A 144,179-nucleotide genomic window follows, 5' to 3' on the forward strand; every position below is an offset into this window, starting at 1 on the left:
ACCAATTATTTCTTTCATGGATGTTTGGTGTTGTATCTAAAAAGACATCACCATACCCAAGGTCATCAGGTTTTCTCCTATGTTATCTTCTAGGAGTTCTATAGTTTTACATTTTACATTTAGGACTGTAATCCATTTTGAGTTAATTTTTGTAAAGGGTGTAAAGCCTGTGTCTAGATTCATTTTTTTTCTGCGTGTGGATGTCTCATTGTTTCAGCATCATTTGTTGAAGACACTGTCTCTGCTCTATTGTATTGCCTTTACTCCTTTGTCAAAGATCAGTTGACTGTATTTATGTGGGTCTGTTTCTGGGCTCTCTATTCTGTTCCATTGATATATTTGTCTGTTCTTTCACCATTACCACACTGTCTTGATTACTATAGCTTTTTAGTAAGTTTTAAAATCGGATAGCATCAGTCCTCCAGCTTTTTTCCTCCTTCAATATTGTGTAGGCTATTCTGGGTCTTTTGCCTTCCATATAAACTTTGGTAGGTGAGCTCGCGAGGCCACAGGAGTAGCAGTTAGATGGCATGGTAGTGTTTGGTTATGACTACGGCATAACCTGCCAACCCCAAACGTAATGACTTAAAGTAACTATAACCATTCATTAGCTCAGAAATCTGTAACTTGGGCAGGGCTCATCTCTGCTCCCCACAGCATTAGCTGAGGAACCTCAACTTGGGCTAGAGGATCCATTTCTGACATGGCTCACTCATATGGCTGCCTTGGCATTGGCTGTTGCCTGGAATATCAGTTAGGGTTGAGAGCTAAGATCCTTAGTTGTCTCCATGTGAGTTTCTCTGTGGGCTTCTTGGACTTCCACAGAGCATGGAGGCTAAATTCCAAGAGTGAAATTGAGTCCTTAGAAGTGGAAGCTGCCAGTTTCTTAAAGCTAAGGTTTACTTCCACTGTATTTTATAGGTTAAGCAGTCACAGAATCAAGGGGAGGAGACAGAGACTATCCCTCACTTCCCGCAAGAAGGGAAGAGTTTCAAAGAATTTTGGGGACAAGTTTTAAAACCTCTATAGATAGAGAATATAAAGAGGGAACAGAGGGCAGAAGTCTTGGAGGGAAGGTTGAGTTGAGCCATTAGTTAGCTATTTGGAAAGACATTCTCATCTAATTATTCAAGAAATGAAAGAAAAATATTGGGTATTTAACAAGCCAGGGCAAATGTAGATTTAACAGAGAGGAAGTGGTATTTGTCTGTCTCTTTCTGACTTACTTTGCTTAGTATGATAATCTCTAGGTTCACGCATGTTGCTGGAAAGGGCATTATTTCATTCTTTTTGATGGCTGAGTAATATTCCACTACATATATGTACCACATCTTTTCTTTTCTTTTTTACAGTGTGCAGGCCTCTCACTGCTGTGGCCTCTCCCGTTGCGGAGCACAGGCTCCGGACATGCAGGCTCAGCGGCCATGGCTCACCAGCCCAGCTGCTCTGCGGCATGTGGGATCTTCCCAGACTGGGGCATGAACCCGTGTCCCCTGCATTGGCAGGAGGACTCTCAACCACTGTGCCACCAGGGAAGCCCGTACCACATCTTCTTCATCCACTCATCTGTCAATGGACATTTAGGTTGTTTCTATGTCTTGGCTATTGTAAATAGTGCTGCTATGAACATAGGGGTGCATATATCTTTTCAAATTAGGGTTTTGTCTGGATATATATGCAGCAGTAGGATTGCTGGATCATATGGCAACTCTATTCTTAGTTTTTTGAGAAAAATCCATACTGTTTTTCCATAGTGGCTGCACAAATTTACATTCCCACCAACAGTGTAAGAGGGTTCTCTTTTCTCCACACTCTCTCCAGCATTTGTTATTTGTAGACTTTTTAACGATGGCCATTCTGATATCTCTTATCTGTGGAATCTAAAATATGACATAAATCAACATATCTATGAGGCAAAAACAGACTCACAGGTATAGAGAACAGACTTGTGGTTGCCAAGGGGGAGGGGGTTGGAGAGGGAAGGACTGGGAGCTTTGGATTAGCAGATGCAGACTATTATATATAGGACAGATAAACAGCAAGGTTTTGCTGTACAGCACAGGGAACTATATTCAATATCCTGTGATAAACCATAATGGAAAGAATATGAAAAAGAATACCTATATATAACTGAGTCACTTTGCTGTAGAGCAGAAATTAACACAACATTGTAAATCAACTATACGTCAATAACATTTTAAAAAATTAAAAGAAAAGAGAGAGGAAGTGGACAGGCACATAAATGTTCAAATTCTTAATTTTCTTTGGTTTTTTCTTGACTAAGGTAGGCTCTGAATTAATTAATTGTTTTCTTTAATTCTCAGTAGGAATATTTTAGGATTTGCTCTTGCTTCCTTTTCATTATTTTCTCTTAAGCTACCAATTAATTACTAAGTATTTTATAATAGGCTTTGCACATTAACAATTACACGTTGAGTGTGACAGTGTACATGAAAGTATTCTGTAAATACCAAACTTACTATCATATGTGTAATTCTGTGCAACTGGTAAAACTTTCTTGACGTTGTCATTATCTCATTTAATTCTCACACAAACATTGTAAGGCGAGTCGTTATTACTAATAACAACCTTTCCAGATGAAACACACAGGTAACCACTTGCATACGAACCACTGAACATCATTCTGGGGTCCAGACAGAAGCCCTTTCCTTGTGGAGCACCTTTTCTCTTCTGGGGTAACTGACCAATAACTGTGTTTAAATGGCCAGGATTTTTCCTGCTGCTATCTGCCTGCTTCCTGAGTTCCAGCCAGAAAGCCTTCAAGACCGGGCCTTCAGAGGGCTAATTTCTTACAACTCTCCAAATCTAACATTCAGATACTCAGAAGAAACATTGCCAACTGTTTGGTAGGGGCTTTTGACATCTGGCTTTGATGAATGGGATTCCACCCTGGATAAAATGGACAGATGCTCTATCAAACCTTGCTGTAATTTCTAAACATCTTCTAGCATAGCGGCCTTATGTGGAGCCGAAGTTGTGATTTTAGAGCCATCAGCAAAGTTCATTCTCCACCTTTCTTCAAAATATCTTCCTCATTAAATGGATGGATTCTTTAATAAATGATGCTGTGTTAACTGGTTAGGTACTTGGGAAAATGGTTAAATCACCATTTTAAAAAAGTCAATACTTTAAAATGTTAAATGTAAAATTATGAAATAGTAAAAAAACAGAAAAATATCTGATGAAAAGATGTTCTAATTTTTAGAATGCAATTTCTTTCTTGGCTTAAAAACTAAGAAAGAAACTATAAAAGATAGATAGATTTAGATCCATAAAATTAAAAAAAAAAACTTCTGCACTGATTAAGACGTTTTAAATTAAGCCAGAAACAAAATTGAAAAGACATTTTGGTATTTATAACAGAAAAAGACTTAATATTCTAAATAGAGATAATACTTTTCTACATAAGTAAGAATCACTCAAACTCACCACAGTCCTTTGCCCATTCACACAGTATTGTCACAAGACTAAAATCATTAATAATAGTAATAGTAAATAAAACAATACTAATTACAATAGCTAACATTTATTGAGCATTTCTGCTGAACCAGATATGTTCTTAGTGCTTATGTTTGTTAACTCACTTAACTTTTCCAACAAACTTTTGAGGGAGGTACTCTTATTTTCTCCATTTTACAATTGAGGAGATTAAGAAAAAGGAAGGACATTATGTAATTTCCCCAGGGTTACACAGCTAGGAAGTGGCAGAGATAGAATTCAAACCGAGGCTTTCTGCCTTCAAGCTGTGTGCCACTTCATTTCTTCCCTCAAGCGGCAAGAATAAGTTTTGAAAAGAAGTGACACAATTGGCCAATAAATGTATGCAATACTCAACCTTATTAATAAACTAAAAAATGAAAGTAAAACAATAAGGACACGTCGGGAATTCCCTGGTGGTGCAGTGGTTTAAGAATCCGCCTACCAATACAGGGGACATGGGTTCGAGCCCTGGTCGGGGAGATCTCACATGCTGTGGAGCAACTAAGCCCATGTGCCACAACTACTGAGCCTGTGCTCTAGAGCCCGTGAACCACAACTACTGAGCCTGCGTGCCACAACTACTGAAGCCCATGCACCTAGAACCCATGCTCCGCAACACGAGAAGCCACAAAAATGAGAAACCCACGCACCACAACGAAGAGCATCCCCCACTCACTGCAACTAGAGGAAGCTTGAGTGCATCAACAAAGACCCAACACAGCCAAAAATAAATAAGTAAATAAATTTATAAAAAAAAAAATAAGGACATGTCAACTTTGCGAAATGGACAAGATTCTAAAAAAAATGATACCAGTGAAAGCAAGAAAGTAAGGAAATGCTTCACAATGACCATAAACAAGTTCAGTTTATAAATATCTACAATAAGCCTTAAAGTTGAGCATATCTTTTTACAAAATTTTTGATTTAAAAATTTAAGATAATATTCAATGATTTACATAAAAATATATGTTCAAGGATAGTCATCCCAGTTGTTTTGTTGTTTCTAGAATATTTAATAACTTTTTGTTTCCAGAATGCTTTATCATATAATACACAGAAAGTATAGAAAATTAAATAACAAAAGCCACCCAACTGAACATTCTTATTGAGTCTGTTTTTCATTCTTTAAAAAATGTTATGGGGCTTCCCTGGTGGCGCAGTGGTTGGGAGTCCGCCTGCCGATGCAGGGGACGCGGGTTCGCGCCCCGGTCCGGGAAGATCCCACATGCCGCGGAGCGGCTGGGCCCGTGAGCCATGGCCGCTGAGCCTGCGCGTCCGGAGCCTGTGCTCCGCAACGGGAGAGGCCCGCGTACCGCAAAAAAAAAAAAAAAAATGTTATGTACAAGGAGTCAAGATGGTGGTGTGGAAAGATGCAGAGTTAGTGTCTCCCCACAACTAGGGCACCTGCGGGCCATTGGTGGGGGACTCTGATGCCCAAGGAAATGGGAGGAACCCCAAAGTGAACAGGTAGGATGTGGGGGGACAGAGAGGGGAGGAGAAGTGGAGGTCAGACAGGATTGGCACCACTGAGGCTAGGGAGATCAGGAGAGGCAGGCGGGAGGGACTCTGGGAAAAGCTGGAGAGGAGCAGAGAGTGTTTGCCCTGCCCACTCCAGCACGGGGAGCCTGATGAGCTCCCAGGCCGGTCCCCTGCCCTCCAAGGCCGCCCCTCCTCCCTGGCCGCATTGGTCCTGGGGGTATAGGAGGGAGGCCGGAGAGATCAGGAGAGGCAGGTGGAAAGCGCCCTCTGGGAGGAGCAGGAGAGGAGAGGAGGGCATTTTCCCTGCCCACTTGAGCCCAGGAAACCTGCTGGGCTCCCAGGTGAGGTCCCCTGCCCTCTGAGACCAGGGGTAGGGGGCATGCCTGGGCCCCTTCTGTTCCTTGAGCCTAACTCCCCCTCCTCCCAGCCCCCCAGGGCATTTTCCAGCCCTGTGGGTCCTAAGCATAGGCCCTGCCCACCACCCAAACCTTGCCATTGCTTAGGCCTCGCCCTCCACAGCTGAGGCCTTCCCCCCCATTTTTTTCCTTTTCCCTCCTCCTCTTTTTTACTATTGTGGTACTGATGTACTTTCCATTTGTTGATTCATCTATATTTTTATTTTTGTATTCTTTCTAACACATCTGTTAGTTTCCTAGTCTAATTTTATTTTTTACTTTGTTCTCTCTCTCTCTCTCTCTCTTTTTTTTTTTTTTTTTTGCAGCCCCATGCAGCTGCAGGATCTTGGTTTATGAGCTGGGGGTTAGGCTGAAGCTCCTGTGGTGGGAGCTCTGAGTCTGAACTGCTGGAGCCTTAGACAGAGAACCTCAGACCCCAGGGAATATGCATTGGAGTGAGGTCTCATGGAGTTCCTCATCTCAGCACCAAGACCTAACTCTACCCAACAGCCTACAAACTCCAGTGTTGGAAGCCTCAAGCCAAACAACCAGTAAGGCAGGAAGAAAATCCCACTCATTAAATAAATAAATAAATAAATAAAATGAGAAAAAAATATGTCACAGATGAAGGAGTAAGGTAACCTACAAGACCAAATAAATGAAGAGGAAACCAGGCAATTTACCTGAAAAAGAATTCAGAGTAATGATAGTAAAGATGATCCAGAATCATGGAAATAGAATGGAGGCATGGACTGAGAAAATACAAGAAGTGTTTAACAAAGATCTAGAAGAACTAAAGAACAAACAAACAGAGATGAACAAAACAACAACTGAAATGAAAAATACACTAGAAGGAATCAATAACAGAATAACTGAGGCAGAAGAATGAAAGGAGAAATCGACAGTAACACAATAATAGTAGGGGACTTTAACACCCCACTTACATCAATAGACAGATCATCCAAACAGAAAATAAGTAAGGAAGCACAAGCTTTAAATGGCACAATAGACCAGATAGATTTAATTGATATTTATAGAACATTTCACCCAAAAGTGGCAGAATACACTTTCTTCTCAAGTGCACCTGGAACATTCTCCAGGATAGATCACATCTTGGGTCACAAATCAAGACTCAGAAAATTTTATCCAAGAGATCACTGAAGAAATCAAAGAAGAAATTAAAAAAATACATAGAAAAAAATGACAATGAAAACAAAATGACCCAAAACCTATGGGATGCAGCAAAAGCAGTTCTAAGAGGGAAGTTTATAGCAATTCAACCTCACCTCAAGAAACAAGAAAAATCTCAAATAAGCAATCTAACCCTACACTTAACACAGCTAGAGAAAGAAGAACAAAGAAAACCCAAAGTCAGGAGAAGGAAAGAAATCATAAAGTTCATAAAGATCAGAGCAGAAATCATAAAGATCAGAGCAGAAATAAATGAAATAGAAATGAAGAAAACAATAGCAGAGATCAACAAAATTAAAAGTTGGTTCTTTCAGAAGGTAAATCCAATTCATAAACCCTTAGCCAGACTCATCAAGAAAAAAAGGGAGAGGACTCAAATCAATAAAATTAGAAATGGAAAAGGAGAAATCACAACTGACACTGCAGAAATACAAAGGATTATAAGAGACTACTACAAACAACTATATACCAATATAATGGACAACCACGAAGAAATGGAGAAATTCTTGGAAAGGTACAATTTTCTTGGAAAGGTACAATTCTTCCTGAACCAGGAAGAATTAGAAAATATAAACAGACCTATCACAAGTAATGAAATTGAAACTATAATTTAAAATCTTCCAACAAACAAAAGTGCAGGACCAGATGCTTCACAGGTGAACTCTATCAAACATTTAGAGAAGAGCTAACACCCATACTTCTCAAACTCTTCTAAAAAATTGCAGAGGGAGAAACACTCCCAAATTCATTCTATGAAGCCACCATCACCCTGATGCCAAAACCAGAAAAAGATATCACAGAAAAAGAAAATATAGACCAATATCACTGATGAACATAGATGCAAAAATCCTGAACAAAATACTAGCAAACAGAATCCAACAACACATTAAAAGGATCATACACCATGATCAAGCAGGATTTATCTCAGGGATGCAAAGATTCTTCAATATACACAAATCAATCAATGTGATACAGCACATTAACAAATTAAGGAATAAAAACCATATGATCATCTCAATAGATGCAGAAAAGCTTTTACCAAAATTCAACACCCATTTATGATAAAAACTCTCCAGAAAATGGGCATAGAGGGAACTTACCTCAACATAATAAAGGTCATATATGACAAACCCACAGCAAGCATCATACTCAATGGTGAAAAACTTAAAGCATTTCCACTGAGATCAGGAACAAGACAAGGATGTCCACTCTATCCACTCTTATTCAACATAGTTTTGGAAGCCCTAGCCACAGCAATCAGAGAAGAAAAAGAAATAAAAGGAATACAAATTGGAAAATAAGAAGTAAAACTGTCACTGCTGATGACATGATACTATACATAGAGAATCCTAAAGATGCCACCAGAAAACTACTAGAACTAATCAATGAATTTGGTAAGGTTGCAGGATACAAAATTAATGCACAGAAATCTCTGACATTCCTATACATCAACAATGAAAAATCAGAAAGAGAAATTAAGAAAACACTCCCATTTACGACTGCAACAAAAAGAATACATTACCTAGGAATAAACTTGCTTAAGGAGGCAAAAGACTTGTAGTCAGAAAACTATAAAACACTGAGGAAAGAAATCAAAGATGACATAAACAGATGGAGAAATATACCATGTTCCTGGATTGGAAGAATCGATATTGTGAAAATGACTATCCTACACAAAGCAATCTACAGATTCAATGCAATCCCTATCAAGCTACCAATGGCATTCTTCATAGAATTAGAACAAAAAATTTTATAATTCTTATGGAAACACAAAAGACCCCAAATAGCCAAAGCAATCTTGAGAACGAAAAACAGAGTTGGAGGAATCAGGCTCCCTGACTTCAAACTATACCACCGAGGTACAGTAATCAAGACAGTTTGGTACTGGCACAAAAACAGAAATATAGATCAATGGAACAGGATAGAAAGCCCAGAGATAAACCCACGCATAAATGCTGGAGAGGGTGTGGAGAAAAGGGAACCCTCTTGCACTGTTGGTGGGAATGTAAATTGCCACAGCGACTATAGAGGACAGTATGGAGGTTCCTTAAAAAAATAAAAATAGAACTACCATATGACCCAGCAATCCCACTACTGGGCATATACCCTGAGAAACCTGTAATTCAGAAAGAGTCATGTACCACAGTATTCACTGCAGCACTGTTTACAATAGCCAGAACATGGAACCAACCTAAATGTCCATCCACAGATGAATGGATAAAGAAGATGTGGCACATATATACAATGGAATATTACTCAGCCATAAAAAGAAACGAAATTGAGTTATTTGTAGTGAGGTGGATGGACCTAGACTCTGTCATACAGAGTGAAGTAAATCAGAAAGAGAAAAACAAATATCGTATGCTAACACAAATATATGGAATCTAAAAAAAAAAAAAAAAAGGTTCTGAAGAACCTAGAGGCAGGACAGGAATGCAGACGTAGAGAATGGATTTGAGGACACGGGGAGGGGGAAGGGTAAACTGGGACAAAGTGAGAGAGTGGCACTGACACATATACACTATACACTATACACTACAAGAGGTAAAACAGATAGCTAGTGGGAAGCAGCCCCATAGCACGGGGAGATCAGCTCCATGCTTTGTGACCACCTAGAGGGGTGGGATAGGGCGGGTGGGAGGGAGACGCAAAAGGGAGGAGATATGGGGACATGTGTATGCATATGGCTGATTTGCTTTGTTGTGCAACAAAAACTAACACAGTATTGTGAAGCAATTATACTCCAGTAAAGATCTATTAAAAAAAATGGTATGTACAGTACAAGGCCAATCTTAATTCAAAATAATTATGAGTAGACAAAAGATTAGGTAGAGGGCTTCCCTGGTGGCGCAGTGGTTGAGAGTCTGCCTGCCGATGCAGGGGACATGGGTTCGTGCCCCGGTCTGGGAAGATCCCACATGCCACGGAGTGGCTGGGTCCGTGAGCCATGGCCGCTGAGCCTGCGCGTCCGGAGCCTGTGCTCCGCAATGGGAGAGGCCACAACAGTGAGAGGCCTGCGTACCGCAAAAAAAAAAAAAAAAAAAAAAAGATTAGGTAGAGAAATTTGTTTGGATTTTATTTTCCTCCGTGTGACTTTATGCATTTGCAAAATTTTCTCTTCGAATATGTATTATAATAAAAAATGTGACTAAGAATTTTTAAATATATCTTTCCCTTGAGTTTCCAAAAAAAGTGAACAGAGAAGATACATTTATTTGTACTTCCTGTTTAAATCACTATTGAAATGAAAGGAAATGCATATAATGCGAGCGATGGGGAGCAGCAGATGAAGCTTCCATCACTCACCAGCCGCTCACCTCCTGCTGTGCCGCCAGGTTCCTAACAGGCCGCTGACCGCTATCGGTCCGCAGCCCCGGGGTTGAGGACCCTTTATTTAGATCTTGTTACTTTCAAAAAGCACATGAAAAAAAAAAAAGCACATGAAATTGTTTATAATAAATATCTGTACTATAAACAATAAAAATAGAGATAGGAGTGAACTTTTTCAGACATAGAATTAGAAATAAAAGTCATTTATTTCTAGTGTTTTAGACCTGGCCAGTCATTAGTTATCTGTTTTAAAAACAAACCCAGTTTTCACTTTGGCACTCAAATGAAAACCAATGGTGACAAATGTCAAATCCGAGGAGGTGAGGGAATTTTTGTGTTTCATCTATGGGACTCATTCCTTCCCAACTGTATCAGTTCCTCAGAGACTGTATATTCTTCAACTCAATGTCTGTGAAGCAAGGTCTCTGGCACCTTGATGATTATGCCTGTAAGAAAAATGAAGAAAAAGACTTTGTGTCAAACGAAGGCGTTCACACACAAAAAACTGTTAAAAATATTAAATAGTTGTCTTTTTTTTAAATGCATGGATCCAAAATATAAAACGATCCCCAAATGTTTCGACCCAGAGATTTCTGCTGGAGCAAAATCTCTTTTTCTCTCTCTCTCTCCTTCATTCACACACAGACGCACGCACGCACGCACAGTATTATTACAGTGGTTAAGAGAACGGCAATCAGAGAACTTTAGCGCTGTAGAGACTGCTGAGCCCAGAGCCCTGGATGGAGAATGCGCCTGGCCTCGGAAACCTTTAACCACACTGTCCAGGTCGCGGTGGCTAGTGGTCAGCGCGCGTCTGGACAGGAGGGAACTTTCGGACACTCCCCGACGACCCAGGGCTTCCCTAGAGACAGGGCGTTGGAACCTGGGACAGAGTGGAGGGAGGAAGAGACAGTGTGAGTCGGCGGTGGCGGCCGCAGCGCTCTGGATCTGTCGCCCTCGGATCCCCAGGGCTGCGGGACAGAGAGACTCGGAAGAGGAGTGCGAGCGCCTCCCCGCCGCGCCTGCAGCCACTCCGGGCGCGCACGGATCCACTGGGCGCTGGGGCCGCGAGTCAAGGCCGGGACTCGAGCAGCTCTCCCCGGAAGTAGCAACCAAGGCGCGAGTCTCCACGCGGCCGAACGGAGACCGAAAGGCACGGGGCTCGGACAGCCTGGCCCCGGGCATCCCCGACTAGTGGCCTCGAGCCCGACACCCCAGCTGCGCCGCGCTCCCGGCCACAAGTTTGCCTTGCGCCGGCGAAGTTGCGAGTGTGAATCTTTCCTCGGGCTTCGGGAAGAGTGTCCCTGTTCCTCGCTCGGGCTGGCTCGGGTATGGCCGGACCTCACCTCTGGGGGTGGCTGCTGCTCGGCGGCTGCCTCCTCGCCAGAGCCCAGGTAAGAGCCCCTGTTCCACGGCACCTGCTTCCCGGAGCCTCCGGCCGGTGTTCAACGTTAGGGCGGCCGAGACCAAGGCGCGCGCGGGCGCTGACGCTTACACATTCACGCACTAATACACTCAGAGACACACACACACACAAGTGCACCCGGCAAGGTTTGACAGGCATTTAGTGGAGCTGCAAAGATATGCTTTAGGTGAATGATGTCCTGTGGGCGGGCACTATTCCGACCAGCATCTTGGCATCTGCAAAGTAAGAGGATATTTATGAACAACGGGGTTCTGGGTCAGGAGGGTTGAGAGGTGAAGAACTTTTCTTACTCTTAGTCTCCTTGATCCCCGTTTAATTAATTCAAATTATTTTTTGTCTGCTGGCAATTTACCGTCCCTTTTTTTTTTTTTTTTGCGGTACGCTGGCCTCTCACTGTTGTGGCCTCTCCCGTTGCGGAGCACAGGCTCCGGACGCGCAGGCTCAGCGGCCATGGCTCACGAGCCCAGCCGCTCCGCTGCATGTGGGATCTTCCCGTACTGGGGCACGAACCCGTGTCCCCTGCATCGGCAGGCGGACTCTCAACCACTGCGCCACCAGGGAAGCCCTACCGTCACTTTTGAGAACTTAAATTTCTAGGATTGTTTGTGACCACTGTCTGAAAGGATAATTGACTCTTCCTGTTACAGAATCACGTATCATTAAAGCGAGGAGACTAGATAGAAAAATACATATAACTTGTTAAAGCTGAGTTATGTTTAGACTAAATGGTAGTTGTCATTTTCGTACTGCTACTATCGTTTAGAGATTTTCTGGGTGATCTTTCACAATGGACCCTTTCTAATGCGCAATTCATCCTCACATTTTTTTGAGTCAAGTAAAATGTAGGATTTACACTCAGCTTTTTAGATGAGCTAGAAAGAGTTGCTTGTAGTGTAATGCAATTTAAGAACCCTGTAACTTTAAATGGAAATCAACGTTATTTCTCTTTTCTGTTCGGGAGGGGGCGCACTTTGACTGTCAAATAAAGCCCCAAATTAGGTTTTTTAAATTCTTTCCCCATGAGAAAATTAAGGCATTAATTTATGTACTGGTACTGTCTAAACTTAATACTATGTTCTTGGCTTTCAAATGGCCAGTTTAAATTTGTTATTCTAAACGTTCAGGTTTTTTTGTTTTGTTTTGTTTTTTTTTAACCACATAGCTACATACGTTAATAGAAATAGGTGTTCTCCTAAATACTGGGCTTTACGTAATATGACCAGGATATTTCAAGTGAACTTAATATGTTAAAAAAACAAACGATGTGTGTTATACATTGACTAATAAGATGGTCAGTGAATGCTCAAAAGTAGAGTATGCTCTAACCTGAAAAATTTCACCAAGGTAACAGAAGGAATTATGAATGAATGGAAAAACTCTTAAGAATTTGGTGACAGTTATAGAGCTCGGGTGATCTCTAATGTATTTCCTGCATTTCTCTCTCATAAGATATTTGGATAATATGCTTGAAAACTCCACTTCCTTGTATAAGGGACAAGTGACCTCTAGCCATTTATTTATTTATTTATTTATTTTTATTTTTTGGCGATACGCGGGCCTCTCACTGTTGTGGCCTCTCCCGTTGCGGAGCACAGGCTCCAGACGTGCAGCCTCAGCGGCCATGGCTCACGGGCCCAGCCGCTCGGCAGCATGTGGGATCTTCCCGGACCGGGGCACGAACCCGTGTCCCCTGCATCGGCAGGCGGATTCTCAACCACTGTGCCACCAGGGAAGCCCTACTCCAATTTTAATTGAAAAAATGTCATTCTATTCTAAGGATCAGAGATGACTGCCCTGGGTACAAATGATGCAGTGGAACCTATATCTGGTCACAAAGGAAAGAGAGCTGCTGGTAAAGCAACCCTGAGGGAGTTGGGTGTTTCCAGAGATCTCTTGTCTTAATAACTGACAAACTAGCAGGCTAAATGTTGAGCTTGCCAGTTACTCCACTGGCTGATAGAATTTTATAGACTCTCAAAGAAAGTAAATCATGGCTTTCTGGAGGAAGAGGGAACTACACAAAATGGTCAAGATTATGGACCTTCTAATCGGAACTGAATTTGGAATCCGTGTTTCCTATTCTCATGCTATTACTTATCTCAAAAACTCAGTTTCTTCTTCCCAAAAAATGGGGTGAAAAATAGGAAAAAAATGGGATGACCTAATGCAAGTTATTTTTTTTGACATGTGTATTACATGAAAACCTCAGGAGAAGCATTTAATGTAGTGCCTGTAACAGAGTTTGCTCACTGTACGTGTCAGCCATCAGTGATGTCATCATCATCATCATTACCATAATTTCTATCACATTTTAAATTAGTTATTGTTGGTATAGAGAATCTCTATTATTTTTATTTATTGATTCATACCTATGAAGTTTATTCCTGAACAGTAACAATTTTCTCCAATATCTGTATCTGTTCTTTCTTTCGTTTTTTTGAGAGATAACTTCTATTTACAATAATAACATTAATAACAAACAGTTACTGAGCACTTCATCCGTGACTGTGTTTTACTGTCATATTATTTATCTCAGATTATAGCCCAATAGTGTAGATTTTATTTTGTTCACTTTGTATAGATCAGGACTATGAGAACTAGTATTTCATGAATTTCTAGAAGGTACATCTTTTTTGTTTTGAATACTTTATTTATTTTATTTTTTTGTAATTTTTATTGGGGTATAGTTGATTTACAATGTTGTCTTAGTTTCAGGTGTACAGAAAAATGAGTCTGTTATACATATACATATATCCACTCTTTTTTAGATTCTTTTCCCATATAGGCCATTACAGAGTACTGAGTAGAGTTCCCTGTGCTATACAGTAGGTCCTTATTAGTTACCTATTTTATATATAATAGTGTGTATGTGTCAATCCCAATCTTCCAATTTATCCCTCCCCCCCTTTACCCCTTGGTAACCGTAAGTTCATTTTCTACATCTGTAACTCTGTTTCTATTTTGTAGATAAGTTTATTTGTAGCCTTTATCTGTTATTTCTTTTTATCTTTTCTCTTACATTAGCTAGAAATTCCATATAAAGTTGAATGATAACAGTAATTATTGTGGGCATCTTACCTTGCTTATTACTTCAGTGGGATGCTTCTAAAGATTTATCATTAAGTATGATAGTTGCTCTAGGTTTTTAATAGAAGTAACATCATTGCTAATTTTGTTAAGTTGTTAAATGTAAGGCTAGTATAGAACTTTTGAATGACAACATGTGTAATTTTTAAGTCACAAATGATACGTTATTTCTTTAAAAACTGTCATATTTGTTGTATTGAGCTCCTGTCACAGGTATTGGACTACTTGAGGGCAGGAACTGATTCTTAATCATTTTTCTAGAGTGAATGGTACCAGTAGATGCTCATTAAATATTGGTAAGTGTTTTCATAATCATAGGTAGAAGGATTATTATATATTGCTTCTTAAATTAGCAACTAAGTCAAATACTTTTGTTATTATGAGATATAGGATAACAAATTCAAATGTCTAGCAAACAAACAAAAATGTTGTTATTTGGCCAACTTTTCAGTCCCTTGTCTGCCCTCTCTCAAGAATTTCCCTGGATTCTTTCCCCTGTATGCATCACCAAGTTAATTTCCAGTTTGTCCTCTAGATATCAGCTCATGTGTACCTTATTCAGGAAAGCCTGGCTTACCCAGTAAGGCAAAAATGTCCTTACAATAAGCTCTCAGAACCCTGTATATCTTACTTTCTCTTGTAGCATTTTTCAGAGAGTTGTAACTTAACATTTTCTGTGATCATGGTGTAATTACTCTTTCTTCTTTTCTAGACTGCACTTTTCATGAAGGCAAAGGCTGTACTTGTTTTTGCTCCTTTTTGTATCCCAAATGGCCAGCACAGAGCAAGGAATCATAAACACCACTTGAATAAATGAACATTTAGTCAAGTAAAATAAACATTTCTCCGTAATAAAATGTAGTTCCCAAGTTTTCTTGGTCCTGCAGAGATTATGAATATTTTGGTTGATTGAAATGGCATTAATTACACATTAAAAATTGTGTTCTGATTTTAAATTAAAAAATACTATTTGGCCAAATATTTATATGAGAAGATTGGAAGAAACTTATATGTATAATTAAGGTAATTAAGGTAAAACTGCCTCTCTTTTATGAACCATTTACATCAAATTGCAAACTGGCTGAAATTTCCTAGATGAGAATAGTTTATACTGCTTGTCACTTTCCTTACTTTTATAATCAGGTTAGTTCTGTTTTCCATGATAAAAAGTTTCTCAGTGGGCTTCCCTGGTGGCGCAGTGGTTGAGAGTCCGCCTGCCGATGCAGGGGACGCGGGTTCGTGCCCCGGTCCGGGAGGATCCCACATGCCGCGGAGCGGCTGGGCCCATGAGCCATGGCCGCTGAGCCTGCACGTCCGGAGCCTGTGCTCCGCAACGGGAGAGGCCACAACAGTGAGAGGCCCGCGTAGTGGGGAAAAAAAAAAGAAAAAAAAAAAAAAAGTTTCTCAGTTATTTTTTAAAATACCTTTTTTTGACAGCAGAGACTGTATTTAACAATGCAATTTTGTGGCCATGAGATATGCCTAAGCTTGAATATTCTTCTGTTTACACTGTAATAGAATCTGCCTTTAGCAAGCCACTCGTGCATGTAATGAGTACCAAGGCGGGACGTCTCCTCTCAACATATATTCTGGCATCTCATTTCTTAGATGAATAAAGTCTGTAAGACACAATATTCAGAAGCTTTTGGTAGTTATCTAAACAAAACTTAAGCACAATTTCATGTTGATTAATTGAGCTTAGAGATACCTAAAAACTGGAAGAAATCGTGAGTAGATACGTGGGGCTTTCCTGCATCCTCAAGAATGCCTTTTAAAATCATTCCAAAGACACAGCATACTCTGTTTCCCATCAGATTGGTAATATTTAGTTATAACATTTTGTTTGTGAGTTTATTGCATTTCTTACCACTCATGGTTATAGTGTAGTCTGAGAGCCACATTGTACCCCTTGACCTACCCCCAGGCAAGATCCATGGCTTGAATTTCTTTTATGTCTACCTTTTGCCACAGTATCTTGCCCTTGGGAGGATTCAACGAATACTGTTGAAATAAATACTCTCAACACTCCTCAGTGCTAAACAAGAACAATCAGTGTAGAATGAGTAGATGACTGGACGAAGGCATGTCTGTGAATTTGAGGAGTTGCCCCCAGTGAAAATTCGTTTTCCCCAGGACTTTTTTTTTTTGCGGTACGCGGGCCTCTCCCGTTGCGGAGCACAGGCTCCGGACGTGCAGGCTCAGCGGCCATGGCTCATGGGCCCAGCCGCTCCGCGGCATGTGGGATCTTCCCGGACTGGGGCACGAACCCGTGTCCCCTGCATCGGCAGGCGGACCCTCAACCACTGCGCCACCAGGGAAGCCCCAGACTTCTCATTTTTAATTCAATAAAATTGCACTGCATTACTAAGTATTATGTTCATTGTACAGGTTCTGAAAGTGGTTAAGAGATGGCTCTGTTCTCCAAGGAGCTTTCACTCTATGGGAGGAGACAAGATTGCCACTACCGCAAAAAGGAGCTCTTGGCCTCTGCTCATGACTTCTGTCTCCCCTCCCTGCAGGATCTGTTCCTTCTTTCTAATATTTCTTGTCTGTCTTTGTCTGTCTTTGACTTCCACATTTTTGCAGTGTGAATGGTAGATACTCAACTAGAGCTGGGAAAACCTCTGCCAAAGGTTTCTTATGTTCAGCCTTTTTTTTTTCTTTTTCTTTTTACTTCACTAAGTTTATTTTGGTCGAATATATTTAGAATGTAATAAAAGTATAGGCTTGGTGATAATAGCAGTAGTAATAGTTAACATTTTTACAGTGTTCACTATATAAAGGCATTTAATTAGGCATCTCTATGCATTATTTTCTTTAATCCTCACAACAATCTTATGAGGAAGGTAATGAGCACTTTTATTGCCTCTCCAAAATCCACTCTATTTCTTACCAATTTTGTGGCAAACAAGGACAAGTGGTAGAGTAAGTGAAAAAAAAATGCAAAACTGAAAATCCCTGCCCTCATGAATTTTACATTCTCCCATTCTCCTGAAGCCTGCTCTACCTATGGAGTCAGATATGTGCACCAAGAAATTTCCTTATGTTATCTAGTTAAGCATATTGTTGGCACAGTCTTATGCTGAAATTACATAAGATCTGTGCTTTAATTCTGTAGATACGGGAAAACAAAGAATAACTTACCTATTAACGTCTTCTCATTAAAATTTCAGCCATGCTTCATGACTAAGTTCTAGAGATTGGCTATTCAACACAAGGCCCATGGTTAGCAATATGGTGCACTTTTTTTTCCCCCTTAGCTTTCTTAGTTTTTTTTTTCTTGACACTTAGTGCACCTAAAATTTGTTTAGAGGGTAGATCTCATGTTAACTGTTCTTACTACAAAAAACCGAAAACTAACAAAAGGGTCAGAAGTACACTTTGGGAGATGTTGGCTACATCTTTTATTTTGATCATGGTGATGGTACTAGGAGTATTTGCACATGTCCAGACTCATCAAATTGCACACATTAAATATGTGCAGCTCTTTGTATATCAATTATACCTCAAAAAAGCTGTCTAAAAAAAAGGTATCCTAGGGCTTCCCTGGTGGTGCAGTGGTTGAGAGTCTGCCTGCCGATGCAGGGGACGCGGGTTCATGCCCCGGTCTGGGAGGATCCCACATGCCGCGGGGTGGCTCGGCCCGTGAGCCATGGCCGCTGAGCCTGTGCGTCTGGAGCCTGTGCTCTGCGACGGGAGAGGCCACAGCAGTAAGAGGCCCGCGTACCGCAAAAAAAAAAAAAAAGTATCCTATCTGATTAAAAAAAACAAAAACCGAAACAAAAAACCCCATAACTTTTTATTCATGACAGTTCCAATCGGCAAGTATTGATACTTTGATGGTCTCTCATGCACCAGACAATGTGATAGTCACTGGAAATATAAATATAGTGAAATACATGCTCACGTTTACAAGCAGAGCACGTTCAGCATTTTCGTAAATGTTTCTAAATTTGAGTTAATGTTTAAACCAGCCTTTGAGTGATGATGGTTCCTTTGGGAGAGGAAATCAACTTGACAAAACATCTTATTGTTGAATTGTAGCCTCTTGTGTCTCTCCCCCTAGTCTCTCCAAGGTTTGTGTCCCAAGTTACCCTGATCTCTCACAATGTTATCGAATATAGTACCCCCCTTTTTGCCCTTAGTGGGTTAAGTTTTGTTGGTTCAAAACCTCAGGAGCTCCCCCAGTAAAATGTGAAACTGGCTCCTGTACACAGAGGGCAAGGAGAGATGGAAGAAAGAGGCAGATCACTCCACATTGGTAGGTGGCAGGTTTAATAAGCAAGGGAACTTAATATGAAGCTTGTCTTGGGCAGCAGCAAGATGAGTAGATCTCCACACTCACCTGCCACCATCTTATAAGTTGATATAGAGGCCTTACCTAGGTTCAGTCACGTGTACCATCCAGATGGTCTCAACAACATGTTCTCTCAAGGCTGTGTCCATGAAAACAGCTCTCACTGTGGGAACAGTGGACAGAGTGTGCATTCCAAGGGCAGGGGAGGGGGTGAGGAGCCTCTGATTGCCTGGGTCCAGCCCTCGGCTCTACCTGTGGTCATGTCCTCTCGATGACCTCCCCCAGCAGTTTTACTTTACCTACAGTAAGACCATAGACTTTCACTTCTTACTTGTTCAGAACCCCTTTATCATTCCCAATCTATTAACTAAACTGCCCAATACAGCCTACCTTTTCCTCCTTTTTTCTCCTATTATTCACTCAGCTACCTAAGAACTGTTACATCTTGGCCTCCTCTTTTTCGTTCATAAAACTAGCTGTTGTCTGATGGAAAACTAGCTGTTTCTGATATCATTATATCAGAAATTAGGGAAACCAAAGTTTTATTCACACCTTTTTTGAGAGGCCTTAGAACATTGTTTAATTTACAAGTTCTCATTGTAATTTTTCTTTATTCGCTTAATAAACATGCACAATTTTTATAGCTAATGAGTGCACAGTGTTTCTACTATGTGAAACTTTACCTTATAGTTTGTTGACCTATTAATGGTGATTTTACTTCATTGCTTTTGCTCAAAATTATTCTCTTCACTGCTGATGATATAATACCAAACATGTTAATTTTCCAAGCCACTACTCTTTCCCAGGATCCTACAACTGTGCCACATGACAGATGTGTTGCCTGGGGTGGTAACACCAATTATAAATGGCATATTGGACACTGCAGTTTGGCCTGTAGTGTGATTTTTCTGTAACTCAAATTCTGGTTGCCTACTGCCTGAAGGAAATGATCTTCTTGATGATTTGTTATGTCCCCACAAAGGTCAACACTGTGTGTGTGTGTGAGGAGTGGCTTATTTATTTATTATTTTATTCTTTTTTATATTATATAATGTGATTTGCAAAAAGGTGTACAACTTGATGATTTAATATCTCTATATATCGTGAAATGATTACCACTGTCAACCCATTCGTCACCACCTCACATAGTTATCTTTTGTGTGTGTGTGTGTGTGTGTGTGTGTGTGTGTGTGTGTGTGATGAGACCACTTAAGATCTACTCTTAGTGGGAATTCCCTGGTGGTCCAGTGGTTAGGGCTTCTGGGTTCAATCCCTGGTCAGGGAACTAAGATCCACAAGCTGTGCAGTGTGGCAAAAACAAACAAAAACTACTCTCTTAGCAAAATTCAAGTATACATACAGTATTGTTAACTCTAGTCATCATGCTCTAGGTTAGCTCCCCAGAGCTGATTCATCCTATGACTGGAAATTTGTACCCTTTGACCAGCAGCTCCACATTTTCCCCACCCCACAGCCCCTGGTAACCACCACATGAGTTTGACTTTTTAGGTTCCACATAAAAGTGAGATCATATACTATTTGTCTTTCTGTCAACACAGTTTTGATAGTGCTAATTATTGTCTGCTTTCCTTTCCACATGAGATGGACTCTGTCATAGTGCAGCACATTATTGAACAGGCTTGAATGACAGAATCAGTCCTGTGTGAGAACATTTCCTTGGGAGACAGGAAACTTGGCTTTTAGTGCACATTTTACTATAACTGAGCTGGGTGACCATAGATAAGTGGCTAAACTCTGGGTTTCATTTTTTATTTGTAAAGAGTAGAAGGTTTTGATCTTTAATATATTAGGGATTCAGACTTCTTCAAATTATCAATATAGTTTTAACTTCTGGAAAGAACTTTATTGAAATTAGTATGTAAACATAATAGGAATCCAAGACAAAATCTGCCTACATTCTCATTTAGTCTTTGGCTATGCACATATCCAATGAATACATACTTTCATTTATGTTATAAATGAAACTTTATATGTTACTTTTTCATTTGACATACAGTACATATTTTTCCAAAAAATGACTTTTTTTTCTGTTTGACACACATTTTTCCTCCTTCTTTCCTCTCACCACCATTCCACCGTCCCCATCCCACTCAGGTAATATGTGTCCTTCCACCTTTTTCTCCATAACTCATTTGATTGTATAAAATATAAACATACATGTAGGGGTGAAATAGCATTTTGTTGATGGTTTCCTTTGCTGTACAGAAGCTTTTTAGTTTGATGTAGTCCTACTTGTTTATTTTTGCTTTTGTTGCCTTTGTTTTTGGTGTCAAATTAACAAAACAAAACAAAACAAAAACACCTGCCAAGACTGATGTAAAGGAGCTGACTTTGTATATTTTCTTCTAGGAATTTTATGGTTTCAGGTCTTGCCTTCAAGACCTTAATCCATTTTTTTTTTTTTTTTTTTTCAGTATGTGGGCCTCTCCCTGTTGTGGCCTCTCCCGTCGCGGAGCACAGGCTCCGGATGCGCAGGCTCAGTGACCATGGCTCACGGGCCCAGCCGCTCTGCGGCATGTGGGATCTTCCCGGACCGGGGCCCAAACCTGTGTCCCGTGCATCGGCAGGCGGACTCTCAACCACTGCGCCACCAGGGAGGCCCCCTTAATCCATTTTGAGTTTATTTTTGTATATGGTGTAAGATAGTGGTCCATTTTCATTCTTTTGCATGTCCAGTTTTCCCAACACCATTTATTGAGGACACTATCCTTGAAAATTAGTTGACCATATATATGTGGGTTTATTTCTGGGCTCTGTTCTGTTCCATTGATCTTGTATCTGTTTTTCTTCCAGTACCATACTTTTTTTGATTACTATAACTTTTTAATATAGTTTTAGATCAGGAAGTGTGATGTCTCCAACTTTGTACTTCTTTCTTAAGACTGGTTTAGCTATTTAGGGTCTTTTGTGATTCCATACAAATTTTAGAAAAATTTTTTCTATTCTATGAAAAATGCCATTGAAATTTTGATAGGGATTGCATTGAATCTGTAGATTATTTGGGTAGTATGGACATTTTAACAATATTAATTCTTCTAATCCATCAGCATGAAATATCTTTCCATTTATATGTGTTTTCTTCAGTGTCTTTCATTAATGTCTTATAGTTTTCAGTGTAGAGGTTTTTCATAACCTTTGTTAAATTTATTTCTAAGTATTTTATTATTTTTGATGCAATTGTAAATGAGATTAAAAAATATTTTTCTTTCTGATAATCCATTATTAGTGTATAGAAATGCAACAGATTTTTGTGTATTAATTTTGTATCCTACAACTTTATTGAATTTGTTTATTAATTCTAATAGTTTTTTTGGTGGAGTCATTAGGGTTTGCTATATATAATATGTCATTTGAAAATAGAGACAGTTTTACTTCTTCCTTTCTGATTTGTATGCCTTTCCTTTCGTTTCTTTCCTAATTGTTCTGGCTAGGAATTCCAGTAGTATGTTGAATAAAAGTGGCAAGAGTGGCCATTCTTGACCTTAGAGGAAGAGCTTTCAGCTTTTCACCTTTGTTTTGTTTTTAGCAAGTAATTAGGTTTATTTTTTTCAGGTTTCTATTGACTTTATTTTTTAAGTTTTTTATTTTATATTGGAGCATAGTTGATTAAAAATGTTGTGTTAATTTCAGGTGTACAACAAAGTGATTCAGTTATACATAAACATGTATCTGTTCTTTTTCAAATTCTTTTCCCATTTAGGTTCCCTGTGCAGCGTTCTCTGCGTTATACAGTAGGTTCTTATTGGTTATCTATTTAAAATATACCAGTTTTCCACCTTTGGGTATAATGTTAGCTGTGGACTTGTCATATATGGTCTTTATTATGTTGAGGTACGTTCTCTCTGTACCCATTTTGTTTAGAGTTTTTATCATGAATGGATGTTGAATTCTGTCAAATGCTTTTTCTGAATCTATTGAGATGATCACATATGACTTTTGTCCTTCATTTTGTTAGTGTGATGTATCTCATTGATTGATTTGCAGATACTGAACCATCCTTGTATCCTTGGAATAAATCCTTTGATCATGATGTATGACCCTTTTAATATATTGTTTAATTCAGTTTGCTAATATTTTGTTGAGGATATTTACATATATGTTCATCAAGGATATTGGCCTGTAATTTTCTTTTCTTGTAGTGTTCTTATCTAGTTTTGATATAAGGGTAATGCTGGTCTCGTAAAATGAGTTTGGAAGTATTTCTTCATCTTCTATTTTTTGGAAGAGTTTGAGAAGGATTCGTATTAATTTTTCTTTAATGCTTGGTAGAAGCCACCGAGTCCTGGACTATTGTTTGTTGGGAGGTTTTTAATTACTGATTCAATCTCCTTACTAAAATTGGTCATTTCAGATTTTCTATTTCTTCCTAATCCAGTAGTGGTCAGTTGTATGTTTCTAGGAACTTATTCATTTCTTCTAGGCTGTTTAATTTGTTGGCATATAACTGTTCATCATTTAAGTGTAGTTTCAATCAAAGCCAACAGATTTCTTTTTCCTAATTGGACTAAAATTTAATCTTTAGTAATCAATATGGAAAAATTGCATAAATAAGGGACTTTTGCTCAACTAGCTGTTAAAGCTTATGTATGGCAGAAATAAATACTTGGGTGTAGATAAAACTTGAGAGAGAGTAAAAGTGTACCAGTTTCCTCATTTTCCAGAAAGGTTAAGGTCAAAGGGCTAACTAAACATTTACCCTGGAAACTTAATCAGGAAGAAAGTTAAATGTTAGAATTGTATAGTGGTAAATCCAAGATTAAAAAAATACCAAAGAGGAAGGTATAATTTACAATAAATACATAACTGATATACAATTGTATATGACTAATAACATAGTACAAATATTTAAAGACAAGTAAAGGACAAATCCAATTAAAATACTACTACCCAAAGCAATCTACAGATTCAATGCAATCCCTATCAAATTACCAATGGCATTTTTTACAAAACTAGAACAAGAACTCTTAAAATTTGTATGGAGACACAAAAGACCCCGAATAGCCAAAGCAGTGTTGAGGGAAAAAAATGGAGCTGGAGGAATCAGGCTCCCTGACTTCAGACTATACTACAAAGCTACAGTAATCAAGACAATATGGTACTGGCACAAATACAGAAATATAGATCAATGGAACAGTATAGAAAGCCCAGAGATAAACCCATGCACCTCTGGTCAACTAATCTATAACAAAGGAGGCAAGGATATACAATGGAGAAAAGACAGTCTCTTCAATAAGTGGTGCTGGGAAAACTGGACAGCTACATGTAAAAGAATGAAATTAGAACACTCCCTAACACCATACACAAAAATAAACTCAAAATGGATTAGAGACCTAAATGTAAGACCGGACACTATAAAACTCTTAGAGGAAAACATAGGAAGAACACCCTTTGACATAAATCACAGCAAGATCTTTTTTGATCCATCTCCTAGAGTAATGGAAATAAAAACAAAAATAAACAAATGGGACCTAATGAAACTTAAAAGTTTTTACAAAGCAAAGGAAACTGCAAACAAGATGAAAAGACCACCCTCAGAATGGGAGAAAATATTTGCAAACGAATCAATGGACAAAGGATTAGTCTCCAAAATATATAAACAGCTTAATGAAGCTCAATATTAAAAAAACAAACAACCCAATCCAAAAATGGGCAGAAGATCTAAATAGACATTTCTCTAAAGAAGACATACAGATGGCCAAGAAGCACATGAAAAGCTGCTCAACATATCACAAATTATTAGAGAAATGCAAATCAAAACTACAGTGAGGTATCACCTCACACCAGTTAGAATGGGCATCATCAGAAAATCTACAAACAACAAATGGTGATGAGGGTGGGGAGAAAAGGGAACCCTCTTGCACTGTTGGTGGGAATGTAAATTGATACAGCCGCTATGGAGAACAGTATGGAGGTTCCTTAAAAACTAAAAATAGAACTACCATATGACCCAGCTATACCACTACTAGGCATATACCCTGAGAACACCATAATTCAAAAAGACACATGCACCCCAATGTTCATTGCAGCATTATTTACAATAGCCAGCTCATGGAGGCAACCTAAATGCCCCTTGACAGATGAATGGATAAAGAAGATGTGGTACATATATACAAAGGAATATTACTCAGCCATAAAAAGGAACAAAATTGGGTCATTTGTAGAGACATGGATGGATAAGAGAGTGTCATACAGAGTGAAGTATGTCAGAAAGAGAAAAACAAATATTGTATATTAATGCATATATGTGGAACCTAGAAAAATGGTGCAGATGAACCAGTTGGCAGGGCAGAAACGGAGACACAGATGTAGAGAACAAACGTGTGGACATCAAGGGGGGAAAATGGCAGGGGCTGGGGTGGTGGTGTGAGGAAATGGGAGATTGGGATTGACGTATATACACTAATATGTATAAAATGGATAGCGAATAAGAACCTGCTGTATAAAAAAGTAAACAAAATAAAATTCAAAAATTAAAAAAAAAAAGAGGGCTTCCCTGGTGGCTCAGTGGTTGAGAGTCTGCTTGCCGATGCAGGGGATGCGGGTTCGTGTCCCAGTCCAGGAGGATCCCACGTGCCACAGAGCAGCTGGGTCTATGAGCCATGGCCACTGGGCCTGCGTGTCCAGAGCCGGTGCTCTGCAACAGGAGAGGCCACAGCCGTGAGAGGCCTGCATACTGCAAAAAAAAAAAAAAAAGAAAAAAAGAAAGAAAAGAAGTAATACAGAGATATTGTATACCTTTCACACATTTTCTCCCGTTAGTAACGTCTGTCATAACTGCAGTGCAATATCCCAAGCAGGAAATTGACATTGATATAATCCACCTACTTTATGCAGATCTCACTGGGTTTACATATACTCATTTATTTGTGTATTTTGTCTTATGCAGTTTTATTACATGTTGATGCACGTGACCACCACCACAGCTAAGATATAGAACAGTTTCAGTACAGGAATCCCTCCTGCTACCCTTTTATGGCCACAACCACTTCCCTCTCCTCTCTTGCCTCCCATGCTCCCCCAATAACTGGCAACCACTAATCTGTTCTCCATTTCTATAATCATTATATGACTCTTAAAAGAATTAACTGTGCTTTGATTCTAATTATTAATTGGAGGTCTATAAATACCTACAATAAATTCATGTGGTTGAAATGAAAGAGAAAGAATGAATAATAGGTGTGCAGGATGACAGCTCTATGTGATCACATTCCTAATGCTGTCATCTTAACTGTTACTGAGCCATGGTGTAGATAGACACATTTTATTCTTTAAAGAAATTCTTTTTTATTAAAAATTTTTAAAAAATTTTGTATTGTAGTTGATTTACAATGTTGTGTTAGTTTCAGGTGTACAGCAGATTCTTTTCCCATATAGGTTAATACTGAATATTGAGTAGAGTTCCCTGTTCTATACAGTAGGTCCTTGTTGATTATTTTATATATAATAGTGTGTATATGTTAATCCCAACCTCCTAATTTATCCCTCCCCACCACTTTCCCCTTTGGTAACGCTAAGTTTGTTTTCTATGTCTGTGAGTCTGTTTCTGTTTTATAAAAAAATTCATTTAGATACATTTTCTTCTTAAACTGCTTTTAATTTGCTTCTCATGTGAACAGGGTCATGGGGAATTTTATACAGCCAAATGTGCAAAATGGCCTGGTCTTCAGATTTAGTTCTGGGTTAGAGGTCAGTTTGTGAAAGGATTATAAAACTTGAGAAGTATGGACACTTTTGTGGTTTTTATGGTATTTATGCTTGTATTTTATACATATTGCTTGTTTTTCTTTGAATTAAAAAAAGGACAAATTGGGGGAACACTTCCATAGCTGGTGATTGAATTAAAGGTGGGTGGTTCAATAATATTTTCCCCCAAACTATCAGTTTATTATGGCAGATTCCTGTCTCTATTCTAACTGAATATTACAGACAATACATTCTAAATAATTAAAAACATGTTTCATTTTCAAACTCCCTTTACAATATAAAAACTTTGGCCACTCTCAAGGGAATCATACTCTTGAGAGTGACAGCAGCAGTTAAGAATGTAAAATAAAACATTAATAGGTATATATGAACTCTTTTGAGGCCTGTGTGAAAACATGGATTAGAGAGTTAATAAAATGGATTTATTATTTGGCAATCAATTCTAGAGTATATGAGAAACCCTAAATTACAAGCAAAATACTTTATATTAGGCCAGCTCATCCTTCTCATGGACTATGGAAAATAGAATGTCGCCTCCAAGGGAATTCATTCTCTTTAAACGTATTCTTTTTTAAAATTTATGTCCTATGAGCTGATTATCAGCCTCGCTCTGAGGGTCAGCAGCTGTCCAGATCCCGTTCCTCAGCAGAATTCAATAAACATATTCTTTTAATCCTTTCCAAATTACAGTCTAATTTGATATATGAATGTTATAGTAACTTTCTAAGAGGACTTTTAAACATTAAAGAAACTTCACTTTATGAGAAATGTTTTTGCAAAATTATAAAATAATCATATTTGAACAATTCTCACTTACTTTCGTTTTTTACAACCACCTTGTGGCAAATCTTCATTTACTAGAATGAGGTAATGTTTTTACATATCGTGTTTTTTAAAATTAGGACAAAATAATTCTTTTTTGAAAAATTAACTTTTGAGATAATTGTAGATTCACATGCAGTTGTAAAAAAAAAATGCAAAGAGAACTGTGTATCCTTTACCCAGGTTCCCCCAGGGTAACATCTTATAAAGCTATAGCACAATACACAGATAACACATTAACATTGATATAGTCAAGATACAGAACATTTCCATCCCAACAAGAATCCTTCCTGTTGCTCTTTTATAGCCACACCCACCTCCTTTCCACTCCTCACTCCTCCTCAACCCCTGGCAACCGCTAATCTGTTCTCCATTTCTATAATTTAATATGTCTGCTCTTTTTCTTCTTTGTCTGCTTGCTAGAAGTTTATCAACTTTATTGCCTTCTCAAAGAACCAGCTCTTTGTTTCATTGATAATCTATATTGTTTTGCTGTTTCAATTTCACTGATTTCTGTTTTTATCTTTATTGTGTCCTTCCTTTTATTTTCTTTGGTTTTATTTTATTCTTGAGGTGGGAGATTATGTTGTTGATATATGACTTTTCTTCTTTTGTAATATAGGTATTTAGTGCTATAAATTTCTCTCAGCATTGCTTTATCTGTGTCCTATACATTTTGATATGTTGTATTTTCATTTCCATTCAGTTCAATGCATTAAAAAAAAATTTCCCTTAAGCCTTTCTTTTTGACCCAAGGATTATTTAAAAGTGTGTTTAGTTTCCAATGTTTGGAGATTTTCCTGGTATTTTTCTCTTATTGATTTCTAGTTTGATTCCACTGTGGGCTGAGATCATATTCTGTATGATTTCAGTTCTAAACTTGTTGAGATCTGTTTTATGGCCCAGGATATGGTCTACTTTGGTATCTATTCTGTGAGCACTTGGAAAGAATATGTATTCTGCATTGTCGAGTGAAGTGTTCTATAAACGTTTATTAGATCCTCTTGGTTGAGTTGTATCTTTGTTGATCTTCTGTCTAGTTCTATCAGTTGAGAGAAGAGTATTGAAGTTTCCAACTATAATTGTGGAATTGTCTGTTACTTCTGTCACTTGTATCAGTTTTTGCTTCACATGTTTTTCTCTTTTTTGATGTATACGCATTTAGGATAGCTATGTCTTGGGGGAATGACCCTTTTATTATTATATAATGTCCCTCTTGTTCTCTGGTAGTTTGCTCAGAAGTCAACTATCTGGTATTAATATAACTGAGGAAATGGGGGCATCTCTTTGTTACCGCTCAGTGGAGGTAGAAGTTGAGGTTCCCCAGCCAGCATCTGTTGCACTCAAGTTGGAGAGTTCCTTGTTCCTGCTGGGTGGGGGTGTGAATTCTGCTCCCCATGTGGTCTTCACCAACACCACAGTGGGGTAGCCTCATTGTTACTAGACTGACTCTCCACTAGGTCTTCTCTGACACCACCCCAGTGCAGGGGATGTAGGGGCATCTCGTTACTGCCAGCTCGGGGTGAAAGTCTAGGCTCCCCATATAATCTCCACTGATACCAGGGATGTGAAGGGCCTTGTTACAGACCACTGTGGGTAGGAGTACCGACCCTCTACTTTGCTCTGAAACCACTCTGGGGAGGGTGTAGGGACCCCTCCTCACAGCCTGGCAAGGATGGATGTCTAGGCTCTCCACTTGGCCTTGGTAGGTGTGGGTTGGGGTAGGACTGCAGTTTTTCTGTGGTGTTTGGCTTGGATTAAGCTGTTATTGTCTAAAAGTTTTCTGTCTTGTCAGGCTGCCCCTTTCCTTTCTTTGCTATAGAGAGCAGGGTTTTCTTGAGGCCTGTTTTTTTTGGCCAGCACGTGTTGATATTTCAGAGTTGCCCACTTTCTCCAACTCCAAGTTGGGAATATATGAGATAAAAAGAAAACCCAGAGAATTTACCACAGTATTGTTCTTCAGGATCTGAGGTCTTTAGCTGGTCTATATTTTGCTCTCCACTTTTCAGATTCATCTTATGTTCATTTTATATATAATGTCCAGTGTTTTTAGTTGTACTCATTGGGAGGAATAGAAGGAAATGCATATACTCCATCAATGCCAGAAGTAGAAATTCCAGAATGCTTCTTTTTGTATACTACATCTAATTTATGGATTCATGGTTGTTTGAAAACGGAACATATGTGAATATTGTAATTATGAAGATTCACATGTACTGGCAGTAACAATTAATATATATAAAGATAACTATGTACTTTTAATAAAATATACGTGATCAAATTACGGCTTCTTTTAGCCATCAAATATGTGACAGATTGAAATTTAACATTTACTTTCAAATTGTAAATGATCACTTGCCCAGGAAAAATTGCTAACATCTGTTTTTCTAAATGTACCACTTTGTTTTGGATGCAATTTTGCTTTTGGAGTAATAGACATTGAATATGAAGACTGTTCTTCTCTTTTAAGTACACTGTGATTTTAATGTCCCTCTATGGTAAAGAACACTTGTTTCTGTAACAAAGGCAGAAGAGAAAACAATATAAAGGAAACATTTTCTTACTCTCATTTGAAATGACTAAAAATCAATTTAACAGGTCATCAATTAGCACACGCTAATCAAACTTGCTCCTGGTTAAACTGGCCACATTTTTTAGAACAAAATTATCTTTAGAAGCTGTAGTTAATTTGATGATTATGTGCCTGAAAAGGTTATCCCAGTAAAAAGGCTACATCTGCACAAAAGGAAACAAAAATGAATTTGTTCAGGTAAAAAATGGTACAAGGGGTGATTTGAAATGTTCATGTTTAATATTTGAGGTCAGATTTCTCTGAATCAAATTTATAGTTCTGAAACTTGGTCACACATTACCCAGTGTTTTCTGGAATTGAAGTAAAAGAAAGTAACTATTGAACTGAGAAAACAGCCAGAAAAAATTAAAATAAAATAAAAATAAAGCCAACCAATTTGAATGGTGCCTGAGTGTTTCTAGATAATAGATGGGAAGAAGTCAGTTTTTCCTCCTGGCCCATTCACTTGGCTTGTCTCTTTCCATTTTGTTCTCCCTTTTTGATAAGTGAGATTTTTATGGCTCACTTTTAATGTAGCTGCTTTTAACTCAGAATCTGCATTGTGTTAGCCTGATACCTAAATTATGGTGTGTATTCCAATCCCCAAAATTAGTTTTATTTTCTTCTTTCACATTAAAATAAATATGGGCATTGAACTATGGCTACTATCCAGAAATCTTTAAACTACATACCTTTTTACTGATCTACTCTTTGTATTACAAATACATTAGAAAATAATAAATTCATAATTTTCAGGAATAAGGCAATTTTTTGATGCTAAAACTAGTTCTTATGATAGATATTCTTTCTGTATCCTTCATTTCAGTTTAACCTGCCAGTCTATAATTTTATGTCATTTAAAATCATAATGATCAATAATCTCTAAGTGTACTTCCTATAGCTAGTAGTGTAAACATCTTTCTATTTCTAATGTTCAGTCCGTAATGTCTTATTGCACAACATTAAAAGATTTGTTTTCCCACTTTCCTTAAAGAACAATTCTAGAGGATAATTTTATTTGCAGCCTGATATTAAAGATTTGGGGATGGCAAAGGATTGTATCATTGAGAGGCTATCAATTTAGGTAAATTGATAGGTTTTATTATCATATTTGATTAAAGAATCTCTAAGTCCCTAACGGAAAACAGAAATTCAAAGCTCTGGACCCTATTATTGTTAACAAATCCACAGAAAACATAATTTTCAGTATTCTCTTTCTAGAAAACAGATGACCACCTGCAGAAAATTGTGATTGTTTAAAAATATCTTGCCATTTGTGACATCACAGACCTTGAGGGTATTATGCTAAATGAAATAAGTCAGACAGAGAAAGATAAATACCTTTTGATTTTGCTCATATGTGGAAAATAAAAAGAAAAAAAGAATAAATCAAACCAAACAAAAACAAATACATGGCTACAAAGAACAGAGTAGTGGTTATCAAGGGGAAGTGGCAGGGAGAGGGCAAAATGGATAAAGGGGATCAACTGGAGACTTCCCTGGTGGTGCAGTGGTCAAGAATCTGCCTGCCAATGCAGGGAACACGTGTTCAATCCCTGGCCCAGGAAGATCCCACATGCCGCGGAGCAACTAAGCCCATGAACCACAACTACTGAGCCTGTGCTCTAGAGCCCGTGAGCCACAACTACTGAGCCCGTGCATGCACAACTACTGAAGCCTGCACACCCCAGAGCCCGTGCACCACAACTACTGAGCCCGCATGCTGCAACTACTGAAGCCCACGCACCTCAGCGCCTGCGTGCCACAACTACTGAGCCCATGTGCTGCAACTACTGAAGCCAACACGCCTAGAGCCCATGCTCTGCAACAAGAGAAGCCACCACAATGAGAAGCCCGTGCACCACAACAAAGAGTAGCCCTCACTCACCACAACCAGAGAGAAAGCCCATGTGCAGCAACGAAGACCCAATGCAGCCAAAAAAAAAAAAGGGATCAACTGTATGGTGACAGATGAAAAGTAAATTTTTGGTGGTGAACACATTGTAGGATATACAGAATTAGAAATATAATGTTGTACACATGAAACATATAATGTTATAAACCAATATTATCTCAATAAAATTTTTATATTACCTCAAAAAATTTTTTTAAAGAAAGAAAAAATATATTTATAGATATTTTGATACCTTTCTTTAAGAGGTAGACATTAATTCCTCTCCCCTGGAATGAAAGTTGGTGACTTGCTTTTAACCAGTAGAATCTGATGGGACTGACTGTAAGTGATATCTGAGACTGGATCATAAAAGGCATCGAAGCTTTCTCCTTTTTTCTCTCTAGAATCACTTACTCTGTAGGAAGCCAGTTGTCATGTTGTAGACACTCAAGCACTCAAATGGAGAGAAGCATCAGCTACTGAGGAACTGAGGCCCCCTGACAATAGCCATGTGAGTGTGCCATCTTGGAGGTGGATCCTTCAGTCCTAGTCAAGTCTTTAGTTAACAGCATCTATGGGTAAATTCTTGACTGAAACCTCATAAGAGACTCTAAGCTAGAAGCACCCAGCTAATCCTCTCCTAAACTGTGAGATAAACAATGTTTGGTGTTTTATGCCACACAGTTTTGGGTTAATTTGTTACACAGCTATAGATGACAAATACAGATTTTTCCCTCCTTAAAATTCTGTCCCTCTGGAATCACTCTTGGTACCAAATGAATTGTATCATGTTAGATGGAAGCATGACTTTGTTATTGAGTTTTCTGGAAATTGTGTGGTTTAAAGAGCTGTATATGGGTGCCAAGTTGACAGATGTGGATTTCGGTGGCTTTGTAATGTCAACTTGGCTATGTTAAACTGTATTACCCAGAATTCCCTTCCCTTCATATTTTTGGCTAAGATGAGCCACAAGAGACATTTTTTCATGAGTGTTTGAGGGCAAAGGTGAAACAGCAGCTATTTTGTTTTTTACACTCAGATAGTCAAAGCAGGCACTTCTGTATCTCATGGACATTGTTGCTTGTCTGCTGGCTGATCTCATGGGAGAGGGATAGCAGCCAGGCCTGCAACTGTGTCATCTTTCCCTGGGTCCTCCTTTAACTTACCTGATTCCTTGGCAAAGTATATATTTAGGTCCATGATGAGAGTGCTGGCTTCTTCTGCTGGGCACCCCTATCATGAAGGTTGGAGGCACCAAGAATTCACATGGATTCCAGTGTGTCCTCATGGTTTCTAGCTCATGCTGATGGTTCCAGCTTGTTTTCACTCTCCTTCTCTTTACACTCATCTTCTCTATTTGACTCCTGACCTACAGATTTCTAGCTTCAGCATCAGACAAAAATATTAGCCTTCTGGAGACTGTTAAACCAGCTCCCACAACTGTATAGGTCAAATCTCTGTAACACATACTTTATTCTATTTCTAGCTTTATTTCTATTTCTACCTCTATCTTTTTATCTATAATCTATTTCAATCTCTTAATAATTCTGCTCCTCTGAATGAACCTTGACTAATAGCGTGATCTTCATCATCAACTTGTACCTTCAAATATGTTTGTTCTCAAACCCATTAAAGTAAGTATAAGAATCAGGGGTTCCTGTGAAACATGAAAATTACCAGTCTCTACCTCCAGAAAAAAATTCTGATTCACTGGGTGGGTGTGCAGCCCAAGAATCTACATTTTACATAGGCATCAGATTCAGGTGGTCCAAGCACCATACTTTGAACACATGCTTATGAATGTTTTATCATATTTAAAAGATATTTCTTTGAAATTGAAGTTTTCCAATAATAGAATTTCTTTTTAATGCTAGTAGTGTTAAAACCAAATCTAGGTGAATTCATCCAACAAACATTTATTATTCATGTGTTATATGTTAGAAACATGCTCCAGGGTGGGAAAATGTATGACGGTATCTAGTGAAAGATACCCAGCAGAAAGAAGCATTGTGTTGGAGTCCTATAAAATGTTGTTATACATCTTTCTATTCCTATTGATAGTGATTTTTTCTGACAATGCTTTAAAAAGCCCTGTGGTTTTTCAGAGCAAGTTCAGGTATAAAGGAAGGTACAGATTAGTGAGACAATGTGATTCTGCAGTTGCCTCTTCCTAGATTTCAGCCAGGGAAGTTCTGTTATTTTACACACACACACACACACACACACACACACACACACACACACACACACACGAGGTTTTCTCATGAGGTGTTTTATTTGAAGAAAATGTACTACATAAAAATAATTGAAAATGAAAATCTTTACTATAAAATATTAAGCATATTATTTTTCACATTAAAAAGTATTTAACAAATATTGATTAAATGGATAATGGATATGTTGATGCATTTTACCATTATAGAGTCACAGTATTAATGCAAAAAGGATAAGCCATAGCTAACATCATATGCAATAATGAAGTGTTGAAAGTTTTCCCTCTAAGACCAGGAACAAGACAAAAGTGCCCACTCTCACCATTCCTATTCAACATAGTACTGGAAGTCCTAGCCAGAGCAATTAGTCAAGAAAAAGAAATAAAAGGCATCTAACTCAGAAAGGAAGAAGTAAAATTGTCTCTAATGGAACATGCTATGATCATGTATTTAGAGAACCCTAAAGATGCTATCAAAACTAATAAATGAGTTCAGTAAAGTTTCAGAATACAAAATCAACATACAAAAATCAGTTGTGTTTGTATACACTAACAGCAAACTTCTGAAAAAGAAATAAGGAAAACAGTTCCACTTACAGTAGAATAAAAGATAATGAATAAATTTAACCAAAATGGGTAAATATCTGTACACTGAAAATTCCAAGACATTGATGAAATAAACTGAAGAAAACAGAAATTAAGGGGAAGATATCCCATGTCCATGGATCAGAAAAATTAATATAGTTAAAATGTCCATACTACCAAATGCCATCTAGAGATTCAGTGAAATCCTTATAAAAATTACAATGGAATTTTTTTATAGAAATAGAACAAATAATCTTAAAATTCATGTGAAATCACAAAAGTCTCTGAAGAGCCAAAGCAATCCGGAGAAAGAAGAGCAAAGCTAGAAGCATCACAATTCCTGATTTCAAACTTTATTACAAAACTATAGTAATCAAAACTGCACAGTTCTGGCATAAAAACAGACATAGACCAATGGAAAAGAATCAGAAGCCCAGAAATAAGCTCACGCATACGTGGTCAACTAATCTTTCACAAGAGAGCCATGAATACCTACTGGAGAAAGGACAGTCTCTTCAATAAATGGTTTTAGGAAAACTGGGTAGTCACATACAAATGAATGAAATTGGACCCCTATTTTATACCACTCACAAAAATTAACTCAAAATGGGTTAAAGACTTAAATGTAAGTCTCAAAACTGTAAACCCACCCGAAGAAAACAGGGAAAAAGCTTCTTGACATTGGTCTTGGCAATGATTTTTTTGGATATGACACCAAAAACACAAGCAACAAAAGCAAAAATAAACAATTGAGACTACCTCAATCTAAAAAGCTTCTGCATATCAAAAGAGACAATCAGCAAAATTAGAAGGCAACCTATGGAATGGGAGAAAATATTTGCAAACCATCTATCTAATAAAGGGTTAATATCCAAAATATATAAGGAACTCATACAACTCAACAGCAAAAATTAACAATCCAATTAAAAAATGGGAAAAGGACTTGGATAGATATTTTTCCAAGGAAGACATACAGATGGTCAATAGATACATCACTAATCATCAGGGAAGTGTAACTCAAAACCACAGTGAGATATCACCTCACATTTGTTAGAATAGCTATCATCCAAAAGACGAGACAACAGGTGTTGGCAAGGATGTGAAGAAAAGGGAACTCTTGTGCACTGTTGGTGGGAATGTAATTGGTACAGCCACTCTGGAAAAAAGTATGGAGTTTCTCAAAAAATTAAAAATACAACTACCATATTATCCAGCAACCTCACTTCTGGATAATATCCAAAGGAAATGAAATCACTATCTCAGAGTTTAGATATCTGTACCCTCTTGTTTATTGCAGCATTGTTTACAATTGCCAAGACATGGAAACAACCTAAGTGTCCATGGATGGATGAATGGATAAAGAAAATGTGACACACACACACACACACACACACACACACACACACACACAGAGGAATATTATTCATCTGTAAAGAAGAAGGAAATCCTGCCTTTTGTGCAACATGGATTGATTTTGAGCATATTAGGCTAAGTGAAATAAGTCAGACAGAGAAAGACAAATACTGTATGTTCTCACTTGTTTGGAACCTAAAAAGGCTGAACTCATAGAAATAAGAGAGTAGAATGGTGGCTGCCAGGGTCTGGGAGGTGGGGGAAATAGGGAGACGTTGGTCAAAGCATTCAGACTTCTAGCTATAGGATGACTAAGTTCTGGGGATTTAGTGTATAACATGGTAACTATAATTAACAGTACTTTATTATATACTTGAAAGTTAAGAGAGTAGATCTAAAATATTATCATCACACATACACACAAAAGGTAATTATGTGGGGAAGGAGGTGTTAACTAACTTTATTGTGGTAGTCATTTCACAATATATAAATGTATCAGGTCATTACATAGTACACCTTAAACTCACTTATGTTATCTGTCAATAATATCTCAATAGCAAAAAGTTAACTAGAGACCATTTGGTGTAACCCTCTTATTTCATAGATGAGTAAACCAAAGCCCCAAAACATGGAATGATTTGTTTCACTGGTAAATTTTCAGTAGAGCTAAGCATAGTCTTCTAGTCCATTTCTCCTTTCTATGTGCCATAACTGACATATTGTAAGAGGATTAATAAATATTGGTCTTTGTAACATTTCAGGAAATTTTTAATATGTTTATTATTTTTTCTGATTATATTATGTCTATTAGACTTACCTAATTAAATTAAAAATTTCTGGAGTTTTTTAACTTCTAACAAAGGGGATTTTTTTTCTTTAGGCTAATCAGGGTAAAAGTATGATTATTCTAAAATCTTATACATTGATGGATTTTTGAATTTTGATTCAGATAAAGAACTATTTCAGATAGCTTCACATCAAAACTAATTTTTAATTATATTAGAAGGTGAAATAATGAAAGATTGTATCGTGGCTTTAAACAAAAGTAACAGGCATGTTTTTCTCTGCTTGTATTTTGTTCATGTCTACAGCTGGATTCTGATGGCACCGTTACTATAGAAGAGCAGATTGTCCTTGTGCTGAAAGCTAAAGTGCAGTGTGAACTCAACATCACAGCCCAGCTCCAGGAAGGAGGTAAAGATGCTGAGAACACTGGTCTTCACAAAAAATGCAAATTTCCTCCTTAGTGAGTATTAGGGAGTTCCTCATCAATCATTCCATGTTTCCATGGGGAGAGCTGTGTAGCAGAATAACGATCTTTTCATCTCTTTAACCTACCAGCTCTTTGCTCCCTGTGGATGAGTGACTTGCCTGGTTTGTGAGTTTGAGAATGACCAGGCACGTGCACATCAGCGTCTCCCTCAGACCTGTCTTTGGGATCTGTCTGTCTGCAGAGAGCATGCATATTGTTTTGCCCTTGACTGTGCAGTAAGCTTGGAGGAGCAGGCTCTGTACTTGTGGGTATCACCTGCAGTTTTAGGTAGTATGTAAAATTCAAAGGAGCCAATAAGCAAGCCCATTGATACATACATAGACCATGTTCTCCAAAAAACTTTCTGCTTAATAAAATGATTATTTTATCTTCATCTGCCTGACTCCTTATGTAATTTCTCAGTTAGTTCCAAGTTCAAGTGGGAAACTACAAAAACAAAACTACAAAGCTGCAGATGAGCTTGTGGTAGTGTTGGTGCTCTTGTGCGCCTCTACCGTTGCAGCTGCACAGGGACCTGTGACTTGTGTTCCTTGGGGTCTGATGGTCACTCACAGTCCTAAATGGGGCCACTGAATAAAGTCATTTATTGAATTGGAGTAGTGGGAAGATTATAATGTTTTATATAGTGAAATGCCTTGATAGTTGAATACATTCAAAGACATTTTTTAAAAAGAGGGAGGTGCTACTTACTGAACTCTTTAAATTCCCAACAATCTGAATGAAGTAGATAATGTCCTTAAAGCTATCCTTTAAAAAAAATTTGTGATTGATTTCTCAGTTGGTTATGATCAGAGAATGTGGTCTGCATGATACTAATTTTTAAAAGTATGTTGAGACTTAATGGCTTATATTGGGGTCAGTTTTGATAAATATCCTATATGGTCTTCAAGAGAATGTGTACTGTCCAGTTTCTGAGTACAGTGTTTTGTAGTGTCCACTAGGTTAAGCTTATTGGATGTGTGGTTCATGTATTCTGTGTCTATGATTTTTCATCTATTTGACCTATTCTTTCCTGATATATATATATATATATATATCTTAAAATATCCCACTCTGAGGATGAATTTTCTTGCTTCATATATTTTGAAAATATGTTATTGAGTATATACAAGTTTATAAATGTTATACTTCCTAGTAAATCAAACATTCCATTGATATGAAGCAGCCTTCTTTATTTCTAGTTTACTTTTGTTTTAAATATTAACTAATAAACATCCCAATCCAAAAATGGGCAGAAGACCTGAATAGATGTTTCTCCAAAGAAGATATACAGATTGCCAACAAACACATGAAAGAATGCTCAACATCACTAATCATTAGAGAAATGCAAATCAAAACTACAATGAGGTATCACCTCACACCAGTCAGAATGGCCATCAAAAAATCTACAAACAATAAATGGTGGAGAGGGTGTGGAGAAAAGGGAACTGTCTTGTACTGTTGATGGGAATGTAAATTGATACAGCCACTATGGAGAACAGTATGGAGGTTCCTTAAAAAACTAAAAATAGAACTACCATACAACCCAGCAATCCCACTACTGGGCATATGCCCTGAGAAAACCATAATTCAGAAAGAGTCATGTACCACAATGTTCATTGAAGCTCTATTTACAATAGCCAAGGCATGGAAGCAACCTAAGTGTCCATTGACAGATGAATGGATAAAGAAGATATGGCACATATATACAATGGAATATTACTCAGCCATAAAAAGAAATGAAATTGAGTTGTTTGTAGTGAGGTGGATGGACCTAGAGCCTGTCATACAGAGTGAAGTAAGTCAGAAAGAGAAAAACAAATACTGTATGCTAACACAGATATATGGAATCTAAAAAAAAAAAAAAAAAGGGTTATGAAGAACCTAGTGGCAGGACAGGAATAAAGATGCAGACGTTGAGAATGGACTTGAGGACACGGGAGGGGGAAAGGTAAGCTGGGAGAAAGTGAGAGAGTGGCATGGACTTACATATACTACCAAATGTAAAATAGATAGCTAGTGGGAAGCAGCTGCATAGCACAGGGAGATCAGCTCAGTGCTTTGTGTCCACCTAGAGGGGTGAGATAAGGAGGGTGGGAGAGAGACGCAAGAGGGAGGGGATATGGGGATATATGTATATGTATAGCTGATTCAATTTCTTTTTTTTTTATGTAAACACATACAGTGTATTGAGACCATTTGGGCAGGAATTAGTCTCACTCTACATGTAATGGACAAAAGTGATCATTATTTCATTAGTCATTGTTGATTCAATTTCTTATAAAGCAGAAACTAACACACAATTGTAAAGCAATTATACTCCAATAAAGCTGTTAAAAATATTAACTAATATATAATATAAAATTATTATATTAAAATAATAATATTTAATAAACAACATTAGTTCTTTCTTCCTTGGTATTTGCCTTGCACATCTTTTCCCATCCTTAAAAAACCTTTAATTATTATACAATACACATAATATTAAATTAATCATACTAAATGTTTTTAGATGTACAGTTCAGTAGTGTTAAGTGTATTCACATTGTCGTGCAAACCAATCGCCAGAAAATTTTCATTTTGCAAAATTGACGCTCTAAATCCATTAAACAGCAATTCCTTATCTTTTCCCATTCTTCTGTTAAACTTTTCTGTTTACTTATGTTTGGGGAGTATCTTTTATAAAGGAGACACAGGTGGACTTCTTGTTATTCTGTTAGGCTTTGTCTATTAACTGAAGAGTTTAGCTAGTTACATTAATTATGATAATGAATATACAGTATTTGAATTTAATTTTACCATCTTATTTGGGCTTTTAATTTCACCAGCTCTTCCTGTGTGTCCCTTCTACTCCCCGCTTCCACCTTCTGTTGGCTTCTTTTGAATTGATTGAAACTTCTTTCCTTATTTTATCCTCCCTCCCCCTACTAGTTTGGAAGATATATGTTATATTTAATTCTTTAGTGATTAACCTAGAATTTTTTCATGTATATTTAAGAAAGTTTAATGTTATCAATAACTTCCCTCTCTCAAATAATGAAAGCATTTTGAAATACTTTGCTTCCAAATTATATGCTATTATCATATAGTTTTATCTTAATTGTATGTTTTTATAATTTTTCTTCTTCCTGAAATCCATCTTTTTTTAATAGTATTTTATTTAATTAATTTATTTTTTTAACATCTTTATTAGAGTACAATTGCTTTACAATGGTGTGTTAGCTTCTGCTTTATAACAAAGTGAATCAGTTATACATATACATATATCTCCATATCTCTTCCCTCTTGCATCTCCCTCCATCCCACTCTCGCTATCCCACCCCTCTAGGTGGTCACAAAACACCGAGCTGATCTCTGTGTGCTATGCGGCTGCTTCCCACTAGCTATCTATTTTATGTTTGGTAGTGTAGTGTATATATGTCCATGCCACTCTCTCACTTTGTTCCAGCATACCCTTCCCCCTCCCCGTACCCTCAAGTCCATTCTCTAGTAGATCTGCATCTTTATTACCGTCTTGCCCCTGGGTTCTTCTGACCATTTTTTTTTCTGTTTTTAGTTTCCATATATATGTGTTAACATACGGTATTTGTTTTTCTCTTTCTGACTTACTTCACTCTGTATGACAGTCTCTAGGTCCATCCACCTCACTACAAATAACTCAGTTTCATTCCTTGTTATAGCTGAGTAATATTTCATTGTATATATGTACCTACTTCTTTATCCATTCATCTGTCAATGGACACTTAGGTTGCTTCCATGTCCAGGTTATTGTAAATAGAGCTGCAATGAACATTTTGGTACATGACTCTTTTTGAATTACGGTTTTCTCAGGGTATATGCCCAGTAGTGGGATTGCTGGGTCGTACGGTAGTTCTATTTTTAGGTTTTAAGGAACCTCCATACTGTTCTTCATAGTGGCTGTATCAATTTACATTCCCACCAACAGTACAAGAGGGTTCCCTTTTCTCACACCCGCTCCAGCATTTATTGTTGGTAGATTTTCTGATGATGGCCATTCTGACTGGTGTGAGATGATATCTCATTGTAGTTTTGATTTGCATTTCTCTAATGATTAATGATGTTGAACATTCTTTCATGTGTTTGTTGGCAATCTGTATATCTTCTTTGGAGAAATGTCTGTTTAGGTCTTCAGCCCATTTTTGGATTGCATTGTTTGTTTTTTTGATATTGAGCAGCATGAGTTGCTTGTATGTTTTTGAGATTAATCCTTTGTCAGTTGCTTCATTTGCAAATATTTTCTCCCATTCTGAGGGTTGTCTTTTCGTCTTATTTATGGTTTCCTTTGCTGTGCAAAAGCTTTGAAGTTTCATTAGGTCCCATTTGTTTATTTTTATTCCCATTTCTCTAGGAGGTGCGTCAAAAAGGATCTTGCTGTGATTTATGTCATAGAGCATTCTGCCTGTGATTTCCTCTAAGAGTTTGATGGTGTCTGGCCTTACATTTAGGTCTTTAATCCATTTTGAGTTTATTTTTGTGTATGGTGTTAGGGAGTGTTCTAGTTTCACTCTTTTACATGTAGCTGTCCAGTTTTCCCAGCACCACTTATTGAAGAGACTGTCTTTTCTCCACTGTATATTCTCCTTTATTAAAGGTAAGGTGACCATATGTGTGTGTGTTTCTCTCTGGGCTATCTGTCCTGTTCCGTTGATCTATATTTCTGTTTCTGTGCCAGTGCCATACTGTCTTGATTACTGTAGCTTTGTAGTATAGTCTGAAATCAGGGAGCCTGATTCCTCCAGCTCCGTTTTTCTTTCTCAAGATTGCTTTGGATATTCTGTGTCTTTTGTGTTTCTAAACAAATTGTGAATTTTTTTTGTTTTAGTTCTGTGAAAAACGCCAGTGGTAGTTGGTAGGGATTGCATTGAATCTGTAGATTGCTTTGGGTAGTATAGTCATTTTCACAATGTTGATTCTTTCAATCCAAGAACATGGTATATCTCTCTATCTATTTGTATCATCTTTAATTTCTTTCATCAGTGTCTTATAATTTTCTGAATACAGGTCTTTTGTCTCCTTAGGTAGGTTTATTCCTAGATATTTTATTCGTTTTGTTGCAGTGGTAAATGGGAGTGTTTTCTTGATTTAACTTTCAGATTTTTCATCATTAGTGTATAGTAATGCAAGAGATTTCTGTGCATTAATATTGTATCCTGCTACTTTACCCAATTCATTGATTAGCTCTAGTAGTTTTCTCATAGCATCTTTAGCATTCTCTATGTATAGTATCATGTCATCTCCAAACAGTGAGAGCTTTACTCCTTTTCCAATTTGGATTCCTTTTATTTCATTTTCTTCTCGGATTGCTGTGACTAAAACTTCCAAAACTATGTTGAATAATAATGGTGAGAGTGGGCAACCTTGTCTTGTTCCTGATCATAGTGGAAATGGTTTAAGATTTTCATCATTGAGGACGATGTTGGCTGTGGGTTTGTCATATATGGCCTTTATTATGTTGAGGAAAGTTCCCTCTATGCCTACTTTCTGCAGGGTTTTTATCATAAATGGGTGTTGAATTTTGTCGAAAGCTTTCTCTGCATCTATTGAGGTGATCATATGGTTTTTTCCTTCAATTTGTTAATATGGTGTATCACGTTGATTGATTTGCATATATTGAAGAATCCTTGCATTCCTGGGATAAACCCCACTTGATCATGGTGTATGATCCTTTTAATGTGCTGTTGGAATCTGTTTGCTAGTATTTTGTTGAGGATTTTTGCATCTATGTTCATCAGTGATATTGGCCTGTAGTTTTCTTTCTTTGTGACATCTTTGTCTGATTTTTGTATCAGAGTGATGGTGGCCTCGTAGAATGAGTTTGGGAGTGTTCCTCCCTCTGCTATATTTTGGAAGAGTTTGAGAAGGATAGGTGTTAGCTCTTCTCTAAATATTTGATAGAATTTGCCTGTGGAGCCATCTGGTCCTGGGCTTTTGTTGTTGGAAGATTTTTAATCACAGTTTCAATTTCAGTGCTTGTGATTGGTCTGTTCATATTTTCTATTTCTTCCTGGTTCAGTCTCAGAAGGTTGTGCATTTCTAAGAATTTGTCCATTTCTTCTAGGTTGTCCATTTTATTGGCATATAGTTGCTTGTAGTAATCTTTCATGATCCTTTGTATTTCTGCAGTGCCAGTTGTTACTTCTCCTTTTTCATTTCTAATTCTATTGATTTGAATCTTCTCCCTTGTTTTCTTTATAAGTCTGGCTAATGCGTTTTCAATTTTGTTTATCTTCTCAAAAAACCAGCCTTTAGTTTTATTGATCTTTGCTATCGTTTCCTTCATTTCCTTTTCATTTATTTCTTATCTGATCTTTATGATTTCTTTCCTTCTGCTACCTTTGGAATTTTTTTTTGTTCTTCTTTCTCTAATTGCTTTAGGTGTAAGTTTAGGTTGTTTATTTGAGATGTGTCATATTTCTTAAGGTAGGCTCGTATAGCTATAAACTTCCCTCTTAGAACTGCTTTTGCTGCATCCCATAGGTTTTGGGTCATTGTGTTTTCATTGTCATTTGTTTCTAGGTATTTTTTGATTTCCTCTTTGATTTCTTCAGTGATCACTTCGTTATTAAGTAGTGTATTGTTTAGCCTCCATGTGTTTGTATTTCTTACAGATTTTTTCCTGTAATTGCTATCTAGTCTCATAGCTTTGTGGTTGGAAAAGATACTTGATACAATTTCAATTTTCTTAAATTTACCAAGGCTTGATTTGTCACTCAAGATATGATCTTCCTGGGGAATGTTCCATGAGCACTTGAGAAGAATGTGTATTCTGTTGTTTTTGGATGGAATGTCCTATAAATATCAATTAAGTCCATGTTGTTTAATGTATCATTTAAAGCTTGTGTTTCCTTATTTACTGTAATTTTGGATGAGGTGTGCATTGGTGAAAGTGGCGTGTTCAGGTCCCCTACTATGATAGTGTTACTGTTGATTTCCCCTTTTATGGCTGGTAGTATTTGCCTATATATTGAGGTGCTCCTATGTTGGGTGCATAAATATTTACAATTGTTATATCTTCTTTAATCGATCCCTTGATCATTATGTAGTGTCCTTGTCTTTTGTAATAGTCTTTGTTTTAAAGTCTATTTTGTCTGATATGAGAATTGCTACTCCAGCTTTCTTTTGATTTCCATTTGTATGGAATATCTTTTTCTATCACCTCACTTTCAGTCTGTATGTGTCCCTAGGTCTGAAGTGGTCTCTCATAGACAGCATATATACAGGTCTTGTTTTTGTATCCGTTCAGCCAGTCTATGTCATTTGGTCAGAGCATTTAATCCATTTACATTTAAGGTAATTATCGATATGTATGTTCCTATTACCATTTTCTTAATTGTTTTGGGTTTATTATTGTAGGTCTTTTCCCTCCCTGTGTTTCCTGCGTAGAGAAGTTCCTTTAGCATTTGTTGTAAAGCTAGTTTGGTGGTGGTGAATTCTGTTAGCTTTTGCTTGTCTGTAAAGCTTTTAATTTCTCCATCAAATCTGAATGAGATCCTTGCTGGGTAGAGTAACCTTGGTTGTAGGTTTTTCTCCTTCATCACTGTAAATATTTCCTGCCACTCCCTTCTGGCTTGCAGAATTTCTGCTGAAAGATCAGCTGTTATCCTTGTGGGGATTCCCTTATGTGTTATTTGTTGTTTTTCCCTTGCTGCTTTTAATACTTGTTCTTTGTATTTAATTTTTGATAGTTTGATTAATATGTGTCTTGGCATGTTTCTCCTTGTATTTATCCTGTATGGGACTCTCTGTGCTTCCTGGACTTGATTAACTATTTCCGTTCCCATATTAGGGAAATTTTCAACTATAATCTCTTCAAATATTTTCTCAGTCCCTTTCTTTTTCTCTTCTTCTTTTGGACCCCTATAATTTGAATGTTGGTGCATTTAATGTTGTCCCAGAGGTCTCTGAGACTGTCCTCTGTTCTTTTCATTCTCTTTTCTTTATTCTGCTCTGCAGTAGTTATTTCCACTATGTTATCTTCCAGGTCACTTATCCGTTCTTCTGCCTCAGTTATTCTGCTATTGATCCCTTCTAGAGAATTTTAAATTTCATTTATTGTGTTGTTCATCACTCTTTGCTTGCTCTTTAGTTCTTCTAGGTCCTTGTTAAATGTTTCTTGTATTTCCTCCCTTCTATTTCCAAGATTTTGGATCATCTTTACTCTCATTATTCTGAATTCTTTTTTTGGAAAACTGCATATTTGCTCTTCATTTGTTAGGTCTGGTGGGTTTTTGCCTTGCTCCTTCATCTGCTGTGTGTTCTCTGTGTTCTCATTTTTCTTAACTTTCTGTGTTTGGGGTCTCCTTTTTGCAGGCTGCAGGTTCGTAGTTTCCTTTGTTTTTGGTGTCTGTCCCCAGTGGCTAAGGTTGGCTCAGTAGGTTGTGTAGGCTTCCTGGTGGAGGGGACTAGTGCCTGTGTTCTGGTGGATGAGGCTGGATCTTGTCTCTCTGGTGGGCAGGTCTACGTCTGGTGGTGTGTTTTGGGGTGTCTGTTGCCTTACTATGATTTTAGGCAGCCACTGTGCTAATGGATGCAGTTGTGTTCCTATCTTCTAGTTGTTTGGCATAGGGTATCCTGCAGTGTCGCTTGCTGGTCGTTGAGTGGAGCTGGGTCTTGGCGTTAAGATGGAAATCTCTGGGACATTTTTGCCGTTTGATATTACGTGGAGCTGGGAGGCCTCTTGTGGACCAGTGTCCTAAACTTGGCTCTCCCATCTCAGTGGCACAGCCCTGATGCCTGGCTCGAGCACCAAGAGCCTGTCCTCTACACGTCTCAGAATAAAAGGGAGAAAAAAAAGAAAAAAAGAAAGAAGAAGATAAAATAAAGTAAAATAAAATAATTTTATTAAAATAAAAATAAACAATAATTATTAAGAAAAAAATTTTTTTAAGTGAATAAAAAAGAAAAATAAAACGGACAGACAGAATCCTAGGACAGATGGTAAAAGCAAAGCTATGCAGGCAAAATCACACACAGAAGCATACACATACACACTCACAAAAAGAGAAAAAGGGAAAAAAAATATATATCGTTGCTCCCAAATTCCACCTCCTCAATTTGGGATGATTCGTTGTCTATTCAGGTATTCCACAGATGCAGGGTATATCAAGTTGATTGTGGACATTTAATCCGTTGCTCCTTAGGCTGCTGGGAGAGATTTCCCTTTCTCTTCTTTGTTCGCACAGCTCCCGGGGTTCAGATTTGGATTTGGATCCACCTCTGCATGTAGGTCTTCTGAGGGCGTCTGTTCTTCGCTCAGACAGGACGGGGTTAAAGGAGCCACTGATTCGGGGGCTCTGACTCACTCAGGCCGGGGGGAGGGAGGGGTATGGATGTGGGGTGAGCCTGCAGCGGCAGAAGCCAGCGTGATGTTGCACCAGCCTTAGGCATGCCGTGCGTTCTCCCGGAGAAGTTGTCCCTGGATCACGGGACCCTGGCAGTGGCAGGCTGCACAGGCTCCCGGGAGGGGCGGTGTGGAGAGTGACCTGTACTCGCACACAGGCTTCTTGGTGGCTTCAGCAGCAGCCTTAGCGTCTCATGCCCGTCTCTGGGGTCCACGCTGATAGCTGCGACTCACGCTTGTCTCTGGAACTCCTTTAAGCGGCGCTCTTAATCCCCTCTCCTCACGCACCAGGAAACAAAGAGGCAAGAAAAAGTCTCTTGTCTCTTAGGCAGCTCCAGACTTTTTCCCGGACTCCCTCCCAGTTAGCTGCGGCGCACTAGCCCCCTTCAGGCTGTGTTCACGCAGCCAACCCCTGTCCTCTCCCTGGAATCCGACCTCCGAAGCCCGAGCCTCAGCTCCCAGCCCCCACCCTTCCCGGCAGCTGAGCAGACGAGCCTCTTGGGCTGGTGAGTTCCTGGCACCGATCCTCTGTGCGGGAATCTCTCTGCTTTGCCCTCCACCCCTGTTGCTGTGCTCTCCTCCGTGGCTCTGAAGCTTCCCCTCTCTGCCACCCACCGTCTCCACCCGCGAAGGGGCTTCCCTAGTGTGCGGAAACCTTTCCTCCTTCACACTGGTGCAGACCTCACACTGGTGCAGGTCTCGTCCCTCTTCTTTTGTCTCTGTGTTTTCTTTTTTCTTTTGCCCTACCCAGGTACGTGGGGAGTTTCTTGCCTTTTGGGAGGTCTGAGGTCTTCTGCCAGTGTTCAGTTGGTGTTCTGTAGTGGTTGTTCCACATGTAGATGTATTTCTGCTGTATTTGTGTGGAGGAAGGTGATCTCTGCGTCTTACTCTTCTGCCATCTTGAAGCCGTTCCCGAAATACATCTTTTTAAAGGATTTCTTTACATTGGAATCTACTTATAGTGAATTCTCTCAGTTTTTGTTTGTCTGAAAAGGTATTTATTTCGGTCTCAATCTTCAGAGATACTTTTTCTGGATTTATGATCCTTGGATGAGAATTGTTTACTTTTATCTCCTAAGGATATTGTTTTACTTTTCCACCCTGGCTTCCATTGTTGTTGTTGACAAATCAGTTCTCAGTCTTTGTTGGTGATTTGTTTTTCTCATTGGCTCGTTTTAAGAGTTTCTCTTTGACTTTGATGTTCTGCAGTTTCATTCTGTATCTAGGTATGAGTTCATTTGATTTCTGGAGTCTAAGGTTCTGTGTCTTTTTTCAGTGGTGGGAATGTTTTACTATTTTGTCTTTGAAAATTTGCTCTCCCCTATTCTCCTATTCTCTGTTTCTGGAACTTTAAGTAGACAAGTATGGGAACTTCTCACATTACCCTTTGTATCTTTATGTCTTATATGATTTCCTTTTCTTTGTTTTTCTACTGCTGTTTTGTTAATTTCTGCAAATATATTTTCCAGTTCACCAACTCTTTGTTCAGCTTTGTCTAATGGCTCTTTACTCCATCCATTAAGCTAATTTTGATTATTCTATTTTTCAGTTTTTTGGGATCTTCCTATTTAATTTTGATAGTTTCCTTATCTTAAATATCATTTTAATCTCTTTTCTTTTTCCTTCTTAGACACATTTTATATTCTGCATTTGCTATTAAAAGAACCACAGACTTTGCTTGTCAATACTGACTACCACACATGGGGGCTTATTTCCTTGTGTGTCTAATGACTTATGATAAAGAACTTATAAGGTACTCATGTAATGAGGTACTCTTCCAAAATTTCTGTTTTCTGCAAGGTGCCTAGTGGAACTGTTGATCTATTTCCAGTTTAAACTAAGACCACATATTAGACCACACATGATTGTGAGCTTGTGGTTAGAAATTGACAGAGAAGAATCGTTTTCTCCATTGTTTCCTAGTCCAACTCTAAATGCAGCCAGGAGTGAAACAAGCCAATCTCTTTCTGAAAGATACTTTTGTTTCTTGTTCACTCACTAAGGCGTTCATATTTTGGGGATCCTGGAGTTATACAGGAGTTTCCAGTCCAGTTTCCCACTTCATCAGGTCTCAGACTCATCTTTTGTTACCAGAATACAATCAAAATCCAGGCTCTTAGCCAATAAGTCAGTAGAGGCCTCTAACGTAAGCCCCAAATGCAGTGCCTACTGATCCTATGGAATAATTTCTGGTCTCAGATTTATTCCTTTAATTTGTAGCCAGCTAAGCCATGTTTTAACAAAGAAGGTTTTTATATTAATTCAGCCTTTGTAGGTGTCTTATACTAGGAAAGAGTTCTCTGAATGGCTAGACTAATAATGTCAGGAAAGGGAATCACTTACATTACCTTTAAAGAACACTGACCCTGATATCTCAAACATGTAGGTCTACTAACAAAGAGCAACACTGTCATGAAGGAATTTATAAAGATTGTTATCTAGGAGGGCTAAATGAACTGTTTTCTATGAAGTCTCATGAAATTTTGAGCTGGAAGACATCTTAGAGACTATCTAGTCCAACATTGTCATCTTTATTGTCCCTTTAACAGTTCAACAAAGACATTATGTGCCTACAGTGTGGTGCTTCTGTAGTAAGCACTGGAAAAAATGAATCAAAGTCTGTCCTTACCCCATGGAAATGATGATCTAATAAGGGAAGTAGGCACCTTTCAGATGGTGTGTAAGTGTAACAACAGAGGTATCACAACTATGGAACCACTGAAAAAGCATCTTAATTCATCAGGGAGGAATCAGAGAAAGCTTTCTGGAGGAGCAATCTTGAAATTAAAGGAGTAGGATTTAGATGTGTACAGGAGGAAGTGAAAAGACATTCCTGGCAGAGGGAATAGGGTCGGCAAAGACAAGCAACTGGGAATCAGTCACACACCACAAGAGTTAAAAAGAGTAAGAGATCTGGATGTAAACTTATGTAACATCTAAAATTTGTGATGGTGCAACTCATGTGAAATGTGTAGATGAATAAATATTAAAAGAGAAAAGGCACTTTCTTTGAGATCTTTCTCCATACAATAGGATAGAATTAAATCTGGACGAACTTTGGTCTCCCTTTCAATGAAAAATGTCTATATATGTAAATTGACTTAGCATTTCTTCACTTTACAAGTGTGAAAAGATAAATGACATTTTGAATTCACTAGTTAATTTAAGAAGTTTTCATTTTAAAATTCTTCTAAAATTGAGAGATGCATATCAGAATATTTAGGAGTGAGCTGTTATGCTGCCTGCAACTGACTTTAAAATACCATAGCATTCATTTAGATGAAATAAATATGGTAAAATATTACCAACTGTAAATTCTAGATTGTGGGTATATAATATCCTCTGTTTTATTTCTGAAAAAATTTTATAATAAAAATAAAATATAATTTTTCTTCTTATCTATGAAAGAAAGAAAAGAAAACGTAAATGCAAATACCTCGTTATACAACTATTTAGGTATTTAAGAACAAAACCCAAAATATTAATGATCCCAGTTTTATTTCACAATTGTATGGTTGTATTATGTTTTGGGTAACTGTAGAACCGAAAAGAGTCAAAGTTATATTCTCCAAATTTTAGTTTGCTCTGTGTAAATATCATGGTTTGACAAGTTTCACTAATGATCAGTTTGTCCTGGCACAGACAAAAGATTACAGGGAGTGTAATTAATGGTGTTAATTTATAAAGGGAGTTTGGTGACTCATTAGGCAATTAATTAGTTTCTTGCTAAATAATGAAAGTATTTACTCGCATAGAATGTGAAATGATGATCAAAGAGATGTTATTTAAGATCTCTGTATTAGCTGTATGAGGGCGTGGCTTTCACAATCTTTTCAACCTTTTGTGAATATTGATTATTCTCTTTGTCGAAGAGCCACCAGAGAGATGATTACAATCTACAGAAACATTATTCTGGGGGAGTGTTGGTTTTATGAATTTTGAAATATGTCTGTGTGTGGGATGGTATCTTTTTTTTTTTAAAGGACATGCTATTCTATTTTACTTTTTAAAATTTCTTAAAATTGAAGTATAGTTAACTTACAATGTTGTGTTCATTTCAAGTATACAGCAAAGTGATTCAGTTTTATATATATATCTATGTTATATATGTTGTTTCCATTATAGGTTATTACAAGATATTGAGTATAGTTTCCTGTGCTCTACAGTAGGTCCTTGTTGTTTACCTATTTTATATATAGTAGTATGTATATGTTAATCCTAAACTCCTAATTTATCTCCACCCCCACCTCACTATCCCCCTTGGTAACCAATAAGCCCCTTTGGTAACCAATAAACTTGTTTTCTATGTCTGTGGGTCTATTTCTGTTTTGTAAATAAGTTCATTTGTATCATCTTTTTAGACTCCACATATAAGGGATATCATATGATACTTGTCTTTCTCTGTCAGACTTACTTCACTTAGTATGATAATCTCTAGGTCCATCCATGTTGCTGCAAATGGCATTATTTTATTCTTTTTTATGGCTAATATTACATTATATATATATACCACATCTTCTTTATCCATTCCTCTGTCGATGGACATTTAGGTTGCTTCCATGTCTTGGCTATTGTAAATAGTGCTGCAATGAACACTGGGGTGCATGCATCCAGGAGTGGGATTGCTGGATCATATGGTAGTTCTATTTTTAGTTTTTTAAGGAACCTCCATACTGTTCTCCATAGTGGCTGAACCAATTTACATTCCCACCAACAGCGTAGGACGTTCCCTTTTCTCCACACCATCTCCAGCATTTATTATTTGTAGACTTTTTGATAGCCATTCTGATAGGTGTAAGGTGATACCTAATTGTGGTTTTGATTTGCATTTCTCCAATAATTAGTGTTATTGAGCATCTTTTCCTGTGCCTGTTGGCCATCTGTGTATCTTCTTTGGAGAAATGTCTATCTAAGTCTTATGCCCATTTTTTGATTGGGTTGTTTTTTTAGATATTTAACTATGTATATTTGGACTGGTATCTTTTAGGGAACAAAAACACGATTCCTTTTAAAGCATAAGGAAAATATCAGCAGTGTTCTTTATTGCAGTTTAAAAACTACATAATTATAGAATAAACTGATAGTTGACTTTTAGACTTCTGTGAAGACCTTAGTCCATCACATGATCAACTCTTGTCAGAAAATCTCACACGACATTGCAGCATACATTTTAGAGGGACAACTAGTTACAAGAACACAGGAATATGTGTCTGGGTCCATTTTATGTAGATTGCACCATAGATGCTGTATCTGGTAAAGGATTGGATCCAGATAAATAAGGATGCATGACTTATTAAAGTTAAAGTGAATGGATGGGAAGCCATATGGAATGCTATCAAGACGTAGAAGAGTATCTAGTGCAAAGTTTATGGAAGAGATTGATTCATTATACTCTGTTTAAACAAGAAGGAAGATAAACACACACAAAGCAGGTCATGGTGGAAAGAAGTAGGTGAAGCCATATACCAGAAACAGGAGCCAGCGTAATGAGTTCCCGGGTTACTTGCAATATGTAAAGCCCAGGCTTTTATTATGAGAGCAAAATGAGGCTGTTTCCAAGAAACATTCTCTTCTACGAGAACAATGTGGTGACGGAAGATATTTTCTTTTTCTTATTGCTTCAGCAATTCACAAAGCAAATCAAGTACTTGTTTCCATGTGATATGGTGGACACTAGCAAGTTAATTTCAGGTTTATGCTGAATTCTTTTCTGTAGAAATCGGTGTTTCCATGAGGTTCTATCATGCTGACTATTCAAAACTGAACAACTCGACATAACGAATGTTAGCTATAACAAAAATGCTCAGCTACAGTTAGTGTAATTGGTAACTAAAAAATTGAGAGAGCTGTAATGGTACTTGTGGTAGCAGAATAATGTCCCCTCAAAGATGTCCAAACCCTAATATCTGGTGTTCTGCCTGTGTATGTTATATTACAGGGCAAAAGGGCATTGCAGACGGAATTAAGGTTGTGGACCTTAAAATAGGAAGATTATTCTGGATTATTTGGATGGGACTAATGTAATCACATGGGTTCTTAAAAGTGAAAGAGGAAGGCGGAATAGTCAGTAATGGAAAAAAAGAATGGAAGAGAGACTTGAAATGTGAGAAGGACTTGATCTCCCTTGCTGACTTTGAAGATGGAGGAAGGGGGCCATGAGCCACGGAATGCAAGTGGCTTTCAGAAGTTGGGAATAGCCCTCAGCTGACAGCCAGGAAGGAGATGGGAACCTCAGTCTTATCACTACAAGGAAGTAAATTCTACCAACACCTGGAATGAGTAAGGAAATGGATTTTCCCCCAGAGCCTCAGAAAGCATCACAGTGCTGCCCAGCCCTTGATTCAGCCTTGTGAATCTATAAGCAGAGGTCTGGCTGAGCTCACCGGACTTCTGACCTACAGAAAGAGTGAGATAATAAATTTGGGGTATTTGAAGCTGCTAAGTTTGTGCTAATTTGTTATGGAAGCAATGGAAAATGAATACAGCACTCATGAAAAATAGTCTCTTTTGGGTAAGTTGGAATATGACATGGCTGATAGGCTCTCTTCTTGAAAGTTTCATACACAACTAATGGAAGCGAGTCCTGAAAAACACAGAGTGGCAAACGCATGAAACAAGGCAGGAGAAAATATTTGCAGAGGAACCAACTGACAAAGTATTAATCTCCAAAATATACAAATAGTTCATGTAGCTCAATACCAAAAAAACAAACAACCCAATCAAAAAATGGGTGGAAGACCTAAATAGACATTTCTCCAAAGAAGACATACAGATGGCTAAGAGGCACATGAAAAGATGCTCAACGTCACTAATCATTAGAGAAATGCACATCAAAACTACAATGAGGTATCACCTCACACCAGTTAGAATGGGCATCATCAGAAAATCTACAAACAACAAATGCTGGAGAGGGTGTGGAGAAAAGGGAACACTCTTGCACTGTTGGTGGGAATGTAAATTGGTGCAGCCACTATGGAGAACAGTACGGAGGTTCCTTAAAAAACTGAAAATAGAATTACCATATGACCCAGCAATCCTCCTCCTGGGCATATACTGAGAGAAAACCATAATTGAAAAAGAGTCATGTACCACAATGTTCATTGCAGCACTGTTTACAATAGCCAGGACAAGGAAGCAACCTAAATGTCCATCAACAAAGGAATGGATAGAGAAGATGTGGTACATTATATACAAGGGATATTACTCAGCCATAAAAAGGAATGAAATTGGGCCATTTGTAGAGATGTGGATGGACCTAGAGACTGTCATACAGAGTGAAGTAAGCCAGAAAGAGAAAAAAAATATCATATATTAATGCATATATGTGGCACCTAGAAAAATGATATAGATGATCTTATTTGCAAAGCAGAAATGGAGACACAGACGTAGAGAACAAACATATGGATACCAAGGGGGAAGCGGGGCTGGGATGAATTGGGAGATTGGGATTGACATATATACACTATTGATACTATGTATAAAATAGGTAACTAATAAGAACCTACAATATAGCACAGGGAACTCTACTCAGTGCTCTGTGGTGACCTAAATGGGAATGAAATCCAAACAAGAGGGGATATATGTATATGTATAGCTGATTCACTTTGCTGTACAGTAGAAGCTGTCACAGCATTGTAAAGCAGCTATATTCCAATAAAAATTAATTTAAAAAAACAGACAAAATTCCTCACCCTCAAGCTCCTTAAATCCTATGTTTTAAGAAAATGATAATAAAATAACACTTAATAGTGGAAGGTGATGAGAGCTCAGGTGAAAACTATAGTAGGAAAGGGGATAAGGAGTATGGGTTGGGGTGGGTGAGTGGGGAATAAGCCAGGGGAGAGAGAAGATCCTGAGGGGCCATTAGGCCTTGAAAAGACTGGGCTTCTGCTCAGAGTGAGATGGGAAGCCTTTGGAGGATTTGGGGCTATTGCATGAAGAATAAATGAGAGGAGAGCAAGAATGCAATCAAGAAGACCCATTGGGGGCCATTGCAGTAATTCAGGCTGGAGATATGGTGGCTTGGACCAGGGGTTTGACAGTGGACATTGTGAGAAGTAATAAGGTTCTGGATTCATCTCGAGGAGAGTAGAGTTTCTGAGAATTTTGTGTAAGATGAGTGTTAGACTCAAAGAAATTACTAATAATTGGTAAAAGGGCAAACCCAAATCTTGGAGCTTACCTGTGAAGCTCAATCTATTTCATGTGTCATATGTTTTAACAGTAAATTTTTTAAAAATCTAGGGTAAAAAATGTAGTTACAACTATGATAGACTTTTACTAACAGAAATTGTTCTTATCTCCCGAATCATCCCACCCCGCCCCCTTCCCCCTTAGTATCCATACGTTTGTTCTCTACATCTGTGTCTCTATTTCTGCTTTGCAAATAAGTTCATTTGTACCCTTTTTCTAGATTCCACATATAAGCGATATTATCCGATAGATAACTAATGAGAACCTACTGTACAGCACAGGGAACTCTACTCAGTGCTCTGTGGTGACCTAAATGGGAAGGAAGTCTAAAAAAAGGTGATATACATATAGGTGTAGCTGATTCACTTTGCTGTACAGCAGAAACTAACACACCATTGTAAGCAACTATACTCCAATAAAAATTAATAAAAAAGAAATTGTTCTCAATGAATTCTGATGTTTCTTTTTTTAAACATCTTTATTGCAGTATAATTGCTTTACAATGGTGTGTTAGTTTCTGCTTTATAACAAAGTGAATCAGTTATACATATACATATGTTCCCATATCTCTTCCCTCTTGCATCTCCCTCCCACCCTCCCTATCCCACCCCTCTAGGTGGTCACAAACCACCGAGCTGATCTCCCTGTGCTATGTGGCTGCTTCCCACTAGCTATCTATTTTACGTTTGGTAGTGTGTATATGTCCATGCCACTCTCTCACTTTGTCACAGCTTACCCTTCCCCCTCCCCATATCCTCAAGTCCATTCTCTAGTAGGTCTGTGTCTTTCTTATATATTAATTGCTATAACTCATATATATTGGAGTCACTAAAATATGTTTAATTTATGCAAATCAAATGTTCCTATCAATGGGCCTTTGATGAGGCTAGGTGGATGAGTTTTGGGGTATTTGCATCAAATCTACCCCATTCTAGTTTCCAAAACTACCGATTTGTTTTACAGTGCCTGTGTTTTACATAGGCAGTGACCTGAAATTTTGTATTTTGAATGCATTCATTCTCTGCTTCTAACTGCATCTTTGTTTATTTGCTTTTTAATTTTTTTCCTTATCAGAGGGAAATTGTTTCCCAGAATGGGATGGACTCATCTGTTGGCCTAGAGGAACAGTGGGGAAAATGTTGGCTGTCCCATGCCCTCCTTATATTTATGACTTCAATCATAAAGGTATTGAATTTTTCTGAAATGATTAATTTGGAATAGAAATATATTTTTTTTTATAATGGACTCTACAAGAACTGAGCAGTCTCAGTGTTTTTCTTCATGTCTTCACAGGAGTTGCTTTCCGACACTGTAACCCCAATGGAACATGGGATTTTATGCACAGTTTAAATAAAACATGGGCTAATTATTCAGACTGCCTTCGCTTTCTGCAGCCAGATATCAGCATAGGAAAGGTAATGGTATCTTTGTATTTGTGAACCCCTAAGGGAAAGCAAAAGTCTTTATACAATTCTTGATTGTCAACCACTCTTATAAAAATCCTTATATTATATGACACAAAGATCAAAAAAGATAAAAGCAAGTTTGGAATCTTTTCAGATACCTAGTTAAAGAAAGGTCTAGGATCTGAAACATTTTTTTTTCCTGTTTTAAGAAGTTAGTATTTTATTTTATTTTTTAAAAGTTAATTTTTATTGGAGTATAGTTGCTTTACAAGGTGTTAGTTTCTACTGTACAGCAAAGTGAATCAGCTATACATGTACATATATCCCCTCTTATTTGGATTTCCTTCCCATTTAGGTCACCACAGAGCATTGAGTAGAGTTCCCTGAGCTATACAGTAGGTTCTAATTCATTATCTATTTTAGGACCTGAAACATTTTGATATTTTCTTTAGGTTAGAGTGACCTGGCTGAGATATATGCATATATACTTATAAATATGTGTCTGTTGTATTATATTATGTTTACATTACACTATATGATGCTACATTATTTATGTATAAAAATTCAAATTGGTAGTCAGCAACGTGATGCATGATTTTTTTCTTGGTTACCTATGAATGGCTACATCTCATCTCACTCTATTCCTGGAGGAGCTTTGTATTTTTGAGATGTATTTTCCATATCATAAGATTTGCCAGCAGGTGATTTCATTAGTATATGAAAGATTAGAGTTTCAGAATTAAAGAGGAGCAAGGGGTGTCTTATAGGTCTTCTCACACAATACCTTAATTTTACACGTGTGAGTCAATTCAGAACCAAAAGTTAAGGGTTGGTCAAAGTGACACAGCTGGATCATGGCAGGGTCAGTGCTCTTTCCTGTATGGTAATCATATGTAAATTTCAAAAAACTTCTAGATAGTTACTTTTAGGTTATATGTGGTGGATTAAAAGTTATGCCTAAATTCCTATCACGCAGACCTTGTGAGTAAAATGCATGATGCTATAAGCATATGATGCTAGGAATGAACATGGTAAGTTGATGTATAAATGATTTTATGAGGATCCTGAGAACAGTCATAATACATAACTCTCCTAACATTAGACATTTTTCTTTATGCTTGATGACATTTATTTTTTGGTGGGGAGGGAGGGGGAGCAGTGGCAGAAGTGGTAAGTTGGAGTTTTCTTCGTTTGATTCATTTATTTTTGGCCGTGCTGAGCGGCATGTCGGATCTTAATTCCCTGACCAGGGATCAAACCCATGCCCCCTGCGTTGGCAGTGCGGAGTCTTACCCACTGGACTGCCAGGGAAGTCCCTGTTTGATTTTGCATTAATAGTCAGAACTTCTTTTCTTAACTTTTTTTCTAGCACAAAGCACTACCACCTTAATGACTCTTTAGTAAATTGCCAAAAGACCTCAGTTTTGTATTTCATTGTTGACATGCTTCTTAGATAAAATTAGTCAATGTGAGGAGACAATTATGTACTCTACAATGGAACCAAAGCCAACAATGTGTTAATATAAAATACTTCAAAATAATTTCAATTTCATTGATATAAATAAACATTCACAATAGTTAGTATCTCTGCTATGAATTTGTGCATTAAATGATGATAAGGGCAAGTCTTCACAGCTTTTAAATGGCCATTAAATTATATCATGATTTTATTTACACTTAACTCTATTCAGAATATTACAACCATTCTTTTTAATTACTATGTATTCCAAGAATCAAAATAGCTAAGGATGGTGAAATACCCAAAATATATACTATTTTATATAAACATGATTTAAAAGTTAACTGAAAAATTTGATTTTGTTAGTGTAATTTTATCTCCTTAATCAAAAATATAAAGTGTTTTCTGTTGTTTACAACCCTTAAGCAATAACTTGAGAAAACTTAAGAATGTAAATATCTTTTAATAAGAAAACTGGATACCTTCTAAAGTTTTGATATAGTGTAGGGCAAAATGATATTACTTATGAGATATTAATTATTAATGGTTATAATCAGAGTTTTTGCATAAAAAAAGGTAAAAATGAAAAAGTGCATTTAGAATAAATGCCACATCTTTATAGGGGACATAAGGTAAAGATTTTTAAAACATCTATTGTTTTGTTCTTTAAATAATTTCCATATCATTGACTTGACAAAATGAGCTAATTACTTTCAATAAAAAAAGCAAGAAAACTCTTATGATGGGCCATGAGGTTGTTAAATTCTTTAGAGTATGATATTTTAAATAGTAGCATACTATAGAAATTACCATATATCTCATGTCTAAAGGTTATATGGACTTTTGGACAGTAATTTAACAATATATATTAAGAAATTTCAAGGGGGTCATATCCTTTGATCTTATAATTATACTTCTAAGATTCAAGCATAAAGATTTGAAGTGGGGGGAACTGAATGGAATAATATTCATTGAACCATTAATTATTATAGTGAATATTCTGAAGAATTTAAATTTCCAATGAAGAAATGGTTAAATAAGCTCAAATATATATTTTGTGTAAAGAGTTTGTGGTCTTGGGAAATTCCTTTGTTATACAGTTACCCGGAAAAAAAAATCAGATCATAAACTTGTATATAAATTGGGAATGCAAATATTCAAAACAGTAGGAAATGATACATAGAAATAGAGTGAAAAGAAATACTTGAAATACAGTGTTTCTTTTTGCTTGGTGGGAATTAGGGAATTTTTGTCCTTCTCTTTTTTGTATTTTACACATTTTCCAGATATTTTCTATAAAAAGTTTAACATTTTATTAAGAGAAAATAATATGTAATAAATGTTTTAAAACAGAAACAAGAGACAAAGTCATGGGCTTCCCTGGTGGCGCAGTGGTTGGGAGTCCGCCTGCCGATGCTGGGGACACGGGTTCGTGCCCCGGTCCGGGAAGATCCCACGTGCCGCGGAGCGGCTGGGCCCAGTGAGCCACGGCCGCTGAGCCTGCGTGTCCGGAGCCTGTGCTCCACAGTGGGAGAGGCCACAACAGTGAGAGGCCTGTGTACCACAAAAAAAAAAAAAAAAAAAAGAGACAAAGTCAGGATGTGGGAAGTTGCAACAATAAGAATAAGTTGAGTAAGATGCAAAATTAATAATTTGTAAAAACCTATCAGTAAGCTGAGGATGCCAAGAAATCTAAATGAACCTAATTGCAGAAGTGGGAAAGCCCTTCTTATGAGAGAAAAGACCTACGGCTGCATTTATCCCTGGCTCTGCGCCAGAAGAGGAGCAACCAGGCTATGGAAGGGGATAAAAAGAAAAGAACCAGACTTTTAAAACAACTTTTATCAGACAAGGACTGGAATAAGGGCTTAGAATTCCAAGGAATGAACCCCAGTCACAGTGAGCTATTACCCATCATCCAATTCTTTCCCATAAGCCTTCACTGAGTGTCTAGAGCCAGTGTGCCAAAGGCTGGGGTGTAGCAGGTGGGCCAAGAGAAATTTCCCAAGATGTGCGTAGGACCCTCACAGAATGAGAGTGAGATGAGATGTAGCCATTCATAGGTAACCAAGAAAAAAATCATGCATCACGTTACTGACTACCAATTTGAATTTTTATACATAAATAATGTAGCATCATATAGTGTAATGTAAACATAATATAACAGACACATATTTATAAGTATATATGCATATATCTCAGCCAGGTCACTCTAACCTAAAGAAAATATCAAAATGTTTCAGGTCCTAAAATAGATAATGAATGAGAACCTACTGTATAGCTCAGGGAATTCTACTCAATGCTCTGTGGTGACCTAAATGGGCAGGAAATCCAAATAAGAGGGGATATATGTACATGTATAGCTGATTCCCTTTGCTGTACAGTAGAAACTAACACCTTGTAAAGCAACTATACTCCAATAAAAATGAGTTGTAAGCTGAAGGCATGGCATGGAACAGAGGAGCTAAGAGACATCTCTTGGGGTATCTGTGGCTCTCTTTAAGTGCATGACTGCTGCAGCTCATAGACCAGGGGGAGGGCAGGAAAGCTGAGACAGACCCCCAAGATGACAAATCTCACTAAGTGAAAGGCAGCAACCTGACAAAATAGAGCTGAGAAAGATCTTTCCTAGGCACATGATGTCTTCATCCAAAGCAAGGCAGTGGCTAGCTGAGAACTGGAGCAGAGCAGCATAATGGAGTGACATCTTCTGAGATGCAGAAAGCCCAGGGCAGAGCTGGAGAGCAAAGTGAAATTTCCAGCAGCTCCAAAGCAAGGCAGTGGCTAGCTGAGAACTGGAGCAGAGCAGCATAATGGAGTGACATCTTCTGAGATGCAGAAAGCCCAGGGCAGAGCTGGAGAGCAAAGTGAAATTTCCAGCAGCTCCAAAGCTGATGGATGGTTCAAAAAGCAGAAAGTCCTTCTGTGGCTTGGAAAACTGTCAGATGGACTAAAACCCATATACTGGCCACTAGAGGCTGCTGGTGCTCAGATCCCACAATCTGCTGAAGGAAAAGTCTCGAATCTGCTCTCAAAACCTAAAATCAGGATAAAGGGAATCATAAAAACAAAAAAACCAAAGCACTACAGCAAACTGAATCCCAGTTTAAAAACAAAGTAATCCATCCTCCCAACCCAAGAAGCCTGGTAGAGGAAGAGGACTGCCCTTTTCAGGCTGTTAATATTACATACTCCAGTCCTTACTCTTCTTTTACCTACAATGCCTGTAGTGTAATAAAAAATTACAAGGTAAGGACCCAAAATCTAGAGTAAAAACAAAAGCAGGAAGAAACAGATGATCCAGATGTTGTAATTTGCAGATGAGGACTTGATAATTATTATAAATATGTTAGATGATTTAGTGAAAAAGGTGCATAAAACAGGTGGGAAAATCAGCAGAGAAATGAAAACTTAAAGAAAAAGGAAATTGTAGAATTGAAATATTCAATTAAAAAATGAAGAAGTTATTTGATATGCTCAACAGCAAACTGGACACAGCATGATAAAGATCAGTGAACCTAAAGAGAGGTCAGTAAAAATTATCCAACTGAAGCATTAGGAGAAAAAATAAATTAAAAAAACAGAACCATCTGAGACTGTGAGATAATATGTAATTGTCTAAACATATGTGAAATTAGAGGTAAAGAGAGAGGGAAAGAATAGGACAAAATAAATATCTGAGAAGGCAATAGCCCATAATTTTCTAAAGTGGATGAAATAAATCAATCCATAGGTTCCAGAGATTCAGCAAACCCTATGCAGGGTAAATAAAAAGAAAACCATACTTAAACACATCATAGTTAAACTGCTGTGAATCAAAGTAAAAAGAAAATCTTAAAAGCAGTGAGAGAAAAAGGGCACATTATATTCAGGGGAGCAACAACTAAAAAGATGCTGTGTTTTAGTAATAAACAGTGGAGGCCAGAAGACAATGGAATGCTATCTTTAAAGTGATAATATTAATTAAGACAGAGGCAAAATAATGATATTTTTCAGACAGAAAATATCCGAGACAGGTTATCTTCATCAGCCTTTCAGTATAAGAAATGCTCAAAAAAATTCTCTAGGCAGGAGAGAAATATACCAGATGGAAGCATAGATTGTCAGAAAGGCATGAGGAGTACCAGAACAGGTATATATGTGGATAAAAATAGCAGACTAAAATAATAAACAAAACTATATACCTATCCTTATTTATTGCTATGTTTATATCTATCGTTATATCTATAATTTAATTCATTTAAAATTTGTTGACTGCTTAAAGCAAACATAATAGCCTCTTATTGGGGTTTATAAATTATGCAGAACAAAATTTAAAAGGGACAAAGGCTAGGGGAGCAAAATTGAGTACATGATTGTAAAGTTCTATTTATATGGTGAAATAGTTCAATATTACTTAAATGTAGGCTCTAATAAGTTCAGATGCATAACCAAGTCTCTATAGTAACTGCTAAAAAATAACACAAGTTTTGGGAATTCCCCGGCATTCCAGTGGTTAGGATTCCAAGCTTTCACTGCCAAGGGCCAGGGTTCAACCCCAGGTCAGGGAACTAAGATCCCTTAAGCTGCCCCCCACCCCAAAACAAAACAAGACAAACCCACATGTGAAATACTAAGAAATACTTGATTGATTTCCCCATCCCCTAGCCCCCAATAAAAGGTAAGGAAGTAGGTACAGAGGAACAAAGAAGAGATAGGACATTTAGAATGCAAATACCTGTATGTTAGATTTAAACCCAGCCATAGCAATGATTGTATTCAAGGTAAGTGAACTGAACATTTCGCTTAAAAGGCAGAGGTTGTCAGAATGGATAATAAAAGTATGAATCAGTAGTTTGCTGTCTTTGAGAAATGTACTCTAAATATAAAGATACAGATAAATGTAATTACCAAGACGGAGGGACATTTCAAATTATAAAGAATCAATTTACCAAGAGGAAATAATCCTAAATATACATGCATTTAGGAGCTCCAAATTACATGAAGCAAAATTTGTCAGAGCTAAAGGGAGAAATAACCAAATTACAGCATGTTGACATTTTAAAGAATGCCATTTTCTTAGTAATTGATAGAACAATTGGACAAAACCTTCTATAGAATATATTTCAAACAATTTGAATAAATTGACATTTATAGATTAGTATTCACAATAACTGCAAAATTTACATTCTTTTAAAGTACTCACCAAAGTTTTATCAAGATAGAAAATATGCTGGGCTATAAAACAAGTTTCAGTAAATCTCAAGATTAAAATCTTATGGAGTATGTTCTCTGACCACAAAGGAATTAATTGAAAATAAATTAAAATATGTATACAATTCATAAATAGTTGGAAATTATGTGACCAATGGCAAAAGTTTGAACTGAATAAATATGAAAGCTCAATATATATAAAAAATTGTGGGAAACAGCAAAAGCAGAGTGTAGAGAAAGATTTATACTTTTCAATGTTTAATTAGAATAGAAGAAAGGTGAAAATTTAATGATCAAATCTTCCACATTAAGCTACATAATGTAATACCGAGAGCCACCACCGAAAGCACTATACAAAAATATAAATCAAAATGGAATTCTACAAAATGTTCAAGTAACCAGGGATGGCAGGAAAAGCAAAACACAGAAATGAAAAACATAACAGAAAATAAAAATATAAAATGATGAACTTAGCCTTAACATATCAATATTATATTAAAAGCAAATGGTCTTAATATACCAATTAACAGAGATTGAAAGAGTCTATAAAAAACATGACCCACTTTGTATGTTATCTACAAAGTTTGAAACTCTTTTCAAATATGGTATATGTAGGTCACATGCATACCATGCAGTACTATGCAGCAATAAAAAAGAACAAACTTGGTATGTGTAACAACTTGAATGCATCTTGAGGTTATTACTCTGAGTGAAAAAAACCAATCTCAAAGATCATGTTCTGTATGATTTCATTTCTATAACATTTCTGAAATGACAAAATTATCGAGATAGAAAACAGATTAATGTTTGGCAGGTGATAAGGATGGTGGAGAGGAACAGGGTAGGTATGACTGTAAAGGAAACAGCACAAGGAACATCTTTGTGGTGATGGAATAGTTCTGTATCTTGATTGCAGAGAAGGTTACAAAAATTTTCATATGTAATAAAATGACACAAAACTGTAAACACATGAACTGCACCAATGCCAAATTCCTGGTTTGATATTTTAGTGAACTTATGTAAGATGTAAGCATTGGAGGATACTGCGTGAAGGGTACATAGGACCCTTTTTACTATCTTTTCCACTTCTTTTGAATCTAGAGTTATTTTAAAATACAAAAAAAAAGAATGAACCATTGATTAATGCAACAATATTAGTGAATATCAAAACAGTATATTGACAAAAAGAGTATATACTATATAATTCCAAGAAATATAAGAACAGTTGAGAAATATATGAAGTATGTGAACAGATAAAGCCAATTTGTGGTGACAGAAATTGGAACAGTAGTTACCTGGGGGTGGATGGTGGGTGGATTTTTGACTAGCAAGTGGCACAACGAACTTGGTTTGTCAAAACCCATCAAACTGCTCATTTTAAATCTGCACATTTTGTTTCATGTAAACTACAGCTCAATAAAAAAGCTAAAGAAAACTAGAACTAATATTCCAAAAGTGACATATTTTTTTTACCAGTTTTAAAATAGTCTGTAATATGTGTTTTATTTACTCCAAATATCACATGTTAGATATACAGTTCCAATTAGTTAAAATGAACACTGTAAAAATACATGAAGTAAATTTTGTAACATTGAATTTGGCCTCACTTAAGCAAGAAGAAATGCCAAATATTTTAATTATATCTTTAACCCTGACTTGAATTTAGGGAGTAAAAGGAAGGCCAGAAAAATAACCTGTATATTATACGAATGTGGTCACACGTTGCCTATCTTTAAAGAGGTTAAAAGCATGATTTTTAAGTTTATCTACATCAAATTATTTGTTCAAACCTGCTTTTCTGATTAAATCTGTTGCCCTCCAGCAAGAATTCTTTGAACGCCTCTATGTCATGTACACTATTGGTTACTCTGTCTCCTTTGGATCTCTGGCTGTGGCTATTCTCATCATTGGTTACTTCAGGTGAGTGATTCCCAGTCACTTTCTCCATGAAGGGGTAGTTCTGTTTCTTATTCATCAAAGACACAGACTTCTCTTAATCTGTACCTCCAAATACTTTTCCCAAACACAAGTTTCTGAATTCAGCCTAGTGTAAAATTATTTGACTTTGTAGTGTAAAATTATTTGACTTCGACAGTTTATTTTTGATGAAAAATTGAGGGTTCTTCTTTGTTGTTTGTTTAAAAACTTAAAGCATCAAAGCAGTATGAAACCATTAAGCCAATAGATCTGCATTGTAGTATATTTTTGCAAAGTGACGCAGACTATTGTCAAGTGAGTTACAAAAATTTTCACTCATGATGTAAAGACTTATTTCACTTTTCCCAAGTGATTTTGGCGCCATAGGACAGAAATTCATTTTAAATCTCTAATTGATTTGATATCATATATAAAGAAATAATATTTATTGCTTTTGCTGTGGTTTAATTTTTATCCACTTAAACTTTTGTCTAATTCAATTCAACTTAATCTAAGTCAACACAGAATTTTGAAAGCCAATATGGAGATAAAACAGTGAACTACGTGTATAGGCTGATGCTTGCAGCTGGTTTATGACACAAATAGCTGAGAAAACAATGAGTTTACAGTTTGAGAAGTGCTGTGATTCAGGTGGCTTATAGTGATTTGGGAGGACAGAGGAGGGACAAGAGAGAAGACTTCCCAAATGACACATGAGTATACACAAAATTTAACCAAAAGAGGAGACTGAGGAGAGAGTTCCAAACCTAAGTTGAGATCAAGAAAAAACATGGAATATCTGAGAATTGAGAATTTTGCTGTAGGCAGGTGATGGACACTGAGGCTAGAGAGGTAAGCAGCCTGGGAAGGTATTGAGACCTGTATATGGAATCTGAACTTCACCCTAAGAGCCAGAGAGGAGCCATGAAGGATTTTAAGCAGAGGAGTGACATGGAACGTGCATTGTAAGGTGGAGTGTGAACTGGTGGTAGGAAGCCCATTTGGAAGATGCTAGTAGAGTCATCAGGACAAGAAGACTGTTGCCTGGCCTAGGGCAGTGGCCTTGGGGATTGGATAGAAATGGACAGTTCTGAGACATATTAAATTAAGATTGTACAACTGAAAAAATTTAGTGCTAAATTATATGCAGGAAAAGAAGGAATGAGGTTAGATGACACATTAGAAAATGGAAACAGAGGATTTAGAAATTAACAGAAACTATAACTAAAAGAAAAATTTTATATTTTGTTTCCTATTATCTTACAATCCTCTCTTCCTTGAAACTTCTCATACCTATTTCCTAGTTTACTTTTGTCCTCTGATTTATAGCTGTCTAATGTATTATCTGATGTTTTACTTATTTATCTTTTTATTTTTTGTCTCTCTAGAATGTAAAGCCACACAAGAGTAGGCATTTATTTTTTTCTGTTTGCTCACTGCTGCACTCTCAGTGGTACTTGATATGTCCTGGTGCTCAGTAAATGTTTGTTGAATTAATAAATAATGACTAGTTGTAATATTCCAACCACTTCCAACAGTTTCTCATATAGTAGTGGTATAGTGGTGTAGTTTATATTTCCAAAGCATTTGCTTTATTGATTTACTAGTCCATTGGTTCAACAAGCGTTTTTCTCTATCATGTGATAGTCCCTTTTTGGTATTGATGGAGGCCAAGTTAAGATATGTTGAAGATCAGAAAAGTAGTATATACACTATTGAGAGAAACTGACACATTAGATGATTATCAATTAAAATATTATTAGTACTGTAATGCAGGTTTCATAAAGGGCTTTGGGAATACTAAGGACCTAGTCTAAAACTAACAAGATAAGGGAGAGAGATTTCCCAGAACAACTGGTGTGTGAGCTGATACTGAATGATGAGAAGGAATTTGGCACATTCCAAATGATGGGAACAGAATGTACAAAGGTCAGAGGCACAAAGGAGCAGAGTATACACAGGGAATATAGAAGGGTCCCATATGAATGCAGCATTTGATGCCTAGGGAGGAGTGGCCATATGGGAATGGCCAGGGAGAAACTAGATTTTGTAGCATTAGGTTTTACAGGCTCTTGTCAAGGGCTTTGAATTTTGTCTTATAAGGTAGTGTACAGGGAGCCAATGAAGTTTTTAACTAGAAGGGTAACACGATCACATTTGTGGGGTTGTAGAGGGGTTCCTCAAAATAACCTCGTGAAGTTGGCTTGGCAGGGATGATCTCATTTGAGAGACAAGAAACTGAAGCTCAGTGTTCAAAGTCACAAGGTCATAGGTGGTCCAGCTGGAAACAGAACCTTCATCTTCTGACTCGGATCCAGAGTTCATTCCATTACATCAAAGTTAGCTGTGGTTGTTCAAAATAATAGATAGATATTTATGAGAATAAGAGTTACATGAAATTTCAGGAGGATACAAATGACTAAGTAATAATTCCTCAGTTTACATAATAGTTTATCAGAGTATTTAACAGTAGATTCTTTCTATATTATGAAATATAAAAATATATTACTGGATTAAAACATTTCTTCTTTTTCTTCTGGATTAAAACATTTCTTACTTCCTTATACTTGAGTACTTTGTCTTTTCAGGAAGAGACGTAGTATCAGTGTGTTCATTGTACACGAAAGCTCAGCTTTTTTCATAGTCAAGCAATGGTAGAGCTGGGCCTTTTGACCAGATTATACATCCCTTTTCCTGGTGTTTTTGATTTTGTTTTAATCAAACTTAAAAGAAATCTTTTTTTTTTGGAGTTACCTTTCTGTACTAGTTGATGCTGCTATATCTACTCCTGAGTATGTTACTGACTTAACTTGTGTCTAAGATCCTTTTATAATTCCAAAGCTTTTTATATTAAAGGAAGCTTGTTTTCTCTCTAACATTCCTAGGAAATAAAACTGTGTAATTCTATCAAAATATCTTACTTTTTCATATAGAGAATATATTGAAAATGTGAACATTCCAGTTTTAATAAGGCTTATCCCTGTTCAAGGTGGTTCTCCATCGATTATTTATTACCTTAATATATAGTATAATGTAATGCTATAGTATAATGTAGCATAATATTTAACACTGCGTAATCTGGATAACCATGGTAGCTGATCAGGATAAATTTGTAATTAATTCTCAAAAAGCTACATTTTAGTTTTTGACCCCAATTGTTTCTGTCTTTGTTCAGGTTTATTTCTTCTTTTTTGGGAGGAGTTTGAGCTCATTTATGTATTTTCTTTCCCCATTTCTAATTTTATTCAAATCTAAATACTGAATATTTTCTCTCCATAGACGATTGCATTGTACTAGGAACTATATCCACATGCACTTATTTGTGTCTTTCATGCTGAGAGCTGCGAGCATCTTTGTCAAGGACAGAGTGGTCCATGCTCACATAGGAGTAAAGGAGCTGCAGTCCCTGATAATGCAAGATGACCTACAGAGTTCCGTAGAAGTGCCTCCTGTGGACAAATCACAATATGTAAGTGTTTTCACCATGAGCCCTTGCATGGCTCACCACTTTCAAAAGTAAAAAGCCCACCTGCAAGACCAGGAGCTTGGGATTTAAAAACCCAGGGCATTTAGTTCCTTTATTGTAGCCTCAAAGACTTGTTCCCAAATAAGATTCCACGGTACTTGATTCTGCTCTTAAACATCCTGTTGTTATTTAGTAAGTAGAATCACCCAATAATTCAGTTAATGAGAAGCATTATCACCATTGAAGCAATATATCTGGAAATTAGGTAGAATAGATTGATTGTATTGATGGTGTGAATTAATGCTGTTGGTATCTTTGCCCTTTGCCCTGTAGATCGTTGTTGTCTCTGCTGATTCTAATTCTGGATTGGCTTTGTGACTTTTTAAATGAACTAGAATGAAGTAGGTGTGATGGTGTGTCAGTTGAGGGTAGACCTCTATGAGTGAGCCTAGCCAAGATTAGCTGAGCTTTGCCCAAATCAGCAGAATCATCTAGCCAATCAATCGATTCATAAGACATATTAAATGTTTATCATTTTAAGCCATTAACTTTTGGGGCGTAAAAAAGACCAGAATAAAATAAATTCATGGTAGAATGATGGTTAAGTTTTCCTCTTTATGCTTTTCTTTACTTTCCTAATTTTCTCTGATGATCAGGTATTTTTATAAACAAGAAAACTTAAGGAAAAGTGATTTCTTGTAACTCCTAAAGGAATAAAAATTTATTTTAAAAATAGAATCAAGCCAGCAGTCTTAGAAATGCTATGTTAAAATAACTTTGTTCTGGTCTCTTTCAAAAGTCTTGGCCTTCCCAGGTATAAGAGATATTAGATTATAAAAAAATAAATGGAGGAACTGCTTTTTAGTGGTCTAATGTTGGAACCAGTACGATTAGGAATTCTAATATGGTGCAATGTTGGTTTATTTGTAACAGATTGGGTGCAAGATTGCTGTTGTGATGTTTATTTACTTCTTGGCTACAAACTACTATTGGATCTTGGTGGAAGGCCTCTATCTGCATAGTTTAATCTTTGTGGCGTTCTTTTCGGACACCAAGTACCTGTGGGGCTTCACCTTGATAGGCTGGGGTAAGGCATTTCTGTCTCCTTTCCTTTTCAACTGGATTATGGATTGTAGGGCTTTCTGTCTTGCCTGTCATTAGCATTCTTTCTGTCATTTTCCCGAAAGAATCCCTCCCTATTCTATCTTTATCCTTTCTTTCTCTTTAATTATTCAGGAAATGTATTCAGATCAAGTCTATAATCCTCCCAGTGGTAACAAACTTTTCACTTTTAACTTAGGGTTAGTGTTCTTAGGCCAGATTCTTGAGAGGATTCTTTGGGGGAAATACCTTGTTAGCCATGCACATTTAGAACTGCTGTGCTCATCGTATCTTATATCAATATCTTGATTTAACAATAATTTCATCCTAAAAATTTTGATTTTTGAATTTCTAAGCTATAATGATGCACCTTTGATTTGTAATTCTAGGTCATATGATGAGAATGCCAGAAAGGAATTTATAGGACCATCTTGACTGCATTTAACAATGCAAATTACAAACTAATTACGTAGATGTCTTTTGGAAGGAAATAATTCAAATTACTTGCGGCATAAATAATTTAAAAAAAAGGATATTCAGCTCACATTCCAAAAATGCCTTGTCAGTACTAGAGGGATTACTGAATTAGGCACTAACTCAATGTGATGTGGAGAAAGGATGTTGTTTGTGTTATAATTTAAGAAAATTAAAACTCATACGTGGTTAAAATTAAGAAGTCTCAATATTAACAATTGCTATTTTAATATCCAAATTATGATGTGCTCAGCACAGGGAAAAAAATCAACTAAGTGGCTCAAGATTAAATTTGAAGGTTTTTTTCCCATCCAAATAAGAATTTTTTGGCCTGTTTTGTCTTATTATTGTCTTAACGTTTGAAAACATGAAGTAAAGGATATTGAATTTCCTGTTAGTTAATAACCTTTAAGAAGACAAAGGGTCAATTTACTGTCAAGCGTTATTTATTATGAAATAATAATTGTTGTGAATAAAAATTTCTGAAAGTGGTTTGTTTTTAGGCTCTCCCTTATCTTTGACTAACAGTTACTAAAATAAAAAAAGATACACTTTATTTGTTTAGGGTACTTTGGAAATTTTCTCAACAGTTTTTGGTAGTTTGCCTTCAAGGCAAAATTATATCTGTGTACCCACATATTACTAGAAGTTAGTAAAGATGTTGATAGAAAATTCAACAATGAATTTGTCTGAGTTCCATTTTATTTTTTGGTTTTCTATGACATTGGTCACACTGGTAACAAACTTGTTTTTCTTTATTTACATATTGATTTGATAGCAAATTCCCCTGTCAGCTCTTATTTGGGCTGTATCACTCAGTCTGTCGCTCTGTAAAATCAGGAGTTTGCCTCACTGAAACCTAGGAAACTAGTTTTCAAATCTGTCTTTGAAAATGAGAATTAAAAAAACAGTGAGGGTTCCAGTGAGCTTCTATGCAAGTATGAGGTTCTCACCTTCCTTTACAACTTTAATTATTTGTCCACAAAATTTTGTCATAAGAGTGACAATTACAGTAGAGAAGCATCACAACTTGAAATCTTCATTTCACCAAATGGTTTAAGAACATGCATGAAAGCAAGTAGTATCTACATGGAAGATCACTTTACAAAAAGCATCTTACATGCAATATTGTGTAATTAACCACAATTAAAACAGTAACAAGTAATATTTACAGAGTTATGGTGCTATAGTTGGTCTGTCTTCTCTCTTTGCAACTCCAAAAAAGTAAATGCTCTAGGCTAGGGCATATATAATTAAAAAATAGTAATATTCTTTTTTTTTTTTTTTTTTTTTTTTTTTTTTGCGGTACGCGGGCCTCTCGCTGCTGTGGCCTCTCCCGTTGCGGAGCACAGGCTCCGGACGCGCAGGCTCAGCGGCCATGGCTCATGGGCCCAGCCGCTCCGCGGCATGTGGGATCCTCCCGGACCGGGGCACGAACCCGCATCCCCCACATCGGCAGGCGGACACCAGGGCAGCCCCCCAAAATAGTAATATTCTTTTAAGAATTTCTCTCTGCTACTGAAGTAAATATCCAAGTCTATTTGATTAATAGACTCTTTTCTCTTATCTCAACACTGAGGGTATGATTTTAAAATATCATTTTTATTTCAAACTCATTTTTCCAACTTTCTATAAGAAAAATAAATATCAAAACATTATAGCTGCTTTGCAGGATCCTTTGCTAGACTAATCCATAGTGAACCCAGTTTCAGACTTTCTTCCAGTGATTTATTGGCTTCACTAGAGAAGTGAATTTGCTTGGATTCCTTTGTTGTTCATTTGGACCCAATTATTATAACTTTAAGCTCTCTTCAGCTAGGTAAATACTCAGCACTTTATTACTCACTTTGTAATGATATGTGGAGTTGCATTATTTACATTGATTTTGCTGGTTCTTAATAATAAGTTGGCAGGGAAGGAAATTACCATCTAAAGAGGAACATATGCCATGTCTGCCTTAGTAAATTGAAGGCAGATATTTAAAATGACTTTTTTGTATATCTTTATCACAAAACAGGATGTATAGAGGAGTAAAGGCAAATTCTAATGATGACTATGCTTCTTTTCTTTCAACTAACCATTTTCTTAATTTCTCCTATCACTGCTCAATTTTCTCATGAATAAGGCACTTTATTCTCGGTTCCAACTACATATTTAAAAAATATATTGAATTCTATATTTAAAAGGTCAGTCAAAAGGTAACAAACTTCCAGTTATAAGGTAAATAAGTACTGGGGATATAATATACAACATAATAGGAAAAAAAGTGTCACTCTTGCTTCTTTATCCTTATTGAACGTGGTAATTTACCTCTGTATTAGCAGCCATTCTTAATTTTCACCTGTCAGATGAGATGCCAGAATGTATGTATTATCATATAAAAGCACCTATCCTGGTTATACCACGTAGTCACGTCCCTGTTGCCAAGCTTTCTTGTAGAATATTTTCATATTTTGTATTATCTTAAAATAATCAGGAGAAAAATAATCAGAAAACACTTCCAGTTTTATTATCTCTGTATAAAATTATTCCAATCCAGCAAACGTTTTTTGATCATCCATTTGGCAGCATATATAATTGAAATGCAAGATATATGTTAAAGTCCCAGCACACAAGAAGCATGGAGTCTGACCCTTTAGGTTATTTTATTTTTTGTAGGCCTATTCTCATCATATGTATTATATTCAAAATATTTAATTTATAAAATCTGTTCTTCATAAAATTATTTATGATAGTCAATATAACACCTTTATACAATTAAAAATCTTTGTTGTTTGCTTTAAGCTGAATTTAAAAATCTAGAAAAACTGTTTCTCCCTTGCCCTATGATTTTTAATGCCACTATTAATTCTACCTTAAAGTTATCTTAAAGTTAAAATTATATTTAACCATTAGAATCAGTAAGAGATCTATATTTTGGCCCTACTTTATGAAAGATAAGGAATTTGGTTCTCCCTGCTTATTACTTTTTCCAGACCTTCAAGATGTAATTTGGGGTTTTACTACTTATCATTAAAAAATTCTACAGGTTATTATCTGTTTAAAAGAAAATAAATTATAGTCAAATTTATATTTGTAACCATTATGTAGATTTATCTCTGTGGGTTCACCCGGTTTCAAGATTCCACCTCCTCTCCACCAATTGGTCTTCTACAGTTTCTGCCCACTGGCAATATTTAATTCAGTAAACATTTTCTTTTCTATTGTAGCTCTTCTGTTTTAGATTGGTCCTTTTTCATAATGCCTTACTCTTCTTCTAGAGCAGATTTTAGACTATGAATTAGATATATTTTTTAAAGATTTCTTTTGTTTACTGTAGTAATTCCATCTCAGGGGAGGGTAACTCTTCTGAAGTTTCATAAATAGACACTCACCTTTGAAACAATGGAAAACTTTAAAGGCTCTGCAGTTTTTCTTACAGAGAGGAAAGACTCATTCAGTATTGGCCTTAGAGTCCTATGAGACTTGAGAACAATTCTATCAAAATTATGTAGACGAATTTCTAGGTTCCTCAAAGAATGAATCAGCAAGTGATAGATACTAAATTCTAGCATCCTGCAGTGAGTAGAGAGGGAACTGAATACATAGCTTGGAGCTTCATGTCTGACCAGTCAACATAGACTGGATTCCCAGGGGAATCAAGGTTTCTGGTAAGACATTGTATGTCTGTAGCAAATCTGGGAATCCCCATGTCATGATGGGTTTCTAATTTTTAGGGTTAACTGTACACTTTATGATCAAGCTATGACTTTGCAATGCCACAGTAGCATTTCAGGAGGATGGTAAGGCTGAGGTTGGGTTCTATGAAGCCTCTGAAGTGTCCAAAACAAGATAAAATTACGTGGGCCAATATGGCAAGACCCTTTTACCCCACTTTGGCTTCAAGGCATCTCTGGCTTATGCGGTGGGCTGCAGTATAAGTTTTTATTTGAAGAAAGTGTTTAATTGCTAAAGTTTTTTTGACTACTATTAGTCCAAACCTTCATTTTAGGGGAGAATAGTAATGAAGCCACACCAAAACTCGAGTCTACTTATTCTGAGACCAGAGATTGCCTCCCTCTCAGAATCACTTATTTATACTGATGTATTTTATGAAAATAACTCAGCTCTTAAGATAAATGCAAATATAGAATAACATTCCAATTTACATTAAATTTACTTAAAGTAACACTTAAATTTAAAATAGCGTCTAGATTTCAAAGATTTTTCCCTTTGTTTATATGTTCTTAATTACATAATAATTGATACTAAGATTGGTGACCAAAAATTCTTAGAAAGCCTCAAGGTGGTTTCTATTCTTTATTCCTCTGTGGTTGTCTCTGTGCTCATCTTGTGAATGAGGGTCTTCCAAGAGGATGAGAAAAGCAATTTCATTAAGACATGGTGTCTGATATAAAGTATTTGCTATAATTATCATTTAAGACACAATTCCAAATCCAGCACCATTAATCAATGTTCTATATATAGAACATCATTCAGGAAATTGCCTGATCAGGAGATTGTAAAGGAAGCAGAAGATGAAGACCTGCAAATGAGAAAATGTGAACATTTTGATCAAAGGCAGACATTTTTTAAAGATAACCAAGGCAGTAGAACAGCAAAGAGATCCATGTCAGACCTTTTTGAACCATTCTGTCAGAAGGAGCCATGCTCTCTCCATTACATAGTTATCATTCTTGTTTTTTCTTCATAGCGCTAATTGATAACTGAAGTTGTGTTATTAATTTTGCCTCCCATACCAGAATATAAGTTTCAGGAAAATGGGGATATTGTTTATTCTGTTCTTTTTTTTAATCTTCTGAGACTATAACAGTTCTTAACAAATGAAAAGGCATTTAATAAGTGCTTAGTGAATATATGTTTATACAGATGGATGGATAGGTGGACTACATAGATAGATAGAATATTAAGCTGAACCTAAGAATTAAACAGAATTGGGTAGATCTCTTTTGACAAAAATTTCCTAGAACATAGAATTCAAGCAGAATTTTTTAAAAAGGAGTTATATAAAAACAATAAATAAAATCGGAATATAGAGTCATAAAATTAAATAGCCACACAGGCAGGCTGAGGTTAAATTCAATTAGATCACTAAGGAGAACAAAGAAATTCCCTTTTGTGGAATATCACCTTATTTAAATTTTTTTCTGAAATTTTTTTCATCTGAATCTATTTTTATGTTTACATTTTTGCTTAGAAAATATATCTGAAAATTTAAAAATGTGTTTTTTAAAAGGTAAAGAATATTGTGTTAAAAAAATGTTCTGAGTTAAATTTTTTTTCTCTCTTTGTAAGGTGCTTCCTATGGTTTCTCTTCCTTTTTTTTAAACTTCTTTCTACAAGGCCACATAATGAAGAGTTATCCATTAAATCCTTTGATCTTCTATTGCAGTGCTGCATAAAAGTTATGGTTTGTGATTTTTTGTGATGTCAGAGTCCAGGTATAGCGTGAACTGAGCAGTCAACCTTTACTGGGGGCAAAGGACTCATGGAAAGTCAGTATAATAGAGTTGATGTTGCAAGCTCAGAGGTGTTTATTGTTTATGAAGGACAAATATGTCATGCTCAAATCATCAAACTAATATAGCACCACCCTTTGCTAAGCTTTCAGTGCCTGCAAATGCTTCTGTCTGGAGCCGATACGAACAAAAAAAGAAGGGCTAAACTGATCAAAACTTCCTAATTTTGTAACTTGCAATATAGCCTCTCTATGCCTTCAACTTTTAGAATGAGAAAATTTGAGTATTTTAGAACAACAGCCTTCCTGCCACTTCTCATGAGTCCCTCTTGTTGCTTCACTCCTCTTGGAAAGCATGTGGCTTTTGGCATTTCAAGAGGCAAAGTTGGATGCACCGACCACCGCCTGCCTTTGACCCCGGGAACTTCAGTCCCCTCCATACATGGCTTAACCTTACACCCTTCAAAGGAAAATGAGCCAGTCTTCATCTTCAGACTTTTGAGAACGAATAACATCAGTGTACCACTACCTTCTCAAACGGACAAGATGAAAATTAAGTGGACTTTTCATATTCACATAGCAACATTTTTCATGCCTGTTTTTCTCTCTCACCGTTTAACAGTATATTTTTATGTGATGAATATAAGAAAAAATCCCTTAATCTCAAAAGAAATATGGTCTCTGAATCCTTTTCTGATTGTCTGAATCCTTTTCTGATTACAGGGTTCCCAGCGGCATTTGTTACAGCCTGGGCTGTGGCACGAGCAACTCTGGCTGATGCAAGGTGAGTGGAAACAAGAAGAGGTAAAGCAAGAGCCTGGGATTTTCTCAAGACTTGCTGCTGTTCTTGATGACATTGCCCTTTAGGGACGTTATGTGGGAAATTACCTTGTAGCCTCTGATACATTACCAGCAAGCTATCCATCCCAGAGTCATGGGACAGAAAGACTCACAGACCCGATTAGGATGGTCATAAACTCCATGGTTTATGAAATCAATTTGAAACATACAGTGAGAAGCAAAGGGAAAGAGATGGGTAAGTTAACACACTTAGGATACCATGCACACAGGTGAAAGGACTGCACTACCTGAGTCCTGGGATAGGCAGTGCTCATATCTCCTCTCGGTCTCTCTCTCACTCTCTCTGCCACATCATGATTCCCCACTGATGGTGTGGTTATGAGGACCAGAAATGTGGTTGCAACAAGGGGACCCACAGACAGAAGGTGCCTTGGGCCAGAGACACACACTTGCTGTCTCAGAGATATAAGGGCGAGTTCACCTGGCTATGGCTCTAGCTTGCCACTTAGCCTGCTGAGCAGCTCTGGGTTTTTTTTTGTCTTCTTTGGGCAAAGGATATGTGGCCATGGGTTCCACCAATCAGTGGCTGAATTAAGACATCAAGACTATCAAGTACTTCCTGCATATTTGGGGATACTTTGTGCCTCTTATATATTTAGTGCATCATGAATATTTAGTGCTCAGTTGCCCCAGATATTTAGTACCTGTGCTTAACATGCATGTGCTCTACATTTAATGCAAACTGTAGGTTTAATCCACCCCATTTGTTCTCTTGTCTTCTATAGCGTAATTAAATATTCTTAAATGATAAAACAAATGCACATTAGAAGTGGAATCCATCCTAGGGAATCACTAGCCCCCCAGTTGTCTGTTTCTCTTTGGGTGCTACATGATGAATGGAGACTGAAACATTCATTTTTTCATATTATTTCTGTTTTTAGTAATGGTGAGTCAAAGAAAGAAAAGGAGAACATGGAGAAGCATTCAGTGCCTGCTCTTTGCTTTCATGGTCAAACTTATTGCTTGGAATGAATTGTGTCTCCCCAAAATTCATATGTGGGAAGCCCTAATCCCCAGTGTGACTGTATTTGGAGATACGGCCCTTAAGGAGGTAATTAAGGTTAAATGAAATCCTAAGGGTATGGCCCTGATATGATAGGATTAGTGTCTTCATGAGAAGAGACACGAGGGAACTCCTTCTCTCTGTGTATGAACATGAAGTAAAGGTTTTATGAGTACACAGCAAGATGACAGTGCCTTGCATTTTGACCTCAGACTTTAGCCTCCAACTGTGAGAAAATAAATGTCTGCTGTTTAAGCCCTCAGTCTATACTACATTGTTATGGCAGCCCGAGCAGACTAATACACTTATGATACATGAAAAGGCGATTTAAAGAGAGACAGTTTTAACTTATAGATGTAGTAATGCTGAGCATTCTTCCCTGTTAACAGAATACAGTTTAATATCCACAGATCGTGTACATTTCCTGACAGCAACTCCTTTTTGTTTGCTTCTTTCTTTCATTGGGCCCATACCTTTGTTTTGAGTCACTGAGTATTTCCTTCAGAATCATTTTGTCAGTTGTGCAGTGAAAAAAATGCCACATTATGTGAGCACCTGAATTCTACAAAGAACTACCACTGTTGCCCCAAATCTGAAGTCTACAGATCATTATCTTTAGGTGCAGCCTTGCTCCAGAACTCCCCATTCATCAGCTTTCCCTCAGTTCTAGAACTTAACTGGCTTTGCTTTTTTTTTTTTAACATCTTTCTTGGAGTATAATTGCTTTACAATGGTGTGTTAGTTTCTGCTTTATAACAAAGTGAATCAGCTGTACATATGCATATATCCCCATATCTCCTCCCTCTTGCATCTCCCTCCCACCCTCCCTATCTCACCCCTCTAGGTGGTCACAAAGCATCAAGCGGATCTCCCTGTGCTATGTGGCTGCTTCGCACTAGCTAGCTATTTTACATTTGGTAGTATATATAAGTCCATGCCACTCTCTCACTTCATCCCAGCTTACCCTTCCCCCTCCCCGTGTCCTCAAGTTCATTCACTATGTCTGAGTCTTTATTCCTGTGTTGCCCCTAGGTTCTTCATAACCATTTTTTTTTTAAGATTCCATATATATGTGTTAGCATATGGTATTTGTTTTTCTCTTTCTGACTTACTTCACTCTGTATGATAGTCTCTAGGTCCATCCACCTCACTACAAATAACTCAATTTCATTTCTTTTTATGGCTGAGTATATTCCATTGTATATATGTGCCACATCTCCTTTATCCATTCATCTGTCGATGGACACTTAGGTTGCAGCTTTGCATTATTTTTACTGAGCTGAACTTTGGGTTCATTCACCCGATGAGCAGCAAAGCGAATCTACTGACACTGGATTGTAGTGAGGAAAAGTACAGCTTTTATTTGCAGGACGCAAAGCAAGGAGAATGGGCAACTAACGCTCAAAAGACCTGAACTCCCTGTTGCTTTGGAGCAAGGGTTTTTAAAGGCAACATTAGGAGTGAGAGTCACAGGTGCATGGTTAGCTCATGGACATTCTTCTGACTGGTTGGTGGTGAAGTAACCAGGTGATGTTTTAGGAATCTTAATCATCAGTTTTCTGGTTCCAGCCAGTCCAGGGTCTACATGCTTGTGGTCAGCAAGTAGTCAACATCCTCCACAGGGTAGGGGTCTTAGTTTCTGCAGAACAATGCAAGATATGCATCAGATTGTTACCTGTATCCCTTCAGGAGGAACTAGGAGTCCTGTGACTCTGCTCTTCAAGTTATTATTACTTTTCTTGCTTGACTGCTTTTCCTTTGTTTCTGCATTTTCTCACTTCACTAATTAGTAACTGTTTGAGTCTGCTCTTTGGAACTTGGGGAAACCCTTGGAGACTAAAGCTTTTTTCTACAAACAAGAAGTGGGGACACAGAGGGGCTTGTACCCAGTAGGGTCCCGCAGGGTTTTGTTTTTACTTACTTTATCTCTTTATGCCATTTGGATTTGTTGACAATTGGGGGTTAACGTTATCTACATTGTTATCATTATTGTTACATTTACACAGCAATATTGGAAATCTCAAAGAAAACTTGCAGCATTGCTGTTTGATTTCTTAGAGGAGGGAGGGAGGTTGAGTCAGTAAAGAGGTGCTAAATAATGCTAAATAATTTTACCCTGAGATGTGTAACCAAATCACTTAGATTTGGAATTTTAGAGAAGGTAGAACGGAAGGCATTGTTTGGTCCAATCCCCACATTTGAGAGATGAATAGAATGAGACCCAGAGATATCAGGTTACATCTCCAAAGCCTACAGCTAGCCTGGAGCAATTTTGACTCATTCATTCAACAGCTATTCTAGGCCTTGAGCAAGGAAAGAAAGCAAATATATTCATAGTACATTTTATATTGAATTAATTAGTTTTCTTAGTTATCTTGCATTTTAAAAAAAATCATAAACTAGATATTAAGTCATTAATAATCATAAGTCTTTTTGCTGAAAAAATAAGAAATACATGATTTATCATTTTTGAGAAAAAATCCGTTAGGTATGTAATACTTTGAAAAATACAACTGATACTAAATATTGCTCTAAACCAGATGTATTAATGTAAAAATATTAAATATAAGTTAGATCATGTGACTCTTTTGCATAAAATATTTATTCCCACCTTACTTAGAATAAAATCTTGAATTCTATAGTGCCCTGATCTGAGTGCGATAATTGGGTTAAGGGGTCATTTTATATTTATTTTGCATAGAAAATAAAACTGTATTACCACATTCATGGCATGATTTTATAATTGCCAGATTTGATTTTTCATGAAATTCAGCTTGTCTAAGTTAAAAAGTTTTTGTGGGTTTTCTTGAGTGTCATCATCTGACCTATGTATAGTGCCATGTCACAAAGTTCAAGTGGAGAGAGCAGACTTGGGGCATCTCCAAAGGACAGATGGGGCCCCTGCTCATGTCTCTTATAGTTGTGATTTATCTTTTTCTGATCTGGCCTTTCAAAGCTAGAACTCTGATTTTCTCTGTATCTTGGACATTTAGAGATAAGCAGATAAGACCCAGTTTTAGAAGGTACTGTAAACTCTATAGAATATACAAAAGAAGTCTCTTCCAGTTCTAAAATTCTATCAAAGTGTTATTTGACTAAGGTAGGGTAAGATAGTTGGGTAGTTTAGATGGGACAAATGATTTAAAAAGTGAATAATTTTGTTTTTCTTTTTACTTACAAAAGCAAAAACACCTTACAAGATACCTTATTACCTTTTCCCTGCTCATTCAAAGGAGATAAGAGATGCCAGCAGGAACCTTAGGGCTTGCAATTGAAAGGACCAAGAAAAGATACACTCCATCATTCCTAGGAAATCTGCATGGCTCTCAGGGAACTTCACTTCCTCTACTCTTATCAGAGTGTGAGTTGTGGAGACAATGCAGTATTCAATCAATATAATTCCCTGGATGCCTCTGGTGGAACAATGCATTTCCTGTTTCCAGTCCTGGCTGCAGGAAATCCTACTTTCTAGTCTGTCTGCTCTACCATTCAGAACTACGTTTTTACTGACATTTAGTCCTGCATTTCCTAGAGTGTTAAAATTTATTTTAAAAAAATCTGGACAGAGGGTAGTTTCTCAGCCATGTTAACAAACACGGTGTGAGCTGGGACATTGAAGAATTAATGAAAAATAAGGATTAATAGCATTTTCTTTAAAATATCTGAAACCTCAGTTGCCTCTTATCAAAGGGCAAATTTGAAACTTTGGCATTGAAAATGATCAAAGTCAAGTTTTTCCTGTTTTTAGAAGTAGCTGGTTTGACCTTCTTCCAGATAAAAGTATTTTGTAGAGCTGAAATTGTGTAATTGAATTCCAGTGTGTTAGGAGACACCACGATGAAATGTCATTGAAGCAAAGAGGGAAGATTATGAAGATATTACCAGATGTCAAAGCTGAAAAGAAAATTTATGAAATCCAAATTTATGAAGTCCAAAATTTAGTGAATCAATGTTCAATTTATATTCTCACAATATGTACCACTTTCCTTACAGTGGGAAGCCTTTTTAGCATAGTGTGATAGATGTTTTGCACGACTCTAACACTTTTATCTTTCTTGTCTGGCTGAACAATGTGGAAACTAGATGCATACAAATAATATGGGCAATGTTCAATAATGTGTAAACAAGTAAGGTGTATGCAAGTATGAAATGTCCCTGTGTTTGATTTCCATTCTTATTCAGTCTTCAAGCCCATTGACTTTGCAGATTTCAGTGTGGCTGGACCAGAATTACACTTTGGTCTAGGGGTCTGTTTGATTTAACTGTGGTACCTCTTTCCAATGGAATGCTGGGCTACTAAGCTCTTCTTGGTACTGATATGGAAAGAAATTAAAAATATACTATTAAAAGGAAAGGGCAAGTTACAGAACAGACTGTACATTGCATTTTTGTAAGATGGGGAAAATAAGATTATAATATTTGTATGTGTTTGTATATGCATAAAGAAATACTGAAAGCATATACAATAAAGTAATAAAAGATGTTATCTGTAAGGAGAAAGGCAAGGTCAGAGGTATACAGGAACATGGGGAGGACTGAGATGTCTCAATGTCTATCTTTTTATATAGTTTGTTTTTTGAAATGAGAATGTATTGCCTATGTACAAAATTATATTTAAAAAATATGTTGTTATTACATGTGTACTGAGAATGTTTTACCTTCAAGGAATAGTTGAAATAGCTTTTTATTATCCATAATTTGTTCATTAATTTAAAGGTAACTTTCTTAATAAGTTTATTATCCAGAATTTAAAAATTATCATTATATCATTAAAATTTCTTTATAAAATTTCATTTACTGTTGCCACAATCAATGCTAGGTTTTGTCTAAGGAGAAAGAAACTGAAGGCTTTTATTTATGTATCTTTAATTTAAAAAAAACACTTAAAGTGCTACATTAAAGTTTCAAGTGGAACTAGTTTTTCTCAACTCTGTTCCATTTATTCTAGTGTAAGACCTTTACCACAAACCAGATGGGGTGAGGTTGGGTCTAACTTACTTTGAATTCAATTCAATTCAACAAATGTTTATTGACCTCCTACATGCTATGTACTGTTCTAGGCACTTGTAACAGAAAACAAAAACAACAATGATCCCTGCCTATGTAAACTTAAATTCTAGTTGGAGTGAGCAGGAAGCAGAAAATAAATATAACAAATAAGTAAATCAAATAGTGTTTTTATTAAGTACTGTTAAAAACTAACTTTTTAAAATAGAAGATAAAATCATGATCTAATGCAAATATAAAATGAGCACCTATCAAGATTTTTTAACTCACTAATTAATGAGGAAACCAGTAAGATGTTGTAACTTGTTCAAAGGAGAAATAAAAGAATTACATGTTTATATCTAGTAATATGTACACTGAAATAATTTTACAAATAAATGTAAAAACTGGTCAATATTCACAGATCACTGAGCAATTACATTCCACCAAACACAGCTAATTTTCCTTTCTATGGACAAAAATCATTTGCATTCAGTTTTCTTCTACATTCCTATCAACAAGAATCATTTGCATGATTGTCAGTTTTCTGTTGCATTTCTGTGGATAAGAATGTACTAATGTCAATGTTCTACAACCAATGGAGTAAATTCTGAAAGTGAGAGGACTTTCTCTATCAACAAGGTTTAATTGTTATGGATCTTTCCAGTGATAACAAACATAAAGAATCAGTGGTACCACATTTAGAAGACTAATTTTTTTTGTGGCTCTAGAAACATAGTTTTGACTCTTTCATAAAAATAATAAACCACTATTTATAATACTTTACTTATCCCCAAGGAGTAGCTAATAGTATGGAAACCAGGACTGTTACACTTTCTTTTTTTTTTTTTTTTTTAACTGTTTTGGGTGTTTTAGGAGATTTTTTTTTTCCCTGTCTACTTGTTTCTTAATCAAAACCCTGGGTCTGGAATTTTTGGTAAAACAAAATGTTACCTCTCACTGCTTATTTGCTTTGCTGATTCTTTAATGGAAGTTCTTTTTCATGTCTCAGATGCTGGGAACTTAGTGCTGGAGACATCAAGTGGATTTATCAAGCCCCAATCTTAGCAGCTATCGGGGTAAGTTTAAAAACCTGTATAGTTTAAATAAAGAAGAAAAAGATGCATAATTAAACTACTGCTAAAACCCAGAGAAAGTTTGTCTGTCACTTTGTTTCCTAAACCTCACATTACAGCAATAGCTATTGGGAAAGTCTGGATTGGGGATCAGAACCTTATTCATGGCTGACACTGCGATCCATGAAGAAAGCGCACACCCTCCCTTTAATCTGCCAACATGTAGGGAAAATTCCGGGACTTCAAAATATCTATGAGCATTTATAGGTTCAAGCAGTTGGGGCGGTCCTTAAACTCTTCCCCCTTTTCAGCCATTATTTTATAAAGTTCTGACCACCTGATCACCTGGTAATAGGTAGGAGGAGGGGGCAAAGATGTAATAGCAAGAGAACAGAGGAATTATCGAGAGAGAAAAATGATAGTGTGATTTATTATAAAACATTGCCTAAAGCTTTTATTTCACATACTTTCCCCAAGGAGTTAAGAGAATTCCATACTCTTTTGGACTGTCTAGTCCAAAAAAGACTAGAGTTGGCAGTCGTATTGGATGGGACTTATCTGCCTGTATATTATGTCTGTGTTACAAAAGAAAACAAAATCACACACTTTGTGTCTAACAAAACTCACCAAAATGCTCAATATTCTGTAATATCCTAAATGGGAAAAGAATTTGAAAAAGAATAGATACGTGTATATGTATAACTGAATCACTTTCCTCTGCACCTGAAACTAACAACGTTGTTAATCAACTATGTTCCAATATAAAATAAAAATTAAAAAAAAAAAGAAATGTTTACTCTTGACCTTCCCTGAAGAGTTTATGGTATTAGCTTCTCTGTGGTTTGATGAAGAAATTATACCACCTTGTGTTTTCCTGGTTTTCATGTATTAACCCAAGATTATATACATCTTTAAAAAAGGACTGATATCCCAATATTAAATGTTAAATAATTTGAAAGTAATATAGCAGCCTGATTTTTTCTATTTTTTAATTGAAGTATAGTTGATTTACAATGTTATGTTAGTTTCAGGTGTACAGCAAAGTGATTCAGTAATACATATCTATCTATATCTATCTGTCTATCTAGCTATCTATTCCTTTTCAGATTCTTTTCCATTATAGTTTATTACAAGATATTGAATATAGTCCCCTGTGCTATACAGTAGGTCCTTGTTGTTTATCCATTATATATATAGTAGTGTGTATATGTTAATCCCAAACTCCTAATTTATGCCCCCCCAACCTTTCCCTTTTGGTAACCATAAGTTTGTTTCTATGCCTGTGAGTCTATTTCAGTTTTGTAAATATTTTCATTTGTATCATTTTTTTAGATTCCACATATAAATGATATCCTATGATACTTGTCTTTCTCTGTCTGACTTACTTCACTTAGTATGACAATCTCTAGGTCCATCCATGTTGCTGCAAATGGCATTATTTCATTCTTTTTTATGGCTGAATAGTATTCCATCGTGTGTGTATACATATGTACATATATACATATGTACACAGTACATATATGTACATACATACACACATATGTACATACATATACATATATACATATATGTATACACACACACACATATATACACACACACACACACACACACACACACCACATCTTCTTTATCCATTCATCTATTGATGGACATTTAGGTTGCTTCCATGTCTTGGCTGTTGTAAATAGTAGCAGCCTGATTTTTAACCAATTTTTTCAGTCTTTCTTTGTTCTCCAGTTTCTTACTTTTCTCATTTTGTTTTCTTTTGGACAAGGTGTGTCAGCATGTTGGCATGATGGATCCAGAAGGACAGCCATTAATGTGGTTGAGGTTTTGTAAGATCTATCCAGATAGTCAGGTAAAAGCTTATTTATCTCATAGGAAAAATGCAGATAGCAAGCTAGAAGAGATTGAAGAGGAATCTTCACTTCAGAAGCTCATTGATGTAAATATTTAGAGGGGAAAATAAAGTACAGAAGTTTTAGAGAAGCCAGTTTGTACCCTTGCTACAGCAGCCTGTTATCAAATTAGACCCGATTCTAAGTCTTAGGGGAAGCTCAAAAATGGATTGTGGAAATGAACATATCTACAAAACAAAAACAGACTCACAAATATACAGAACAGACTTGTGGTTGCCAAGGGGGAGGGGGTGGGGGAGGGAAGGATTGGGAGTTTGGGATTAACAGATGCAAACTATTGTATATAGGATGGATAAACAACAAGGTGCCTACTGTATAGCCCAGGGAACTATATTCAACATCTTATGATAAACCATAATGGATAAGAATATGAAAAAGAAGATATATGTATAACTGAGTCACGTTGCTATACAGCAGAAATGAACACAACGTTGTAAATCAACTATACTTCAATAAAATTTAAAAAAATGGTTTGTGGATAAATGAATGAATGAATGACTTCAGTTTAGAAACTCATATTAATTTTAATGAAGTGCTGCTGTATTAATGTAGTGATAAACCATCCCATCAAACCTAGTGATAAACTATATCCCTGAGAGATTATCAATAAACTTAAAGAAGATAATTAACTTTATAAATTAACTGGGGTTTACTACTCTGATTTCCCTTTTATGCACTGATATGCTAACCTTATCTGCATTTCCAGGCCTTTAACTTTCCTTTCTCTCTCTTCCTCCTTTATTATGTTTGCTCCTCCATCTCTTACTACCATCTTTTTAAAGGGATAACCCATGTCTTAATATTTTTTGTGTCTTCAGTGCCTTGTACTTGAATTGATAAATAAGAGGTAATTAAGTATTATAAAAATGAGGCAAATTTAAGAACATTAAGTTTGTGTTTTCTTTTGATGAAAAGGAAGGGCTTATTAAAATCTAAGGGATCCTTGTAAAATTATTAGGAATTGAAGCAAAGAACAGTGGAGAAAAAAGTAAATCATAGGACATTTTCCACTGAAATAGTTTAATTTTATCCAAAGCTTTGTTGTTTATTTAGAGATCTTAGTTACTCACATCAGCAGTGTGGATGAGAAGTTTATTTGCTGAGGTTTCTAAATTGCAACGTGAAACAGTACAGTTAGGTGATATAGAGGTTCTGAAAGATTCACCATTGATGAAAGAGAACCAGAAATGATGGTACACTCAATACATTTTGAAGGAAACTTAGGTGGGATGCCATTTTCGTCTTCTAGAACTAATATTATGAGCAATGCAAAGCAAGAATTCTTAAATGTTTTTCCAATATTACAACATCCATTTAATCTCAAAAATCAGAGAAGAGATTCAAGAGCACCTTTCTGTTCACTTAAAGTTACCTTTTTGTTTCTTTATTACAATTCAGGGTTATCTCAGTTCCTTTTAAGGTTTCCTCACTTTACTGTGGAAACAGCCTGTATGGGAAGAGATGCACCTGGAGCCCTGGTCTCAGCACCTGGAGTGTAGTACTCCTTCCTCTGAGCTCTTCTGTGTCCTGAAGCCAGGAAGAATGCTGCTAATAATAACAACATACACAGCAAAGTGCTTACCACCATTGGGCACTGTTTTAAACACTTCATTTACATTGATTGATCTAATCCTCCCAATAACTCTAAATGAGGAAACTGCCCAAGGTCACTCAGCTAGTAAGTGGTGGAGCTCAGATTCTAATTTCAGGGTCAATGTCCCTACCTAGTGAGCTCACAGTAAATAATGTGAGCTCTTATAATAAAAAGCTTACATCCCGCACTTATAATAAAAGCCAACATCCCTGATAGTCCAGAGGAGACCCTGTCACTCATGCCTGCACCCCTTTATGCTCTCTGCCTTAGCCTCGTTGTTTCCCTTTCGGTTCCTTGAACTTGTCCATGTCTGCCCCTCTCAAGACTATGCTTCCTTCTACTCCTCACTTTAAATGTCACTTCTTCATTGTGGCTTCCTTTTTGCCCCCAATCAAAATTAGGTCGCCTATTATAATCCGCAGAGCACGGCGAGGTTTTTATTTCTCAAGATCATCATCAAGTATAATGCTTCTGATTGTTTGTTGAATGTCCATCTTGCCCACTAAACTGAAAGGCTTAGGTGAACAAGAACCATATTTTTCTCAACTTCTATATTCTAATGCCTTGTAATTTTCCTGGCACAGAGTGGACACTCAATAAACACTTGCTGAAAAAATAAAACATGCATACAAAGTAAATATTCTGGGACACGGTAAGAGGGAAGAAGTGAAATAAGAGCAGAAAGCCAGTATAATTACAGAACTTTTGAGTCCATTTTACCAACCTTTTTATTTTCTAGAGAAGGAAACTAAAGCCCACACAGATAAAGGTCACACAGCCAGTGTAACAAAACAAAGACTATAACCTGCATTTTTGGACCATGTTCTTTTCACTTAACATTCCAAAGCATGTCAAAATTTTTTCTTGAAGTTATGGGAAAATAATCTTTTCAATTTTATGGGTACATTTATAATTTTTTATATGTTAACTCTAGAATAAAAGGTTTGTGTGTTTTTTAGTCTTGCATTTCGTAGTATGGGTGAGCGTTCATAGGTTCTAACTTGAAGAAATCATATCAAGAGAATTGAATTTCGGAGATAATCACAGACTTTAGTACAAATTTGGAAGGAACAACTTGATTTTGGAATCATAGAATCGAAAATTGTAGCACGATGGTTTTCTGTGTTTTGTTCATATGTGGTAAAATTATGTTTAAGAGAATTAGGGTAATTTGAAACATTAATTTTTGTTCTGAAAATAAATGTCTCTAAATATAATTAATTATTCACCCTCAACATCTTGCTGTTGATTTGAAGATGATTTGAAGTTCTATTTAGCATTAAAATATGAAAGGAATGGGCTTCCCTCGTGGTGCAGCAGTTAAGAATCTGCCTGCCTAGGGGACATGGGTTCGATCCCTGGTCCGTGAAGATCACAGATGCCGTGGAGCAACTAAGCCCGTGCACCACAACTACTGAGCCCGCGTGCCACAACTACTGAAGCCCGCATGCCTAGAGCCCGTGCTCTGCAACAAGAGAAGCCACCACAATGAGAAGCCTGCACACCACAACGGAAGAGTAGCCCCTGCTCACTGCAACTAGAGAAAGCCTGTGGCAGCAATGAAGACCCAACGTATCCAAAAATAAATAAATTTATTAAAAAAATATGAAAGGAATATTTCCTAATTGACAACGGGACATGAAGCATTGTTTTGGTCCTGGGCCTCCCAGAGCAGCATTAGGAGGAACAGTGTGCTTGGCCCACAGAGCAGGAGAAGCCACAGGCAGGGCAGAATGGATTAGAAGTGGTGAAGGTGAAGTTGGCAGAGGTGATAAATCCCGACCAAGCGGGACACTGCCCCCTGACACCCGAGAACCTACGTTTTCACTGGTGTCAACCAGAAGAGACTATAATAGCTGAAGAGAAATAAAACCACAGTCATAAAAATACAGATTGTAAAATTGAGCAGATTTGCTCATGAGCATTTACAAGATGGTCTTTGAAGAGGCCAGTAATACGGGGTGGAAAGAGCTTTGGTCTTAGTAGAAATCTGAGATCTTGGAATTACAGGTTAGGGAAAAGAAAAACAGAAACTCTGTGGTATTTGTCTTTACTTGTTTCCTTCATCCTGTATTAGTCGGCTTCATCCCTCCATCCTTTCATTTATCATCCTCTGATGTGTGATCAAATGGTCTTTCTAGTCCCTGCTCAATTTCATTTTTTACCAAAATGTCTTTTCTTTTGTCCCTTGACAGAGTTAAATCTCTTTCTATTTATCATTTGATGAATAAATATTTTGGAGTGCATGTTTTGCTTCATGTTTTATCTCAAAACGTTTTCTTCATTAACCCTCAAACAATGTTGAGATTGGTATTTTTATTATTCTTAGTTTGAGTCCAAGAGCAGTTATGCAACTAGCTTAGGTATATACAGAAAGTGCTGTAGTCGGAGTCAGGTTCAGGCAGCGTAGTTCCAGAGCCCACAGTTTTCCCTGTTTGTGGTAATTGAATTTAAGCTCTGCCAGTGTTTGTCAGGGTGAGAGCACATACCCTGGTGCATACGTGCAAGGTTATTAAGTAAAATCAATTAACATTGAGAATATTGGCCCCTCTCCAACCCTTCTGAACACATCTTGGAGGTCTCATTTTGATACTGGTCTTTAACACTTTTCTAATGTGTGTGGTGTCTTCCTTTGGGGGATGGAGGTGGGGGACAGGCAACCCAGTATAGGTAAAATTTCATATGACTTGTTTCCATTGTATTTTTACAGTTGCCTCTTGCTTGTAGCAGCTTCTATTGGTTTTCCACTGATGGTAATGATATGAAATTTAAATTTCAATAATTTAATAAAAGTGGATTGCTTGAAGAAGGGTATTAAGTAAATAATAGTAGATGAATAATATTGATATGGCCAAAATCATGGTGGTGCCACCCTAAGCCACTTGGAAAATGCTGAACTAGATCAGTTCCTTTGACAGTGAAATTTGGAGTTACTGAAAAAGGCCTGACCAGTGTAACCAGTGAGTGTCCACATGGTTGTGGGAGGTCAGATATGTGTCATGTGTTCAGGAACGTTAAGGGTGTAAATGGACAGGTCATGTTTTCTGTGGCTGGAAGGATGGGTGCATCTGTGGAAAATGCAAGAGATCAGACTGGAAGTGGATGGGGGTTGAATCATGATTGGACTCATATTCTGTGCTATAAGGACATTGGAATTTTCCTTAAAATTATAAGACATTGAAAGATTTTAAGCAGGATAGTGATCTGATTAGATTTGGATTTTGGCCTTATGGGGATGGTGCCTCAGGCACAAGATGCTCCTAACCCTGGAGATGCTGCAGAGAAAATCTGTTCACCACAAGCTCCCAAGATGAAGAAGGATAGACTGAGTCAAGCAAACTCGGTATTCTTCCCACATTCACTCATCAAATACTTCAACCCGTCCTCCCCAGGGATGGAGACAGTATGGGGGACTGAGGAGCACAGACATGCACATCAGTTGAGCTGCCTTCCCTGGAAGGAAAAATCAGGAACGGGGATTAAATGAACTAGTCTGGAGGTATGGCAATCTATCTAAGAGAGCTATTGGCTATTCACTTTTTTAAAAAAATTATTTATTTATTTTTGGCTGCATTGGGTCTTCATTGCTGCACGCGGGCTTTCTCTAGTTGCAGTGAGCAGGGGCTGCTCTTTGTTGCGGTGTGCAGGCTTCTCATTGTGGTGGCTTCTCGTTGCGGAGCACAGGCTATAGCACACAGGCTTCAGTAGTTGTGGCACGTGGGCTCAGTAATTGTGGCTCACGGGCTGTAGAGCGCAGGTTCAGTAGTTGTGGCGCACGGGCTTAGTTGCTCCACAACACGTGGGATCTTCCTAGACCAGGGCTCGAACCCATGTCCCCTGCATTGGCAGGCGGACTCTTAACCATTGCACCACCAGGGAAGTCCTGGCTATTCACTTTTAAGTACGTAATTCTATCTGACTGACTCTGACATCAATTATGATATTTTAAAGGTCCTCAGATTTCTATATGAGAGGTCATTTTCTTGATGCAGGCTTCCAAAGAAAGATACAGGAATTAAAGAGTTGCATTAAAATTGGAACAACCAGGACTTCCCTGTGGTCCAGTGGTTAAGACTTTGCTCTCCCAGTGCAGAGGGCCCAGGTTCGATCCCTGATGAGGGCAGTAGATCCCGTATGCCACACCTGAAAGATCCCGCATGCTGCAGCTAAAGACCCCGCACGCCACAACAAAGATCCCACGTGCCACAACTAAGACCCAGCACAGCCAAATAAATAAATATTTAAAATTGGAACAACCATAAACAGTGTTAAACTAAGGTGAGCAACAAAGGGACATCAGTGCTTCAGTAGTTGGTGACCATGAGCAGGGTTACAGCAATCCATGTTTTTTTCTTCTTTTGATAGGAGTCAAGCCCATATCTTCAATTCATATAAATCCATTCCTTTGGAGAGACCACAAACTCCCAAAGTATTTCTCTATACAATGTGTTGCTTCATCTTAGCTGAACTAAAATGCAAATGTGCAGTAAGAACTATTTTTTTAAAGGTGCCAAGAAAAGGTAAATATCAATAAAAATGTAAATGTATTACTAATTTAATTACTAATTTTAATGTATTACTATTTAATAATATATCTTTTATACTTGGAGGGTCGAAATTTCTTCCAGAGTTACTTTTCTTATAGTACATACATCTAAGCAATGTTTATACAGTGGGAGTGGTAAAATAGAAAATCCAAGATTCAGTCTTAAATCAACCCAAAGCTTTTATTTATTAAAGACACTGAAATTGGAAATCAGGGCCAGTCACTCATGAAGACGTTAGAATTTATGTACTTGTTTTTCTATAGGCAGTAGTTCATTTTCTGGTAACTCCTCAAAAGTAAGCCATAGAATCAAAAAATGTCCATGTTGGGAAGCATTCTGGGGGGGCTCTTGCCTGATGTTGATCTGGCAACACTATTGCAGAGATTTTTGAGCATTAAATAACCCTACAGAGAACTTATAACTGTGAGAGTTTATAGTTTGCTTTATATATGTTGATGGATTTTAGGAAAATACAGGGCAATAGTCTGTCCCTCCTTCCCTCTCCCCTCCCCTCCTTTCCTCCCTCCCTTCCTTCCTACCTTTCTCTTTCTTTTCCTTCCTTCCCTCCCTCCCTCCCCCTTCCCTTTTTCTTTCCCTTTCTTCCTTCCTTCCTTCTTCCCTTTCTTTCTTTCTTTCTTCCTTGTTATTGGTATATTTGCTTGTTTTTAGATGTTTACCATGTCTTACAGCACCACTGTGTACCCAAGCTAAGGGCTAATGTCTGTGGTCAACAAGTAGTTTGTGGTGTTTGTCATGGGCTTGCTCATTCTATGAAAAATGATCTAATGTGAATGACTAAGTAGTGGCCCCTGAGGAGACTGCATGCTACTCAGAGTGCATTAAATGGAGAGCTCCAGACTTTCAATTTTTTTCTTATATATGTTTTGTTCCATGTACCTGTCAAAGGATATCTCAGGGAATTCTGGCAGATGGAATAAGATGGTACTTCTAATAAATTCCTTTAAGAAGAATTCTAAAGCGATATGTTTAAAAAATCATATCCAGTGCATTTTATAAAATATGAAAAGAAGAGGACAAACAGAACATAAGCTTCTCAGCTGCTGTTGAGTCAGTGATTCATTTCTGCCCAGTTGTTATTAAAGGAGGCTCGATCATGAAGCACAAGAAGGGAGCATGAGAGGGATGACTGGTAAGGGAGAAGTTTTAAGTAAAATGGATAAAATTTAATCTCTGATCTTTGATGGAATTACAAATACAATTTTTTTTTTTTTTTTTACCCAGAGGAAAATCTCTGCTCCATAATCTCTTTCCTCTTCTAAATCAGTCAACTATAGAACCTTGAGTGAAATTAAAGCTCTAGCATTTACCCCTAAGTTATAAATTGAATTCCAATGGATAAGAAGTGAACTACATATTTTGTCTTCATATCTATTATACAGATAATCAAATTATAGTAGCTGATATAGATTAAGGAGTTTATTTTCTATCACTTAAGTGTTCAACATTTAGAATTGATGCACATATAAACAAAGCAAAAATGTTCCTCATGTTCATGATATTGAAAAAGAAACCAATATATGGGGTGAGATGTGATGTATTCAGAGAATCTCTGAGGGCAGCTAATACATAGCATCCCTCTTTGCTGCTCAGATTCTAAATAAGTCGAGATATGAAACAAAGGAGGAGAGAGAGAAACAAAGTAAAACCCTTATAGCTGTTAGAGTCTGGGTTGGAAGTTGTGATCTTCGGTCTGTTAGCCAAGTGGGCCAGTCGAAGAACCCCATAATTAGGCAGGATCTGCCCACCCAGGCACATATTGCTGAGGGGCAGGCTCCTAAGCCTGGAGATGCTGCAGAGAAAGTCTGCTCACTGCAAGCTCCCAAAGAAAAGAAGGATGGGCTGAGTTAAGCAAACTCAGTATTTGTCTCATTTTCACTCATCAAATACTTCAATCCATCTTCTCCAGGGTTGGAGACAGTAAGAGGGAGTAGGGAGAACAGAAGTGCACGTCAGTTGACCTACCTTCCCTGGGAGGAAATATCAGGAAAGGGGAGATAGCTAATCTTCCCCCATCGTGTATCCAAAGGCATTGATGAAATTTTTTTTTTTTTTTTTTTTTTTTGAGGTGTGCGGGCCTCTCACTGCTGTGGCCTCTCCCGCTGCGGAGCACAGGCTCCGGACGCGCAGGCTCAGCGGCCATGGCTCACGGCCCCAGCCGCTCCGCGGCATGTGGGATCCTCCCAGACCGGGGCACGAACCCGCGTCCCCTGCATCGGCAGGCGGACTCTCAACCACTGCGCCACCAGGGAAGCCCCATTGATGAAATTTTTAAGTGTAAATAGATAGTTTTAAATATATTTTATAACAGTGGAATTTCTTGTACATAAATTTTGACTTCTTTCTCTACTTATGTCTTTTGTGATAGACACCTAGAAGTGAAAATTCTACATTGAAGGGGGATATGCTGATTTACCTCAATATAAGTAGGGTTTAGAGAGTGCACATTTCATTCACTCATTTATTCATTCACTCATTTAACAAATCTTGGTTAAACACCAAGAACATGGCAGGTGCTGTGTGAGGCAGTGGGGATGAGATGGGGGGAACAGGCATCAATTTCTCCTTAAACTTAAGCATAGTGGGTGAGACAGACATCGAAACGTGACGGGTGCTGTGGTGGGGCTGGGGTGTGGGGAATAGCTTTTGAGAAGTGACATTCAGCTTAAAGCCTGAAAATGAGCTGTCCTAGTAAGGGTGAGAGAGTGGAGGGAGTAGGGAGAATGATCCAGGCAAAGCTGATTCTAGGAGCAGTCTCTGAGATGGCCCGAGGAGCCAGAGGTTTCATGGCTGCAATTTTGACTTTGAAATTCATCTGTGGTTCACTTTGAATAAATCTTTAAAAATTTAATTGACAGAGACTCTAATGTTTATATTTGCATTATTTTAAAACCACCCTTGCATAAAATTTATTCTATGTGCTACTGGCTTATTAAAACCACCCTTGCATAAAATTTATTCTATGTGCTACTGGCTTATTAACAGCTTTAAGCAAAATTTTTCCTCCAAGAAGATTACTTGAGATATGCAAGGACTCTCTAAATGATTTTTTTTCTCTTTGAATGATATTTCACTTAAAATTTTTTTTAAATCTCATGAGAATGTGTTGTTCTTTTTCATTCCATTTCCCCATGTATAGAGTCATTTTTCCTCCTGCAGACTTGGATCTTTCTTTAGAGCAGGATTTTTTCTTTTATGTCTTCATTGATTTGTTCTATTTATCACTTCCTTCAGAAAGAGAAATAATCTTCATAATGACTCTGAATTCCATGCTCTCCATGTAAGCATCTATCCCTCATCACAGAAGTCTTTGTTCTTCATCCCTTCATTTGGGAAGATTCTTCGAGTGTCTTCTAAATTGCTAAATCCACTTTCCTACTCTGTTAGACCTAATGTTTAGGTTTCTAATACTGACTTTAAAACTGGGTTATAAGGTAGATTCTTTACAATCTTTTCTTAACCCATCCTGCTCTTTAAAAAATTTCTGTCTCCATCTCAATCTGCTATTAACTCAACTCTATTTTATGGGCAGTTTGGTGCAGTGGTTAAGAGTCCATGCTATGCATCCAGGCTGCATGGGACTAATTAGGGCTCTGTCGCTTGCTGGCTGTGTGATCATGCATAATTTGTGTAAGCTGTGACTCAAATTCCTCATTTGTATGATGGGGGCAATATGCCTATCTCATAGAGCTGCTGTGAAGACTAAGCGTCAATTAACCTAAAACACTTAGAATAGTAAGTAAGTAGTAAATAACTTAGTTTCTAGTTAATCTATATTCTATACTTTCCTAAATTATTTATAATAATTTTTTGGAAATTCATTCAACTGTTACTGCGTGTATCAATATGTGTGTGTGCATGTGTGTGTGTGTATGTGTGTATTTTGTTTACCTATCTTTTAAGGCAGCAAGTTCTATTTTTCTTAATTCTTTCCATAATCCACTTTGCTGTCCTTTGAGTTATAAAACCAATGGACTAATTGGTGTGTGTCTTCTTTAATAAGTTTCTGGGAGTTTGCAGTATTTACTTAGTATGGTCTACTGACTTGAGTACAGAGTCCCTGGTCATGGGCATTTTAATATGGACGGAGTTTAAGGTTGGCCCATCTGAAGCCATTTGTAATTCTTTATTTTTTCCAGGAATAAGGAATGGCAAATAACAATACCCAGCTAACATTGCTTCCACAGCGCTGCCACCTTCAGCTCCTAGCACTTGGTCCTTCACACAGTAGTTACACAGCATCACTCCCCACTATTTTCACTCCCAGCTGCATTTGTATTGCCACGGAGTATAGTCTTAGGGAAAGAGGAATTAATGAAGCATGAAATAAGTTTGGCCATTCAGAAAGTAGCACTCATGTGATAGACAAGTCGTAGTTTCTCACCTTCTTATTGAAAAAGATTATGTGGACATCAATCAGGTGTTGTAGTGGGTGAGGATGAATGAAAATCCTCAACTCTCATGTTTTGAATCTTTTTATCCTCCTGAAAAGAAAGTATAAGATAGTGGTTAAGAGTGACGTCAGCATCATGGCAGTGTGTGGCACTCACTTTGCCTTTCCCCTTCAATCTACAACCAGTAAAAACATCCATAACTCAACAAAGGTGCCCTTTCCCCTTCAATCTACAGCCAGTAAAAACATCCATAACTCAACAAAGGTGCCTTTGCTCAACACAGCAGGACATCAGAGAATCCCACACATCTAAAGGTGGGTGGGCTGAAACACATGGAAGAGGCAGAACCAGGCAGAACAGCAGAGGTGGTGCCTATGATCCTGGACCCTCAGCCATGGTAACTGAGCCTGCAGCCCCAGAGAACCTGGTAATATCAGGGGAAGCAGAACATATGACTCCAGCCCTCCAGCCAAAGTGGTGCCCCTGGCCAAAGAGATCCAGGCAACAGTGACAGTGGGCCTATGACCCTGTCCTTCCAGTTATGGAGATGCCTATTACTCTCGCTCCCTCTGCCTGCCCCTATCCACAGTGGCAGTGCCTATGAGCCTGACAACCCTGGACATGGTAAGGACACCTGGGACCCTGGCTACCTACCCTCCCCACTCTGCCAGGGGGTAGTGGAGCATGAGCCCCTGGACATAGCAGAAGTACCCACCAACCCAGTGTCCCAGGTAGTGATGCCAGCAGCAGCAATGCATTAATAACCCCAGAGGCACAAGCAGTGACAACCAGGGCAATGGATGACACCTCTGACAGAGGTGGTGGAGAGTGGAAAATGCTGATGCTCAAATATAACCAGAAGCAGCTCAGATAAGTGACCAAAAACTTGTGCTATATCACCCCTACTGGAAAACAAGAGAGGCCTCTAGTTACTAATCTGTTGAATCTTTTGAATCAAGTTTTTTTTTTTTTTAAAAAGCTTTACCTAAAGAAGAAAGGTGTCCTCTACTTCAAATATGCTGGTAGAAGAACAACTCATCAAGCTCAATGAAGAACCATGGTAACACTGTATCACAAAAAGAAAATGACAGTTCTCCAAAAACCAAACTTAGAGCCACAGAATATTGCAATCTTACTGATAGAGAATTCAAAGTAGCTGTCATAAAGAAACTCAGTGAACTAAAGGAAAATACAGGAAGGCAGTTCGATAAGCTCAGGAATAAAATTGATGAACAGAAGGAATATTTTGCCAAAGAGACTGAAACTCTAAGAAAGAACCAAAGAGAAACTCTGGACCTGAAGGACTTGATAAATGAGATGAAGAAAGCACTGGAAATAGAGCAGATGATATGGAAGAGAGACTAGTGAGCTTGAAGATAGGAATCTAGAAATGATATGGACAGAAGGAAGAGAGAATTAAAATCTTAAAAAAAGAAGACATTCTTTGAGAACTATTTGACTCTATTAGGAAGAGCAGCATTATGTTAATGGGTATCCCAGAAGGAGAAAAGTGGAAGAAGGGAGGAGAAAGTTTATTTAAAGAAATAAGAGCAGAGAATTTTCCAAACCTGAGGAAGGAACTGGATATAGAAGTCCATGAAGCTGGAGAACAACTAATTACTTCAATGTGAAAAAACCTTCTCCACAACACATATTAAAGCTGTCAAAATAAATGACAAAGAAAGAATTTTAAAGGCAGCCAGGGGAAAAGACTGGCAACCTACAAAGGAACCCCAGTTAGGCTATCAGCAGATTTCTCAGCAGAAACTCTACAAGCCAAGAGAGAGTGGAATGATGTACTCAAAATATTGAAAGATAAAAACTATCAGCCAGAAATACTCTTTCTGGCAAAGTTATCATTTAGATATGAAGGAGAAATAAAATTTCTCAGACAAACAAAAGCTGAGGGAGTGCATTTGTATCAGATTTGCCTCATAAGAAATGTTGAAAGGAGCTGTTCTTCCTAAATGAAAAGTAAAAGTGTGCAAAACTTTGAGTAAGGTGATCAGTAGAATCAGAAAATTGCAACTCTATGTCAGAATAACGCAGAGGTTAAAGGGGAAAAAAGCAGTAAAAACAACTATAGCTATTGCAAGTTGCTTACAAACTCACAACATATAAAGGGATAATTTGAGATGACAGAAACATAAAAATGGAAGAGGAAAGTACAGAAGTCATGTAGTCAAATGACAATAAGATGCTATCGGCAGAAAAAGAACAATTTTATCTATGAGAATTTTAAACAAACATTATGGTAACAAGAAAGCATAAATCTAGAGCAGAGACATGAAACATAAAAAACAGGAAACTGAGAAAATATCATAGAAAACCACCAAACTAAAATGGCAGTCAGAAACACAAGGAAAAAGAAATAATGGAGATACAGAGCAACTAGAAAATAAAAGATAAAATGGCAGTGCTAAGTCCTCATTTATCAATAATCACCCAAAATGAAAATGGATTCAATTCTCCAATCAAAAGACACAAAGTGGCCGGATGGATTAAAAAAACATGACCCAATGAAATGCTGTCTCCAGGAGACTTATGTCAGCTTTAAAGACAAACATAAACTCTAGTGAAGGGATGGAAGATGATACTCCAAGTAAATGGCAGCCAAGCGAAAGTGGATGTAGCCATACTCATAACAGACAAAATAGATTTCCAGCCAAAAGAGGTAACAAAAGACAAAGATGGACATTATATAATGATAAAGGGGACAACACCAACATGCACCTAACATATGATCACCAAAATATATAAAGAAATTAACAGACCAAAAGGAAAAAATTGACAGCAACACAGTGATAGTTGGGGACTTTAACACCCCACTTACATCAATGGATAGATCATCCAGACAGAAACTTAACAAGCAAACAGCAGCTGTAAAACATTAGACCAGGTAGTCTTAGTAGATTTATACAGAACATTCCACCCAAATGTAGCAGAATACACATTCTTCTCAAGTGCACATGGAACACTTTCAAGGACAGACCAAAAGTTGGGACCCAAACCAGTCTCAATAAATTTAAGAAGATTGAAAAAATAACAGCATCTTTTGTGATGAAACTAGAAATCAACTACAAGAAGAAAGCTAGAAAAATCTTAAATATGTGGAGACTAAACAGCATGCAACTGAACAAATATTGAGTCAAAGAAGAAATCAAAGTAGAAATTTAAAAATACCTTAAGACAAATGAAAGTGAAAATACAACATGCCAACATCCATGGGATGCAGCAAAAGAGGTACAAAGAGGGACGTTTATAGCAATACAGGCCTACCTCAAGAAACAAGAAAAATCTCATATAAACAGTCTAACTTTACACCTAAAAGAACTAGAAAAGAAAAACAAATGAAGCCCAAATTCAGCAGAAGGAAGGAGATACTAAACATTAGAGTGGAAAGAAATGAATAGAAACTAAAAAATAACAGAAGAGTTTAATGAACCTAAGAGCTGTTTCTTTGAAAATGTTAAAAAAAATTAACAAATCTTTAGCTAGATTCACTTAAAAAAAGAGAGAAGGCTCTGATAAATAAAATCACAAATGAAAGAGAAGAAATAATAATGGATATCACAGAAATGCAAAGGATTAAAATAGAATATTATGAACAGGTATATGCCAACAAATTGGACAATATAGAATAAATGGACAAATTTTTAGAATTATACAACCTTCCAAGGCTGAATCATGAATAAATAGAAAAATTGTAATAGACTGATCACTATTAAGGATATTGGAACAGTAATCAAAACCTCCCCAAAATCAAAAGTCCAGAACCAGATGGTTTCACAGGTGAAATCTAGCAAACACTCAGAAGATTTATTACCTATCCTTCTCAAGCTCTTCCAAAATATTGAAGAGGAGAGAATGCTTTCTAACTCATTTTATGAGGACAACATTACCCTGACACCAAGGACAACACACAAAAACAAAACTTACATGCCAATATCTTTGATGAACATAGATGCAAAAATCCTCAACAAAGTATTAGCAAGCTGAATGCAATAGTACATTAAGATGATCATATCTTATAATCAAGTGAGATTTATTCCAGGGATTCAAGGATGATTCGATGGCTGCAAATCAATCATGGTACACCACATTAACAAAATAAAAGATAAAAATCATATGATCATCTCAGTAGATGCAGAAAAAGCAACTGATAAGATTCAACACCCATTTATGATAAAAATTCTCAATAAAATGAGTATAAAAGGAACATACCTCAACATAATAAAGACCATATATGACAATATCATAATCTCAGCTAACACATTTAACAGGGAAGAACTGGAAGCTATCTAAGATCAGGAACAAGACAAGGATACTCACTCTTACCACTTTTATTCAACATAGTATTGGAAGTCCTAGTCAGAGGAATTAGGCAAGAAAAAGAAATAAAAGGCATCCAAATTAAAAAGGAAGAAGTCAAACTGATGCTACTTGCAGATGACATGATTTTATATATAAAAACCCATGAAGACTCCGCAAAAAACCCTGTTAGAACTAATAAACAAATTCAGTACAGTTGCAGGATACAAATCAACATACAAAAATCTGTTGCATTTCTACACACTAACAATGGACTAGCAGAAAGAGAAATTAAGAAAACAATCCCATTTACAATTGCAACAAAAAGAATAAAATACCTAGGAATAAATTTAACCAAGGAGGTGAAAAACATGTACACTGAAAACTATAAGACAGCCTGAAAGAAACTGAAGGCTATGCAAAGAAATGGAAAGATGTTCTATGCTCATGGATTGGAAGAAGTAACATTGTTAAAATGTCTACATTACCTAAAGCAATATACATATTCAGTGCAATACCCATCAAAATCCCAAGGACATTGTTCAAAGAACTAGAATGTAAAAATCCAAATATTTGTATAGAGCCACAAAAGACCCCTGAATAGCCAAAGAAATCCCAAGAGAAAAGAACAAAGCTGGTGATATCACACTCCCTGATTTCAAACTGTATTACAAAGCTATAGTAATCAAAACAGCATGGTATTGGCAGAAAAAGAGTCACACAGATAAATGGAACAGAATTGAGAGACCAGAAATAAAACCACACATATATGGACAATTAATTTAAAACAAAGGGGCAAAGAATATACAATGGAGAAAGGATGGTCCCTTCAATAAATGGTGTTGGGAAAACTGAACAGCCACATGCCAAAGAATGAAAGTGGACCACTATCTCATACAACACACAAAAATCAACTCGAAATGGATTAGACATAAATGTAAGACCTGAAACCACAAACTCCTAGAAAAAACATATGCAACATACTCTTTGGCATTGGTCTTAGTAATATCTTTCTGAATATGTTTCCTCAGGCAAGGGAAACAAAAGCAAAAATAAACAAATGGGACTACAGCAAACTAAAAAGCTTCTGTATAGCAAAGGAAACTATCAACAATAAAAAAGACAACCTACCAAATGGAGGAAGATATTTGCAAATCTTGTACCCAATAATGGCATTAATATCCACAATATATAAAGAACTTGCACAACTCAACAACAAAAGTTGGGTAGAGGAGCTGAATAGACATACAGATGGCAAACGAGCACACAAAAGATGTTGAATATCACTAATTATTTGGTAAATGCAAATTAAAACCACAATGAGATATCATTCCATGCCCATTGGAATTGCTATTATCAAGAAAAATGAGAAATAACGAGTGTTGGAGAGGATGTGGAGAAAAGAGAACTGTACATATTGTTGGTGGGAATGTGAATTGGTGTAGCTATTATGGAAAACAATATAGAGATTCCTCAGAAAATTAAGAACAGAACTACCATATGACCTAGCTATTCCACTTCTAGGTATTTATATGAAGAATACAAAGACACTAATTCAAAGTATATGCACCCCTATATTCATCACAGCACTTTTTACAATAGCCAAGATATGGAGATAACCTAAGTGCCTCATCACAGCACTTTTTACAATAGCCAAGATATGGAGATAACCTAAGTGCCCATTGAATGGGTATAGAAGATATGATATCCATATCTATATCTGTATCTATCTATCTATCTATCTATCTATCTATCTATCTATCTATTCAGACACAATGAAATACTACTCAGCCATAAAAAGAAGAAATCTTGCCATTTGTGACAACATTGATGGACCTTGAGGGTATTATGTTAACTGAAATAAATCAGAAAGACAAATATTGTATGATTTCACTTACATGTGGAATATAAAAACAAAAACAATATCCCCCCAAAACAAAATAAATGAACAAACCAAATAAAAACAAACACCTAGATACAGAGAACACAGTAGTGTTTACCAGAAGGGAAAGGTGTGGGGAGGACGAAATGGGTAAAGGGGATGGATAGAAACTACCTTTTGGGAGTGAGCATGCTGTAGTATATACAGAAGTCTAAATGTTGTACACATGAAACATATAATGTTATAAACTAATGTTACCTCAATAAATAAAAAGTTAAATTTAATTAAAAAATAAAGGTAGTGGTTAAGAATTCACAATACAGACTCACATAGGCCTGGTTCAAATTCCAGCTGATAGCTGGGTAGTCTAGGTCAAATCAATTAATCTCTTTGAGCTAGAGTTTCTTCATTCATAATAAATGGGCATAATAAAAATTCCTGTATCATATTTATGTGAGCGTTTAAACTAGGCAGTGTTCAATAACTAGTAGCTCTTATTAGCCTGAAAACATCCTTCTTCCACAATTTCACAGCACAGCTCTGTCCTTCCCCTAGGGTATGGGGCTCAAGACCCAGCCCCCAGTTCTTTTTTTGTTTTTTAGTCTTTATTGGAGTATAATTGCTTTATATTTTTGTGTTAGTTTCTGCTGTTTAACAAACTGAATCAGCTATATATATATATATACATATATCCCCATATCCCCTCTCTCTTGCTTCTCCTTCCCACCCTCCCTATCTACCCCTCTAGGTGGTTACAAGGCACCGAGCTGATCTCCCTGTGCTATGCGGCTGCTTCCCACTAGCTATCTGTTTTACATCTGGTAGTGTACATATGTCACTGCCACTCTCTCACTTCGTCCCAGCTTACCCTTCCCCCTCCCCGTGTCCTCAAGTCCATTCTCTATGTCTGCGTCTTTATTCCTGTCCTGCCCCTATGTTCGTCAGAACCATTTTCTTTTTTTCTTTCTAGATTCCACATATATGTGTTAGCATACGGTATTTGTGTTTCTCTTTCTGACTTGCTTCACTCTGTATGACAGTCTCTAGGTCCATCCACCTCACTACAAATAACTCAATTTCGTTTCTTTTTATGGCTGAGTTATATTCCATTATATATATGTGCCACATCTTCTTTATCCATTCATCTGTTGATGGACACTTAGGTTGCTTCCATGTGCTGGCTATTGTAAATAGTGCTGCAATGAACATTGTGGTACATGACTCTTTTTGAATTATGGTTTTCTCAGGGTATATGCCCTATAGTGGGATTGCTGGGTCATATGGTAGTTCTATTTTTAGTTTTTTAAGTAACCTCCATACTGTTCTCCATAGTGGCTGTATCAATTTACATTCCCACCAACAGTGCAAGAGATTTCCCTTTTCTCCACACCCTCTCCAGCATTTACTGTTTGTAGATTTTGTGATGATGGCCATTCCGACTGGTGTGAGATGATATCTCATTGTAGTTTAGATTTTCCTTTCTCTAATGATTAGTGATGTTGAGCATCCTTTCATGTGTTTGTTGGCAATCTGTATATCTTCTTTGGAGAAATGTCTCTTTAGGTTTTCTGCCCATTTTTGGATTGGGTTGCTTGTTTTTCTGATATTGAGCTGCATGAGCTACTTGTATATTTTGGAGGTTAATCCTTTGTCAGTTGCTTTGTTTGCAAATATTTTTTCTGATTCTGAGGGTAGTCTTTTCATCTTGTTTATGGTTTCCTTTGCTGTGCAAAAGCTTTTATGTTTCATTAGGTATCATTTGTTTATTTTGGTTTTTATTTCCATTTCTCTAGGAGGTGGGTCAAAAAGCATCTTGCTGTGATTTATGTCATAGAGTGTTCTGCCTATGTTTTCCTCTAAGAGTTTTTTAGTGTCTGGCCTTGCATTTAGGTCTTTAATCCATTTTGGGTTTATTTTTGTGTATGGTGTTAGGGAGTGTTCTAATTTCATTATTTTACATGTAGCTGTCTAGTTTTCCCAGCACCACTTATTGAAAAGCCAGCCCCCAGTTCTTGTAGGAGGCTGTGAAATTGGTGAGAGTTGCCTATGGGGTAGTCAGTGGTAGGATGGCCAAGAAGGTGGTTGGAATTAAGGGCTGATGCAGATAATCAATAGTTTGGGCAGTGGGGCACATGAATCACCCAATACCAAAATTCTCCAAATTCCAGAAATGATTGGAGACTCTACAGGATAATTTATCCCCAGGAATGCAGAGTTGATGGGTCCTCTCTTCTAGCTGTTGCTCTGGCATTAACAGAAACCCACTCTTGGCAATCCACAATTCCATTATTCCTAAGTACTAGCGCTTCCTGGACTGTAGACATCTCCCTGAATTAAGGGACCCAAGGGGTTCGGGCTTCTACCTCCTTATGACCCCTGACCTGGAGATCTTTTCTTCCTCTTCATTTAGGACCTCTTCACTGATCCTTGAGGCCCTTGGACATAAAATGTCTTATCCCACCAATACTTTCCCTTCCCCCCCCCCTTTTTTTTTTGTTTTTGTTTTTGTTTGTGGTACGCGGCCTCTCACTGTTGTGGCCTCTCCCGCTGCAGAGCACAGGCTCCGGACGCACAGGCTCAGTGGCCATGGCTCACAGGCCCAGCCGCTCCGCGGCATGTGGGATCCTCCCGGACCGGGGCACAAACCTGTGTCCCCTGCATCAGCAGGCGGACTCTCAACCACTGTGCCACCAGGGAAGCCCTCCCTCCCCCTTTTTAAAGCCAGAATGTGATTGTCTGGTGGTTCCCACACCTCAATTTAATTGCCTACACTGAGACTATTTCTTATACAGCATCTTACCTGGCTTTTTTTTTTAACCTTGTATACTTCACCCAGTGCTTTTCATACATCATAAGAGAGACATCATCCCCAAAGCAATCCTATTATTCTTCTCCCTAAAATAGATACAGAAGCTGGGAATTCATTTCAAAAAGGGCTGTCAATTACATTTGTATAATAACTATTATCCTTTATCCAGCAAGTCTGCCACAGAACTTCATCTAAACTTTGGTTTGGAAATTCCCCATGGATTCTGGCAGATTATCCTCTAGTATTTCTAGTTTCTAGTGCTGTTGAACTTTTATCTCTGTGTTTTCATGAGGGCAAATCCAGAATCCCTATCTTTCCAATATCTTACCTCAGATTTCCTCATTCACATTTACAGAATGGGTAATGTTCAGTCTTTGAATACAAAGAGGTGCAATTTATGTAAATTTTTACAAACAACTTGAAGACTAACTTAATAATTCTTTGTAATATTATCTTCTCTTTCAGCTGAATTTTATTCTGTTTCTGAATACCGTTAGAGTTCTGGCTACCAAAATTTGGGAGACGAATGCGGTTGGGCATGACGCAAGAAAACAATACAGGTAATTCCAGGACATACATCCATCAGAGGAAATATTTTGGTTACTATTTAGAGTAAAGGACAGATATCAGTTGATCTGAAATGTTTCTAAGAGACTAAATTGTGAACGTGTATTTTCGTTTGGTTTAACTGTGCTTGTGCTATTTATCAGAAAAGTATATATATTTTAGGAAAATATAAATAACAACAAACCTTCCCAATATGCTTAAATTCTAAGTATATTTTTAAAAATCTGTTCTTAGCAGCGGGGATTTTACCATTAACTATGTAACCTATGTAACTATGTAATCTCTTGATGATCTTGGCCGACAATTTCACTTGCCTTCTTAAAATAATGTCATAACTGAAAAAAATCAAGAAAGTGTATTTTCTATATTGTTTCCAATCTTCCCATCAAATTGGTACCTCCCAAATATTGATTTTTAAGAACTTTCAAATGTACTGATTGAAGGAGGTCTGTTATTCAGTCTTTGCTGAAGAAAAGGACAAATTAAGTATTTATAATCATTATCAAACTATCTTAAGAATGTGTCCATTTCTCCCAATGATCATTTTGGAAGTTCTGAATCGTTTTGGAAGTGGCTTCTATCCACCTGAACATATGCACCACTAGTCAGGTGCATGTGGATTAGTTTTTGTAATCCCCAAACAAGAATCTATTTCTTTCTGCCTCACATTGTCATGAAATGCTATCACAGACACAGAAAGGAAGAAGTCATAGTCAACATTTCGATCTTCTCTCACAAACGTTCTCTAAGTCCTTTGTGGAATCATTCCCGTGCACCGTGTAGGCAGCATTTACTGTCAGGGAGAAAAGAGTACAGATACAGATGGACTGAAGTCTAGAATAGGATGCACAGTATGAACAAACCATCAGCTGCTAGCTCCAGTCATTTTCAATATGCTGCAAGTGGTAGTATTAAAATCATGCCTGTGTTTACAGTGAAGGGTCTGTGCTATACTAGAATAGCTTGTCTCATGTCACATTCCATTGGTGAAGACAAAGGTCAAAGGATGATAAAAAATGGAAAATGTAAGTAGCCTTTCATTCTTCATAAAATGAAAAAGTGCAGTGGTGTTTGAAAGCTAATTATTTCTCTAGTTCTGAATCAGGGCTACTTATTTCTCTCATTCTGAATAAAAGCTACTTATTTCTATAGTCCTGAATAAAAGCTACTAATTTCTAGAATATCTGAATGATGTGAAATTATACTTTCAGTAGAAAGTTGCTCAAGAGATTTGAGAAACTCTGGAGAGAACAAAGAGTGGATTATCTTTAAACCAAGACAGAATAGACAGCTTATTCGCAAAAAAAAAAAAAATAATAAGTAAGTAGGGAAAGAAAGAAAGAAAGAAAGAGAGAGAGAGAAGGAAAGAAAAAGAAAGAAAGAAAGAAAGAAAGAAAGAAAGAAAGAAAAAGAAAGAAAGAAAAAGGGAAAGAGGGAGGGAGGGAGAAAGGAAGAAAGAAACTGAAAGAAAGACTAGTGAGGAAAGGAAGAAGGTTATAATCATTTGAGATTACTGGGACATTAATGATTCTTAGAAAAAGAGGGATATTTGAGAAATAAAGAAAAAGCCTGATTTGGCTGTTTCTTGGATAAAAAATGCAAAAAAACAAAACCTAACTAGAAAATGATGTGCTTGGGTCATAGACTAGCTCTTTATTGCTGCAAAATGAATTACCACAAACTTAGTGGCTTTAAAACAACACACTGGCTATTTCATGGTTTCGGTTTGTCAGAAATCTGGGCGTGGCTTAGCTGGGTCCTCAGCTTCTGGGTCTCTTTACAAGGATATAATTGGGATGTCAGTTGGTTGGACTGGGGAAAAATCCACTCTTAAGCTCACGTGATTGTCGACAGGATTTATGTTCTTGCTGGGTTGGTCAGATGCCACCTTTCCTTGCCACATGGGCCTCTCAGTAGAGCAGCTCACAACTTGCTTCACTGAATCAAACAAGGGAGAGAGTCTGCTACTAAAATGTATGTTACACTCTCGGACAACATAGTCACAGAAGCGGCATCCCACCATCTTGGCCATAACTGGTTGGTTAGAAGTAAGTCCCAAGTCCTGCCCACACTCAAGCAGAGAGGATTAACAAGGATGTAAATACCAGAAGGTTGGGAATCATTAGGGGCCATGTTAAAGTCAATCCATTATATTGGAAACTGGGATTCCTCTAAATACACAAGAAAATGTGTATGAAGAAGCAGTTAAAGGAAATAAAGTCACATTGCTTAGTTTGTAAACAAACAAACAAACCTACAACTATAGATAATTTGAGACAGAATATTTGACAGAGAATATTTAGGGAAGGCAAGAGGTATTGACCACATGTAGCTCATAAGAAAATATGAAATGATAAATGAAGATCCAAGTGTAAGAAGAGACCAGGGAGTAGTTGGTTCTAAAATGAACAGAACAAGCCAAAATGCTGCCTGTGAAAGTAAAGACAGTTATGGAGGATGGAGGTGGTACCTCTTTAAGTCTCAAACATAGAAGTTAAAGAAGACTTAGGACAGAGAAAAAAAAAAAAAGGCATTTTACAATTTTATGAAAATAGTATCCTTTAAGCAAGAAGAGTGGAAATGAGATTAAAGAGACTTAGGGGATAGTAATCATGGGAAGTGAGAATAAACTACCTGATTTAGTATAGAAGTGACAGGAAGAAGAGGGAGAGGAAAAAAAAAACCTAGCAGAAGCAGTGGATCCAAAGAGATGGGGGAATGTCAGCCCCTGGTAGCTCTGCTAAATAAGCTTTATGTTTTCCAGCAAGCTGTCTCTATGGAAAGGCACTCTACATTGACTAATTAAAAGGCTTGCCATTCTCTTCCAGGAAACTCGCCAAATCAACGCTGGTGCTGGTGCTGGTCTTTGGAGTGCATTACATCGTGTTCGTGTGCCTGCCCCACTCCTTTGCTGGGCTTGGGTGGGAGATCCGGATGCACTGTGAGCTCTTTTTCAACTCCTTTCAGGTAGAGAGTGCTACTAGTAATTTGATTCCTGTATTTTGCTTTTTTCCTTCCTCTGCCCCTCCCTCTGGCTTTCACGCACCTGTCTCCCAAGGGCCAGGAAAGGGGCTATTTTCTGGCACCTGCGCATTTCTATCCTGCAGCGGTCAGTCAGGTTATCCTCCGACCACAGCAGGAGCTGTTTCTCACAGACAAGCTTGGGCTATGAGACAAGAAAGCACATTGTTGTAAAATATGTGACACCTACAGAGCAGGAATCTGTGTGTGTGTGTGTGTGTGCGCGCGCGCGCGTGTGTGTGTGTGTGTGTGTGTGTGTGTGTATGGAAAGTCAATGAAAGCAAAAGAAGGGATAGGCAGGGGAGAGGAAAAAAGAGAAAGGGAGACAAGTAAGAGGAAGAGGTTGCTTCCTTATATTTGATCTCATTTGAAAGCATGATACCATTTCCCTCACGTGGAGGCTACAGGCGCCTCCTAACTCTTCCTCCTGCTACTCCTTTGCTGCCACCTCCTGCCTTCAATCTAGTCTCCATACAATAGTCTGAAGAATCTTAAAAATAAATCTGATAGGGCTTCCCTGGTGGCGCAGTGGTTGAGAGTCCGCCTGCTGATGCAGGGGACACGGGTTCGTGCCCCGGTCTGGGAAGATCCCACATGCCGCGGAGCGGCTAGGCCCGTGAGCCATGGCCGCTGAGCCTGCGCGTCTGGACCCTGTGCTCCGCAACGGGAGAGGCCACAACAGTGAAAGGCCCGCGTACCGCAAAACAATAAAAAATAAAATAAAAATAAACAAATAAATCTGATAATGTCACTGAACTGCTGAACATATCCAGAGGCTTCTCATTCCAGTCAGAATAAAATCCAAACGCAGTTTCCTGGTGTGCACAGCCCTCCCTGGTGGGGAGCCTGCCCAGCTGTGACCTCACCTCACACCATGCTCCCTGATGCCCACTAAGTTTGAGCCACACTAGCTCTTCCACAATTTCTGTACCTCAAGTTCATTTCTGCCTCAGGGGTTTGTACTTGCTGTTTCCTTTGCCTGGAATGCCCTTCCCTCTAATATTCACATGGCCTGGCTTCTTCTTCTCACTCAAACCAGCTTAAATGTCTCCCCCTCAGGGAGGTCTTCATTGAGTTCCCCCTTTGATAGATCTTCTCCATCTTCTTTTTCAATACCACTCGTTTTGCCTGCATGGCCTTTATCTTATCATCTTACATTTTTCTCCTGTGGCTTTTTGTTTATATTTTAATTAATTCATTTATTTTTACTGTGTTGGGTCTTCGTTTCTGTGCGAGGGCTTTCTCTAGTTGTGGCAAGCAGGGGCCACTCTTCATCGCGGTGTGCGCGCACCTCTCACTATCGCGGCCTCTCTTGTTGCCGAGCACAGGCTCCAGACGTGCAGGCTCAGTAGTTGTGGCTCACAGGCCTAGTTGCTCCGCGGCATGTGAGATCCTCCCAGACCAGGGCTTGAACCCGTGTCCCCTGCATTAGCAGGCAGACTCCCAACCACTGCGCCACCAGGGAAGCCCCTATTTGTTTATATTTTATCCATCTGTATTTCCTACTAGGATGTAAGCCCTAAGAGAACAGGGACTTTGTCTGTCTTGATTAAGTTGTTTATCCCTGTCATGCTGAGCATTTCACACTGTATAAACTCAATAAATATTTTTGAACGAGTGAAAAAAAAGTTTCTGTGTGTTTTCACCTGATAAGACCCTTTGCCTGTAGTTTCCAGCATTCACAGTGTAAAAATTTCACTTACTGACTGGGGGATGTTCTGTGGTCCTGGGGTGGCAACACATGAAACGAATGTAACAAAAACCAGTTCTTCATGTATCTTGGCCTGTTTTATTTAGTTATTTGGTTCAGTTCATACCAAGGAAAGATCTCAGACAAATTTCATGTATATTTAAGGATTTCGAAATATTAGGAGAGATAATTTGCATAATTTTCTGGAGGAATCATTAAAAAAGAACCCAGTTTTTCAACTTACGCATTGTGGCACAAGACACTTTAGTGCTGTGATCTTTATAATTCAAATTAATTAATTAAAACATTCTATTTTCTCCTCCAGGGTTTCTTTGTGTCTATCATCTACTGCTACTGCAATGGAGAGGTAAGTTTGAAGGAACCCCATACCTCCTGCAGGTCTAGCTTCGAGTAAGCTCATAAATAGCCATTGCAATGTGACCGGAATCTCTTTAGAATCCTCAGGGATTACAGGACAAAGTGGACACAGAGAAGGGAGATATTTTAATCATAAATTATTTTGAGAAAGGAAGAATTCATGTAAATAAGCCAAGGTCTTCCTCTTCCAGCACTTTTCAATGTCAATTCAGTTGCAACCCTTGATATCAAAAACCCAACTTAACTGGAATGCAGATTGATACTTGGAAGGACCATGAACTTCATATTCCAGTCAATGCTTCAACTTATATTTTATTTCAAGTTCTATAAGAAACTCAAATATAACTTTCCCTGGGAATAATCCATTAGAACATTTTGACATTTTTTAAACTACAAGATGGTGATGGGACAATTTCAGTTCATTTAGGAGTTGGCTGGAGAGAAAGAATGGTACCGAGCTTTTAGATGACATCAGCTTACCAGGTTTCCACTGCTTCCAATGGAACTTTCAAAAAGCTCCCTTCTGGAAAGTTGCAATAGCAAAATTGAATCTTCAGCAGCAAGAATGGAAACAAGAGCCCCACCCTACAACGAATGCCCTTGCAGCACCCACTTTTCACCATCCAATCCTTTTCTCAATTTCCCTCCTTCAGTATGCCCATGCAGAAGCGATGGTGTTACAGTTACATTTCCAGCTGAGTACCTTCCATGCCCTTCCACAGCCTTAGCTGGCACTATTTATCCCATTTTCTCCTCCAACCCCATGTCCTCTTTCCTCTCCCATGAGTCTGATATATGTATTGGCTGTATTTCAATATGTACTACAGTACTGCACCATCTGTGGTTGGTTGAATCCACCAATGCAGAACCCCAGATATAGAAGGCCAATTGTGAAGTCATAGGGGATTTCAGCCCTGTGTTCTTCAAGGGTCAACTGTATATAAAGTCCCTGGCGCACAGTGGAACCTTAGTGATTATTACTATCATTGAAATCAGGCAGACATCCATCTAACAAGGTTCCAGGATCTCTGATGATTTCTGATGCACAATATGGTCCTTGCGGTTTAGGTTCAGTCTGAGGTGAAGAAGATGTGGAGTCGGTGGAATCTCTCTGTGGACTGGAAAAGGACGCCCCCATGCGGCGGCCACAGATACGGCTCCGTGCTCACTACCGTGACGCCCAGCACCAGCAGCCAGTCGCAGACGGCGGCCAGCACACGCATGGTGCTCATCTCCCGCAAGGCGGCCGAGACGGCCAGCCGGCAGCCCGACAACCACGTGACTTTACCCGGCTACGTCTGGAGTAACTCGGAGCAGGACTGCTTGCCACACTTGATCCATGCAGAGACCAAGGAAAGTGACAGGAGGCAGGGAGATGCGATTCCAATGGAGGAGTCATCCACGCCATTAGAATTTAACCCAGACCCTGAAGGAAGCAAAGGAGAAACCGAGGATGCGCTGTGAATAAACATTTGTGTCTTGAAGGAGCTGATCCATCTGGCTGTGGCAGAGGAGCTTGGCTAGCGTCCCTCTGCTTGAGCCCCAGAGCTGAACAGTCAGGATTCAAGTGTTCATAGCCTTTTTAGGCTCTATGAATTGGTTCCTGTAAATACTAAAGCCACAAAAGGAGAAGTGTCAGTGGAATAATTACCTTATTTTGGCATCACATTCTCTTCTGAATTGATGTGTAGTACCTGTAGTACTTGCTCTGTGATTGTTCATTTTTCTGCTACTTTTGGGTAGAACAAACGTTTCAGTTGCTCGACTCTAGTTTTCTCTCATAAATATCACTCGAAATATGATAGAGATCACTTAGTATGTGTCATTTTCTTTTTAACAAATTAGTATTCTCTTTCTCACTTTAAGGGACCTCTATCATTGCATTCATTTAGCCTGTTCATTGGAGCAATTAGGATCTGAAAATATGTTGAAAGATTAAAGATCTCGGAACAAGTACACACTGGAAATAAGCTGGCTGGACTTTGTTAAAATAATAACTGTGTGAGAAACTTGTTTCTAGGAATAAGGAAAATTACTCAAAAAAGAATACTGCACATATTCCTCTTTTTGAATGTCCCCTCTGTGACCAGCCAAATCTCAAGTCTTCACTCTTTTGTAAACCTTGACATGTCACAAGGTTTTCTTAGTCAGTGAGCTTGTGTCTGCAAGCTAATTTTGTTTATAATCATTTATAGTGATAGTCACACTGCTTCTATGTTTTTTTTCTTTGTTCTGTTACTCTATTCCAGATGGCATGTGGGATAAATTAAAAGTTTGTTTTAAAAATATATTTTGGGTCACTTTTTTAAATGTTCTCTTAGCACCTACCTTTGTTTTTGGGAATCAACCAAATGTCTCTTCTCCACATCTACAGAGATCAGCATGTAGCCCCAGAACTTCACTGAGCTTGAAATTTCAGTGTATTGCAGTATTGAAACATTTACTGAGTGCATGTTAGGTACCCAGCATCCTGCTAGGTTTTTACAAGCATTAAGTTATTTAATCCTCACCACAAAGTTATGGAGTAAGTCTTATCACTGTCCCCCTTTTTACAGATAACAGCGTGACTCACAGAGGTGGAATGACTTGCCCAAAGTCACACAGCTAGTGATTGAGAGAACATGGTTTCAGACACAGATCTGACTTTAAGTCCCATGTTCTTAGCCATATGCATACTGTTGCCAATGTATATATTGCCCATTCACAAAAAAATAAATGAATTCCTTCTGGGTAGAGAATGCTTTAGGAACTCTTATTGTAGTATGGTCTAGCCTCTGACCCTCATGAAGTTTCCACTCTAATGGGAGAGCCAAATACACATAGGAAATGAAAACATCACAGAGTAATGTGTTTTTAGGTGAAATGACACAGGTCAAGCTGGTCCATCTTACTTTGCTGAATGGTTTAAATATACAAATAGTGTTATGATGAAAAAGGTACTCTGATGTCTACATGCCCTCTTGAAAACTATTGCACTTTTCTCCCATGTTCATTCTTTCCTTCCTCCCCTGTGACAGACAGAGGTCATTTCCTTCCCATCCTGTTTACGAAGGTGCCATGGTGCATACTTAATTCATTTGATTCAATGCTATATTGAATGCACAGGTTTTGATAATGTTTGCATCCAATTAGACAGCTAGGACTGTAAGTTATACCTGTGCATTGATTTTATCAAGTAAAATATCGAGTACTTACCAAGGATTGCCATTGAACTAGTACTCTTTTTTTTGTAATTTTTATTCTTTTATTAAAGTGTGGTTGATTTACAATGTTTCAGGTGTGCAGCAAAGTGATTCAGTTATACATATACATATATATGTGTATATATATTTTCAGATTCTTTCCCATTATAGATCATTAGTATATTGTCACATATTAATGCTACCTTCCTGTTAGGAGAACCATCATGGGCTGAGCCAGAGATTAAGTTCAGTTCCATTGCTACTTTTGTGCAAGGCTTTATAAATCACTTACTTTTCTTTGTAGTTCAAGTTCTCTATCTTTAAAATGAAGATATCTGACTACCTTAGAGAAATGTTCAGGTGATAAGAGAAATCACATATTGAAAGCACTTTGTAAAATAAAAATTCCATACAAATATTGATACTTGGTTTAGGTTGTTTACTGTTTAAATTTCATTTTGCCCCATTATATTATAAAAGGACTCATTGGTCATTGCAACATAATAATTATAAGAATATATATATTTTGATAATATGGAGAACATTCTAAGCCACCCCCAAATTCCAAGGCTAGACCACTATTTCTTTACAATAACAAGTAAGAATAAAGCCCTCAGACTCACCAAAGTTTAAGTGAGTCACCAAGTGACTCAAAGTTTAGTCATTCACAAATTGAGTGAACATTTACTTAGAGCCTATTATGTGACAGATACTATGCTATGTGCTAGGGACATAACAAAAAGTAAGGCGTAATCTACTCCTTCAAGGAACAAACAACCCCTCAGTTGCTAGGAGTCTTTATCTCAACTGTGTACACACATTTTTTCTTCTAGGTTTTGATAATGTTTGCATCCAATTAGACAGCTAGGACTGTAAGTTATACCTGTGCATTGATTTTATCAAGTAAAATATTGAGCACTTATCAAGGATTGCCATTAAACTAGAACTCTTTTTTTGTAATTTTTATTCTTTTATTAAAGTGTGGTTGATTTACAATGTTTCAGGTGTGCAGCAAAGTGATTCAGTTATACATATACATATATATGTGTATATATATTTTCAGATTCTTTTCCATTATAGGTCATTGCAAGATATTGAATATAGCTCCCTGTGTTATACAGTAGGTCCTTGTTGTTTATCTATTTTATATGTAGTAGCCTGTATCTGTTAATCCCAAATTCCTAATTTATCCCTCCACCACTTTCCCCTTTGGTAACCATAAGTTTGCTTTCTATGTCTGTGAGTCTATTTCTGTTTTGTAAATAAGTTCATTGGTCTCATTTTTTTTTTTAGATTCCACATATAAGCAATACCATAAGATATTTGTCTTTCTCTGACTTTTACTTCACTTAGTATGATAATCTCTAGGACCATCTATATTGCTGCAAATGGCATTATTTCATTCATTTTTTATGGCTGAATAATGTTCCATTGTGTGTGTGTGTGTGTGTGTGTGTGTGTGTACACACACACACACACACACATATATATATATATGACATTTTCTTTACCCATTCATCTGTTGATGGACATTTAAGTTGCTTCCATGTCTTTGCTATTGTAAATAGTGCTGCAATGAACATTGGGGTGCATGTATCTTTTCGAGTTAAGAGTTTTCTCCAGATATATGTCCAGGAGTGGGATTGCTGGATCATATGGTAACTCTATTTTTAGTTTTTTAAGGAAACTCCATACTGTTTTCCATAGTGGCTGCACCAATTTACATTCCCACCAATAGTGTAGCAGGGTTCCCTTTTCTCCACACCCTCTCCAGCATTTATTATTTGTAGACGTTTTAAAGTTGGCCATTCTGACTGGTGTGACGTGATACTGCATTGCAGTTTGATTGCATTTCTGTAATAATTAGTGACACTGAGCATCTTTTCCTGTGCCTTTTGGCCACCTGTATGTCTTCGTTGGAGAACTGTCTATTTAGGTCTTCTGCCCATTTTTTGATTTGGTTTTTTTTTTCTTTTTGATATTGAGCTGTATGAGCTGTTTGTATATTTTGGAAATTAGTCCCTTGTTGGTTGTATCACTTGCAAATATTTTCTTCCATTCCACAGGTTGTCTTTTAATTTTGTTTATAGTGTCCTTTGCTGTGCAAAAGCTTTTAAGTTTAATTAGGTCCCATTTGTTTATTTTTGTTTTCATTACTCTAGGAGACATCCAAAATATATTGCTATGATTTATGTCAAAGAGTGTCCTGCCTATGTTTTCCTCTAGGAGTTTTATAGTATTCAGTCTTACATTTAGGTCTTTAATCCATTTTGAGTTTAGTTTTGTGTATGGTGTTAGAGAATGTTCTGGTTTCATTCTTTTACATGTAGCTGTCCAGTTTTCCCAGCACGACTTATTGAAGATTCTGTCTTTTCTCCATTGTATATTCTTGCCTTGTTTGTCATAAGTGACCATAGGTGTGTAGGTTTATTTCTGGGTTTTCTATCCTGTTCCATTGATCTCTGTGTCTGTTTTTGTGCCAGTACCATACTATTTTGATTACTGTAGCTTTGTAGTATAGTCTGAAGTCAGGGACTGTGATTCCTCCAGCTTTGTTCTTCTTAATTTTAAGAATTGTTTTGGCTATTCGGGGTCTTTTGCGTTTCCATATAAATTTTAAATTATTTTGTTCCAGTTCTGTGAAAAATGCCATTGGTAGTTTGATAGGGATTGCATTAAATCCATAGATTGTCTTGGGTAGTGTGGTCATTAGAACTCACTTTCTTACCAGCGATTATTTCATTTTAGAAAAGTAAATATTTATATGGTTGAGTTTATTCAAAAATCTGTGGAGGACAGTCTCATTTTTTCTAATGAGTTATTAAATATCTTAGTTCATTTTTTCTCTCTTTAGACCTGTTCTGCCTATGTCCTCCACTCTTGGACCCTCTCCCTAAGACACACAGGGAAGCAATTGCTCAGTAAATCTCTAACCTGCTCTTCCCAGAAGTTCTATGCTGAACAGATGGGCAATTTAGAAATAGCATAGATAAACAGTCAATATACATTGGAGTTATTTTAAGAACTGAGCTCAGTATTTTCAGTATATTTTATCATATAATCTTCATCACACACTATGATGCAGTTATCACCATTTCAAAAATGTCATGATAATCAGAAGTTAAATGATTTGCTCCAGATCAAAGTAGCTGAGTCAGGATTTGAACCCAGTTCAGTTTGACTCCAAGGCCCCTGATTGTTCTCTCACCCATGTGGCCCTTTTTTACTTTCTTTATCAAGAGCTTAATAGTATGGCAAGTCAATGAGGAAATAAAAAAGATTTAGTTTAAACTATTTTGATGGTAGAATTAGCAATAGTTACAAGAATGTAAAAAAGAAATAATAACATGATTATGGTTTTTAATAAAAGCATTTTTATCTCCCAGTATTTCATGACTATCAAAATAAAAAAAAAAACTTTTGACTCTAAGCTCTTTTTAAAATTTCACCCAAAATATCTAACTTAAGTTTATAAAGGTCTAAATCCTATTTTTTAAGAACATATGCATACTGTGTTTATTGACAGTTGGTATGTAAAGTAGTATTTTGTTAACTTTTTAATTTGATGTACAGTAAACAAGGTAAGTTTCCCTTAATGCCCCACAGAAGAAAACATAAGAACTGAATTTTATTAAGGTCTTTTTCAGAAACAAGTATCAGCATATATTTTAAAGTAAAGTGGATTTCAAAGTGACAATTTTATTTACTAACCAAATAGCTGATCCCTGTTTTCCTAAAGTCTTCCTTTGGAATTAATAGTTAAAAGTTATTAATATATTCAATCACTTTGATTCACAATAATGACAATTTTATATTGTTAACCTATATTGTTAGGGAAGGTAGTAATAAATATTATAATAAAGTCAAATTATTAAATGATAAATTCAACATTGTGTAAGTATAAAATTTTTTCTCTTTGGTCCCTTCTAAAAACTTATTGACCTTAATGTAGGAGCTAATATTTACATTATAAACAGTAAGGAGGGATAAAAAAAAAGAGAAGGTCATATAATTAAAAGCACAGAATGCAGAAGAGCGTCTCTAAAAGCTCTGACTCCTAAGGAATTCAGTTATTCTTCACCAGTTAACATGCAATACTCCAATCTTTGCACATGATCTGTTCTTAGTTACTTATTTTACAAATGAAATCCCAGTTTTCTACCCAGAGAAAGGCCACAAATCATGTTTTGTTTTGGATTCTTCAATCCTGGTAAAAATAAAGTATTATTATTATAAAGAATTAGGTGCAACATCCATGACTCAAGTTATTAAAGGAAATGTAGTTTCAGTAAATATGTAAAGAGGAGGATCTGCTTCCCATGATGTATTTCTTTTCTGAACATACAATATATTTTTAAACATAAGGAACATTCTTTCTACTTTCATATTTGACACATAGATTTCCAAGCCATTAAATAAGTGTTTCTGTCCTGTGTATATAGCTAAAGAATCTTGATAATATCTAAGTCCTATTCTTAAGCTGCCTAATGAGACCATGGAAAATTTGCCCCCGTATTGTTGCAAAAATGACTTTGAAAAACTTTACCTTTAGATTACTCATCTCTCTGGCATTTAAAGAGAACTTTTATGTAGGGCTTCTATTTATTCACTATTATAAAAATCACTCACAGCAATGGAAGTATCTGTAAATGGTGTAGAGCCAGGCAAAATGGTAAATGTCCTTATCTCTCACCGACTCTTAATTTAATGCTGTTAGCATTTAAATTCAGCCCCTACTTAGACCCTTAATCTCTTTCAAAACCACATTCATTTGGGTGGCTTACGTGGCTCATTTGATTAGTGGTTTAAATGGCTAAATAGGAAAACAAATTTAGTAGATGAAGCTCTGAATTTGTATAACATTTTCCCCGCAACTCTAGCACATACAGCAGATTCTTGATGACCAAAGATATTTCCAGAGTCTGATCTTGACCCCCCCAGAGCATGGCAATAGAGTTCAGTGCCTCAGAAAAATGCCAACCTGAGCTGGCAAAAGGCGGGCACCCCCAGTTCAGCTTAATTGAGGGGCGCTGGCAGCACTCCCAATTCCATTCCAATTGACAACCAGAACATCTAACATTTTCAAAGCTACTGTAACTTGGAAAGAGTGCCTGAATAAATCATAACAACTGTTTAAAATAAAAAATGGCAATTGTGATTTAATCTTGCTGGATCTTATTTTGGGGTCTGACTAGGGGCTGAATAAACTAAGAAGGATTTCACAGGCTTTTATGGCACACAAAGAAAAGGGCTTCTAAAAATGACTACTTACGCAAGTGATATTTCCCTGAAAAATCTCATTTTGACTCAGTTTAGTCATTAGAAAACAGACGAACCTAGATTGGGGAACATTTTACAGCGTACGTGCCTAATATTTCTCAAGACTGTCAGTCATGAAAAGAGAATAGACTGAGGAAACTGTCATGATCAGAGGGAACAGAGAGACAGGACAACTCAATGCAATGTGTGCATGTCAATCCCAAACTCCCTAACTATCCCTCGCCACCACCCTTCCCCCTGGTAACCATAAGTTCATTCTCTAAGTCTGTGAGTCTGAATTCTGTTTTGTAAATAAGTTCATTTCTATCATTTTTTTTAAAGATTCTGCATATAAGCAATATCATATAATATTTCTTTCTCTGTCTGACTCACTTCACTCAGTATACACTGCTATATTTAAAATGGATAACCAACAAGGACCTACTGTATAGCACAGGGAACTCTGCTCAATATTCTGTAACAACCTAATTGGGAAAATAATTTGAATAAGAATAAAAAAAAAGTTCTCACCACAAAAAAGGCATGATAGTTACATGATGAGATGGAGGTGTTAGCTAATGCTATGGTGGTAATCATTTTGCAATGTAGAAGTGTATTAAACCTACACATTGTACACCTTAAACTTATATAATGTTATATGTCAACTACATCTAAATAAAGCTAGTAAGATACTTAAAAAATAAAAATGCAATGTATCACCCTGAATGGGATCATGGAACAGAAAGAAGAGTCAAAGGTCAAAAACTGGTCAAATCCAAATAAAGTCTGAAATTTTGTTAATAGTAAATGTGACAATATTAGTTTCTGAGGTTTGACAAGTATACAATGGTAATATAAAATGTTAACAAACGAGGAAACCCAAAGTGAGATGAGGGGTGCACTGGAACTCTCTGTATTATCTTTGCAACTTTTCTGTAAATACAACACTATTCCAAAATAAAAAGTCTTAAAAAAATCTCATTTTAGCAAGTTAGAAATAAATTTAGGAAATCAGTATAAGTACTATAGTCTAACTTCACTTGAATTTTTTTGAACATCGTTATTGGAATATAATTGCTTTACAATGGTGTGTTAGTTTCTGCTTGATAACATAGTGAATCAGTTATACATATACATATGTCCCCATATCTCTTCCCTCTTGCATCTCCCTCCCTCCAACACTCCCTATCCCACCCCTCTAGGTGGTCACAAAGCACCAAGCTGATCTCCCTGTGCTATGCGGCTGCTTCCCACTAGTTATCTATTTTACGTTTGGTAGTGTATATATGCCCAGGCCACTCTCTCACTTTGTCCCAGCTTACCCTTCCCCCTCCCCGTATCCTCAAGACCATTCTCCAGTAGGTCTGTGTCTTTATTCCCGTCTTGCCCCTAGGTTCTTCATGACCTTTTTTCTTTTCTTCTTAGATTCCATATATATGGGTTAGCATACGGTATTTGCTTTTCTCTTTCTGACTTACTTCACTGTATGAAAGACTCTAGGTCCATCCACCTCACTACAAATAACTCCATTTCGTTTCTTTTTATGGCTGAGTAATATTCCATTGTATATGTGTGTCACATCTTCTTTATTCATTCATCTGTTGATGGACACTTAGGTTGCTTCCATGTCCTAGCGATTGTAAATAGAGCTGCAATGAACATTTTGGTACATGACTCTTTCTGAATTATGGCTTTCTCAGGGTACATGCCCAGTAGTGGGATTGCTGGGTCATACGGTAGTTCTATTTTTAGTTTTTTAAGGAACCTCCATACTGTTCTCCATAGTGGCTGTATCAATTTACATTCCCACCAACAGTGCAAGAGAGTTCCCTTTTCTCCACACTCTCTCCAGCATTTATTGTTTGTACATTTTGTGATGATGGCCATTTGGACTGATGTGAGATGATATCTCATTGTAGTTTTGATTTGCATTGCTCTAATGATTAATGATGTTGAGCATTCTTTCAGGTGTCTTTAGGCAATCTGTGTGTCTTCTTTGGAGAAATGTCTATTTAGGTCTTTGGCCCATTTCTGGATTGGGTTGTTTGTTGTTTTGATATTGAGCTGCATGAGCTGCTTGTAATTTTTGGAGATTTTGTCAGTTGCTTCATTTGAAAATATTACCTCCCATTCTGAGGTTTGTCTTTTTGTCTTATTTATGGTTTCCTTTGCTGTGCAAAAGTTTTCAAGTTTCATTAGGTCCCATTTGTTTATTTTTCCATTTCTCTAGGAGGTGGGTCAAAAAGCATCTTGCTGTGATTTATGTCATAGAGCATTCTGTCTATGTTTTCCTCTAAGAGTTTGATGGTGTCTGGCTTTACATTTAGGTCTTTAGTTAATTTTGAGTTTACTTTTTGTGTATGGTGTTAGGGAGTGTTCTAATTTCATTCTTTTACATGTAGCTCTCCAGTTTTCCCAGCACCACTTATTGAGGAGACTGTCTTTTCTCCACTGTATATTCTTGCCTCCTTTATCAATGATAAGGTGACCATAGGTGGGTGGGTTTAATCTCTGGGCTTTCTATCCTGTTCCATTGATCTATATTTCTGTTTCTGTGCCAGTACCATACTGTCTTGATTATTGTGGCTTTGCAATATAGTCTGAAGTCAGGGAGTCTGATTCCTCCAGCTCCATTTTTCTTTCTAAAGATTGCTTTGGCCATTCAGGGTCTTTTGTGTTTAAATACAAATTGTGGAATTTTTTGTCTAGTTCTGTGAAAAATGCCAGTGGTAGTTTGATAGGGATTGCATTGAGTCTGTAGATTGCTTAAGGTAGTAGAGTCATTTTCACAATGCTGATTCTTCCAATCCAAGAACATGGTATATGTCTCCATCTATTTGTATCATCTTTAATTTCTTTCATCAGTGTCTTATAATTTTCTGCATACAGGTCTTTTGTCTCCTTAGGTAGGTTTATTCCTAGATATTTTATTCTTTTTGTTGCAATGGTAAATGGGCATGTTTTCTTAATTTCACTTTCAGATTTTTCATCATTAGTGTATAGGAATGCAAGAGATTTCTGTGCATTAATTTTATATCTTGCTACTTTACCAAATTCATTGAGTAGCTCTAGTAGTTTTCTGGTAGCATCTTTAGGATCCTCTATGTATAGTATCATGTCATCTGCAAACAGTGAGAGCTTTACTCCTTCTTTTCCAATTTGGATTCCTTTCATTTCCTTTTCTTCTCTGATTGCTGTGGCTAAAACTTCCAAAATTATGTTCAATAATAGTGGTGAGAGTGAGCAACCTTGTCTTGTTCCTGATCTTAGTGGAAATGGTTTCAGTTTTTCACCATTGAGGACGATGTTGGCTGTGGGTTTGTCATATATGGCCTTTATTATGTTGAGGAAAGTTCCCTCTATGCCTACTTTCTGGAGGGTTTTTATCTTAAATGGGTGTTGAATTCTGTCAAAAGCTTTCTCTGACTCTATTGAGATGATCATATGGTTTTCCTCCTTCAATTTGTTAAAATGGTGTATCACGTTGATTGACTTGTGTATATTGAAGAATCCTTGCATTCCTGGGATAAACCCCACTTGAACATGGTGTATGATCCTTTTAATGTGTTGTTGGATTCTGTTTGCTAGTATTTGGTTGAGGATTTTTACATCTATGTTCATCAGTGATAGTGGCGTGTAGTTTTCTTTCTTCGTGACATCTTTTTCTTGTTTTGGTATCACAATGATGGTGGCCTCGTAGAATGAGTTTGGGAGTGTTCCTCCCTCTGCTATATTTTGGAAGAGTTTGAGAAGGATAGGTGTTAGCTCTTCTCTAAATGTTTGATAGAATTCGCCTGTGAAGTCATCTGGTCCTGGGCTTTTGTTTTGTTGCAAGATTTTTAATCACAGTTTCAATTTCAGTGCTTGTGATTGGTCTGTTCATATTTTCTATTTCTTCCTGGTACAGTCTCAAAACGTTGTGCATTTCAAAGAATTTGTCCATTTCTTCCAGGTAGTCCATTTTATTGGCATAGAGTTGCTTGTAGTAATCTCTCATGATCCTTTGTATTTCTGCAGTGTCAGTTTTTGTATCTCCTGTTTCATTTCTAATTCTACTGATTTGAGTCTTCTCCCTTTTTTTCTTGATAAGGCTGGCTAATGGTTTATGAATTTTTTTTATCTTCTCAAAGAACCAGCTTTTAGTTTTATTGATCTTTGCTATCGTTTCCTTCATTTCTTTTTCATTTATTTCTGATCTGATCCTTATGATTTCTTTCCTTGGCTAACTTTGGGGTTTTTTTGTTCTTCTTTCTCTAATTGCTTTAGGTGTAACGTTAGGTTGTTTATTTGAGATGTTTCTTGTTTCTTTAGGTAGGATTGTATTGGTATAAACTTCCCTCTTAGAACTGCTTTTGCTGTATCCCATAGGTTTTGGGTCATCGTGTTTTCATTGTCATTTGTTTCTGGGGATTTTTTGATTCCTTCTTTGATTTCTTCAGTGGTCTCTTGGCTATTAAGTAGTGTGTTTTTTAGCCTCCATGTGTTTGTATTTCTTACAGATTTTTTCCTGTAATTGATATCTAGTCTCATAGCATTGTGGTCAGAAAAGATACTTGATACGACTTCAATTTTCTTAAATTTACCAAGGCTTGATTTGTCATCCAAGATATGATGTATCCTGGAGAATGTTCCATGAGCACTTGAGAAGAATGTGTATTCTGTTGTTTTTGGATGGAATGTCCTATAAATATCAATTAAGTCCATGTTGTTTAATGTATCATTTAAAGCTTGTGTTTCTTTATTTATTTTCATTTGGATGAGGTGCCCATTGGTGAAGGTGGGGTGTTCAAGTCTCCTACTATGATTGTGTTACTGTCGATTTCCCCTTTTTCGGTTGTTAGTATTTGCCTTATGTATTGGGGTGCTCCTACGTTGGGTGCATAAATATTTACAATTGTTATATCTTCTTCTTGGATTGATCCCTTGATCATTATGTAGTGTCCTTGTCTCTTTTAATAGTCTTTGTTTTACAGTGTATTTTGTCTGATATGAAAATTGCTACTGCAGCTTTCTTTTGACTTCCACTTGCATGGTATATCTTTTTCCATCCCCTCACTTTCAGTCTGTATGTGTCCCTAGGTCTGATGTGTCTCCTGTAGACAGCATATATACAGGTCTTGTGTTTGTATCCATTGAGCCAAACTGTATCTTTTGGTTGGAGCATTTAATCCATTTACATTTAAGGTAATTATCGATATGTATGTTCCTATTACTATTTTCTTAATTGTTTTGGGTTTATTATTGTAGGTTTTTTCCTTCTCTTGTGTTTCCTGCCTAGAGAAGTTCCTTTAGCAGTTGTTGTAAAGCTGGTTTGGTGGTGCTGAATTCTCTTAGCCTTTGCTTGTCTGTAAAGGTTTTAATTTCTCTGTCAAATCTGAATGAGATCCTTGCTGGGTAGAGTCATCTTGGTTGTAGGTTTTTCTCCTTCATCACTTTAAATATGTCCTGCCACTCCCTTCTGGCTTGCAGAGTTTCTGCTGAAAGATCAGCTGTTAACCTTATGGGGATTCCCTTATGTGTTACTTGTTGTTTTTCCCTCGCTGCTTTTAATATTTGTTCTTTGTATTTAATTTTTGATAGTTTGATTAACATGTGTCTTGGCGTGTTTCTCCTTGCATTTATCCTGTATGGGACTCTCTGTGCTTTCTCGACTTGATTAACTATTTCCGTTCCCAAATTAGGTAAGTTTTCAACTATAATCTCTTCAAATATTTTCACCGTCCCTTTCTTTCGCTCTTCTTTTTTCTGGGACCCCTATAATTCGAATGTTGTTGTGTTTAATGTTGTTCCAGAGGTCTCTGAGACTGTCCTCAATACTTTTCATTCTTTTTTTTTTATTCTGCTCTGCAGTAATTAGTTCCACTATTTTATCCTCCAGGTCACTTATCCGTTCTTCTGCCCCATTTTTCTGCTATTGATCCCTTCTAGAGAATTTTTAATTTCATTTATTGTGTTGTTCATCACTGTTTGCTCTTTAGTTCCTCTAGGTCCTTGTTAAACGTTTCTTGTATTTTCTCCATTCTATTTCCAAGATTTTGGATCATCTTTACTATCATTAGTCTGAATTTTTCAGGTAGACTCCCTATTTCCTCTTCATTTGTTAGGTCTGGTGGGGTTTTGCCTTGCTCCTTCATCTACTGTGTGTTTCTCTGTCTTCTCATTTTACGTAACTTATTGTGTTTGGGGTCTCTTTTTCGCAGGGTGCACGCTCATAGTTCCCGTTGTTTTGGTGTCTGTCCCCAGTGGTTAAGGTTTGTTCAGTGGATTGTGTAGGCCTCCTGGTGGAGGGGAGTAGTGCCTGTGTTCTGGTGGATGAGGCTGGATCCTGTCTTTCTGGTGGGCAGGTCCACGTCTGGTGGTGTGTTCTGGGGTGTCTGTGGCCTTATTATGATTTTAGGCAGCCTCCCTGGTAATGTATGGGGTTGTGTTCCTGTCTTGCTAATTGTTTGGCATGGGGTGTCTAGCACTGTAGCTTGCTGGTCATTGAGTGGAGCTGCGTCTTGGTTTTGAGATGGAGATCTCCGAGAGATTTTCACCGTTTGATATTACGTCGAGCTGGGAGGTCTCTTGTGGACCAGTGTCCTAAACTTGGCTCTCCTACCTCAGAGGCACAGCCCTGATGCCTGGCTAGAGCACCAAGAGCCTGTCCTCCACTTGGCTAAGAATAAAAGGGAGAAAAAAAAGAATGAAAGAAGAAGATAAAATAAATTAAAGTAAAATAAAATAAAGTTATTAAAATAAAAAAAATTATTAAGAAAAAAATTTTTAAGTAAAAAAAAGAAAACAAAAAACGGACAGATAGAACCCTAGGAGAAATGGTAAAAGCAAAGCTATACAGACAAAATCTCACACAGAAGCATACACATATACACTCAGAAAAAGAGAATGGGGGGAAAAATATATATCATTGCTCCCAAAGTCCACCTCCTCAATTTGGGATGATTCGCTGTCTATTCAAGTATTCCACAGATGCAGGGTACATCAAGTTGATGGTGGACGTTTAATCCGCTGCTCCTGAGGCTGCTGGGAGAAATTTCCCTTTCTCTTTGTTCGCACAGCTCCCGGGGTTCAGATTTGGATTTTGATCCACCACTGCGTATAGGTCGCCTGAAGGTGTGTGTTCTTCGCTCAGACAGGACGGGGTTAAAGGAGCCGCTGATTCGGGGGCTCTGGTTCACTCAGGCCGGGGTGTTGGATGGGTACGGATGCGGGGCGGAGCCTGCGGCGGCAGACGCCGGCGTGACGTTGCGCCGGCGTGACGTTGCGCCGGCATGACGTTGCACCATCCTGAGGCGCGCCGTGCGTTCTCCCGGGGAAGTTGTCCCTGGGTCACGGGACCCCGGTGGTGGCGGGCTGCACAGGCTCCCGGGAGGGGCGGTGTGGATAGTGACTTGTGCTCACACACAGGCTTTCTGATGGCGCAGCAGCAGCCTTAGCCTCATGCCCGTCTCTGGGGTCCGCGCTGTTAGCCGCGGCTCACGCTCGTCTCTGCAGCTCCTTTAAGCAGCGCTCTTAATCCCCTCTCCTCACGCACCAGGAAACAAAGAGGCAAGAAAAAGTCTCTTGCCTCTTCGGCAGGTCCAGTCTTTTTCCGGGACTCCCTGCCGGCTAGCCGTGGCGCACTAACCCCTTCAGGCTGTATTCACGCTGCCAGTCCTCTCCCTGCGACCGAAGCCCAAGCCTCAGCTCCCAGCCCCGCCTGTCCCGGCGGGTGAGCGGACAAGCCTCTCAGGCTGGTGAGTGCTGGTCAGCCCTGATCCTCTGTACGGGAATTTCTCTGCTTTGCCCTCCTCACCCCTGTTGCTGTGCACACCTCCGCGGCTCCGAAACTTTCCCCCTCCGCCACCCGCAGTCTCTGCCAGCGAAGGCGCTTCCTAGTGTGTGGAAACCGTTCCACCTTCACAGCTCCCTCCCACTGGTGCAGGTCCCATCCCTATTCTTTTGTCTCTGTTTTTTCTTTTTTTCTTTTGCCCTACCCGGGTACATTGTGTGTGTGGGGGGGTTCTTGCCTTTTGGGAGGTCTGAAGTCTTCCGCCAGCGTTCAGCAGGTGTTCTGTAGGAGTTGTTCCACGTGTAGATGTATTTCTGATGTATTTGTGGGGAGGAAGGTGATCTCCGCATGTTACTCTTCCGCCATCTTGAAGCTCCTCCTTGAATTTTTAATATAAGTTGACATATAACAAAAATCACACACCAGGATCCTTTGGCTTATAAATATATATCTAATATTAATCTCGCTTTTGTGAATAATTAATAATTACTGAATGCCTTTATCTTAAAATGTTTGTTTTTAGCTGTTCCCATTACAAACCTTTTACCTCTTTCACATTCAGTTATTACAATGTAAAATTTCTAGTTACGATCGAACCTTAAGGTTTTTGAAAGCTTTGGAAAAAAACAGTAAATTCTGAAAGTGTGGTCTGGAGGCCTTATCTTTTGGAGTTGTTATTTTGTCACCATTCCTTCTCTGGTAAGGCCTCTCCTCCCATCTTTTGAATGCTGTTTTTATTCTAGTTGAATTTCTGTTTCACTGAAGAGAGTTGCTAAAAGGTCAGACTTGGAGCTCAAATCCGGTAGTTTTATTATATTAGCTGTGACACCATCCGGCACATAATATGTGCTCTTCTGCATGTTTCCTTTTGGCAATTTCCCTTTTATGAAAGTATCAGTTTCTATAATGCAATCTAGATTACATATTTCCCTTTGTAATGAAATAGTCACAATAATTCCATGTTTTCCTTTCATCATAATTGTTATACATATATACATTGATTGACTAGAGTTGGAGTTAAGTAATGTGTGGAATTTCATCTTTGTCGAGTTTTAGGCTGTGCCCTTACAATCTTGGAAATTTCCAACTGAGCAACAGTGATTGTCAACTCTTTTGTTTGACCAACATCTATTGAACTCTGATTAAAAACCCTAAGTGTAAGATACAGAAATAACAGGTTCTATTCCTACTCTCAGGAAGCTCACAGTCAAATGTAAAGACTGTTATGAGAGAAGATAGTTATGGGGCCACACAGAGGAGGCACTTGGTTCAGACACAGAGTGAAAAGGAGGCTTCCTGGGAGGTAAAGTAGAATCTCTAAAGAAGAGTAGAAGTGAGCAGTCAGAGAAGGAAGGAAGGTGTCCTAGGCAGTTGAAACCGCAGGTGAAAAGCCACAAAAGTGTGGGAGAATGCGGTACCTCCAGGGAGATGCCAGGGTTTCATGATCACGTGTGAGCTGTGAAGGAGTAGCTGTAAGAGTTGAGGCTGGAGAGAGAGACATGGCAGATACTTGGAAGGGCTTTTATCCTTTACTATAATCTAAAGGGAGTAAGGCATCTCTAACAGATATAAGCAGGAAAGAAGCAGGTGTGTATTTTTGAAATAACTCTCAAACTGTCTGAGAATGAGCTAGAAAAGGTTAAGTAGGAGCAAAGAAAGCAGTTAGGAGGTGACTCAATGACACAGATGAGATACAACACGAGTCTAAAGTATGACAAGGGCAGTGAAAATGGAGAGAAGGTACTGGTATTCCCCCACCCCCTTCGAAAGTTCGCTATAGGCCATTTCGCTATTAGGAAAGACCTACATTAGCATGTATTGTTTTCGTTAACTGAAATAAATTTAAAGAGAATTTTCGCTTTTATGGAAAAAGGTGAAAAGCAAAAATAGCGTTCAACCTTTGTTTTCCAGCCAGAGGCAGCGCACACCCTGAGCAGTGAAAGTGGGACCGCCAAGCTGCTTTACCTGGAACTATACTCAGCATCACAGCATCAAGTCACCAGAGCTTTGAACTGGGTTTGAGCGTCTGTGTTTTATCTCATTTCATTGTGTGCATCCCTTAGCAAGATGTGTCCTAAGGTACGTGCTTCCTTGTTTTCTACCATTTTATGAAAGGTTTCATAAAAACACTCTACTTTTGGATAGCGGGGGGAAAACCTGTATTTAGAACGTAGAAGGCAGGCAGAAGTACTACTGAGAGAAGCTGGTAGTTCCAGTGTTGGACATGCTGAATTTGAGAGCTCTTTAAATCGAGGTAGCCTGAGGATGGGAGCACAAAGAAAGGCAGAGGAAATTTCCTCCGAGGCAAAGGAATTACTGTCTGCCATGGCTCTAGCAACCAGAGCTTTGCAGGCTGTACCACTGAGACTTTCCTAAGTATTATATATCAGGTTTCAGCTAAAAGAAAAGAGTCATGGTCCCATAATTTAAGGCTGATAAAGGATGGAATGAGCCTCTATGGGGATGGTGATCTCCCTCCCTGTGGAGGTGTTAGGGCAGAGTGGTAACCTGCTGTTAGGAGCTGTAGAAACATTCATGAACAACGAAAGGAATATTAAGTAACATAGCCTCTGCCCTCCTTTCTGTTTTCCTTATTCTGATCAGAAATAGCAGCACTGTGTAAAACTGAATAACATTCAAATAAAATGCTAGGTTTGAATCTAGCTATCATTGATGTCAATTAAAGGATTCAAAGAAAGGTACTGTACAGAGCATCTTGTGTTTGCTGCCCAGCATCTGTTCTCTTTCATTCTGGTAATAATACTCCAAATTTCCTTTGGGAAACCACCCCTCCGCCATTCTCAGCCATGTGATTTGGGTGGGAGTGCTGCTCCCACCCAAATCTTGTGACTTCCAAGAACCACCTGTTAGGTTTCAATTAAGCAACCTCTTTCTTCTGGCCGGTTATTGGGTTGGTGACAAGGGTGTAACGAAGAAGAAATAGGTTGGGCTCTTGGGGAAAAGAAGCTCACTCCCTTATTGAAGCTGCCATCATACAGAGCTTGACAATGGAGCTGGCCCCAAAGAGGCAAAGCTGACGCATGCATCCTGGTGACATTGTTTTGTGGTAAGAATCCCTTCACTTCATGTATGAGCTCTTTAATGATGAAACCAATACATTCCTTATTTTTCTGCCACTTGAGGTTTTTCTGCCTTTTCAGCCCAAGTATATTGATATAAAAAGTCACACTTTATTCAGAAGTTTATTTGTTCAACAAATATTTCACATGTGCCATGTGTTCAAGGAGTTGGGATTAAAGCAGTGAACAAGATTGACAGGGTCTTTATTCTCAAGGTGATTATATTCTTTGGGAAAAGAGCATAGACAGTAAACAAATGAAGTCTTACATAGATGAGGTAATTTCAGATTAAGTTAGCTGCTATAAAGAAAATTAATAGAGTGATGTGACAGAGAGTAATACTGGGGAAGATGCTTAAGATACAGTAGGTTAGGGAAGGTCTTTTTCTGAGGATATGGCTTCTGAGTTGAGACCAAAAAGCCAGCTACAGAAATATGTTTGAGGAAGATGGCACAGCAAGAGCAAATTCTTCAGCAAAGAAGACCTTTGAGTATTCTAAAAATGCAATGAAAATCAGTATTATTTGAAGATAATGAGTAAGAAAGAAAGACGTGACTAGAGAGGTGAGCTTGGTGTCCCCCCCTGCCCAAGAAACAAATCCTACCCCTTATTTTAACCCAAATGGATTTCTACTTTATTCACATATTATTCATTCAACTAACACTTAGGCCTTTTATGTGCCAGCCTCTGTGGTAGATACAGCAAATAAAGGGATGAAAACCTCAGAATTCCTATTCCAGAAGATCTCACAGTTTTTGAGAGTTCTTTTCACTCACAGCCTCTAGAATTTCATGCACCTTCCTGGTTCTGTGTTGACATCGCAGTGTTCTGAGCTTGAAGTCTACCTCCTCACATTTGTCACCAGTTCAACCAAGCATTGTCTTCTTGCCCTGTATCCCATCCTATCTTTCATGTTACTGTCTCAGACCTAAATGTCTTTGCTTACCTCTGAGCTCCCCACTTTCTGGGCTGTAAGTAGTTTTCTAAAGCAAAGCTGTATGTGCTATTAAATAGCACAAATGTCATCAAATTTGGTATATAATTTGTTGTAGTTGCTGTGGTCTTACCACATGCATGCTTGTTAATATAAATTTTTATAATATATCTTTTTAAGACAGCCTCATTTGCAATAATAAATTCAGGAATTCTGTACAGAATCTAAGACTATTCTAATGATGTTAATGAAGACTATATGTTTATGAGGTTTTCTATAAATTTTCTTAAGAAACGGAAAGCCAGACCAGCAGATAGGTGATGAAAAATAACTAGAGAAGTTTGCACACACACAAAAATCTGCCCTCTAAATTAGGAGACTCAGGAGAAGTAGGCTTAAATATTTATCATCCAGAAGATACTTCATATATTAATAACAAAGAGAATACCAGAAAAGCAATGATAAAGGCAAACAAGATAATTTTCATTGGCAAATATTTATCAAGTTATTTTATACAAAATACTGAAGCAAGATTGACATTGGACTATTCAATGGACATAATTTTGTAACTATGAAAATAATATTTGAAGGCAAAATTATGAGGAATCATAAGACAATTTCAAATATTGAAAAGTTTGAAAGCTTAGACATAACAAATTTTATTTCAGGCAGTCATTCAGAATGCTAAGACAGGTATTTCACACCAACCTCTAATCACTGTCCTAGTGGGAAAATGAATATAATTTAATTAGCTTCACCTTACTTTCCCTCCTTTATTATTTAATTTTCCTTAGGTTTCTAAGAAACTGTCATCAAGTAGTAGTATGCATATAGATATATAACTATGAATTTTATGTGTATAGATAGATACATTTAACTTAAGTGCCACCTCTTTTATTGTTTTTTTCTTGTAGAAAGCATGAGAAAATGAAAAGCATATCACAAACAGGCACATCACAATGAAAAATAGTGATGTTCAAAAGAAAGAAATAACATGTAACTCTCCAAAAGGTGATTAAGCATGAAATACTGCATATAAAATGAATCATGTAAATCATGAAACATAAGCTAAAGTTGGATAGCTACTGAATTTGTGTGTACATTAAAAATGTGTGTCGAGTTAGAAAGAAAAAAGAAAGATAAATCAAACTATGCCAACTCATAGCATGACCTATCAATACTGCTTCAGATATGTGGTCTGTGCCTCTATGATGATAGACTTGCTTGTTTGGTTGGGGATGGGACATATGCTAATAGGATGAGGGAAGAACTTGGTGATCTGAACCCCCCACTATTAATGAGATAGTACAGTCTATTTTCTTTATGATCAAATTGTTATTCTCTCCAAAGGATACCATTGTGATTGAAACATCATTTTACTTAAAAGCATTTGTCTCTGTATTATTGTAAACAAAAGCAGACATTATTACAGAAGTAACAGTGAAAATTCACATTTTTCATGCTAAATTTTCCAGTGACTCTACTTCCTTAAAAAAGACAATAAAGTGTTAAAATAAAACATACCTATTTTAAAGGTACATTAATTTTTAATATTTTTATACAATTTTTAAACATTACTTTCCATTTATAGTTATTACAAAATATGGGCTATATTCCCCATGTTGTACAATACATCCTTGAGCCTGTCTTATGCCCAGTAGTTTATAGCTCCCACACCCCCCCCATGTTGCCCCTTCCCCCACTGCTAACCACTAGTTGGTTCTCTATATCTGTTAGTCTTCTTCTTTTACGTTATGTTCACTAGTTTGCTATACTTTTTAGATTCCACATATAAGCAATATCATACAGTATTTGTCTTTCTCTGTCTGACTTATTTCACTTAGCATAATGCCCTCCAAGTCCATCCATGTTGCTGCAAATGGCAAAATTTCATTCTTTTTTATGGTTGAGTAGTATTCCATTCTATATATATAGCACATCTTTTTTTTTTAAAACAAGATTGTATTTATTTATTTATTGACGTGGACCGTTTTTAAAGTCTTTATTGAATTTGTTGCAATACTGCTTCTGTTTTATGTTTTGGTTTTTTGGCCCCGAGGCATGTGGGGTCTTAACTCCTTGACCAGGGATCAAACCCATACTGTCTGCATTGGAAGGTGAAGTCTTAACCACTGGACCACTGGGGAGGTCCCCTACATCTTCTTTATCCATTCATCTGTTGATGGACACTTAGGTTGCTTCCGTATCTTGGCAATTGTAAATAATGCTGCTATGAACATTGGGGTGCATGTATCTTTTTGAATTAGTGTTTTTGCTTTTCTTGGATATATTCCCACCACATATTCTACTGCAGAGTGGAATGGCTGGGTCATATGGTAGTTCTATTTTTAGTTTTTAAAGAAACTTCCATACTGTTTTCCACAGTGGCTGCACCAATTTACATTCCCACCAACAGTATACAAGGGTTTCCTTTTCTCCACATCCTTGCCAACATTTGTTATTTGTGTTCTTTTCAATGAGCCATTCTGATAGGTGTGAGGTGATGCTTCATTGTGGTTTTGATTTGCATTTCCCTGATTATTAGCGATGTTGAGCATCTTTTCATGTGCCTGTTAGCCATCTGTATTTCCTCTTTGGAAAAATATATATTCAGTTCTCCTGCCCATTTTTTTTCTTTCTTTCTTTTTTTTTTTTTTGTGGTACGCGGGCCTCTCACTGTTGTGGCTTCTCCCGCTGCGGAGCACAGGCTCCGGACGCGCAGGCTCAGCGGCCATGGCTCACGGGCCCAGCCGCTCCGCGGCATGTGGGATCTTCCCGGACCGGGACACGAACCTGTGTCCCCTGCATCGGCAGGCGGACTCTCAACCACTGCGCCACCAGGGAAGCCCTGCCCATTTTTTAATAGGGTTGCTTTTTTGATGTTGAATTGTATGAGCTGTTTATATATGTTGAATATTAATCCCTTATCAATCTTATCATTTGCCTATTTTGTGTACCTATTAATGTACCTATTTTAAATACCTATTTTAAGTAGACTGTGCAGTGAGTTTTGATAAAAGCGTATACCTGTGTACTACCACCACAGGTTATGGAGACTTATTTTATGGAGCATTAAATGGCCTATATTTGTTAATGCTCCACATCCACTTGAAAAGAATGTATAGTCTGTTGTTAAAAAGTCAATTACAGGGATTATAGAGTTATATCAAAATTTGTATCATTAGTCATAGAATATGGTAATATTAGTCACTGAGGCACACATTAACACTGTTGACGGGAGTTTTGAGGATCTCACGGGAAAATACTTTTTAACCTTAAAATACACCCATCCCTTAATTAATAATCCATGTGATATTCATCTGGAAATGATTAAGGAAGCAGGTGTGGTAGAATTTTTGAAGAGCAGTATAGTCACACTCAGTTTGCACCTGAATCTTCCATAGCTGCTAAAAATGGTTCAGTTCTTAATTAAATTTTTATGTTGAATGGGAGCAGGTTTTCCCACCAGTCAGGGAAAAGCCAGGACCATATGCTTGGAACTTGTGAGAGTGGCTTTTATCTTATGCATCAATAGGATAAACAGTCTCGGGTGGCAAATGCATTAATATAAATCACATAAAATATATAAAAAACGACAGAATCAGAGCAGTGCTCTGGGGGAGGGGAGACTGACTGGAAGTGGATATGAAGGAATTTTGGGGGGTCATGGAAATGTTTTAGTGCATGATAAGGGTATAGGTTACACAGGTGTATATACTTGTTGAAATTGTACACATAAGATTTCTTTAAATTCTATTTGATGGTTAAAGCACAAAATAATATATTGTGAGATTTATGACATGTGGAATTTTACTTAAAAAATCCATAAAAATTTGTTTTTAAAAAACCCTTAGTGTGCATATTAATTTTCTGGACATTTGTTAAATATTTTATTTAGATTATCATGTTCCACAGCAGAAGTTCTAGTTAATTAGGCCTAGGGTGAAACTTAGGAATTGGCATAATTAGCAACCATACCAGGCACTTCTTAAGAGAAAGTGACACCCTTTGAGAAATAATGGACAGAAAAAATTCCAAAGAGGGTTCCAGGGAAAGACATACTGTGTTTCTAGTAGTTGGGAAGAACTTTCTGAGAGTAGGACTTAGGCATTGTAGAATAGAAATAGTTAAGTAAACAGCAAGCAGTTATATCCATTTTATAGAGAAAGAGTCGTTGCCTAAAAATTCTAAATTGTGAGGATCCATCAACTTTGTAAATTTCAGTCCTATTTGGTTTATAGCAAGTTAAAAAAAAAAAACAGGCTGGCTACTGACTCATGTGTAACCATAGTTACCCTTTTAAAAGCATAATTTTCCTGAAAAGGAAGTAGCAAAAATGACAATGTAACCAGTAAAATATCTCTTTTAAACATTCAAATGAAAACTAGTTGAAGAGAGGAATTGAATGTTAGTGAGGCATGCAATTGCAAATCAAGAAAATACAAGATACCACGGTTCGTACTAATCTCTCACACAGCCTTCACTCAGAGATAATAAGCAAGATAAGGCAAGTTTTATTTTTTTCTTCAAATATACTGTCACGGTGATTGATTAGTAGTAAGTTAGGTGTCCTGACCTACATTAAAGTGAAGAATTAAACTTTGTACAGGTGCCTTTAGAATTTGAAGATGAACATGGATATATAATTCACATACAAACGATGTATAATCCATATTAGAGTAGGTACATCATATATTAAAACTGAATGGTGATTTCAATATCAACTAGGAACTTGGGTGATGAAGAGGTTTTGGGAAATGTCAAGGAGCACCACTTTATTCTCCATATCTAGTGATGTCGCATATTCAAAATCCATGCACTTAGTTGTGAGTAATAGAAAAAGAGCACATAATCATTATAATAGTGGAAAGAAGCCATGACCCCAAATTAATAAAAACTAAACTCAGATACTAAGGAAACAGGCATAAAACATTTCCCTCTTCCTCGTTTTAACTGTGTGTGTGTGTGTGTGTGTGTGTGTGTGTAGGTATCAGAGTGTGTGTCTGTATTTGTATGCTTTTGAATAAAGGTGGTGGGAGAGATATGGGTACAGATAATAACGTTGACATAATTTATTAAATTCGGTATCAATTAGATAAACATGGTAAATACATAGTGATTTTATTAAAAGTTGAAAATTGAAAAATAACCAAAGAAAGCTCAATTAACACAAAAATATATTTGAATTAATTTATGAGCTGTCACATTCAGAGAGAATAGTTCCATAGTAAGGGTGATTAGTTTTAAAATTTCTGCTTAGATTTAAACATCTGAAGCACCTGGAACATATTACAATGATACTAGATTGGAAAATGAAATGTCCTCACCAAATAATGTGCATGATGGTGAGTTAATGGCTTATTGAAAGATGCCATTAAAATATAAAAAGGAAATTAAAGTAGAATACAAGAATATATGTTCATGTTCATACTCAGGGATGTTAAGAATCTATAAAAAAATGGAGTCATTATCCCTGAATAATAGTAATGGGATTTAATCAAGACATTTCAGAATAATGAGGATATAGTAAGAGCTGGTCAGTTACTTCTTTTCATGTTGCCCTTTCATTCCAGAAAACGATGAAACCTTGGTGAAATGAAGTGCCTCAACATGAATAGGGAATAAAATATAAAATATATTTAAATATAAGAGATTTGACCAATGAGTGCCTCATGCAGAAAGTCCCTAAATCAGAGAGTATGTCTATATGGAAAGGGAAAATAATATTTTTATCATCTTTCTTTAATCTGTCCTTATTGGATCCTCAGTGGGTTCAGAGTTCTACACTAGACATAAAAGCTCAAGGCTTTAAGGAGCAGCTGCTGAGACATGAAATATTGCCTTCTTTAACATCGTTTACATGAGTTACCACTGGATCTTATCTATAGCTTGAATAAAATATTTCTTTTGTAAACAATAAATAATACCACTTATTGAGAAATTACCTTGTGCCAGGTGCTTTGTGTTTTACCCGTGTTAATCCTCACCACAGCCCTGCTTTACCATAATGAAATTGGTGCCCACAGAGTGACCAGGCAGGATTTAAAGTTCATTATCCACAGGTTATTAATAACGTTCACATTGATCGTTGATTTGCTGTAATTGCTAATTCCTTTTTCAATGGGAATTCAACCAGAAAAGAAAGAACTAACCTCATTTAAGTGGAAGTTATTCAGGGCTGGGATTCACAGGACTTGTTCTATTTCAGCCATGGAGCAATTTGGCCCTGCAGCCCCCAAAAGATTGCAAGATATTCTGTTTTAAAACAGGTGGGCCAGTATTCCAACTTTCCATCTGAAATCTTTCATGTCTAAAAATATTCTATCTGGATAATACTTAATCTTTCCATTTAGAAAACAATTTGAGAAAATCCCAAATTTAGCAGTGTGTTTTTTTGTCAGCACTGTTATGGTGTTATGTCATGACCCCTGTTAGACTAGTCCAACTCCCCGCCCTGATTTTTCACTACTGGTTACCACAGTGGGGAACTGCTGGGTGAAATCAGGGTCCTCCAGGGGCCTAGAGCAGGCATTCCCATGTAGCACAGTCTGCTGCACACCTGGGCAGCAACCAAGGGCACTTTGACTCTGTCAGGCAGTGGCAATCACACAAGAGCCCGGGAGGTTTGAAACATTTGGTTTGCTCCCCTGTAGTCATTAGTCTAGTTTTTAGATTACCCCAGTGTTCCATATATAAGTAATAATTAAACTCTTTGTCAGATATAGTTGGTTGCCTTAATTTAAAAATTAATAAAATGTAAATATAATGAGAACATTTCTTGATACAAAGATCAGTGATAATGTTTAAGGTATGAATGTGATATTAGTGCATAGAATTGATACATTTTCTATTGAAGCAGTGAATCTCTTCTTTTGATACTAACATGTCGAAAAAGTGATTTCCTTTTGAAAACTCACTGAAAAAACCTCTGACACCACTTCCTAGAATACGGGGATGTCAAGATTCCATTTCGAAGCAAAGTGGTCATGTTTAATACTAGGTTCAAGGGGGTGAAGATATGGTTGGTTTCCCTTATCTTTGCTGTAAATTTTAGTAATACCTTCGATTAGCTCTTTATTTGGTCCTTGGTGAAAAAAAAAAAGCTTAGTATTTTGTAAATGGATTAATAAGACCAAGTTATAGGTGTGTATAATTATATGTGTTCTCTATCATAAATAAAGCCATTTGTCTTTTGGTGTTGCTCTCCTCAGTAATATTTTATTGTAAAAATGAAGGAAAGCTAAATGTGGTCTCTATTTTTTTATATCACTTTTTTTTTGTTGTGGCCTCTCCCATTGCAGAGCACAGGCTCCGGACGCGCAGGCTCAGCGGCCATGGCTCACGGGCCTAGCCGCTCCACGGCATGTAAGATCTTCCCGGACCGGGGCACGAACCCGTGCCACCTTCATCGACAGGCGGACTCTCAACCACTGGGCCACCAGGGAAGCCCCTAGTCTCTATTTTTTAAAAGCCTCATGTTTTAAAAGCTTGTTAAATCAAGGAAGAATGTGATTTTAAAGTGTGAGGGAAAATGGAAAGTCCCTCAGGAAATTAGGGCATGTGGATGTAGGCTTTTAGTGCACTTTTTCTAAGCATTTGTCAATATTTTAATTTTTCTTCTTACTATGAATCAGCTAAAGAACTCTTAGGGAGAGTTCATTATAACCCTCTCAGCAGAAGCTGCGTTACAAAGGTGAAGTTGTGATAGTATGAGGGCTGGAAATATCTGTGTTTCAGCATACACCTACTACAATATTTCATCATGCTCCTAAATGCACTTTCCCTAACGAGTAAAATTGCCCCAAAATTCAACTTTTAGATTATATTTACCTGTCTGTGGGTTGTTTTGTTTCGGTGCACTTTCTCTTCATCAATTTCTCTTCATATAGGTGCAACAACATTGCTTCCCATTACTGTGAAAGTTAATGAAACGAAAAAGCATATGTTTTAGTCAGCTACTCCCCTCTTTCAGCAGGCATTTTACTAAAAGGGCAGGAATTATGCAAACATTGCTCCCACCTACCACTACAATGTGGGCAAATACAGGCCTTCTAATTTTTCTGTCAGTAACACAATTTGCCACTCAAATGAGAATTTGAAATGGTTAGTCAGAACTCCAGGTACGGAAAACATTCTTTATTTTTGTATCACAGGGGTAACTCCTCCATTTCAGCTGTTTGGTCTGCTTTAGAATGGCTCTTCTCAAGGTGTGTTTCCAGGACCACCAGAGCATCCCCACGACTTTTCTCAGGGCCCATGAGGTTCTTCTTTTTCCAATTATGTATCTAAGTGAGGTCATAGTTTCTTTGTGTACCGCAATCAAAAATAGCACACCACAACAAATTGGATACAAAAGCAGATATGAAAATCCAGCTGTCTTCTGTTAAACCAGACATTGAATACATTTTACAAAAATGTAAGACAATGCTACTCTCACTCTTTTTTTTTTTTGGTTTTGGAAAATATAGTTATTTTTCATTGAAGTGTTTACTATTATGCATACTATAGAGAATATGTATACTACCATTATTTTCAATGCGTTTAAATAAATATTTTTAAATGCCACAGTATTAATTTCTAGTATGGTAAATATTGATGGATAATAACTGACACAAACAAAAGCTCTTTGGTGTTCTCAGCTTTTAATAGTGTAAAGGGTCCCAAGATCAAAAGGTTTGAGGTCTGAATCTTTACAGCATGTCTTCTATCAATTAAAGCAGAAGGAAAAATTATTTTTCTCTTTAAAATAAAATCCATGTAAATACAATTCTGGGTTTATTGTCTCAAGCATATATTTTAAAGTAATCTTCATGGCATTAAATGGTATGAAGTTCTGAGAATATCATTGTTAAAAATCAACAAATGAAAATATTTTGAACTTAAAGTATATCTTTTTATCCTAGTTGTCTAACTTAAACTTCTATATAAGTGAAATTAACACTGCATGTGTACAACATCATATTTCTACTTCCGTATACCCTACAGCGTGCTCACCACCAAAAATTTAGTTTTCATCTGTCACCAGACAGTTGATTCCCATCACCCATTTAGCATTCCCACCTCTGCCTCATCTCCTCTGGTAACCACTACTTGCTCTCTATCTATGTCTTTGTTTGTTTTGACTTGTTCCTTTATTTTGTTTTGTGTGTTTGTTGCATATGAGTGAAATCATACGATACTTGTCTCTCTCCATCAGAATCATTTCACTTAGCATAATACTCTCAAGGTCCATCCATACTGCTGCAAATGGCAAGATTTTATCTTTTTTTTTTTTTAATAGCTGAGTGGTATATCATTGTATATAGATACTACATCTTCTCTATCCATTTATCGGTTGATGGGCACTTAGGTTGTATCCGTATCTTGGCTATTGTAAATAATGCTGCAATGAACATAAGGGTGCATATATCTTTTCAAATGACTGTTTTTGAATTCTTCAGATAAATACCAGAAGTTTAATACAAGAATATTTTAATTCTTTGAGGAATCTCCATACTGTCTTCCATGGTAGCTGCACCAATTTACATTCCCACCAACAGTGTATGAAGGTTTCCTTTTCTCCACATCCTTGCCAACACTTGTTAATTCTCACCTTTTTGATTACAGCCATTCTTATGGGCATAAAGTGATAGCTCATTGTGGTTCTCTTTCAGGTCTTGTAGTTTCTTTTTGTCTGGAACTAATTTATTTTTATTTTATTTTTTAGCATCTTTATTGGAATATAATTGCTTTTCAATGGTGTCTTCTTGTAGTTTCTTGAAGCCTGAGATAGTCATATTTTGAGTCCCATTTTCTCTTGGAAACAGATGTTAGGACTCTTCTCCTCATTTGCCTCCTTTCTTATTTTCCTCGAGTCTTTAACTTGACGTCTGATGTAAAGGGTTTAGAAATATTGCTGGTCCACAGTAAAACTTTCATTGGAAACCTGCTCTGGAGGATGTGATCCTCAAAATTTTCAAAGGTTATGTTTGTGAAACATTGAGTGTGTTTCTAAATCTTCTCTGCCATCTGAAATTTCGTTGCTGTCTCTTTAGCAACAGAAAAATTTCATTCTTCCCCATAAGAATCATTTCTTGTCAAACTCATCAAGACCCTATGTCAAAGAAAGTGTAAGCAGTTGAAGCAATGCTGTTATGACCAAAGAACAAACTCCTATCCCTATACTAATTCTAAATAGATTTAATCCCCTCATGTAAGAAGCAGAGGGACATTTTCTAGTATGTTAACTGATTTCCTCTACTGATGAAAAACACTTTGGACTGCTTATTTCTCCAGAGCAAATATCTAAACTACATTAATAATTTCTGGATTACTAAAGATCAGATTAAAAAAAATGCTCTTAGAAATTAGTTTGAATTTCTATGACTTCTTCTATGAATAATATTTCCAAAAGAGACAGTAGTACATCCCCGTGGGTAGTTTCTTATAACACAGGCACATAGTAGTAGTCTAATTCTTTATGTTTACTTATTTTTATGTTTATGACTCTTTTAGAATGATGGATTTCTCAGAGTATATGCCCAGTAGTGGGATTGCTGGGTCGTATGGTAGTTCTATTTTTAGTTTATTGAGGAACCTCCATACTGTTCTCCATAGTGGCTGTATCAATTTACATTCCCCTCAACAGTGTAACAGGGTTCCCTTTTCTCCAAAACCTCTCCAGCATTTATTGTTTGTAGATTTTTTGATGATGGCCATTCTGACTGGTGTGAGAAGATACGTCATTGTACTTTTGATTTGCATTTCTCTAATGATTAGTGATGTTGAGCATCTTTTCATGTGTTTGTTGGCAATCTGTATATCTTCTTTGGAGAAATGTCTATTTAGGTCTTCTGCCCATTTCTGATTGGGTTCTTTGTTTTTTTGATATTGAGCTGCATGAGCTGCTTGTAAATTTTAGAGATGAATCCTTTGTCAGTTGCTTCGTTTGCAAATATTTTCTCCCATTCTGAGGGTTGTCTTTTCGTCTTGTTTATGGTTTCCTTTGCTGTGCAAAAGCTTTCAAGTTTCACTAGGTCCCACTTGTTTATTTTTGTTTTTATTTCCCTTACTTTAGGAGTGGGTCAAAAAGGATCTTGCTGTGATTTATGTCATAGCGTGTTCTGCCTATGTATTCCTTTAGGAGTTTTACAGTGTCTGGCCTTACATTTAGGTCTTTAATCCATTTTGAGTTGATTTTTGTGTATGGTGTTAGGGAGTGTTCTAATTTCATTCTTTTACATTTATACGTCCAACTCTCCCAACAGCACTTATTGAAGAGGCTGTCTTTTCTCCATTGTATATTCTTGCCTCCTTTATCAAAGAAAAGGTGACCATATGTGCATGGTTTTATCTCTGGGCGTTCTATCCTGTTCCATTGATCTATATTTCTGTTTTTGTGCCAGTACCATACTGTCTTGATTACTGTAGCTTTGTAGTATAGTCTGAAGTCAGGGACCCCGATTCCTCCAGCTCTGTTTTTCTTTCTCAAGATTGCTTTGGCTATTCGGGGTCTTTTGTATTTCCATACAAATTGTGAATCTTTTGTTCTAGTTCTGTGAAAAATGCCATTGGTAATTTGATAGGGATTGCATTGAGTCTGTAGATTGCTTTGGGTAGTATAGTCATTTTCACAATGTTGATTCTTCCAATACAAGAACATGGTATATCTCTACATCTGTTTGTATCATCTTTAATTCCTTTTATCAGTGTCTTATAGTTTTCTACATACAGGTCTTTTGTCTCCTTAGGTAGGTTTATTCCTAGGTAATTTATTCTTTTTGTTGCCATGGTAAATAAGAGTGTTTCCTTAATTTCTCTTTCAGATTTTTCATCATTAGTTTATAGGAATGCAAGAGATTTCTGTGCATTAATTTTGTATCCTGCTACTTTGCCAAATTCATTGATTAGCTCTAGTAGTTTTCTGGTAGCAACTTTAGCATCTGCAAAGACTGACAGCTTTACTTCTTCTCTTCCAATTTGGATTCCTTTTATTTCTTTTTCTTCTCTGATTGCTGTGGCTAAAACTTCCAAAACTATGTTGAATAATAGTGGTGAGAGTGGGCAGCCTTGTCTTGTTCCTGATCTTATTGGAAATGGTTTCACTTTTTCACCATTGAGAATGATGTTGCCTGTGGGTGTGTCATATATGGCCTTTATTATGTTGAGGTAAGTTCCCTCTATGCCTACATTCTGGAGAGTTTTTATCATAAATGGGTGCTGAATTTTCTCGAAAGCTTCTTCTGCATCTCTTGAGATGATCATATGGTTTTTCTCCTTCAATTTGTTAATATAGTTTATCGCATTGATTGGCTTGAGTATATTGAAGAATCCTTGCATTTTGCTAGTATTTTGTTGAGGATTTTTGCATCTATGTTCATCAGTGATATTGGCCTGTAGTTTTCTTTGTTTGTGACATCTTTGTCTGGTTTTGGTATCAGGGTGATGGTCGCCTCGTAGAATGAGTTTGGGAGTGTTCCTCCCTCTGCTATATTTTGGAAGAGTTTGAGAAGGATAGGTGTTAGCTCTTCTCTAAATGTTTGATAGAATTTGCCTGTGAAGTCATCTGGTCCTGGGCTTTTGTTTTGTTGGAAGATTTTTTTTTTTAATTTTATTTATTTATTTATTTATTTATGGCTGTGTTGGGTCTTCGTTTCTGTGCGAGGGCTTTCTCTAGTTGCGGCAAGTGGGGGCCACTCTTCATCGCGGTGTGCGGGCCTCTGACTATCGCGGCCTCTCTTGTTGCAGAGCACAGGCTCCAGACGCGCAGGCTCAGTAATCGTGGCTCACGGACCTAGTTGCTCCGCGGCATTTGGGATCTTCCCAGAGCAGGGCTCGAACCCGTGTCCCCTGCATTGGCAGGTAGATTCTCAACCACTGCGCCACCAGGGAAGCCCTGTTGGAAGATTTTTAATCACAGTTTCCATTTCAGTGTTTATGATTGGTCTGTTCATATTTTCTATTTCTTCCTGGTTCAGTCTTGGAAGGTTGTGCATTTCTAAGAATTTGTCCATTTCTTCCAGATTGTCCATTTTATTGGCATATAGCTGCTTGTAGTAATATCTCATGATCCTTTGTATTTCTGCAGTGTCGGTTGTTACTTCTCCTTTTTCATTTCTAATTCTATTGATTTGAGTCTTCTCCCTTTTTTTCTTGATGAGTCTGGCTAATGGTTTATCAATTTTGTTTACCTTCTCAAAGAACCAGTCCTTAGTTTTATTGATCTTTGCTATCATTTCCTTCATATCTTTTTCATTTATTTCTGATGTGATCTTTATGATTTCTTTCCTTCTGCTAACTTTGGGGTTTTCTTGTTCTTCTTTCTCTAATTGCTTTAGGTTTAAGGTTAGGTTGTTTATTTGAGATGTTTCTTGTTTCTTAAGTTAAGATTGTATTGCTAAAAATTTCCCTCTTAGAACTGCTTTTGCTGCATCCCATAGGTTTGGGGTTGTCTTGTTTTCATTGTCGTTTGTTTCTGGGTATTTTTTGATTCCCTCTTTGATTTCTTCAGTGGTCTCTTGGTTATTAAGTAGTATTAAGTAGTATATATATTAGTCCTTTAACCGTGTCTGAATAAAATGTCTCTTTCCAGAATGTGGATATGGTGTTGTTTTTATCCTTTCTGATACAATATATATGTATATTTAAATTCATCTTCAGCTGTCAACACCTACATCAGTGTGATAAAACATTCTTAGGGGAAATCATATTTTTAATAACTTATCGTCAGAGAAATTCCAAAGAACACCATCTTATTTTCAAAAGTC

General features: G+C 37.3%; 1 protein-coding gene across 2 annotated transcripts; it reads left to right on the forward strand.

Annotated features, from left to right (window-relative positions):
• Positions 1–11,257: 11,257 nt before the first annotated feature.
• Positions 11,258–111,672, forward strand: PTH2R (parathyroid hormone 2 receptor; the record flags this gene model as incomplete). Of its 2 annotated transcripts, XM_082840867.1 has the most annotated exons (13): positions 11,258–11,290; positions 36,961–37,069; positions 55,750–55,860; positions 55,969–56,090; positions 64,556–64,653; positions 67,930–68,119; positions 69,050–69,203; positions 75,873–75,933; positions 83,012–83,078; positions 105,018–105,112; positions 107,948–108,086; positions 110,156–110,197; positions 111,277–111,672. In XM_082840867.1, 11 exons carry the CDS (start codon positions 55,812–55,814, stop codon positions 111,670–111,672), a joined length of 1,413 nt encoding a protein of 470 aa, XP_082696993.1. The 2 variants fall into 2 exon arrangements, with proteins under 2 accessions (XP_082696993.1, XP_082696992.1); XM_082840866.1 differs by lacking the exons at positions 11,258–11,290; positions 36,961–37,069; positions 55,750–55,860; ... (1 more) ...; positions 107,948–108,086; positions 110,156–110,197 and having other exon boundaries at positions 56,013–56,090.
• Positions 111,673–144,179: the final 32,507 nt, after the last annotated feature.

The sequence above is a fragment of the Leucopleurus acutus genome, assembly GCF_964270905.1.
Source record: "Leucopleurus acutus genome assembly, chromosome: 6".
Classification (NCBI taxonomy): domain Eukaryota; kingdom Metazoa; phylum Chordata; class Mammalia; order Artiodactyla; family Delphinidae; genus Leucopleurus; species Leucopleurus acutus.